Source organism: Scyliorhinus canicula, chromosome 12 (genome assembly GCF_902713615.1).
Source record: "Scyliorhinus canicula chromosome 12, sScyCan1.1, whole genome shotgun sequence".
Taxonomy (NCBI): Eukaryota; Metazoa; Chordata; class Chondrichthyes; order Carcharhiniformes; family Scyliorhinidae; genus Scyliorhinus; species Scyliorhinus canicula.
In genome coordinates, this window is record NC_052157.1 from 46,470,783 (window position 1) to 46,614,961 (window position 144,179).

The following is a 144,179-nucleotide window of genomic DNA, read 5'->3' on the forward strand; positions in this document are numbered from 1 at the left end:
TAAATTGATTGTGAGCCCCCAGATTTGCCCAATCAGTCTAATGGGAGGTGACAGGAGCTGGAGAGTTTCCTGGTCAGCGATACTGCAGTAAGAAAAGGCAGTATGTTAAACGTAAATTGCGGGAATCTGAAACCAAAACAGAAAATACTGGACAATCTCAGCAGATCTGGCAGCATATGTGGAGAGAGAAGGGAGCTAACGTTTTCAATCTGGATGACTCTTTGTCAAAGCTGGAGAGGACTGGAAATAGGCTGAGATTTATACTTTTGGGAGGGGAGGGGAGGGGAGGAGAAGGGAGGAGGAGTGGGAAGCGTTGAACAGTGGGGCTGGATAATGGGCCAGCAATAGGTGGAAACTCGGGAGAAATTGACAAAGATGTTAAAATCCCTGCAGTGGCAGAAGTAGGCCATTCGGCCCATCAAGTTTGCACCGCACCTTCGAAAGAGCACCCTACCTAAGCCCCATCAGTTCTACTCAAATGCTTTCAAAGAAATATTGAAGAAAAAAAGACATATAAAGAGAACCCTCTGGAATAACATGATTTAATTTATTCAGTTTCTTTTTGATGTTTTTATTTTAGTTACAGTGGCCCTCCAGGGGTTGCGACCCCTGCCATTGCTGTTTAATTTCCCGGAAGATTGTTTTTTTTTTCTAAAGAGTACAATGAAGAGAAGGGAAAACAGAAAAGCTTGTTGTCAGACCTGAAAATGTTTCATATTTCCAGTGTTTTGCACAGCGGTGTCCTGTATTGTGTGTGTGTGGGGTGGGGAGGAGGTTGAATGTGGGTTTCTAGCTTTAAGAGGCGGTCGCTGAGATTCTTTCTCCCCTTTGCTGTTCCAGCCTGGGGAGGGCAGTGAGGTGAGGTGGGGTGGGGGTGGGGGGTAAGGAACTTCTTGAAGCAGCGGGTGGGGTGGGATTACTGAGTGAGAGAGCGCCCCCTGCACAGATGCTGTGAGCGTTCCCTATCTGGAGCTGGGGTAGTGAGTGTACACACACACGCCACACACACACCGCATCAATGACCGAGGCAGCCGCCAACAATACCAAACCTTCCAAAACCTCGAGACGGATGAAGAACATCCGCAAAAACTCCATCAACCGCAGGATCTACTCGGCAGTTTACGAAGAGCAGGAGAACAGGTGAGATTGAGCCGGGGAGAGTGTGTCTGGTGCGGGTTGAGGGCAGAGAACGTGAATTAATTCGATCTTGAGTATCTAATTCAAGTGTTCAGGGAGCTTCTGAATGTTTATTTTAAAGATTGTTTCATGCCAAAAACGCTGTCAATTTGATGGACAGCTGAGTCTAGTGGATATATATTCACATGTGAGTGATTACATATAAATGTAAATAATTATTTAAATGTGTTGAAGTGTATTTAACATCTGAGATTTCTGATGGGGAGTGATGTGCATTTGCTTTTTGCAAATTACGCTGAAGGGGTTTGAGAGACAGAACCCCCTGGGCTGAAAGTTAAAGTGGGATCATTTCCTGGGGCACAAACAGAAAATATTGGACAATCTAAGTAAGGTCTGACAATATCTGTGGCGAGAGGAGGGAGCTAACGTTTCCAGTCTGGTTGACTCTTTGTCAAAGCTTTGAGACCGGCTGCGATTGTCCGGCACTTGCTGTTTTCTTCTGTTTCAGATTCCAGCATCCGCAGTCATTTGCTTTCATTTGCTGCCAGTGGATGTTCTCTGTGCGGTTTGGCCAGTTTTGATGTTGTGTGCATTCGGGACTGAAAGTGTTTCTTGTCTGACACCCTCACAGTGATTCGGAGGATGGGCAGGAAGGCGAGAAGACCGGCTACCAAGACCCAGAGGAAATCTTTCAGAACATCCAGATTCAGAAGGAAATGATCTCCAGTATTCGCTGCAGGCCCTGGCCAATGTCCCAAAAGCTAAAGGTGCTCAGGTAAATGCCACAGCAAATGGTAAACGGGGTACGAGAGGACCCCCCCCCCCCCCCCCAAAGATCCTCAGAGCCATTCCACCCATAGCGGTGACTATCACTGCAGGGTTAGCTGGACCTCTTGCGTTTGAGCACCTAGTTGGTTACAATTCACGTCCTTTTTTTAGTTGTTAATTTCTGGTCAGTTTCACCTGTTCTGAAGATGCTCATTGCGAGCCCCGCTATACAGACACGCAGGATCTCTACAGTGCAGAAAGAGGCCATTCGGCCACCAAGTCTGCACTGACCCTCCCAAAGAGCACTCCACCTAGGTCCACTCCCCATCCACCCGGCCCCATCCTGGTAATCTAACCTGCACATCCCTGGACACTTTAAGGGGCAATTTTTTAGCATGGCCAATCCACCTAACCTGCACACCTTTGGACTGTGGGAGGAAACCGGAGTACCCGGAGGAAACCCACACAGACACAGGGAGGGAGAAAGTGCAAACTCCACACAGGCAGTCACCTAAGGCTGGAACTAAACCTAGGTCCCTGGTGCTGTGAGGCAACAGTGCCAACCACTGTGCCACCACGCCGTCTTGTTAAGTAATATCCTGAAACATAAATTTAGGAGTTTTACTGGTTTCAGATAATTTCTCAGTTACAGTATCTGTTCAGCTCCATCTGGAATCCTGCAGATCCCACATCCAGATGTATACCTTTCCAATTTGATGTTTTCCTGTTGTTTGATTCTTTGTCTAAACTTGATATTGACATTATTCCTGCAATTGTGTGCCTGTCCCAGGAGATTACATGACTGATGGTGGGAAGGTGGATGTGGGTATCTAGTTGCGATATTCAGCCATCGGGTGTATGTGGGGCAGTCTTGTGGAGCAGTTAGTCTCCTCTTGCCCTTCTACGTGTTATGTTTTTCATTCCCTCTGTCACTGTTCTGCTGTAGATAGCACTGATGCTATTTGCCAACCAGTACATGTATCCAACCGTAGATCCATAGAAGTCCATGGCATCCTTATAATGCAGGAGGAGGCCATGCGACCCATCAAGTCTGCACCAACCCTTCAAAAGAGCACACTATCTAGGCTGATTCCCTCGCCCTATCCCTGTGACCCTCCATGCATTGATCATGGCCAACCCACCTAATCTGAACATCCTTGGACACTTAAGCGGCAATTGAACATGGCCAGTCCACCTAATGTGCACATCTTTGGACTGTGGGAGGAAACTGGAGCACCCAGAGGAAACCTATGCAGACACAAGGAGAACATGCAAATTCCACACAGTGGTCCAAGACTGGAATCGAGCCCGGGTCCCTAGTACTGTGAGATAACAGTGCTAACCACTGTGCCACCATGCTGCCTAATGGTCAGACACAAATGCTTAAATAAAAAGTTATTTGAAAACTGCAGTGTTGGGAATCTGAAATGAAAAGGCCAAAGATGTTGGAAACAATCAACAGGTCAGTCAGAATCCATTGAGAGGTCAGTGAATGAAACTCGTTAATGACATTAATGCCATTGATTTCAATGCAAGTGAAAATCAGGCAATGTGTAGATTGGGCTTCCCATTCATTACCTTTGGCACTACGGGCAAAACAAATTATCTCTGTGCAACGCTTTGGGTTCTGGACTGTGCTGAGACTGAAAAGGTAAGGTGAGCAAACAGAGTCATACAGCACAGAAGAGGCCCTTCGCCCACCGCGTTAGTGCTGGTCAAAAACAACCACCTAACTATTCTAATCTCATTTTCCAGCACTTGACCCATAGCCTTGTATGCCTTGGGATTATAAGTTCACATCTAGATACTTCTTAAGTGTTATGAGGGTCAGGGAAGCACAGTGGTTAGCACTGCTGCCTCACAGCCCCGAGGTCCCAGGTTCGATCCCAGCTCTGGGTCACTGTCCGTGTGGAGGTTTCACATTCTCCCCGTGTTTCCGTGGGTTTTGCCCCCACAACCCAAATATGTGCAGGATAGGTGGATTGGCCACACTAAATTGCCCCTTAATTGGAAAAATGAATTGGATACTTTTAAATTTGTTATTTTTTTTAAAATGTTATGAGGGTCACTGCCTCCACCACCCTTTCAGGCAATGAGTTCCAGACTCCCACCACCTTATCGGTAAAAATTTCCTTACATCACTCTAAACCTCCTGCCTTTTACATTAAATCTATGCCCGCTGGTCATTGACTCCTTCAACAAGGGGAAAAGTTTCTTCCTGTCTCCTGTATCTATTCCACTCATAATTTTATGGATCTCAATCATGTCGCCCTCAGTCTTCTCTGCTCCACAGAAAGCAATCCAAGTCTATCCAATTTCTCTTCATAACTAAAACTTCACATCTAAAGCTGAGGAAACATCCTGGTAAATCTCCCCTGCACCCTTTCCAGTGCTATCACATTCCTCCTAGAATGTGGATTTCAGAACTGCGACAATACTCTAGCTGTGGCTTAACCAACATTTTATACAGTTCCAGCATCTTAAGTTCTATGCCTCGGCTAATGAAGGCAAGTATATCATTTAAATAAAGTTGCTTCATAGTGCCAGGAACCCGGATTCAATTCCTGGCTTGGGTCACTGTTTGTACGGAGTCTTCACGTTCTCCCCGTGGCTGCGTGGGTTTCCTCTGGGTGCTCCGGTTTCCTCCCACAGTCCAAAGATGTGCGGGTTAGGTGGATTGGTCACGCTAAAATTGCCCCATAGTGTCCAAAAGTTAGGTTGGGTTACGGATTAGGGTGGAGGTGTGGGCTTGGGTAGGGTGGTCTTTCAGGGCCCAGTGTCGACTCTTCTGCACTGTAAATTCTATGATTCTATGAACAACATGGAGAAACAATCTGTGCAAAGACCTCTGAGATGCTCAAAAGAAAATTTTTAGATGATTGGTTCCATATTTACATTAGACATGAAGAATCAAATAAATAATTGATGGTCTATTGTGCTGGACAGGGTAAGGTGTACAGAGGAACATGAGGTTATTCAGTCCCTCAAACTAGTCTGCCATTCAAATAGGTCATGTTTGATCATCACATCAATTTCACTAACCCAAAGCCCCCAACAAAAATTTATTAATCTCAGCCTTGAAAATTTCTGAATTTCCAAATATTTACATCCTTTGTGTGAAAAATTGTTTCCTGATTTCACGCAAATGGCCTTGTTCTCATTTTAAGATTATACCCTTACACCGGGGAATAGGGTAGAAACAGAGGAACTGTTAGTCACCAAAACTTTAGGTGGGGTTAAGGGGATATAATGGGGGTGTGGGCTTAGGTAAGGTGCTCTTTCAGAGGGTTGGCGCAGACTCAATGGCTTCCTTCTGCTCTGTAGGGATTCTATAATACTATGATAAATATTGAATCACAGAATTGTTACAGTGCAGAAGGAGGCCATTTAGCCGATCGTGTCTGCCCTGGCTCTCCAAACAAGCATCATGACTTAGTGCCAGTCCCCCTATACTCCCTTCCTGCACATTCTTTCCATTCAGGTAATCATCTCATGCCCTCTTGAATTCCTTGATTGAACCTGCCTCCAACTGCACTGCCAGCAGCGAGTGACTGAGGATTTGGAGCTGCCCCGGGTTCTGCAGAATTCTGCTGACAAAACCCCACGGCAGCCGCGTTCTCCATGGTCATAAGCAATCCGACCAAAAGCTACCACAGCTTGTGGAGGAACCAACACCCGAACAGGCAGCTATATTGAATGCAACGATGAAACAAAGAGATATGATGATTGCAATTCGGCAGGTAGCCCAAATTTTGTTCAATGATTCGGCTGCACAACATGAAGCAACAATCTGTGCTTTGAGATGTTTAAAAGAAAGAAGTGGAAATTTCAGATGATTAGTTCCATATTTAGGTATCTTATACACTCTGCCTCGCTAAAAGTAACTCTCTCCTAGTCCAGCCACTCAATCATTTACTAGTCTGAGTAAAGCAATAGGTTTCTTAACCAGTATGTTAAGATAGCAAGGATTCGTTCGGATCCCAATTTTGCCAATAAAGAGAAAGAAAGGCATCTGTTTACATAGTGCATATTAGACTTTTGAATATCCCAAAACAGTTTAGAGCCAATTAAGTACTTCTGAAGCATGATCATTCTTGTAATATGTGATGAATGTAGAAATTTCAGATAGATTGTATTACAGGTATTTGATGAAGTAAGGATTAAAAGCCTGGGTTAATGTCTGTATGACTGCTACAGTAGTATTTTAAAAATCCTGGATTACAAGGCAGAGAGGCTTTTTGGAAGCCAGAGTTGCAATTAAAGCATCGTAGAAAGCTTGGGCTAATGGATTTTTGTTTATATTAGGAGGATTCCCTGCAGATAGTTAATTAGAGACATTGTGTTCAGTTTAGCAAGATGATGTAGTTGATGGGAGGAGCAGGAGTTGAAGCAGTCGGGTGTTGCGGTTCAGTTTTAGTGTGCGATTGGAAGGCAAGCTGAGAAGTTTCTGAAGAAATACAGCCAGAGATTCTGCATTGTTCTGACAGGACTCAGGTCTGTCTTTTCAAACCGTCTCAAAAGACATCTCTGCACAGCAAGTATTCCTGAGTGCTAACTGTATTTAAAAGTGGTTTGGGAACTGAGATGGTTTTGTTGTTTGAGTGGAAATAAAGATAGCAGTTAAGAGTTATTGTGTCACTGTATTGATCAGCATTGTTTAAAGGGTAACTGTAAATGATTTTCTTGAGTGATGTTAAAGATTTTTTTTAGTTTTTTTTTTATAAATTTAGAGTACCCAATCCATTTTTTCCATTTAAGGGGCAATTTAGCATGGCCAATCCACCTACCCTGCACATATTTGAGTTCTGGGGGCGAAACCCACACAAACACGGGGAGAATGAGCAAACTCCACACAGACAGTGACCCAGAGCCGGGATTGAACCCAGGTCCTCGGCACCGTGAGGCAGCAGTGCTAACCACTGCGCCACCATGCTGCCCATCTGTTAAAGATATTTTAATACTGTGTTTGTAATAAAGTTTGTTTTAATATACCATATCCCTATTTCTTTGTGAAATCACTCCTGGAGCAAGGTATCCTTTCCTCACAGTCTTACAAAATTAAAATAAAATATTGGGGTTTCTGTCCAGTATCCCAGCCACTGTTGGGGGTCTGGTCTGAGATCATAATAAATGTATGAAACACAGCAGCCAATTAGTGCACCACAAGCTCCCACGAACAGAAATTTGTGATGACGCGATAACGACCAAATAATCTGTTGTAGTGAAGTTGGCCGTGGATAAAAATCAGCCAGGATGCTGGAAATAAATCTCTGCTGTTCTATAGAACCGTGCCATGGCATCTTTTAAGTCCACTTGGAAAAGCACTTGGGGCCTTGGCTTAACCCCTCGTCTGAAACAGTGAAGCTCTAATAGTGCAACACTCCCTCAACCCTGAACTGGAAGTGTCAGCATGGATTTTGTGCGCAACTGTTTGGACAGGGCCTTGAAGCCAAGGCATACAAACGGGATAATACTCGATGTTTGCACTGCACACAATTGAGAAAAGTTCCTGAGAAATAAAGAAAGATAACTGATGTACCATCAATTGAAAGCGAGACGAGTTGCTGAACAAAAGTATGGCTTTAATCTATTAGATGTTAGCCCTGCGGTCGATTACAGTAGAAGGACGACCGCCGGGAGTACTGGGTATTTATACCCCACCCTGGAGGCAGGGTTAACTCAGCCTCTTGACCAATCGGGGAGCCGTCACATGACTGGTCTCAACCAACCGGTCGAGAGGCACATGACTGACCAGGGCCAATGGTAAGCCGGTGTTCTGCACCAATGGCAGGCAGCTATGCTAATCATACCACCACAATAACCCTCAGTTGTTCAGCCAGAAGGAAGAAGTGAGAAGACGGGTGAGGTTGAAAACAGGCAAGTAAGTTGCAACTTAAGTCTGAATATAAACAATGTTGGCAAAGCGCGATGAGCTTCCCGATTCATGAAATGAGAATAAAATACGACAAACGGTACTAACCTCAGAGGAGGGTGTCTCGATGCAAATGGCCCCCAAATATCAGAAGATTTGCTTGACGTCAGTAGCACCTCCTAGCTGAAAAAGAAAATTGAGTTTCAGAAAATGCCTGAAGTTGGCAAGTGGCACATAATGTGGGAAAAGGTGAAGTTGTTCATTTTGGAAGGGAGAACACAGTATTATTTAAATGGTGAAAAGCTGCAGAAAGCTGCAACACAAAGGGACTTGGGGGTACCTGCGCACGAAACACAGAAAGCTGGAACACATGTGCAGCAGGTAATCGGGAAGGCTAATGAAATGTTGACCCTTATTTCAAGGGGGTTGGAGTAAAAGAGTAGGAAAATCTTGCTGCAACTGTAGCAGGTTCTGGTGAGACCACATCTGGAGCACTGTGAGCAGTTTTCATCCCCTTCTTTTAGGAAAGATATTATTTCATTGGAGGCGGTTCTGAGAAGGTTCACTGGGATGATCCCCGGTGTGGAGAGATTGTCTTAAGAGCAAAGGCCACAGGTTGGGACTTCGCTCATTGGAATTTAGAAGAATGAGAGGTGATCTCATTGAAACATATCGAATTCTTATGGTACTTGACAGAGTAAATGCTGAGAGGCTGTTTCCCCTCATGGGAGAGTCTAGCACCAGAGGGAATAGTCTCAGAATAAAGTGGTGACTATTTAAGACTGAGATAAGGAGGAATTTCTTCTCTCAAGGTGTTGTGACTCTTTGGAACTTGTTGCCACAGAGAGATGTGGGGGCAGAGTCCTTGGGTATATTTAAGGCTGAGATGGATAAATTCTTGATCAGTAAGGGAATGAAGGGTTACGGGGAAAGGGCAGCAAAGTGGACGTGAGGAATGTCGGATCAGCAATGATCCTATTGAATGGTGGAGCAGGCTTGCACGGCCGTACGGCTACGCCTGTTTCCTATGGTCTTACTGAAGTAAATATTCCGTCTAGAGGGCTTCAAGATGCCAGGGAGGAAGGAAACATAAGATCATAGGATTTAGAAGCAGGAGCTGGCCATTCAGCCCTTCGAGCCTGCTCTGCCATTCGTTAAGATCATGGCTGTTCTGGTTGTGGTCTCAACACGTACGAGTCTGCCCCCCCCCTCAAAAAAATCCACGAGTGGGATACTCCCCTACCCGGCGGGGTGGGTCATCCCGTCGCCGAGGTGTGGTGTGAACTACTCTGCCATCGGGCCGTCCGGAAGGTGCGGAATCCTCCGCACCTTCAGGGGCTAGGCCAGCGGCGGCGGGGTTGGCGCTGTGCCAGCTGCCGTCAAAGGGCTTGGCGCCACGCCAACCAGCACCGAAGGGCCTCCGCCAGCCGGCACGAGTTGGCGTAAGCGCGGGAGCGCAAGCGTGTCCTGGCGTCATCCCAGCGCATGCGCAGGGGGGTTCGTCTCTCCACCGGCCATGGCGGAGGTTCACAGCAGCCGGTGCGGAGGGAAAGAGTGCCCCCACGGCACAGGCCCGACCGTGGATCGGTGGGCCCCGATCACAGGCCAGTCCACCTAGGGGGCACCCCTCGGGGCCAGATCCCCCCCGCGGACACCGGAGGCCGCCCGCAGATCCAGGTCCCGCCGGTAAGTACCTGGTCTAATGTACGCTGGTGGGACCGGCCTAAAACGGAAGGCCACTCGGCCCATCGTGGGCTGGAGAATCACGGGGGGGGAGCGCTGCCAGTGGCCACCGACCGGCGTGGCGCGATTCCCACCCCCGCCAAAACCCCGGCGCCGGAGAATTCGGCAGCCGGCGGGGGCGGGATTCACGCCGCCCCCCGGCGATTCTCTGGCCCGGCGGGGGGGTCAGAGAACCCCGCCCCACAGCTCTTGGCTCTCTTGTCTATAAAAATCTGCCTAACTGTGCCTTGAATAAATTCAATGCCCCAGCCTCCATTGCTCTCTGGGAAGAGAATTTCACAGACTGTCAACCCTCTGGGAGAAAGAAAGATCACCTCAACCCCATCTTGAAAGGAAGACCTCTTTTTCTTAAACTGGGTCACCTGGTTCTAGACTCCCACAAAAGTGGAAACATCTTCTCAGCCTCCATCCTATCAAATCCCCTCAGAATCTTATATATTTCAATAAGAGCACCTCTCATTCTTCTGAACTCTGGTCCAACTTTTCTTTCTAGATAGGCCTTTCATCCCAGGAATGAGTTGAGAGAACATTCCCTGAAATGTTTCTAATGCAATGATATCCTTTTTCAAACAACTGTACGCAGTACATAACAACTAGGAGCAGGAGTAGGCAATTCAGCCCCTCAAGCCTGCTCTGCTATTCAGTAAATTCATGGCTGATCTCCTCTCGGCCTCAACCCCACTTTCCAGTCTGTTCTCCATGGCCATTCAACCCATTACTAATTAAAAGTCTGTCTATCTCCTCCTTAAATTTACTCAATGTCCCGGCATCCACCGCACTCTGGGGTCATGAATTCCACAGAATCACCACCCTTTGAGAGAAGTAATTTCTCCTCATCTCAGTTTTCAACACCTGCTATTCCTTATCCTAAAACTATGACCTTTCATTGCAGATTGTCCCACAAGAGGAAGCATCTGCTCCATGACTACTTTGTCAATATCTTTTTATCATATATACCTCAATTTTAGATCCCCCCCCCCCCCCAACATTCTTCTGAACTCAAAAGAGTATAGGCCTAAGCTGCTCAATTTCTCTTCATAAAATAAACACTTCATATCTGGTACTCCAGATGTGGCCTCACCAAGACCCTGTATAGCTGCAGTAAAACTTCTCTCCGTTTGTATTCCATTCCTCTTGCCATACACCAATATTTTATTTGCCTTCCTGATCACTTACTGTAGCTGCATACTAACCTTTTTTTCCAGGACACCCAGATCCCTCTGGACCACAGGCCTCTCCGACCTCCCTTCATTTAAAAATATGTTACTTTTCTATCCTTCCTGCCAACGTGGTCAAGTTCACATTTTCCCACATTATACTCCATATGCCAATTTCTTGCCCACTCACGTATCCTATCCAAATCCCTTTGCAGACTCTACCTCTTCTTGGCAACTTACTTTCCTACCTATCGTAGTGATCGGCAAATTTAGCTACCTGACATTAGGTCCCTTCACCCAAATCATTAATGTTGATTGTAAAAAACTGAGGACCCAGTCTTGATCCCTCTGGCACTCCACTAGTTTCAGCTTGCCAATCTGGAAAAAAAAAACATTTATTCCTACTCTCTGCCTCTTGTTAGCTAATCAATTATTTATCCATGTTAATAAGTTAGCCCCTACACTATTTAATCATATTTTGTGTAGTAACCTTTGATATGGCACCAAATACCTTTGGAAATCCAAATACACCACATCTTCAGGTTCCCCTTGATTCACCTTGCTTGTTATTCCTCAAGAAACTCTTAATAAGTTTGTTAATCATGATTTCCCTTTGGCAAAACCATATTAACACTGCTTGATCACATTTTGATTTTCTAAGTACCTTGCTATAACCTCCTTAAAGACGGATTCTAGCAAAGTCTCTTTGACACATGTTAGCCTGTAGTTTCTGCTTTCTGTCTCCTTCCTTTCTTGAATGAGGGTTTTACATTTGGGGTTTTCCAATTCACTGGCACCATTCCAATATCGAAAGAATTTTGGAAGATTATCTCCAATGCATCTATTACCTGTGCAGCCACTTCTATTAAATCTCCAGGATGTAGACCATCAGTTCCCAGGGACTTGCCAGGTTTTAGATATAACAGTTTTCTCCATACTTTATCCTCAGTAGTTTTCCCACCCTTCAGTTCACCTCTTGATTTAAGTATGTTTGGGAAGTTTTAAGTCTTCGTCCGCGAAGAATGATAGAAAATACCTGTTAAAGTGCCTCTGCTATTTCCTTGTTTTCCATTATTAATTCCCCGACTCACTCTCTAGAGGACCAACAGTAACTTTAGTTACTCTGTTCCTATATAAGTACATTCAAAAACCTTTGCCATATTTTCATATTATTAGCTAGATTTCTTTCATATGTTATGGGCCAGGGTTTAGAGAACCCCAAAGTATATCATGGAGTTCACCTGACCCACAACTTTTAATAGATTGTGGTATGGGGAGCACACAGCCCACTCTACAGGTGTGGTACAGCAGAAATGGAAAAGTATTTTTAAAGCAAAACAATGTTTATTCTATGAACTCAAGTTAACCGTTTTACAACATGCAGTGAACATCTCAGCAACCATTAATTCAAGTACAACCCCCAAAGAATACAACACTAAGTAATCCTTAAACTTTCCTTTTAACATCCATAAGACTGAAAAACGCCTTTTCACAGAAAGACATCAGGCTTAACTTCACTACTGAGAACAGTTACCACGTTGAAATCAACAAATGGACATTCATAAGCTTGCTGAGATTCACACACATCCAGCTGTGATTGCAGCTTCTCCAGAACTAAAATTAAACCAAAGCCACCCTGCAGCAAAAAGCCTAAAGCGAAAGTGAAAAGCCCAGCTCCACCCACTCTCTGACATCACTGCAGTAATAAACACCCATTTCTTAAAGGTACTCTCACTACAGATATTTATATACACACCCATTTATAAACACCCATTTCTTAAAGGTACTCTCACATGGCACATACACTACTTTCTCCCTTTTGGTTTGGTTATTCTTTCCTGATTCTTAGAATCTGACCAATCTTCTAACCTGCCATTAATCTTTGCAGATTTGGACACTGTATTTGATACAGTCCTTAAATTCCTTCTAGAGCCACGGATGATGCTGTCTGATTGTTCTCAGAGAGTCTTTTTTTCCTGCTGGGATAAACCTTTCCTGAGAGTTATTAAACATTTCCATAAAAGTCTGCCACTCCATCTTCACTGTCTTACATTTTAACCTAATTTCCCAGTTAATGTTAGCTAGCTCGGCTTTCATGCCCTTATAATTGCCTTCATTCCACATTGATATCAGGATTTGTGTAGGTGGGGAAGGCCCCATGAGTAAAGAAGGTGCTGTTGGAGAGGGGTGAGGGGGTGCCGGGCTGGCCTTGCCATATTTAATGAATTGCTACTGGGCGGCAAATATAGCCGTGGTAAGGAAGTATGTAGTGGGGGAAGGGTAGGTATGGGAGTGGAAGGAGGCTGCCTTGTGTAGGGTTGCTAGTTTTGCGGCACTGTTGACGGCGCCTCTGCCGTTCTCACCGGCCAGGTACACCACAAGTCTGGTAATGGTGGTGGCCCTGAGGATGTGGGGACAGTGGCTGTTATAATATACACTAGTATATCATGGTGCAGACACACACTGATGGACACACACAGGGACCAATCAACATGTACACACACCGCAGCCAATCACCAGTTAGAATACACACACTATAAAGGCAGAGAGCACCACGGTTCCTGTTCATTCTGGGTGCTGCCTCTCAGTGTAACAAGAACTCATCCAGCCCAGCACAGACTCACACCACGTGCTGAGAGAATCAACTGGTTCGGACAAGGCTTAGGTCTCTCGTTTAAGTTAGCATCATTTAGACCCACAGTCATCGTGTGTTAGTTAGTTAGAAGTTAGTTAATAAAATTGAGTTGAACCTTCATCAGTGTTGGAAGTGTCTTTTCATCTCTCAAGTCTACACTAGCCAACACTTCAGTGGCGACAGCTCTTGAGGCTTGAGGGAATCATAGGTTTCCTTCGGGAGGACTGGATGGGGGGGCGGTTTCCAGGGTTGGCGGCAGGCGGGGATCGAGCAGTTTGAGGATTTATTTATAGGGGGCAGCTCCGCGAGCTTAGAGGGACTGGTAGAGGAGTATGAGTTGCCCTGCGGAAACCTAAGATGCGGAATTATGTGAGAAAACAGGTGCCATCCTTTCCTGATCTGCCACTCCCGGGGTTGCAGGATAAGATGCTGTCGAAAACAGAGGTTGGTGAGGGCAAGGTGTCAAAGATATATAACAAATTGATGGATAGGGAGGGCACCTTGATAGGAGTAGTTAAGCGAAAGTAGGAGGAGGAGCTGGGGGGGAGAGCTGGAGGCTGAGTTATGGGAGGAAGCTCTGAGGAGGGTGAATGAGTCCTCTTCATGCACCAGGCTGTGTCTCATTCAATTTAAGGTAGTCCACAGGACGCATATGACGGTGGATAGAATTAGTAGGTTCTTTGAGGGGTGGAGGATAGGTGCAAGCAGTGTGCAGGGGGGCCCTCGAATCATGTTCACATGTTTTGGGCCTGCCTGAAGCTGGAGAGATTTTGGTGGGGGTTCACTGATGTGATATCGGAGGTACTGAGGGTGAAGGTGGTTCTGAATCTAGAATTGGCAGTATTTAGAGTTTCAGATGACCCGGGAGTCCAGGGGGCGAGAGAGGCCGATATTCTGGCTTTGCCTCTCTGGTATCTCGGAGACAGATCCTGTTGGGGTGGGAGGGAGTCGGAGCCGTCAAAACCACTGGTGTGGGTGAGCGACCTCGCGGATTTCCTTAGGCTGGAGAAAATTAAGTTCACCTTGAGGGGTTCGGTGGAAGGGTTTGTCCGTTGATGGAAACCGTTTATTGATTTCTTCCAGGACCGCTCAGTCAGCAGGAAGGGCGAGGTGGGAGCAGGGGGGGAGGGGGGGATGGTTGGTGAGTTTTGTGGGGATAATAAGAAAAGGTGGAGGCAGAGAGGGTGGGGAGGCATGGAAGGGAGGGTGGGTCGCAGTTCTTGGTTACTTGTTTAGTTATGATGTGATCTAAAGGGGCCTCACGGTAGCATGGTGGTTAGCATCAATGCTTCACAGCTCCAGTGGTCCCAGGTTCGATTCCCGGCTGGGTCACTGTCTGTGTGGAGTCTGCACGTCCTCCCCGTGTGTGCGTGGGTTTCCTCCGGGTGCTCCGGTTTCCTCCCACAGTCCAAAGATGTGCGGGTTAGGTGGATTGGCCATGCTAAATTGCCCGTAGTGTAAGGTTAATGGGGGGATTGTTGGGTTACGGGTATACGGGTTACGTGGGTTTAAGTAGGGTGATCATTGCTCGGCACAACATCGAGGGCCGAAGGGCCTGTTCTGTGCTGTACTGTTCTATGTTCTATGTAAAGTTCATTGTCTTTTTGATCTTGGTTATGGATGTGTTTGATGTTTATTTATAAATGCCTTGATAAAGATATTTTTATTAAAAATTATTGTCTTCATTGCAGGAGTTGGAAGCAAAATATGGGCTGGGGCAGGGGAAAATATTCAGATACATGCAGGTTTGAGATCTTGCCAGGATGGAGGTACAGAGCTTCCCGGTAGATCTGGCTTCCACATTGCTGGAGGAGGTCCTGACGACAGGGGGACTGGAGAAGGGGCTAGTGTCGGCGGTATAGGGGGCTATTTTGGAAGAGGAGAAGGCACTGCTGGAAGGGATCAAGACAAAATGGGAGGAAGAGTTGGGAGAGGATATGGAGGGTTTGAGGGTATGCAGGAGAGGTTCTTGTGTGAGGTGCTCCGGAGGTTGGGGCTGATACAGCTGAAGGTGGTATATAGAGCACACCTCACAAGGGCAAGGATGAGCTGGCTCTTTGACTGGGTAGAAGATGTGAGTGAAAGTTGCGGTGGGGGGATGCCGCAAACCACATTCATATGTTTTGGTCCTGTCCAAAGCTGGAGGATTACTGGAAGGAGGTTTTAGGGGAATCTCTAAAGTGGTGCACGTGAAAATGGACCCGGGCTCTCGGGTGGCCATATTTGGGGTTCGGACCAGCCGGAGTTGGAAACCGGTGCGGAGGCGGATGTTGTAGCCTTCACCTCGTTGATCGCCTGAAGGCGGATGGAGGTTAACCTCTCCACCCTGTTGGGATGGAGGTTAACCTCTCCACCCTGTTGGGATGGAGGTTAACCTCTCCACCCTGTTGAGATGGAGGTTAACCTCTCCACCCTGTGCCCTGGCGTGATGGGGGGACCTGCTGGAATTCTTGACGCTTGAAAAGGTCAAATTTAAACTGAGGGGAAGGTGAAGGGGTTCTACAATTTAGGGGCATTATTCATCATGCAATTTCGAGAATTGTACAGTATTACATTGAACACGGTGGGGGGGGGGGGGTTGTTGGGAGAGTTGGGGGAGGGGGACTGTATGTGTTAATGGTGACTATGGGTGATTCCTGATTCCTTTTTGTTATTTGTTTGTTAACATGCGGGCTAATGTTTGGGGGTTTGGTGGGAGGATGGGATTGTTGTTAGTGATATGGGGATTGGCATTGCATTTGTTACTGATTATTGTTTATTGTTGGGTGTAAATTTGGGAGAAAATGTGAAAAAGGAGAATAAAAATATTTTTTAAAAAAATAATTGCCTTCATTCAGATTTAAAGCACTAGTGTTTGACCCACACTCTCCCCTTCAAACTGAAAGTTAAATTCTGTTATGTTATGCTCACTGCTACCTAAAGGTTCCTTTACCATGAGGTTATTGATTAACCCTGTCTCATTGCTCATTACCAGTTCTAGGATAGTCTAAACGTTTTCTATGTCTTCCATAGTGGAGACAGGCACAAAATACCCGTTCAATGCTCTGTTGGCTATAGGATTTACTTATCTAAGAAATTGTCTCACACGCACTCTATGAACTCATTTGATTTATCCAATCTACATATAAATTAAAGTCACCCATGACTATTGCGGTACCTTTCCTACAAATCACATTTTTTTCTCCCTGTATGCTCTGTCCTGCAGTGTAACTACTGCCTTGGGGCATATAGACTATTTCCACAAGTGACCTCTGACCTTTCCCATTTCCTATCTCCACCCAAACCGACTCTGCACCTTGCTCTTTCAAGCCAAGGTCACCTCTCACTACTGGACAAATTACATCCTTAATTAACAGAGCTACTCCACCACATTTCCTAGCTTCTTACCATTTTAATAGGTCAAATACCCTTCACTATTCAGGTTCCAGTCTTAGTCACCTTGCAATCATGTCACTGTAATAGTGATCACGTCATACATATTTATTTCTATCTGATCGAGCAATTCATTTTGTTGTGAATGTTGCATACATTCAGATACAGAGCTTTTAACTTGATCTTTTTATAATTTTTTGTAATCTCTGGTTTTATCTGCTGGTGTCTTCTTAATTTGTACTTTCTGTCCCTTCCTGCCGCACTCTGGTTATCGTTACCCAAATTGTTGCCCTTCTGCTATAGCTCATTGTTGCCCTTTGATTACTACATTTCCTCTCACACGATCCCTTTCCCCCGCTATTTAGTTTAAGTTTAACACACCCTCTACCACCCTAGTTCTATGCCTCAACACGGGTCCCTACACAGTTCAGGTGAATAATGAACCAGTGGTACTACTCCTACTTTCCCCAGTACTGGTGTCAGTGCTCCATGAATTGAAACTCATTTCTCCCACACTTTGAGCCATGCAGTCATCTCTCTAATCTCATTTACCCTTTGCCAATTTGCTTGTGGCTCAAGTAATAATCCAGAGAATAGTACCTTTGAGGTTCTGCTTTTTAATCTAACCCCTTAGCTCCTCATAATCCCTCATCAGAAATTCCACTTGAATGGCTTCCTGTACCACGGTGCCATGGTCAATTCACTCGTCCACCTTGTCAACCCCAATCTCATCCATGCAAGCAGCAAGAACCTCAAACCTGTTGGACAATTGCAAGGGAAGAGGCTGCTCCATCTCTACCTTCTCAATCCCCTTACCTGTCTGATCCGCACTCATACTCTCTGGTCTGGGCCACTGACCAAATCAGAACACCCTATCCTATGATGGGGGAGGGAGGGAGCTCCATAACCTGAGTCAAAGTTCCTCAGGATGCAGACACTTACTGCAGACGTGTTTGCCTTGGATTATACTGGTGTTCAGGAGGTTCCACATCTGTAGGTGTAACACATCACCTACCCTGCCATCTTTATTATGTGTTAATTTATTTCGTATTTTGAAATTAATTTGTAATTAATAAACTTTCCTGCTCCCGATAACCTTACCACTATTTGTAAACCTTACTACTGCGAATACATTTTTTCAATTACTAATAAACTACTAGTTTTGAAAGATAAACAAGCAAAGCCAATGGATATTCATCAATCACCTACCCTTCCCTTTGATATTGCACTTTAATTCTTCTTTTACCTCAACTGGAGTATTGTGTACAGTTCTGGGTTCTACACTATTGGAAGAATGTGAACCCATTGGAGAGAGTGCAGAAGAGGTTTACAAGGATGGTTCCAGGGATAGGAGTAGATTGGGACTATACTCCTTGAAGAGATGGAGACTGAGAGGATATTTGATAGAAATGTTCAAAATCATGAATGGGCCAGACAGAGTAGCTAGGGAGAAACTGATCTCGTTCTTAAAATTATCGAGAACGGGAGGGTGCAGGTTTAAAGTGATTTGAAAAAGAAGCAACGCTGATGTGAGAACAAACTTTTTCATACAGCAAGTGGCTGGGGTCTGGAATGTGCTGCCTGGAAGGTTCAATCGAGACATTCAAGTGGGATTTGGTATATTACACTTTGTGGTAATATTTTGTCATTCTTTGCCTTGTGATCCAGAATGGTCGGATGAGTTAATGATAAAGAAACCACTAATCTTTAGATTGAAGTGAAACTAATTTATTGAATAACGATTAAATTAAATAGAGTTCACACACACTACAGAGCTACAACTACTAATAAAGTAAGATTGAGTCCGTTAAACTGTAATCTATAATCTAGTATTAACTAATGATGTCCTTGTGCTACTTCTCTCTAATCTAAACTACTCCTTGAGCTGTGATCAATACTTCTCCTCTGCTAACACTTACAAAACAACTACCCAAGATTCCCTGAGGTCTGATATTTATACTGGGAACTGATGGTGTCCTCTAGTGTTTGAATTACATTAAGATGTAATAATTAACTCTTCACTGGCGTACCTATGTACATATCATTACAGGATTTAGAAGATTACTTGAATAGAAACATAGAAACAATGTGCGGGGGTACAGATAAAAGGCAGGGGGATGGCACTAAGTCATGTTATTTATTTGGCATGCCAGTGCAGACACAATGGGCCGATTGGCTTCCTTCTGCACTGTAACAATTCTGTGACTCTGAGAACATGTGTTCTGATTGGAAACATGCCAGATCTTGGAGGGAGGACCCACTTGTGCGCTCTCTCTCTCCCACACTCTGCACTTTCTCTCTGTGTGTGTGTCTCTCTCTCTCTGTTTTATACCTCTGATTCTCTCTCTGCTCTTTAAGCCCCGCTGCTCTCATCAACTTCTGGAGGGAAATCTCTCTCGCTCCCCTACTCTCTCTCTCGCTGACCAGAAACGGCCCTAGGGTTGCTGGCGCCCCGGGCAAGCTGAACTTCGGCGCCCTTCGGGGGGGGGGGGGGGCTCCGTTCACTGGGGGGGGGGGGGGGAGCTCCGTTCACTGGGGGGGGGCTCCGTTCACTGGGGGGGGGCTCCGTTCACTGGGGGGGGCTCCGTTCACCGGGGGAGGCTCCGTTCGCCGGGGGGGAGGGGCTCCGTTCGCCGGGGGGGGGGGGGGCAGAGTGACCCGGTACATGATCGGGACCCACTGATCGGCGGGCCGGTCTCTCTGTCGGCAGGCCTCCTTTCTTCCACCGGCGAGCCTGGATCCATCCGCCATGTTTGTGCGGGGCGGCCTGGGGGAGGGCGGCCACCGCGCATGCGCTGGTTGGCACCGGCCCAACTGCGCATGCGCCGGGTCTCTGACGCCACATGCACTCCTTGATGGCGCCCCCAGCACATGGCGCCCCGGGCGACTGCCCAAGTTGCCGGTACCTTGAGCCGGCCCTGTCGCTGACTCAGAAGGAAGTCTGTTGAAGGTACTGTTTCTTGCATTGAGCTTTATTAGAACAAAGCAGGGAGCCAAAGGCAGAGATTAGGCTTGGAATGAGAGGAATGACTTAAAATCATGAGCCACCACATATTCAGAGTTACCCTTGGGCATAAAGAGGAACTGTTCAACAAAACTTGATCACCTTGTCTCCTTACCCAATCTTTAGTTTCCCTAAACAGAGGCAAGTGCATATTGGAATACATATGGCAGGTCATCAAGTGCTGATGATATTTTTCCAGTTGCAAAAGAACTGGCTTCCTTGTTTGTCTTTTTAGTGTTAAAGTTGCCCCAGTGGGAATGCTTACAGAGTTTTCAACTTGGTTTTATACCTGTTCACTGAGGTACCACGATACTAGAAAACAGCCAAGCTGAAGTCACTGGCATTGCCATATCAGTGTTCGGTTCATTGTCGTAGAATGATCATTTAAAAAACCTGCGTAGCAAATAAGGTGTAACTACCTCACCAGTTAAGTACTATTAACTAAGGAACAGCACAAAGGGATGAAATATTAACGGGCTGCATATATGAGGATCTGATAAAATTCATATTAATTGGGAACTCCGTTGATTTTTTTTAAGCGCAAGCATTTTTAAAAGTTGACACTTCCAGTTTACAAAGTAAATTTGAATTTTAAAAGAAGCACATTAACAAGTCAAGTGCCTCTTTGTGAATATTTGCACAGAATGAATCGGCTCTTTATGGTTGAAGTTATTTATTGCTAACAGGAGTCACATTTAAAAATTCCAATTTCTAGCCATCTGCTTGGGAATTTCTGGTCAGCCGATTATATTGCGTCTCAGTAAGGGAGCGTCGGCACAGTGCTTAACACTGCTGCCTCACGGCGCCGAGGACCCGGATTCGATCCCGGCCCCAGGTCACTGTCCGTGTGGAGTTTGAACATTCTCCCCATGTCTGCCTGGGTATCACCCCCACAATCCAAAAAGATGTGCAGGGTAGATGATTTGGCCAGGCTAAATTGCCCCTTAATTGGAAAAAAAAAGTATTGGGTATGCTAAATTTAAAAAAAAAGTAAGAGAGCATCCACAATTGTCCCATGCTTTATCTATGTATTAAAGGATTTTGTCTGAACCTTGTCCTAAAACCTTGCATCCAGCTGTCAGAATACTTGGGTGATACTTTTCTTTTAACATTTGTAATTCAAACTTGTCCTATGAATGTTATACAGCACTGGCAATTTTCCTATGTCAACACTGTCCTGTCAGGGCAGCACAGTGGTGCAGTGGTTAGCACTGCTGCCTCACGGCGCCCAGGTCCCAGGTTTGATCCCAGCCCTGGTCACTGTCCATGGGGAATTCGCACATTCTTCCCTTGTCTGTGTGGGTTTCACCCTCACAACCCAAAGGTTAGGTAAATTGGCCACGCTAAATTGCCCCTTAATTGGAAAAAAAAAAAGAATTGGTTGCTCTAAATTTATAAAAAGAAATACTGGCTTGTAACAATTATTGGATGTTGAATAGTTGAAATTGTTATGTTTCTTTGTTATGTAGCTGCAAAGAGAAAAGGTATGGAGGTGCCCACACACTATTAGAGGTTTAATAATGGTGTTGCTCAATAATATCACGGTGAATTGCCTAAAGCCCGCACAAATACTCATCTGACATCACTACACATCACAGGACGCAGAACCAGCAGGAATGTATTCCCAGATACATAACACCCTTCCCTCTTTACTTTATTAGTGCAATGACAATAATTAACATTTATACAACAGATCCACTTATGTATTATTCCTAGACATACATATACAATTCACTAAGACCATCTCGCTGATGGAGTCCATTCTTTTTTGATAGAATCCAGCATTCTGGAGCTTGGCCACTTGAGACCTCAGAAGTGTCCTCATTCCTTTCTGCAGATGGTACTCCTTGAGTAGTTATTTCAGTGTCTCACTATCGGCATTGAAAAGTTCTCAGAAATAGAATGTGAATTTGGGCAACATTCTCCGTTCGGGAGACTATGGGCATGGATTCTCCAATTTTGAGGCTATGTCCACAGAATGTGTCCAGCCTTACAATGTAAATGTCAGCGGCGCACTCGCATCGATGCTCCACCCGGTGGGGGGGGGGGGGGGGGGGGGGGGGGGGGGGCTAGCAGCCGCGCCACGTAAAATCCCCAGCGTTCCCACAGAAACAGTCGGAGACTTGCCGAGTCCGTGGCCGCACATGCACACAGCGACGACCTGCAGCGATCGCGCCGTACAACATGCCGCCGGCTGCACACGGACCCAGCCTGCCAGATAGTGCCCCCCACCAGCCCACTCAGGCCCCGCCAAAGCCCTCCCCTCGGCCATCGGAACGGCTCCTCCCCATGACTTAGATGGCGCTGGGCACAGTCCGCAGCTGCCCACGCGAGGTTGATGAAAACTCAGACCACAAGTGATCCACGCCGTCGGGAGGTTAGTCCAACGGGGGCGGAACATCGAGGGAGGGCCTCCAAGTGATGTCCTGAGGCCGTCCCAATGGCATACGGCGTACTCACTGATGCTGCCGCTTTGAAGGGGGTGGAGCATCCAAAAATAGGTACCCCCTCCACCGATTTTGACATCAAAAGGGATTCTCTGCCCGATCGCTGAATGCGATTTCAGAGTTGGCAAGTAGAGAATCGCGGCCCAAGTTCTCCTGCCGGACCTGAATTACACATGGTTTGTGCTCCCACTGAATCATTTAGTATCCCTTGCAATTCAAATTTCTGCATGGTGAGGAATACAAGAAATTCTCTTGGCAATTCCATTATCGGCCGCCATTTTAGGCAGGAATCTCGATAGTGAAGTCCTGGGGCCGGTCACCCCCGCCACATGCAAATCAGCCCCCACCCCCTGCATCACAAAGCAGCCCCCTATCCCAGATATACTAGGAGCCCCCCCCAAGTACGGGGGTGACCTGACCCACTTCCCCCAATGAGCCCCTAAATAGGGAGACCCCCCTCCCTACAGGCACCCCTAACTAGAGGGACCTCCCAGAGAGCTCCTAAGTAGAGAGACACCCCCATGGGACCCCATAAATAGGGATCCCCTAACACAGGGGATCTAGAAGGACCCTAACTAGAAGGACCCCTGCGCCGGACCCTTCTAAATTGGGAGACCCCCACAAGGAAACCCTAACTAAAGGAACCCTCGCACAGGGATCCACTAACTAGAATGACACCCCACATGATCCTCTAAATAGGGAGACCCCCTAAAGGGATCCCCTAAATAGGGAGACCCCCGTGCCAGGAACCCTTAACTAGAAGGACACCCCACAGGGAGCCCCGAACAAGAAGGGACCCCTGTTGCTCTGTTTTGGTCCCAACAGCGTCACCAATACTGTGGGTATTTCTATTTATCTTAGTGAACCACAAGCCTCCCCTTGTATCGATCAAATGACCACACAACCAGTTAGTTAGTTCAACATGCAAACACAATATCTACGACGAGTTAAACTACACCTATCACCTACAATAACCTGTACTTAACTTCAAGGCCACCGGCACTGTGCAAATGGATAAGGCCTTTATCTGGATTTCACTTGGCTGGCTCGAAGAAAGTGTCTCTGTCTCTGCTGGGCTCATCCGTCAGGTAGCGATCGTTGGTCTTGAACTTAGCTGGCTGTTCCTGCGTCAATTGGACTGGCACACGCCGGATCCAAAAGAGACAGAACACATGGCTGTGCTCTCTTTTATCCCTCTGGGATTTTGCGCTCTTTGGGAAGGTCCTTAACCTTGGACCCAATAGTTTGACAGGGCTCTGATCACTGTCTTCAATTTCGGCCAATAAAGAGGTGGGTGCCTTGGTGGCTGGGCGGTCCTTAGCGGTCATTGACCTTGGCAGTAGTGTTTTCTGAGTAAGTGGAGTGGCTGTACTGGTTGCTTGATTGGAGTTCTATTGTCCTGGGAAAATGGACCATTAAAATGCAAACGAGTGGGGGTTTCAATCAGGTCTGGTTACCTGTGTTTTGGAAACACATAGACTGTGTATCTTTCTGAGTCCTGGGTTGGCCATAATTCCCATGGTCCTTTGCAGGTGGCCACACCTGCAGATGGCTACACCGCCCCACTGGGACTCTCTGACTAGAGGAACTCCCAAAAGATTCCCCCCAAGAAAAGAGAACCCTGCCTGGAAGCTAGAGAGCAGTCCAGACAGCGTCAGAGAAAACAAATCCCAGTTGTAACTCTTATGCTGGAAGCACCACATGTCCATTCCTGGAAAGAGAATAGCTGTGACCTGTATTTCAACCCCTCAGATCCATTAGCTGCAAGCCATTCATTAATTTTTGGTAGTGTGCTGTGGTTGACAGCTTACACAAACCAACTGGTAGCTTTGCTTCATTCTTCTTCTTCACTCTCAGTGCTCTAACCACAATGTTTACAAATATCAACCATATCAAAGAGTTAAGTGGTGTCAATATCCAGCTCAGCACTTCAAAATCACTCAAGTGTGAAGAGGCATGATTGAAATATACTTAACCCTCTTTGATCATCCATCTGCATGGTCTATGATATTGGAACTATCTTTGCTTGGATCATAACCGCTGGTGTAGCAAGCACTCTCTCTCCGTCGTTGAATACCCTCTTTTTAGAGTTTTGCTCTCTCTGAGCAATTTGTGCTTATTGTTGTCATTTGACAATCTCTGAAGTATCAGGTGGAGTTAACAAATCAAACTGTGTGGTTTTTGAACAACAGCATTTTCGGTGAACTTTGTGTGATAGCATGTACAGTGTTCCAGTAAGGTATTAGAAATATGTTTACTCTTCTTGCCAGTGTCCTCAGGTGCTTCGATGCTTTGCTAGAATGATTGAATGATTGCACAAAACGTTCGGCCAATCCATTCATTGCAGGATGATATGAAGTTGACTTGATATGATTTATACCGTTCCCCTTCAAATAGTCCTCAAACCCTTAGAAGTAAACTGAGTCCCATTATCACTGACAATCTGCTAAGGTGTTTCAAATCTTGCGAATATTTTGTCTAGTTTCTCAATGATCTACTCAGTTGTCATTGACTTCATTATCACGACGTCTGACCATTTAGAGTGTGCGTCCACAATCAGTGAGAACATGTGACCCTCCAGTGGACCAACATAATCGATGTGCATTCTCTGTCAGGGCTTTATTGGCCATGCACATAAATGTAATGGTGGAGTGTTCCTTAGTTTTCCACAGGGTTGGCATTGCCCAACTTTCTCTTCAATTTGAGCATATAATCCTGGCCACCAAAAATAACTGTGCCAGTTCCTTCATTTTCACCACGCTAGGATGTTCCTGTAATTGGTCAAGAACTTTAATATGTAAGGATGGAGGAATAATCACACAGATTTCCCCTGAATTAAACTCCATCAGTACTATCAACTCAAGTCTTTGTGTGATGACGGGTTTGAGATCTGGACTTTTCCTGCCAACGTCTGACAGCGTCCCTTTTTGGACCAAGTCCGTCACCATCTACATCACTGGATAAGTTCTTGTGTATCTTTGAATTTGAGATGAAGTAACAGGTACATTATCCACGAGCGAGACAGTCAAGATGTTGACGAAATGTTCTTCAGGGTCATTTTTGGCTTGTAACGGCAAGCGTGACGAAGCATCAGGATTTGCATGCTGCTCCGCTTTGCGATATTGGATATAGTTAGTGAGTGCCAACAATATCAATGACCATCTTTGCAACATACTAGCTCCCAAAGAAGGAATATCTTTGTACGGCCCAAAGATTGTCGGCAAGAGTCGACGATCATCAAAAGTGTGAAATGACGCCCATAAAGGTAACGGTGGAACTTTCTTACACTAAAAATTATGCTCAGGGTCTCTTTTTCTGGATAAGCGTAATTTGTTTCTGCACTAATAAGAGAGCATGAAGCAAATGCTATTCGTCGTTCCTCTCCTGAAGGTATAATGTCCGAGGCAACTGCACCAACCCCATAGGGTGAGACATCACCAGCTCGTCGCAATTTCATTCTTGGATTATAACGAACCAACAGCTCTGACTTCAGTGAAGCTTCTTTCACTTCACTATCTGCATTTCACATTCTTCTGACCAGTGCCGTGCCTATTTGACACATAGCAACGTGTCTAAAGGCTTCAATCATGTTGCTAAATCCAGCACAAATTTACCATAATAATTGATCAATCATAAAAACAACCTTAATTGTGTCACATTTTGAGGATGTGGTGCATCTAAGATTGTTGACGTTTTCTTTGGCTCTGTGCATAAGCCATCTTTATCAATAATATGAACAAGGAAATTTATGGATGACTTTAAAAAGTCGCCCTTTTCCTTTTTATCTCCCAGATTGTGACTCTGTAGTGGCTTCAGGACAGCTTCCAAATTCTCCAAGTGTTCTTGTTCACTCGAATTGGTGATGAGTATATCATCTAAATAACATTGCACTCCATTCAATCCACTTAGAATCTGATCCATGGATCCCTGAAAAGGAGCAGATGCAGATGTCATTTCAAAAGGAAGTCAACTGTAACAAAGCTGACCTTTGTGCATTACGATGATTATTAGTGGCTGTGATTCAGCAGACACATTCATCTGCAGATGTGCCTGTGAAAGATCAATTTTACTGAACTTCTGCCCTCCAGAAAGTCCAATAAACAAGTCTTCAATCAGTGGCAGTGGATAATGATCTTTGCATAATACTGGGTTAATAGTTGTTTTTAAATCTCCACAAATTCTCACTGAGCCATCATGTTTTAATGCAGGAACTATTGCTGTTGCCCATTGACTTGTAGCAACAGATTAAATGACTATTCGTACTAGCTTTTCTAGTTCTTCAACTTTTGGCCTGATGGCTACGGCTCTAGCTTTGAGACATTTGGGTGTGCTGTCTTGAGTTATTTTTAGGTGTACCTCAATTCCAGTCATAGAGCCTAGTGAATCTTCAAACGCCTCATACCCCATCTGAAGTTGTTGCAAGTTGCTCTTTGAATCCACTAGTTGGTTTATTGTTTCCCAGTTAAGCCTAATCTTAGTCAACCATGTCAAATAGATCAGGAACATTTCCACAGACAACATGAGGAGGTAACTTTGCCGTCTGTCCATTTAATAATCTTTATTGTCACAAGTAGGCTTACATTAAACCTACAATGAAGTTACGGTGAAAATCCCCGAGTAACCACACTACGGTGCCTGCTCGGGTACACTGAGGGACAATTCAGAGTGTCCAATTCATCTAACAGCATGTCTTTTGGGACTTGTGGGAGGAAACCAGAGTATCCGAGGAAACCCATGCAGACACTGGGAGAACGTGCTGACACTGCAAAGACAGTAACCCAAGCTGGGAATCAAACCTGGGACCCTGGAGCTGTGAGGCAACAGTGCTACCCACTTTTTTTCTACTTTCACCATAATGCATCCTTTTAATGTTGTGACCTCTTCACCTTAGGGTCACATTTGATTGTTTTAAAGACAGATGCTTCAACTTTTGATGATAAATTGTCTCCGGTATTAACGATACAGCTGCGCGCACATCCACTTCCATTTTAATTTCATGGCCTTCGAGCTTTGGATATGCCTAAAAATGTTGTTGATCAGCCCACATTGACAGAACACCTAACTTCAGCTTCTGCAGTAGCTCAGTCATGTTGTCTTTTGAGTGATCTTAAGCTTCATCCACTAATTGATAGACATGACTGGTCTGTTTAGCTGTGTTTTTCTTCTTGCAGTCTTGGTATAGGAGAAGTTTTCTGGGCCCAACGTGCCTTAGCAATGTGGCTCTTCTTGCCATAGTTCTTGCATGTATTTGTTTTACTCTAGAGTTGCCCCACTGAGTGTCCAACCATCAGTAACATGGTTGCACCCTTTCAGTCTTATTCTTTGTGGTATTCGTTTTGTGGATCATTTCTGCAGCCGTTATATGTGAAGCTTCTCTTGTTGAACGGTGTAGCAACTTCCACACCTGGGGATGGATTCGCCCCTACCCAGCGTGACGGAGGGTCCCGGCGTAGGGGAGTGGCGCCAACCACTCAGGGGTCGGGCCTCCCCAAAGGAGCGGTTGGCACCAGAAGACTGGCACAAAAAACCGGCGCCCCCGGCAGGTTTGGCCGAAAGACTTTCGCCTGTCGGCGCATGCCGCTGACGTCACCACCAGCGCATGCGCGATGTGGGTTTCTCTTCCGCTTCCGCCATGGTGGAGGCCGTGGCGGCCGCGGAAGAGAAATAGTGCCCCCAGGGCACTGGCCCGGAGTCTGAGCGGGGGGCCCCGATCGCGGGCCTGGCCACCGTGGGGGCACCCCCCAGGGTCCGATCGCCCCCCGCCCCCCCCCCCCAGGACCCCGGGGGCCCGCTCGCGCTGCTGATCCCGCCGTTACAGAGGTGGTTCAAACCTCGGCGGTGGGAGAGGCCTCCCAGCGGCGGGACTTCGGCCCATCCGGGCGGGAGAATCACCGCAGGGGCCTCGCCGGTCGGAGTGGCGAGATTCCGCCGCCGCCACGGGGGCCGGATTTTCGGCGGCCCCAGGCGATTCTCCGACCCTGCTGGGGGTCGGAGAATTTCGCCCCAGATCACCAGATTTTAGAGTTAAATCACATACAGTCAAGAGCTTCACTGTGGAGTCCACAAACTAGCCTATCACAAAAAGTATCATCAAGTGTTGCACCAAATGCAAAATATTTTGCTAACCTTCTTACAGTCACTATGAACTGTAAAATGTTTTCACTTTCTTCCTGACTACAACAGTGGAAACAAAACCTTTTCTGTAATCAATAATGGTCTTGGAGATAAATGCCCGTCTAACATCTTCATTAATATAATGTTAGACGTATTTCCTGATTTTTCTGGGTCAACTAAATTTTGTAGCAGCATAAAAACTTTATACCCTACTGAGCTGAGGAATGTTGCGACTTTTAGGTCCTCCGGTGTCTGATTTGCTCTGATAAATAATTGGAATCTTTCCTCATATGAGTTCCAAGTCTCACAATCTTCATCAAATGAATTCCAGGCGCCCGTTTTGCCCATCCTTTCAGATCCCAACTATTAGGGCTTACGCAGCAACCAACTTTGCAAGCAACTAGAATTTTTTAAACCTTCAACATCAGCGCAGTGCTTCACCCGACATCCGGACATGTATGCACAAATCTGGCCCGAGAATCTTCCATTGCTCCCGATTTCGTCTCCACCGTTTTGTCAACAAATTCTCTCTTCCTGTGACTTTTTTTGTCTCAACCCTCATTGCCAGTTTTCTCTTCGGCTATATTTCTTTGTTGCCGCAAAGAGAAATGGCACGGAAGTGCTTACACTCTGGATTCTTGTAAAACATGACAAGAGTGTTATTAAGGGATGTTGTTCATACATCAAAGATGGTGAACTGCCTAAAGCCCATGCAAACACTCTGCTAACGTCATTATACATCACAAGATGCTTATCAGCCAGAATGTATTCCCAGATACATAACAGGATATTAAAAATTATGGAAAGTGAGGAGAATAACATTTGACAAGTTGGCTCACACAGAGGGAAACACTGAGCTGACCTTATAGCCTAAATGGTCTGTCTGTATGTCATAATATTGTCTAATAAGACAGCAGAGTTTTGATTAAAGTGAGTGGGTCAATAACAAGATGTCATGGATTTTAACATAATTGGAATAAGAAAATGGAGGAGAAATGATGGATAATTCCTCACACAGGACTGTTAAGATCTGGAATGCAGTTTCTGAAAGTGTGGTGACGATTTAATTGTAGCCTTAAAAATGAATTTGGATAAATACTTTGAAGGAGTGTGGAGGGATAACATAAAATATACCGATTGGTCAGAGTTATCACTCCTAGGGTGAACTATCCTCTTTCCTCACAGTTTTACAATTTGGAAATTGTTTGTGGTTTCTCGTTTGCGATCCTAACAAAAATTGGAGTATGGTCTGGCACCTAAACAATTAAAAAACCCCAGAAGCCTAACTCCCAATGTTAAATTTTTCTCTCATCTTATTACGATTGTCCTTCAAATCACTCTTCACATCCCCTAGTTATGAGCCTTACCAGCACTTTCTCGATACAAATCTACCTACATGACAAAGCCAGTTTCCCCTGATCTGGCACTGATGATTCGTAATGTTGATTAACATCAACAGAGAGAGCCTGTAAAATGTGGACCATTTTCGATAAATTGGGAGCCTGCTCTCAACAAAGGAGACATAAACAATGAAAGTTATCGTCGCGTCCAAAAGTTATTGTTGTGTTGTTCACCCTGGGGTAACACGGACTGCACACAATGCAGTTAAATGATCAAGCATACACCAAACATAGGCGTTGGTTCAATAAGATTTATTGAACTTCAGTGACAAAGCACACAGCTTGCTGCCTGTGGGTTGACTCTTTCTACTCTAAGTTAACTAATATTGTCTATCTAGACCAGGCTAGCTCTGATCCACGTGTAGAAGGTGTTGAATGATTTCTACACCCTGACTGTCACTACAGTTGTCACCAGTGGAAAGGGGCAGAGTGCTGATGCCTCGTGTGTTTTATAGTTGGAAGCCCCCCTCTGGTGTTCTGTCTGGTGATTGGTCATGTTCTGTTCTGTATGTTGATTGGCTCACCTGGGTGTCTGTCACTGCTTGCTTGTACCTCAAGATGTGCATGGGTGCATATTATGACATCCCCCTTTTTAAAAAAAGAATTGTCGGCTGCTTAGAGCATATATGACATATTTACAAAAGTAATTATATGCAGAAATTGGTGATTGAATGGATATGTACATGTAAGGTGTCTAGTGTGCAGAAACATAACAGTATATATATAAAGGAACTATTTATAAGTCCAGTCATTGGGGCTGTCGTCGGATTCTTGTGGACTAGCTGAGAGGTGGAGGCAGGATGATGGTGTCTTGACAGGTTGGCATGCAGCCAGATTGGTGGCCTCATGGAGCGAGGTGTCCGGATAAGGCAGAACAACATCTGGGAAAGTGAGATCCGGTGGTGGGCAGGCAAGTTTGCGTAGTGCCCTTCTGTTGCGCCTAACAATAGATCCATCAGCCATGCGAACAACAAATGACATGGGAGCAGCTTGTCGAACAACAACAGGTGGAGCATTAAAGGCCCAAGGCCTCAATGTATAGACTGAATTTCTGCTTGAAGACCTGCCAGTTGGCGCCAAGGTTCCCGGAGATCCGGAGCTGCGGAGGTGCCTGGATCTTTTCCATGCCGCTGGAAGGCAGTTGCTGGTCTTCAGTGAATTTTCGAAGGTAAATTACTTAGAAGCAGTAGCCACTTCTGGTATCATGTTGTGTTGTACACCCTGGGGTAACACGGACTGCACACGATGCAGTTAAATGATTTAGCGTACGCCAAACGTAGGCGTTGGTTCAATAAGATTTATTGAACTTCAGTAACGAAGCACACAGCTGCCTGTGGGTTGGCTCTCTACTACTCTAAGTTAACTAACATTAGCTATCTAGCCCAGGCTAGCTCTGATCCACGTGTAGAAGGTGTTAAATGATTTGTACACCCTGACTGTCACTACAGCTGTCACCAGTAGAAAGAGGCAGAGTGCTGATGCCTCGTGTGTTTTATAGTTGAAAGCCCCCCTCTGGTGTTCTGTCTGGTGATTGGTCATGTTCTGTTATGTTCTGTATGTTGATTGGCTCACCTGGGTGTCTGTCACTGGCTGCTTTTACCTCATAATGTGCATGGGTGCATATTATGACAATTATCGCGTCCAATGTGTGGGCCCAGCCTTAGGCCAACTGAGGAAGAGCATTTGGAGACTAGGATCTGATACTCAAGGACAAAGCCAAGGTTTAGCAGGCAGCAGTGATCCTTATGCTCCTACGTGGTTCTGGGATTTAGCCAATCTGAAGCAGGTACATAAAAGGTCTGGAGAAGTATCACCAGCAGCACTTCACAAGATCCTCCAAAAAACAGCAGCAAGAAAGACAGTCAAACCACAGCATCCTCTCCTAAGACAACAGGCCAATGGACAACATTTGTCATTCTTTCCCACCAAGAATATGATAAACAACGTTATGCTCAAATATCCATCTGGAAGATTAGCATGTGAAGCATAACTAAAAATGTGAAGCATAACTAAAATGTGAAGCATAACTAAAAATGAATAATTTCATATCTTCTGGAACATCCAAGTTTGGAAGCCGAAGTGTGTACTTTTCTGAATCTACTTTCTTTAATTTTTTATTTGCTCCCAGAACCTCCTCAACTTGTAGCATATTTCATCAAGCACTCAGTTTCAATTCTCCATAACTAACATCAATTCGAGTAGAAGTGTGCACAACAAGTTCAACTGTACAATCAAATTTCTTAATTGATTTGTTTCTTCCTTGGATGCAGGATCCTCTTTGTGAAGACCTGGCCCGATTTACTGGAATGTGATTGACCATTTCTATCTAAGGCAGTTAATAATAATAATAATAATTGCTTATTGTCACAAGTAGGCTTCATTGAAGTTACTGTGAAAAGCCCCTAGTCGCTACACTCTGGCGCCTCTTCAGGTAGGCCAGTATGGGAATTGAACCTGCGCTCTGGCCTTATTCTGCATTACAAGCCAGCTGTTTAGCCCACTGTGCTAAACCAGCCCCATGTACGTTAGTCCTGCTTAAAGTGTAACTGTATATAGTTAAAGGCCCCGGAGGCTTGACTTCCAATTTAAAACTCTTGTTTAGTGACTTTAACATGTTATCGCCTGAGAACCTGAAGTTAGTAGAACTCTCATATTCCTTAACCTTACTTTGGTCTTAACTATTTAGAGAACCCATTTCAATCAATCCACTCCACACACTATGGACATGTACTGTGTTAAATATATAAATTCTTACATATTGTATTTTATATTCTGTGGCAGAATGTTATTAAAAACCCTAGTTTAAAATATGTACAGCCTGTGTGTCTGCTAAAGCTGTAATTAAGGAGTTGTAAAAGGTGATCACGATTCATTCTAAGCACTTACCAGGTTACAGATAAGGGTCTAATGAGATAATGTTATAATTGCTGGAGATTCCCCGGAGATTAGATAATTTATGAGGGGCTGCATTTAGTCCTAGCTAAGCAAGTCATATGACATCTTATTGGGACACAGATGATGTAATTAATGTGAGGAGTTAGGTCTGTCTGTAGTTTTTCAGTTTCCCATAGGATTTGACTCTGGCAAGACAGAAGGATTTTAAGTTGACAGCAGGTTTGCCAAATGCTGTTAGTCTCCAAAAGTATCGATGCAACTAAGCAAGTAAGCCTGTTTAGTTAACTTTCTTCATAAGTGGCATTTGAACTGTATTGGGTTGCTTAATTTGAGTTGGTAACAGGTATGGATAGTAAGGTTAACTTTTCCCTTGTGTTTAAGAACTGTTTAACTGATAATTGTAACACTATTCCTTTGATGTTAGTGTAGTTAATTTTGTGTTAAAATTAAAGTTTGTTTCAACATAAAAGATACCTACTGGATAAAAACAAATTACTGCGGATGCTGGAATCTGAAACGAAAGAGAAAATGCTGGAAAATCTCAGCAAGTCTGGCAGCATCTGTCGGGAGAGAAAAGAGCTAACGTTTCGAGTCCATTGACTCTTTGTCAAAGCTGACACGTGGGAAATATTTATACTGTGGCGTGAGAATGAAAGATGATCATAGCCACAGAAACCCAGGGAAACCGGGTACTAATGACCACAGAAACCAAGGGGAAAGAGTGCTAATGGCAGTACCCAGAGAGGACAAAAGGTGTGAAAGGTCAAACAGCAGAGAAACCAACATCAGAGGATGAACTGTAGATGTGGGGGGAGGGGAAGGGGGAAGCAAAGAGGAGAAAGGTGACGGAAAGGTGGATAAGATTGGGCGGGGGGAATTAAATGTATGTTAAGAAAGAAAGAAATGGTTGTGATGAATTATATCTGTATAGCTGTACCTTACCTTTAATGCGATGGCCCCTTTAACACCGGGCTTGGAACCCTGGGGGATTCCGCCTCTGGCTCCGCCCCCAGGAAACTGTATATAAGGTTACGTTTAGTGGTCAGTGTGCTGTGAGCACACTTCTCAGCAGCTGTCTGGTTCTCTGGTAATTAAAGCCTTTGAATTACCAATCTTCTCTCCTGTGTCGTAATTGAGGGTATCTCTAAAGCCAGAGAAGCTCAATCTAGACCAGGGGTGGGCAAACTACGGCCCGCGGGCCGCATGCGGCCCGCCAAAGGTATTTCTGCGGCCCACCAAGTCATTAAAAAAAAAAAAAAAAAAAAAAAAAATTTTTAATTTTTTTTTTTTTTTTTTTTTAAATTTTTTTTTAAGGTTAATGCGGGGGGGCTGTTGGGTTACTTACTGGTATAGGGTGGATACGTTGACTTGAGTAGGGTGATCATTGCTCGGCACAACGTCGAGGGCCGAAGGGCCTGTTCTGTGCTGTTCTATGTTCTATATGAGGCGCCCAGAATCATAACCGGGTGAAGTAATTATTTTACTTAATATACTATGCGGCCCTTTGTGAATTGTGAATTTCTGAATGTGGCCCTTGCACGGAAAAGTTTGCCCACCCCTGATCTAGACGCTCGGTTGCCGGAGGCCGCTGAAATTTTAAAATACTGGCTCCGGTGTTTTGAGGCCTATCTGATTTCCTCAGAGACTGAAGTTGACGGCCCTCGCAAGCTGAGCTTACTACATGCCCGGGTGGGACACCGACTCTCCTTTGTGATCGAGAAAGCTACGATGTACAAAACTGCGGTCGAAATCCTAAAGAAGCGCTTCGTAAAGCCGATAAATGAGGTACACGCCAGACATTTGCTCTCGACCTGCCGCCAGCGCTCCGGGGAAATGCTAGACGAATACTTGGAGAGACTCACTGCGCTCGCTAGGAACTGCAACCATAAAGAAGTGACGGCAGAAGTCCACATGAACTTACATATTTGTGATGCTTTCGTGTCTGGTATCAGATCCACGTACATCCAGCAGCGGCTCCTAGAAGACGGGGAAAAGGACCTCAAAGGTACGGTAACGCTCGCCTCTTCTCTGGAAGCGGCCCACCATAATCTCCTCACGTACTCCGCGGACCTTGCAAACCCCTAACCAGCTCCTCCAGACTCGGCCACGCTACAGGCCTGCGCCGCGCGGGGACCCGCTCACACCGGGGGCTCCCCATGCTATTTCAAGGCCAGCACCCACGTCAGCGTTGCCCAGTCCGCTCTGCTATCTGCAACGGCTGCGGAAAGAAGGGGCAGAAACAAAAGTCTCATCGGGCCCAGAAATCGAACTCCCGGCCCCACAGGCCCCGCAACGCGGTCGCGCGCCAGCCGGGCATGCCTACCTCTGACGCGTCATCGGCCTCTTGCGAGTCATGGGGGCGGCCATCTTGGCGGTGGCCATCTTCGAATCCCTACACGTGTGACTGATGACGGCGGCCATTTTGTGACTCCCAGCGGCCATTTTGTGAGTCCGACTCAAAGAAGGGCTCTGACTACCCGCAACTAGGAGCGATCATGCTCGATCAATCTCGGCCGAAGCACCTGCGGAACTCAATGATGCAGGTTCAAATCAACGGTCGCGACACCCCCTGCCTATTTGACTCCTGGAGCATGGAGAGCTTTATTCATCTGAACACGGTAAGACGCTGCTCCCTGCGCACCCACCCCGCCTCCCAAACTATCGCCCTCGCTTTGGGGTCCCATTCGGTCCAAATCACGGGGTATTGTGTCACGGACCTCGCTATTCAAGGCACCGAATACACCCGCTTTAAACTGTACATCCTCCCTCACCTCTGCGCCCCCCTGCTGCTCAGTCTGGACTTTCAGTGCAGCCACCGAAGCCTGACACTGAAGTTTGACGGATACCTGCCCCCACTCACGGTATGTAGCCTGGCAACACTCAAAGTTGCACCACCCCCTCTCTTCGCGAACCTCAGTCCCGACTGTAAGCCCGTCTCCACTAGGAGTCGGCGGTACAGTGCCCAGGACATGACTTTCATCAAGTCAGAGGTTCAGCGGCTACTAAAAGCAACAGCCCTTGGAGGGCACAGGTATTGGTAGTCCGCTCCGGGGAAAGCAACGAATGGTGATGGACAATAGTCAGACCATAAACCGCTTTACGCAACTTGATGCGTACCCACTTCCCCGCATAGCAGAAATGGTGAACCAAATTGCCCAGTATCGGGTATTCTCAATGGTCGATCTAAAATCTGCCTATCATCAACTCCCTATCCGCCCAGAGGACCACCCCTACACGGCCTTCGAAGCAGCCGGTCAGCTGTTTCACTTTCTCAGGGTCCCTTTTGGCGTCACAAACAGAGTCTCTGTTTTCCAATGGGCGATGGATCAAATGGTGGACCAGTACGGCTTACGGGCTACATACCCGTACTTGGACAACATCACCATCTGCGGCCATGACCAGCAGGACCACGACGCAAACCTGAGGATGTTCCTCCAGACTGCCCGGGCCCTCAATCTCACATATAACGAAGAGAAATGCGTGTTCCACACAACCCGGCTAGCCATCCTCGGCTACATCATGGAAAACGGGGTCCTGGGCCCTGACCCCGACCGCATGCGTCCCCTTAAGGAACTCCCCATCCCCCGTAGCCTCAAGGCACTCAAACGGTGCCTGGGGCTCTTTTCCTAAAATGCCCAGTGGGTCCCCAGATATGCGGACAAAGCCAACCACTCATTAAAACCAAAGATGTGCGGGTTAGGTGGATTGGCCATGCTAAATTGCCCGTAGTGTAAGGTTAATGGGGGGATCGTTGGGTTACGGGTATGTGGGTTTAAGTAGGGTGATCATTGCTCGGCACAACATCGAGGGCCGAAGGGCCTGTTCTGTGCTGTACTGTTCTAAAACCACGGTTTTTCCCCTGACGGCTGAGGCCCAGTCGGCCTTCTGTCGTATCAAGGCCGATATCATCAAGGCCGCCATGCACGTGGTGGACGAAACCATTCCTTTCCAGGTAGAAAGCGACGCATCAGATGTCGCCCTGGCTGCTACCCTCAACCAGGCGGGCAGACCAGTAGCGTTCTTCTCCCGAACGCTCACCGCCTCGGACATTCGGCACTCTGCAGTCGAGAAGGAGGCACAAGCCATAGTGGAGGCCGTACAGCACTGGAGGCACTACCTAGCCGGTAGGAGGTTCACCCTCGTCACTGACCAACGGTCGGTCGCCTTTATGTTCGATAACGCACAACGGGGCAAAATAAAGAATGATAAAATTCTGAGGTGGAGGATAGAGCTCTCCACCTATAGGTACAATATTACATATCGTCCTGGGAAGCTCAACGAGTCCCCAGATGCCCTGTCCCGCGGCACATGCGGAAAAAGACCGCCTGAGAGACATCCACGATGACCTCTGCCACCCGGGGGTCACCCAGCTTGCCCATTTCATCAAGTCCCGCAACCTACCCTACTCCACAGAGGAGGTCAAGGCCATGACTAAGGCATGCCAGATCTGTGCGGAGTGCAAACCGCACTTCTATCGACCAGACAGGGCCCGCCTGATAAAGGCCTCTGGGCCCTTTGAGCGACTAAGCGTGGACGTCAAAGGGCCCCTCCCGTCCACCAACAGCAACATTTATTTCCTCACCATTATCGATGAGTTCTCCCGCTTTCCCTTCGCTGTCCCCTGCCCCGATATGACCTCGGCCTCCGTAATCAAGGCACTGCACAGCATCTTCACACTGTTTGGTTTCCCCGCTTATAACCACAGTGACCGGGGTCCATCATTCATGAGCGATGAGCTGCGTCGATATCTGCTCAGCAAGGGCATCGCCTCGAGCAGAACGACGAGCTATAACCCGCGGGGAAACTGGCAGGTGGAGAGGGAGAACGCGACAGTTTGGAAGGCTGTCCTCCTAGCCCTACGGTCAAGGAGTCTCCCAATCGCCCGCTGGCAGGAGGTCCTACCCGATGCCCTACATTCCATTAGGTCGCTCCTCAGTACGGCCACGAACGAGACCCCTCACAATCGTTTGTTTGTCTTCCCCAGGAAGTCCACCTCTGGGTTCTCACTTCCACGTTGGTTGACGACTCAGGGACCAGTTCTACTCCGGAGACACGTGAGGAGCCATGAGACAGATCCGCTAGTCGAGAGGGTCTAACTGCTACACGCAAACCCTCAATACGCCTACGTCGAGTACCCCGACGGCAGGCAGGACACCATTTCCCTGCGAGACCTGGCACCCGCTGGCTCTCCCACCAACGCTTCTACCGATGCTCCCCCCCCCCGCACCGGCTGTCAACCCCGACAACGCCCCCCCATAGCGCCCCCCTCCCCCCAGCCGGCGCCGGCACCAATCACCCTAGTCACCCCGGATACCCCCCCCCCTCCAACGCGGGCAAAGGCTCAGTCAACCGTGCTCTCAGATATACCACGATCGAGGATGACCGTATCCACAGCACCACCACTGGAGCTGAGAAGGTCAACACGGACCAGCCAAAAGACTGAACTTGTAATGCCACTTCACCCCCGACGGACTCTGTTTTTCTTTAAACAGAGGGTGAATGTGATGAATGATATCTGTATAGCTGTACCTTACCTTGAATGCGATGGCCCCTTTAAGACCGGGCTTGGAACCCTGGGGGACTCCGCCTCTGGCTCTGCCCCCAAGAAACTGTATATAAAGTTACGTTTAGTGGGCAGCCTGCTGTGACCACACTTCTCAGCAACTGTCTGGGTCTCTGGTAATTAAAGCCTTTGAATTACCAATCTTCTCTCCTGTGTCGTAATTGAGGATATCTCAATGGTAAAAGACAGTTAAAATGAAATGAAAACAAATGGGTCAAGGTGGGGGGAGAGCTGATCATCTGAAGTTGTTGAATTCGATGTTCAGGCCGGAAGGCTGTAGTGTGCCTAACCGGAAGATGAGATGTTGTTCCTCCAGTTTGCGTTGCGCTTCATTGGAACTTTGCATCAGGCCAAGAACAGACATGTGGGCATGGGAGCAGGGTCTTTTGTTAAAATGGCAAACAACAGGAAGGTCAGGGTCCTGAATGCGCACAGACCGAAGATGCTCAGCAAAGCGATCACCCAGTCTGTCTGAAACGAAAGAGAAAATGCTGGAAAATCTCAGCAAGTCTGGCAGCATCTGTCGGTCTGAAACGAAGGAGAAAATGTCTGGGTGATCGCTTTGCTGAACATCTTCGGTCTGTGCGCATTCAGGACCCTGACCTTCCTGTTGCTTGCCATTTTAACAAAAGACCCTGCTCCCATTCCCACATGTCTGTTCTTGGCCTGCTGCAATGTTCCAGTGAAGCTCAACGCAAACTGGAGGAACAACATCTCATCTTCCGGTTAGGCACGCTACAGCCTTCCGGCCTGAATATCGAATTCAACAACTTCAGATGATCAGCCCCACCTCGGCCCATTTGTTTTCATTTCATTTTAACTGTCTTTTACCATTTCTTTCTTTCTTAATATACATTTAATTTCCCCCTGCCCAATCTTATCCACCTTTCCTTCACCTTTCTCCTCTTTGCTTCCCCCTTCCCCTCCCCCCACATCAACAGTTCATCCTCTGATGTTAGTTTCTCTACTGTTTGACTTTTCACATCTTTTGTCCTCCCTGGGGACTGCCAAGAGCACTCTTTCCCCTTGGTTTCTGTGGCTATTATTTCGAGTCACATCTGAAACACCGATGACCATTTCTCGGATATTCCTGGAATTCATTCTCCTGCCTGGTTTCCCTGGGTTTCTGTGGCTATGACTCATCTTTCATTCTCACTCCACAGTATAAATATTTCCCACTTTCTCTGTCTGTTAGCTTTGACATAGAGTCATCGGACTCGAAACGTTAGCTCTTTTCTCTCCCTACTGATGCTGCCAGACTTGCTGAGATTTTCCAGCCTTTTCTCTTTCATAAAAGATACCTATTTGTCATCATTCCTGTGGTGAAGTATCCTTTCTCTCACAGATTGGAAAATAAAAAAAATTGTTTGGGGTTTTCGTCCAGTACCTTAACAATTGTTGGGATCTGGTCCGATATCCTTTTTTAAAAAACTAAATTTTGAGTACTGTTGCTCGTTCTGGGTGAGTGTGCTTAACACTCAATTTGGCTCTATTTCGTTACTTAGCTTTGGAGTCGCCAGATATTGTTAAGATACCGCCACAGGTTTCCAGGTCAAGTTCAAAGCAATAAAGCCATACACCAATTAGTAAGTTCAAACAAGACACGTTTATTATATTATAGTAATCTACTAATCATGCATATAAAACTATAAGACTAGGCTAATCCTACCACTACTAGGCCAAATACTTATCTGGATAAGGGGACTGCTGGATCAGGGAACAACGGCTTCTAGCTTTGTCCAGGGTCCGCAGGCTTTCAGTGGTTATGGTCTAAAGGGGTCAGGAGTGTCTATTCCAGTAGCGTGCGTTGTGAATTACTTGCTGGCGGCTTCTGTCCAGACATCTCCTGCACAAGGTTCTTCTGCTGCAACGGTGTTCTGCTGGGAGGGCTAGCTGGTCAAGGAGAGGCTGACAGAGAGAGCGAGCTAGGGTCGGGGTCTATGTTTTATACTCCTCTCAGCGTCTTGCGCCCACCTGGGCGGACCCTCTATACTCTTGTAATCGATTGGGTCTCTTCCCAATCGATTGATTTGAATTCCCCAATAACGGGACAGTATCTCGATCACTGGGGCGGTTCTTGGGACTCATTGTTTTGGGCTTCTTTGGCGCCGAAAATTCTGGCCTTCCATTCAATGTATCGATTAGTGTTAACTTGTGTCTTTTGTGCCTGGCGACCGCCCGGTATCGCCTCATTAATATGCTAACTGTTTCTTTTCATAGTGCTGTCTGGTTTCTGCAACAGCCAAAACTGGTTTCTGCAGCAGTCCAAATATACAAGCGCTCTGCAAGCTGCTTGCTTTTCACAACATGTCCATTTTCCCTGCATTCCTTGCAATCTTCCATTTTGTGTTTGGGCAGTGGTCACCCCAGGTGGCTACAGTGCCCAATTCATTATTTCCAAATAAGGGGCAATTTCCCCTACCAGGCACATCTTTGGGTTGTGGGTGTGAAACCCACACAAACACGGGGAGAATGTGCAGACTCCACACGGACTGTGACCCAGAACCGGGATCGAACCTGGGTCCTCAGCGCCGTGAGACAGCAGTGCTAACCACTGGGCCACCATGTTGCCCTCTGGTCCGATATCCTAAGAGTACACACTGTCTAACACAATGAAATTGAATGAGTCCACAGCCAGAACATCTATTACAGGACTAAACCTTCTAGTGGCAACTGCCAATTCCTTCTGACAGATCGATACTGCTGTCTGAGCCTTCCATGTCATGTGTCACTTCAAAAACCATTATTCCATTTCGGACAATTCGCCACATAATGATATTTTGAGTCACATCTCAAACACCGCTGACCATTTCTCGGATATTCCTGGAATTCATTCTCCTGCCGTAGTTATCCAATTCCTGTCATCTGTTAGAATTAGCAAAAGGATCTCTACCCTCATTTCTTTTGTTTGTTTTCTTTTATATTGATGCTTTTGCCCCATATATCAGTGGTCTCGAAATGCTGCAAGCATCAAATCCTCCATCTTTTGTGTTGCCACTAGATGTCCCATTGGTGCCATTAAAGTGGCTGGGAATTAATGTTTCCCTCAATGTTTTGTTAATCTTCAGACATCTGTTCCAAAAGCATATCTCTTTCTGAGAATCTAACTCCAGTCAAGACCAGAAGTCTGTTGATAGCACAATCCAATAATTTGAAAGCAAGGACTGAACCAGAGATTTTCAAATAAAATTTATTTGTAATCGTGTATAGAACCTGTTAAATCCTATGATATATTCTTCTACTGAATACCATCTATCTGTGTAAATTTATTAAAGTCTGACCTTGCCTTATATACATTTAACAGACCATCTTTTCCTGTAAAGTTTGTCAATAAATTTAATGAAATGAAAATGAGTTGATCCAAACCTGCCTTGAGCTCCTGATCCTGTTTCCCGTGGGAAGTGCAAAGCAATTTCTCAATTTCCAATCTTCAGCTTTAATTCCCCCCCACGCTCTGCTGCCAATGTTATAATTTCATAGAATTTACAGTGCAGAAGGAGGCCATTTGGCCACTCGAGTCTGCACCGGCTCTTGGAAAGAGCACCCTACCCAAGCCCACACCCCCACCCTATCCCATAACCCAGTAACCCCACCCAACACTAAGGGCAATTTTGGACACTAAGGGCAATTTATCATGGCCAATCTACCTAACCTGCACATCTTTGGACCATGGGAGGAAACCGGAGCATCCGGAGGAAACCCACGCACACACGGGGAGGATGTGCAGACTCCGCACAGACAGTGACCCAAGCCGGAATCGAACCTGGGACCCTGGAGCTGTGAAGCAGTTGTACTATCCACAATGCTACCGTGCTGCTAACAGAAACTATGACATAGACCTTTTCGTTACTGATAGAGTTTATCGACTCTGTTCGGTCTTGAAGCTCTCCTCACACAGCTAGTGTCCCAGCTGTCCCCGATTTACACTCATTTGAGTGGAAACAATGAACAGGCAGACAAATCAACAAGTCAAGTTAAAGCGATAGCCCTGAAAGGGGCATTGTAACAAAAGAGAAAAAGCTGAAAGGAAACTTATTAAATCAAATTCAAACCTGTCTGCTATTTACATGTGCTCAAAGTACTTAATTAAACAATGCCCTTCACCTGTGTTTCCTAACAATAGGATTAATATTCTGGAGTACAATCCACAGAATCTTGCAATTAACTGAGTCAAATGCCAGCTCTCTGAAATGGCCACCAATGACGAGGAGATTTAACACTGGATCAGTTATACCAGCGCGGCCTTCTACAAACTATGAAAAAGAGTGTTTAACGACAAAATCCTCCAAAAGTCAACAGAAGTCCTAGTGTAGAGAGCAGTTGTCATTACCATACTCCTCTACTACAGTGAGACCTGAACTTTCTTTAAATGGCCCATAAGAGTATTAGAGAAATTCTATCAGCAATGTCTCTATCCCATCTTCCACAAATATTCAAACCTTCCACCACTGATGAACAGTGGCAGCCATGTGTACCATCTGCAAGATGCACTGCAGTAACTCACCAAGGTTCCTTAGACAGCACCTACCAAAGCCACGACCACTACCATCTAGAAGAGCAGCAGATACCTGGGAACCCCACCAGCTGGAATTTCCCCTCCAAGTCACTCACCATCCTGACTTGGAAATATATCGCCGCTCCTTCACTGTCGCTGGGGCAACATCCTGGAACTCCCTCCCTAACAGCACAGTGGGTGTACCTACACCTCAAGGACTGCAGCGGTTCAAGAAGGCAATTCACCACCACCTTCTGAAGGGTAACTAGGGATGGGTAATAAATGCTGGCCTAACCAGTGATGCCCACATCACGTAAATTAATAGAAAATATGTTTTTAAATCCTCCAGGTTCAATGTGAGGATCATTGATTGAACAGTAATGTCCTTCTTGCACGCAAGTGCTTGATAATGAGAATCTGAGTGCACTCAGGCACAGCTTCTGAAAAATCTACTCTGATGGAATGGGCACTGTGTCCATATGGCCAAAAAGTAATCTCCCCCTGTTTCCTCAACCCTCAAATGGCCAGTGGAGGCGTTGCAGGCAGGCAGGCAGCCGGGGGGGGAGGGGGGGGGGGATGCGGTGCCCATGCCCCTGGCCAGTCACTCCCTCAGTAGGTGAACCAGGATGCGATCAGAGCGTCCCGTGCGCATTGGCCCCTGGCGCACGCCTTGTGCGGCCTCCCGTGCCTGCCCCGGGTCCTGTGTCCTGCCCATCTTTCCCCCCCCCCCCTCCCGTGTTCCTCATTGGATGAGGACTGACGTTTGTCCTCCTCCTCCAGCACATCACCCCTCTGCTGCGTGTCAGCGCTGCAGGCCATCACGGTGCGGGCGACTCTCTCAGCGCTATATACTGGCAGACCCCTCCAGAGCCCAACGGCCTGTCCCCTGTCACCCCCCCCCACCCCAGCCAGCCCGGCCAGTGTCAGGATCGGCAGCCCATGTTCTCATCTCTGCATGGCCTACCTCCTCTATCTCCCTCATCAGCACAGCTCCTGTTTCATAATTTTTAAAAGCAGAAGTGAATCTCGCCACCGGGAATTCTCCCCCGTGGGGGTGGAGAATCACAAAGGCCCCGGAGAATACCAGGCCAGGCCTGTTAATGATATGAATGGCATTTTGTGTACGTGCAGAGTGGAATGCATTGACGCCATCGAGGCACCAGAGAATTGCGATTTGGCGTGAACCTGGCCTCCGCCATAATTTCACCGTCGAAAACGATTCTCCGTCCAATTGCCTTTTCTGATTTCGGGGCCAGCCGATGGAGAATCCCGCCCAGTATCTCTTGCAGGCTGCAAATCATTAACTCTCTGGGGACGTCCCTGGGCAAACCACACTAACCCCAAGCTTTTAACCCTTAAACTGCCCGCTACATTTACAATCCAATGTCCTAAAGTCTTCCAATTGTTACTCAGTCCATGTACCTCGCTTCTTACCCATCATCCCGAATATTCAGTGAATATTTAAATATGCCAGTAGCTTTCCCTGCACACCCCACAACTGTCACATCTTCTCATTCACTAAACACCTCTGGGGTATAAGCCACCCAAGTACCCACTCTGGGTAACTTAATATGATAACTCTATCCCGTATGTCGAGAACATAGAACATAGAACATAGAACAGTACAGCACAGAACAGGCACTTCGGCCCTCGATGTTGTGCCGAGCAATGATCACCCTACTCAAACCCACGTATCCACCCGATACCCGTAACCCAACAACCCCCCTTAACCTTACTTTTTAGGACACTACGGGCAATTTAGCACGGCCAATCCACCTAACCCGCACATCTTTGGACTGTGGGAGGAAACCGGAGCACCCGGAGGAAACCCACGCACACACGGGGAGGACGTGCAGACTCCACACAGACAGTGACCCAGCCGGGAATCGAACCTGGGACCCTGGAGCTGTGAAGCATTTATGCTAACCACCATGCTACCGTGCTGCCCCCCCATGCTACCATGCTGCCCCCTCACTGAACACTCACATTCTCACTATATAACCCATGATCTACCCCATTCTGTACGTCAGGACCTTCATCAGGAAATGCATGAACACAAGGTACAACGTGCTCCATTTACTTCCAAGATATTTCAATTGGAATTAATTGATCCTGAGAATGAACCTTAACAGTATGTTTGCCATGTTCGGTGATCCTTTACAATGGCTCGGTGGCACAGTGGTTAGCACTGCTGCCTCACAACGCCAGAGACCCGGGTTCAATTATGGCTTTAGGTGACTGTCGGTGTGGAGTTTGCACTTTCTCCCCGTGTCTGCGTGGGTTTCTTCTGGGTGCTCCGGTTTCAACCCACAGTCCAAAAATGTGCAGGTTAGGTGGATTGGCCATGCTAAATTGCCCCTGGGTGTCCAAAAGGTTAGTTGGGGTTACGGGGATAGAGCAGAGGTGTGGGCTTAGTTAGGGCGCTCTTTCGGAGGGTCAGTGCAGACTTGATGGGCCGAATGGCACTGACGAGATTCTGTGAACCACTTACCAAGACCAAGGCGACGGTCCAGGTGAAGAGCGGTTTGGAAATCTAAAGAGAAAAGTTGTGAGAATAGAAAGTTGCAGCGATTTGGTGATGACAGAGTGAGAGGGTAAGGACAGAGAATTGGATGGTAATAGTGCTTGCACAAATAAGGTCGATTTAAATTCCAATTGTAAAAAAATATAAATAAAAGGCTTTTGTTCCAAATGTGCAAAGGACTTACAATAAGATACAAAAACACAAGAATTAGAAGCAGGGGTAGGCCACATGGCCAGCCAAGCCTGCTCCAACATTCAGGACCATCATGGCTGACCTTGATGGGCTTCAACTCAATTTTCCCGCTAATACCCATTTCCCGCAAGAGCTGGCTGAACAAACCATGGCTCAGTGGCACAAAGCCTGAATATTGCTGAGCAGGGGGACAGGTTGCTGAACCTTCAAGCCTTGCACTCACCAGGACAAACACAAGAGTACCAAATTTCCAAATGATCACAACCATTTGTACAATAGGAGAAAAGGGTGCTGATTGGTTAGCAAATCGACATTCATTGCTAAGCCGCTGGCAGGAAGAAAGAAGCAAGAAATGGGGAGAGTGAATTATGGTGATATTTTAACCAATCTGTCCCACACACTGTTGATGTACAAGCACATCTAGTAATGCACAGTTGAAAGCATCTGTGACAAATAAAGTCATTTAAATCTCCGTGTATAATTTGTTTGGATTCACGAATATCTTCATTCTCTTTGTCATGTCGAATTTCAAAGTCCCTGCTGCTTCACTTTGGGCAGTTCATCGCATGATGATACTTTGAGTTATACCTGAAGCACCTGTTAACAGTTCCTTTGGCATGTTACAAGGCAATACCTCCGTAATTTTGAAAATATGGGCCTGGATTCTCCAAAACGGTGGCTCAGTGTTGACACCAGCTTAAACACCGGAGCATTTCATGCTGGCATTAACGGCCCCTTGGCCCAGCGATTCACTTACCTGAAGGGGGTTTACAGGGCCCTGGAGTACTCCATGCAGCTCCGGCTGCCGATACGGGGCCCTGCACTTCCGGCCGTGGGTCCGGGGAACACGGCGGACTTACACAGCGGGCCGACCCCCACAAAATGGGCCCCCCCCAGATCGCGTGCGCCTGCCGATCGGTGGCCCCTGATCGGAACCCTGGCCGTCCTGGAGGACCTCGCCCGGTGACGGAGCCCCCCCCCCCCCCCCCGCCCCCCCCATCAGGGTGGCTGCAGCAGCTGCCACATCGAGTGCCCGCCGGGTGGAACCATGTTAGAACCAGTCCGGTGGGAACTCAGCCAGCTGCCGGCGGAGAATTGAAGCCACCACACGCCATCGGGAAACCCATGGACGGGGGTGCGCTGCCGGCAGGACCAGGGAATTCCGCTGCCAGCGAATTTCCAGAGAATTAAGGCCTTGTATCCTTTTTGGTTGGGACACAACCTGTTACCACATATCCCATTTATTCGGGCAGCACGGTAGCATAATGGTTAGCACAATTGCTTCACAGCTCCAGGGTCTCAGGTTCAATTACTGGCTTGGGTCACTGTCTGCGCAAAGTCTGCACGTTCTCCCCGTGTCTGCGTGGGTTTCCTCCGGGTGCTCCTGTTTCCACCCACAGTCCAAAGATGTGCAGGTTAGGTGGATTGGCAATGCAAAATTGCCCTTAGTGTCCAAAATTGCCCTTAGTGTTGGGTGGGGTTACTCGGTTATGGGGATAGGGTGGAAGTGTGGGCTTGGGTAGGGTGCTCTTTCCAAGAGCCGGTGCAGACTCGATGGGCCGAATGGCCTCCTTCTGCACTGTAAATTCTATGATTCTATGATTCTTCCACTGGACACATGTTGCAGAGTCGACGATCATTCCTGCTCATTACACTGATATTTGTTTTCTACCATTTTTCACAATGACGACCAAAGTTTTGTTTTTCACCTTGTTTTTTTTAATTTTCCAACCTTCATCTTTGGGTTGCTGCCATGTTCTATTCCAGAAAGGTGGCTCATGAAGGATATAACTGGAGCCCAACTTTGCACACTGTTACATCCATTCACAGAGTTACAAAAACAAGCATACATCTTCTAATGACAATAACCTGTTTTAGCATCTAAAGGGGCTCAATTGGATGTCCTTTAAATAGGGTAGACAGGAAGAACATTTTCCCCTTAGTAGAGGGTTTATTAACCAGGGGGCATAGATTTCAGGTAAGGAGCAGGAGATTTGAGGGGAAACATTTTCACCCAGAAAAGGTGGTGGGAATCTGGAACTCACTGTTAGAAAGGATAGTAGAGGCGGGTATCCTCATAGCATTTAAGAAGCATTAACGTACAAGGCTACGGACCAAGTACTGGAAAATGGGATTGGAATAGATAGGTGCTTGATGACTGGCACAGACATGATGGGCCTAAGGGCCTCTTTCTGTGCTGTAAAACTCTATGACTGGATGAGTGTGAAATGATGTTGCAATATTAAACCGTGTGAAATGATGCTGACTGCCTGTTACCTTTGTTACAGACAAGCCAAAGAGATTGTGATGAAGTATGAAGGCAGATTAACTAGGACAAGAGGCTATCAAGCTGCAGGGGCAGAAGTAAGTTTGTTTCAGCATTTGGAAACCCAGAGCTTAATGGGAAGGAATGTCCTGTGAACAACCTTTAAAACATGCCCATAGGAGTTTCTGCTTCTTGCGGTAATTAAGTTCCTCCCATCCTTTGAATATTTATAACAAGGCTTAATTAAGATGTTCAGAACGGTGAAATAAAGCCATCTCTTGTCAGAAATGTAAATGATCTTTTTTGTCACTAACCTCAATTAAATAATTCTTTATTTTGAAGGTGAAATGTGGAATCCTTTGTTCGAATTCCGTCATAACAAATATTTAGCTTCAGCTCCTTGCTAATATTCCGTATGATTGGATGGACTTTGTGGTCGCGCTGATTCGTTCGAATCCTCTCCGCTTTGAGCTCGTTTGTCAAACAATTTGCGTGAAAATTTGTTGCTGCATTGTAATGTACTGCCGATCTCTCTCAAATTTTAGATGTGGAAAAAATTTGGGAGGCTGGTGTACAATATCACCGTGCTTTTTATCCCCTGGGAAATGAGGATAAAGAAAATAGAGAGTAAGTGATTGGAGCAAAAGCTTAAAAATGTGGATTTTGTTAGATTGTTGCTTGATTTGTTCCCTCCTGTGTCAATGCCAGGCACCACACCGTAGCCCTCTCGTAATGTGACACTGACTGAAAAATGAGACTAAAGCCCGACTACAATGATGAACCCAATCTTCATAGCTTCATTCAAACCTGCCGTTTACATGGAGAAAGGACAGGATAATGTATGAATCATATTTTACGTTTCATGAACTCACACTAACTTGTGTGAGCACTGCTGGCAAAGAGAAGTGGGCTTCGTGTGGGCTCCAACATCTATAATGGGAACCCAGGTGGTGCAGCCACTTACAATTCCACCACCCAGATTGAAGAAATGAAAGCCTTTGTCATCTGAACGATCTGAAGTATAATGAGTCTGCACAACTTAATCTCTTGTGAGCATAGTTTACATTATCTTGCTAAGAGCAGTCACCAGATGGGAGGTTTGAAAGGATTGAAATGTCATGACACATTGGTGTAATTTGAGTATGGTTGTGTTGGGGGTTGAGGTACATTGTTGGTGCAGAATGGAGGAAGACTTTCCCTATAGTTGTCTGATTTGGGAAGCTTGCTGCTGGCTCTGGGTACCTGAAGTGAGAAGCATTCCATTCCCGCAGATCCCTCTTGCTTTGAGGACGACAGAAGAGTTAACATATGTCAGACTTTGAGATAGTCCGGAGCTCCTTATTAATTTGGAATTGAGGTAGCAGGTCAACCATGATCTTATTGAATGGTAAAGTTGGCTCAAAGGACCAATCTCTTATTTTTTTATTGTTGCTGTCTCTGAAATTTGGTATTCGTACATCTGTCCTGATGAGTGCAAGATGAAGAGAATTTGACAGCATGTATCTTTTTTCCGTAATATTTCTTATCTTGTTACTGAGATATTGCACCACCAGGATTGTGCTACTGTTGTCTGTACGAGTGAAATATTTTGTCATTGTTAGGTCACTTTGGCTCTGGTGTCGCTTCATATTTTATCTTTTTGAGATGGATGTTTGGCATCAACATAGTGCTGACTGTAATGACTGGAGCGTTTGTCATATTGCCAGAGGTAGGTGGTGTTTTGTGCTTGAGGTAAATTTGCCTTCTGCTCAGATGTACCACATTCAGCCCATCTTACCCCCAGTAATTCCTTTCCCCACCACTTTGCACAAGCTTGCTGTCTCCGATTGTACATATTGAACAGGTTTTCACTTTTGTTGAGAGTCTGATACCAATAGTAGCAGATCAACCACCTGCTTACATCCTGCGCCATTTCCTTCCTATCAGATTTAGATTTCCACTCTAGCGAGAGTGAAATTTAATTTGAATTGAACTTAAAAGCCTTCTTCTTCTCTGCAATACCTCCTGTGGCCAGGGGTTGCCAACTCTGGTTTGACATATTCCTGGCAATTTCCTCACATGACCTTTCCCCCCTTCCCCCACTCCAAAACTGCTGGTATTGGTCACCCGCCTGGTCCATCTTCAGAGTGTTGCCCTTCTATGATTCTATGATGAATATAACAAAATGAGATAGATTATTTAATTCAAATAACTTTTTCATGTAATATTTTACCATGTTGCATTGTCTGTTATCAACGTGCAAAGATGAACATATTCTCCCTTTTCAATCAGTTTGATGTGAGCTGACATCAGTTCAATAAAGTCAGTAATGGGATTGCATCTGTTTTGTGTTTTTTTTACAAGCTTTTAGCAGGCGCTCCATTTGGAAGTGTTCCCAGCAAAACTATTCCTGCAGGATACGTCGCATCCGCACAAGATCTGGACACCATCTGGTCACTCGGGGCAAGCCTGTCAACATCCTTTATTACTTTACCAATATTACACCCCAGTGAATTGCTCAAATGTTTAATTAAGCCAGTGTCTTGTCCTGACTTTCATTCTGTCTGCCATGCAGGGCTACCTCCAATATTCTGTCATGTTTTACGGCTACTATGGCAATGAGAGGAAGATTGGGAGGGCAGGCTATCGTTTGCCACTGGCCTACTTTATGGTTGGAATGGCAGTGTTTGCCTACAGCTTCATCATCCTCCTGAGAAAGTAATTATTCCAAACCGCACATCCACTTAGAATACTAACATGGATTTCCTGTTATTTGGCTCATCATCTGCAGATTTCGCAATATTTTTCTGACTTTCCGATTGCGACATTAATGGGGATGTTGGGAAAGGCTATGGGGGGGGGGGGGGGGGGGGGAGGAAAGTCTGTCAGTTAATGACTGGGGTCATTTGGAGGCCTTTCCAACCTTAACAGCAGAGCCTCACTTTAAAAAGAACATTCCTGCCCAATGACTGGACAATGACTAGTAACCTGATTGGCAGGTGGGACATGAAGCAATTGACCATAGGCTCAGCTGGGGACCTCAGCCGTCAGTCTAAGATGAATGAAGGCACCAGGTAAGCATGGGTCAGTGAGTGGAGGTGGCAGTGTGGGAGCGATGACAACCAGGCCGTAATCTTTAACACTTACCTTGGCTGCTCAGATCCTCCTCCCTCAGATCTCCTGAGGGGAATCACTCAGCTCACGGTGACCCATCGTTACTGTTAAATTTGAGCCACGGTGCCGATGAAGTTAATCTTTGTAAAGTTATTTAGGCCCCTACCTGTCACGTGCAGAAGCCTCACCAATGGTTTGTTTTCTGTTTGTCAAATTTTAAACAGTCAGATTGAGGTCACTTTGAGGAGTGGGGAAGGGGGCTTAAAATTGAGGCCCAGGGTCTGTTTAGGGGTTCCTGTATGTTGCTTTTTCTGCTTGGATTTTTAAGTTCATCCCGCCAATTTTATTTGCGGGGGTGGGGGGGGCAGAGGATTTCCAGCTATTCTAGTCGGCGGGATCCTCCAGTCCCGCTGACGGCGAACTCCTGCCACAGTTTTCCCGGCCACGGTGGGTGGATTTGATGGGAAATTCCATTGACAGTGCGGGACCAGAAAATCCCGCCACCAGTCCACCTCCCGCTGCCGAGAAACAGGCCAGGAGGGCACAGAAAATCCACCCTCGCGCCTCCCCTCCCCCCACCACCACGTCTCTGTTTTCTTAACATGACGTACAGATTATAATTGTCGATATTTGAAAGCGTGAGTTCTATTTACCCCCGCCAGTGTATATGTTCCTCTCCACTTTTCAGCTATATTGCTGACAATGGGCAGGATTTACCAACCAACCAGCCCCGGTGTTTACCGGCGGCAGAGATGGCCCACCAGTGGCATTTACTGGTCCCACCATTTTCCCGGGGATTTCCCGTTGACTGCACCCCTCATCGCCGGGACCGGAATATCCCACTGACGTGAACAGCAGGTAAATTCCGCCCAATGAAGCAAATCCAAAAGGGGAAGAACGCTTTTATAAGAACGAAGGAGTCCACACCGGGTAGTTCCGAGTAACTTCGTTTATTTACAATAACTATTATATACAACACACGGTGGAGCCCAATTGGGTTTCTCCCTAGCCTGTGCCTAACCTGCCGGCTTTGTATATGGTACAACTATACATTGTGTAGAGGTCCCTCACCCTCTTAAACGTGGAAGCTCGTATTCTGCAAGGGCCACAGGAAAGCTAATTGTTCCCACCCCGAAGGCTACGATGGCTTGTAACAGACCCAATTCTTATCATAGTGCTCTCAATGAACAGAACAGCGCTGTGCTTGTGTTGTATTTGTGAGACACCGTCCTGGAAAATTGGCTGCCCGGAGGTTATTCTTTGGACATTATTGCGGCTTCCTAAGCCTCCAATAAGTCAAAAAGGAAATGAATGCTCTCTATGAGCCGGGGGGTTGGGGGGGGGGGGGTGCGTCGTCCATCACGTTAGGCCGGAAAATCATTGTCCAGTGTCTGGGCTTGAAGCAGGCAACTGGTTCTTCACAAATACCAACAACGGGGCTAACATCAGCCCCAGACCCCCCCGTCTCAGGTTGGTTTGGCTTAAGCCTCTTGGTCTTTGCTGCTCTTCAGAAACCAGGCATTAAAGGGAGCATGCCATGTCCAACAAGATGAGTGTTTATTACATTCTTACTTCAATGTGGAGCCAAATGGAGCAAGAATCCACATCCCGACCTCTACATTCAAACCATGGTTAACTCCATACCTGAACGCCCCTCTTACTCACTGACCTGTGAATGAATGGCCTAATGTCCCATTAGCTGTCTGTTGCTTTCATCAGCGCACCTGCTTTGCGAAAATGAAGCTCAAGCCCCAATATCAGCGACGTCCAGACGTGCGTCGTCGCGTCCAAATTTCTTGTCTGTGAGTGCGTCTGTGTCTGTTACAATGCAGAGTAATTCTCTGGTTGCTTTGTTGGTTAGAATGGCGAAGAATTCCCGGTTGAGCATGGCCAGTGCTTCCGATGAGAACTACACCTTCTGTTGGAAGATTTTCTGTGCCTGGGATTATCTGATCGGCAACCCAGAGGCGGCAGAGAGTAAAACGGCCGCAGTGATCAACAGTATTCGGGTAAGAGGCTGCCAGTGACTCCCTTCCCCAGATATATGTCATAGAATCATACAGCCCAGACAGAGACCATTTGGCCCATCATTCTGTGCTGGCTCTTTGACAGAGTTTTGCAATTAATCTCCCTGCTCTTTCCACGTGGCGTTGCTAAAAATTCCTTTTCAAGTATTTGTCCAAGTTTCACTTTTGAAAGTTACTTCTGAATCTGTTTCCACCACTCAGATCACATCAACGCACCATGTAAAAAGTTTCTCCTCATCTCCTTTCTGTTTTTTTTTGCTATGACTGTAAATCTATGTGTTCTGGTGATCAACCGTCCAACCACCATTTATCATAGAATCATTACAGTGCAGAAAGAGGCTAATTGGCCATTGAGTCCACACCGACCCTGTGGAAGAGCACCCTAGCTGGCCCTATCCCTGTAACCCCACCTAACCTGCACATCACTGGACACAAAGGGCGATTTAGCATGGCCAATTCACCTAACCTGCACATCTTTGGACTATGAGAGAAATCCAGGTGAAACCCACACAGACACGGGGAGAACGTGCAAATTCCACACAGACAGTCACCCAAGGCCAAAATTGAACCCGGATTCCTGGCGCCGTGAGGCAGCGGTGCTAACCACTGTGCCACCGTACCACCTCCTTTCCTACTCGGATCAAAAGCCCTTCATGTCATGCAATCTTTGCATATTAATCCCGTGATTGTTTCACGCGGTTCTCCAAGTTTTCATGGGAGTGTCGACTACTGATTGGCTCAGACAAAATGTCCTTTTTATTTCTGAAGGAAGCAATTCTGGAGGAACAAGTGAAGAAGAAAGACAGAAGCTTGTAGGTATTGGCCAGAGGGAAAATACAACTTTAACAATTGTACCATTTGTAACTCAAATCGAAAATAATACATTTCACCTTGTCGTTTTTCCCAGGGCAGTGATAATAAGTTTAAGGATTCTCGCCAACATCCTGGTGCTCCTCTCACTCGCCGGCAGTATTTACATCATTTACTTTGTGGTCGATCGCTCACAGGAGCTAGAGCGCACCAAGCCTGAGTTAACACTGTGGGAAAAGAATGAGGTACACGCTTGTCCTCGAGACTGTTTGACAGCCAAATGCCTGTTGTATTAATGTACTCACACACCGACTGGTTTCTGTTTAGGTGAGTGTGGTTGTTTCACTCATCACCATGATTGCCCCCTCCGTGTTCGAACTCGTGGCTCAACTCGAGATGCTGCATCCCAGAACCACACTCCGCTTCCAGCTCGCCAGGTACATCCCAGTCTGTGGCTCAAAGCAAAACGTCAACCCTCATTCACCCAGGGCTGCTGTCAGGTGAAGTTGAAATACTGTTAATTGTTTAAGGTATAATTTATACTCTCAGAGCCAATCCCCAGAGCTTGGTGACAGCAGCATATAAAACCTCCTGTAAAACTCCACTGGCAGCAGAGATGGAGCTCAATTGTACTATGAAATATTGGAAATGCTTGCCCAGATCTTCCAGTCTCCATATGGTTGGAGACCGGACATACCCCGGAAGATGTGTTATGGGACCCTCTCGAAGGTCCCAACGCAAGGACTCCATGGGAATTGCCTGAGGAGTTTGAACGTCTGAGATACAATTCCAGATACTCCAGACACCTCTAATTCTGAGTTAGAGTCGGAGATTTCAGACAGTTCCAACTTACTTATCGGAATAGTTACCCAGTAAATGTTAGTCAGTGAAACTATAGGAGAACTCCTGAGTAATTATACAGCTGTGAACCCACCACCAACACACTACCTCGACACACCCAACTCCCCTCCCGACCACCCCTACGCCCTCCTCGATTCCCCGACTAACCCTCTCAACTCCCCGATTCACCCCTCGACTCCCCGACTCGACTCCCCGACTCAACTCCCCGACTCACCCCCTCAACCCCGACTCACCCCCTCGACTCACCGGCTCACCCCCTCGACTCCCCGACTCGACTCCCTGACTCACCCCCTCAACCCCGACTCACCCCCTCGACTCTCCGACTCACCCCCTCGACTCCCCGGCTCACCCCCTCGACTCCCCGACTCGACTCCCTGACTCACCCCCTCGACTCCCCCACTCAACCCCTCGACTCCCCGGCTCACCCCCTCAACCCCGACTCACCCCCTCGATTCCTCGACTCACCCCCTCGACTCCCCAGCTCACCCCCTCGACTCCCCGGCTCACCCCCTCGACTCCCCGGCTCACCCCCTCGACTCCCCGGCTCACCCCCTCGACCCCGACTCACCCCCTCGACCCCGGCTCACCCCCTCGACTCCCCGGCTCACCCCCTCAACCCCGACTCACCCCATCGACTCCCCGGCTCACCCCCTCGACTCCCCGACTCACCCCTCGACTCCCCTGCTCACCCCCTCGACTCCCCGGCTCGCCCCCTCGACTCCCCAGCTCACCCCCTCGACTCTCCAGCTCACCCCCTCGACTCCCCGGCTCATCCCCTCGACACCCCGACTCCTCTTCGGATGCACCGACTCCCCGCCCTCTCCCCGGATGTCCCAACTTCACCCCCCAGACGCCTTGACTCTCCCACCCCGGATGCCCCAAATCTTTTCTAAATGTTTTCATTGGATATGGATGTCGCTCGCTGGTCCAGCATTATTTCCCTTCACTGAGGACATTTGAGAGTCAACCACGTTGCTATGGTTCTGGAGTCACATGTAGGCCGGACCAGGTAAGGATGATAGATTTCCTTCCCTCAAGGACATTAGTGAATCACATGGGTTTTTACGACAGTTGATAGTAGTTTCATGGTCACATATAGTCTTTCCATTCCAGATATTACTTGTATTGAATTTTCACCATCGTCCACGGCTGAATTGAACCTGGGTCACCAGAGCATGACTCTGGGTCTCTGGATTATTACAATACCATTATCCCACTGCAGCCCCCCCCCCCCCCCCCCCCCCCCCCCCCCGCTCCGGCACATCCTGACACGCCACAGATGCCTTGACTACCCCTCCTGGATGCCCTGACTCTCCCCTTGACACCCCAGCTCCCCCCACTTGAGTTGCCAACCCAACCTGAAACCCCAACCCCCCCCCCCCCCCCCCCCCCCCCCCCCCGGCACGTACAGCCTCCCTGGACCCTCCTCGACCTGACCTATCTTTCTCCCAACACCTGACTCCCATTAACACCCCAGCTCCTCCCCGACTTGACTTAATATCCCCCAACCTGCCCCTGACCCTCTGACTACCATGCAATCCGGCCTGACTACCACCGACACTGCTACCCACACACACAAGCATGCCACCTTACCCAACTGCCAACTTACCCACTTTGCCCTCTTCTCCACTTAACCTCTCTCTGTAACCTCTCAAAGAAGCTTTGGAACATTTCAACTTTTTACTTACTGGAAGATCCAGGCCATTATTTTAATGATGTGGAGATGCCGGCGTTGGACTGGGGTGAGCACAGTAAGAAGTCTTACAACACCAGGTTAAAGTCCAACAGGTTTATTTCAAACATGAGCTTTCGGAGCGCAGCTCCTTCCTCAGGTGAATGGCGAGGTATGTTCCAGAAACATTTATATAGACAAAGTCAGAGATGCTGGACAATGCGCACCTCTTTAACCTGTGATTATCCCTCTCCCTGGATCTGTAATGATTTGATTACCTGCAAATGCTTGCATTCCAAGCATTGTCCAGCATCTCTGACTTTGTCTATATAAATGTTTCTGGAACATACCTCTCCATTCACCTGAGGAAGGAGCAGTGCTCCGAAAGCTCGTGTTTGAAACAAACCTGTTGGACTTTAACCTGGTGTTGTAAGACTTCTTACTGTATTATTTTAATGAAAACAGGTCTGTAATTTCAGACACTTCAAATTATCTCTCATATCCTATATTGAGATTTGACTGTTTTTCCTAAAGAATAACATTTCTTTAACTCCTGCAGATTTCACAGAATTCCAATTTATATTTGCTGTCGGTGCTAGACATTAGAGCTGAAATTTTGTGACACATTATGATCCTGTTATTTTCACTTCATTGAATGTTTTCTCTCTCTTTATAATGCAGGGTGTTAGTCCTGTACTTGGGCAATCTCTACAGTTTAATCATTGCTCTGCTTGATAAAGTGAACAGTATGAGCATGGCGGTAAGCATTTAAATTTTGTGTTTCCAATGGGTGAGGCTAACTAAGGGAGCGGTAAGTTAGCTTTTTACCGATCACAGTGTCTTAGCAGAGTCAGAGTGAATGCTAAACTCTTGTTGGAGCGAGTTCTCCCCCACCCCTTCCTCACCACAGCTTTGCACAGTGTGAGGATACATAGGAGAAACTTTCAGAAACTTCCTCCAGACAACTAGAGCCTGTTCGCAATTGATTGTGGGGCAATTTGCTAATGACACAGGGGAGGGTATCTCAGCAGGGGAACCAAGAGAGGTGATATCAGAGTGGAATACCAAGGTGCACATATTACTGGGAGAGACAAATAGCACTGGAAGTTATTAGATGGGTTGAGAATAAGGCGAAAAGTAGTAATGTCCAACTTATGAGGTTAGTCTGCATGCGGAAATATTATAGTGATACAGAGACCTGGCTCAAAGAAGGGCAGGACTGGGTAGGAGATATTCCTGGATCCAAGATATTCAAGAAAGATGGTAACACTCATTCTGGAAATCGGAATCATGGAACTCCCTCCTTAACAGCACCTGGACTGTAGTGATTCAAAAAGGCATCACCTTCTCAAGAGCAATTAAGGATGGATAATTATCAGCCATCCTCAAAGCCCATGAACAAAGAAAATAAATTGTAATGTTAGTGGAATTAATCTTATCAGATCTTCGATTTGTCTTTCAAAGTAGGACGGAGTTATGTAACGCCATCAACTCTTTCGTTCCTGCTGTCATTCTTCTCGAGCCAAAAGGCAAACGAATAATTGCATAAATTCTCCAGTTGTCACATCTCTCACCAATTAATTCCTAATCTACTTACAGTGCATTTTTCACAGAGAACTTCATTGACCAATCAGCAAAGTAATCATTGGCAAGGTTCAGTAAAAGATGATGGGGGTGATTCTCCGACCGCCCCGCCGGGCTGTAGAATCGCCGGGGGGGTGGGGGGGGGCCGCGTAAATCCCGCCCCGCCGCCCCAACGCCGGCTGCCGAATTCTCCGGCGCCGGTTTTTTGGCGGGGGCGGGAATCGCGTCGCGCCGGTCAGGGGCTGTTGGCAGCGGCCGCCCCGGCAATTCTCCGCTCCGTGATGGGCCGGGCAGCTGCCCATTTATGGCCTGTCCGCTGGCGTAAATTACACAAGGTTCTTACCGGCGGGACCTGGCTCTGCGGGCGGCCTGTAGAGTCCTCGGAGGGGCGCGGGGGGATCTGGCCCTGGGGGGGACCCCCACGGTGGCCTGGCCCGCGATCGGGGTCCACCGATCTGCGGGCAGGCCTGTGCTGTGGGGGGATTCTTTCCCTCCGCGCCAGCCGTTGTAAAGCTCCGCCATGACCGGCGCGGAGAAGAAACCCCCTTCGCATGTGCTAACTCGCGCCAGCCGGCGGAGGCCCTTCGGCGCCAGTTGGCGCGGCATCAACCCTGCCGGCGCCGGCCTAGCCCCCGAAGGTGTGGAGGATTCCACACCTTCCGGGCGGCCCAACGCCGGAGTGGTTCACGCCACTCCTCGGCACCGGTACGGCCCGCCCGCCGGATACCGGAGAATCCCGGCCGATTTGTTTCTAAATAATACATTATTGGTCAATACTTTTGAATGATCGTTTCCGCCAATAAGAAACAAGGCCTTGCATCTTTCAGAAACTTGGGATGCCTCAAGGGTGCTTTGCAGCCAATGAAGTGTAGGTAGCACTGTGTAATGTAGGAAACACAGCAGCCAATTTGTGCAAAGCAAGCTCCCACAAGCAACAATAAGATAATGATGAAATTACCATATACTGCGGCGTATACAACAAGTTATTAACGGGTACAAGACGACCCCATTTTTCCAGGGAATTTTCTAGCCAGAAATGTTCTTCTGAATGCATTTGGAAAATTCTGCATCCTTTATATCTTTTTTATTGATTTTGCCCAGTTAATATTTGGGTTGTTGAAAGCCCCCCACAATTACTGACCTTTTTCCGCACTTTGAAACACTTTGTCTAAATCATTGTTGTTCTGTCTCCCTGGCTGTTTGAAGGTCTCTAGCTCACTCCTGGCGAGAGGTCTGTTGGCCCATAAGTTTGAACTACAGTTTAACCCACATGGTCTCATTTGATGGTCTTTCTAGAATATCATTTCCACCTTGTGACTATGATTGTTTCTTTAACCACCTCTATTTTTTAAACCCTGGGCGGGTTTCGCTGGTCCGCCAGCTGAGTTTTCTTGGGCAGCGCGCCCTCCGTGGCAGCGGGATTCTCCGTGCGCGCCACCTTCCAATGGGATTTCACATTGTGGTCACCCCACGCCATCGGGAAGCCCACGGGCATGGGTGCGCTGCCAGCATAATCCTGCCGGCAGAGAATCCCGCTGCCTGTCTCTATCCTGCCCAACAACCTTGTAAGCAGGAAAGTTGAGTTCCAGTTCCTGCCCTTCCTTCAACCACATTTTAGCCAAGCGATGTCTCTTTTGCATGAGATGTTAAACTGAGGCCCAAATGCACCTCTAAGCTGAATGGAAGAGATCTCCTGGGGTGGATTTTGCACCTTCGCCAGTAGTGGGTTTGAAGGCCGGTGTGTTTCGTAAATCCAGCAGACAGCCTTCCTGTCATCGACCTGTCTGAAATTTTACATGGGTGAGGGAGACAGTGAGCACCCCTTTGGGTCTATTGAGGCCTTAAGTGGCCAATTAATGATTACTTCAAACCCCATCCTTTGCTTACCGATGGTCGGAGAAGGTCCACACCAATCGGGAAGCCCAGCAGCTTTAGTTCCACAGGCTGGTCTCAGGCAAGGGCAGGGGAGAGAATTTCCTTTGTGGGTCCCCTGGGTCCATCGGAGACACAATCCACTTCCTGCAAAAGTCACGCCCCCATCTCCCCACTTTAATGTCCTCCCCGCCTCCAAGCCTCTTAAACCCAACCCCCTCACCACCTCACTGAGAACCCGGACCAACCTGTGCTCCTCGGCTTGGTGGAGTCTCTACAGTGGGCCTAGCACCCCGGCTGGCATTGTTCGGGCTACAGAGCTGCTAGCCATCTGATTGGCAGCCATCTCCATAAGACGGGATTTCTTCCCGAGGGATAGGCCGGAGCTTCACCAATTAATGTTGCTCCTAGCATCAAATTGCTGAGGGGCAGCCATTGGGCACATGGACAACCTCGCTTCCGGGGAGGGCGCGAGGGGGGAGGAGGGGGAGTATAACCAAATTGGGCCCACAGTATCCTGGAAAATCCAGCCAAAGGTACAATCCAGGGAAATGTAGAAGCTTCCTCCTTGGAATGCTGGCCAAAATCTCTGCTTTAGCCAACCCCACTGGAGCAGATTCTCCAGATTGGCGTTCTGTGGAAGCTTGCTGTCTGCAAGTTCGCTGCTGTGAATTCTACATTATAACCGTGACTGTACTTCCAATAGTACAGTAGCTGTGAAGTTTTTGGAAATTATCTCAGGTTGTAAAAGATGGTCTATAAATGCAAGCCTCTGTGTTTTTTAATGTTAGTTAAAATGGCTGAAATCTAAATTAAAATGAAGTCTGGACAGATTAAGTAGTTGCTGAATTATAACGCAGCCTGAATTATTAATAGAATATGAACTCGCAGAAAAGAAATGGAGTATTGTTTATTTCGAGATTAGAAAGCCGTGGTGTTGTTTCTGAATCATTTTCTGCAGGATAATTCCAACGATACGGGCACTTCGTTTTTGGCAACCAGAGCTCTGCCTGAGGAGGAAAGCCTCTCGACCATCATACCAGAGATGAGGCTAAGACGGAACAGCTCGTACAGTTCAGAAGACATCAAAACAAAACCTTTAACCAAGTTCAATAGGACAGCTTTGTTTGATTATAACATCCTGTCTCAGCAAGATCAATGTTGGGAAACCTATGTTGGACAGGTTTGTGAACGTACATTTGCATTAAGGCAGTTTTGCATTAATTTGGATTCTGAGTTAGAATAGTAAATCGCCTCAGCAAACAGCGAGCCCAGGGATGGCCTCCGGGACTGAAAATGACTAACTCTGGTCAGATATATCCCTGCAGGTTTTGTCACATGACTGGTGTGTTTGGTCATTTGTACTTCACGAAGAAACTCACCAAACTCTTTGACTTGTCCAAACCAGAATCTTTTATTGAGTCTCGTGTGGTAAGATAACAATCTGATACAGAGCACGTTATCATGCAGTCTGCTAACTACTCCTCTGGAACTTGCACCTAGCACTGACCATTCACATGTACGTCTTATTCAATCTTCTTCTGAAGGTGACCGGATGTGTCTCCCCTTGTATCGGAGTCACAGGTCACATGACCTTGGTCTAGAGACCGCACGGGGTCTCTGTACTGCCACCTGCTGGTTGGAGGTCATACACCTTCCAACTACGATGTAACCCATAGGCATATTACCACAATGACTGCAAACTATCCCTCCTCCACACTAATATCATTGGCCCGCCTTCTAGGCACACACCCTTCCGAGTTCAAGTGGAAAACAAACAAATTGGGCTGGATTTTCTGTTATCCCGCCCCCCAAGTTTTGAGGCAGCAGAGGTAACCTGCCATTGGCTGGCAGTGAGATCAGAAGCCTCCCCTCCCTCCCTCCCCATCGCCAGAAACTACAAGGAGGCCATGCTCCAACTGCTTGTCCAATGGGAGGTCCAGAATCTGGGTGAATGGCTTCAGGATCCGAATGTGATCCAACCAGTATTATGTCTCTTGCAAATTACATGAGATAATTGGTTTTCTTCGCATGCACAGACAAGTGCATATGTACAGATGAGTATCGGCGGCCATCTTGCATGGTCATCTTGTGGGTGATATGGGACAAGGCTGGACAGTGTCCTGGCATTGCTTCCTGGCACCCTGGCAGCACTATCAGGGTGCCCAGGAAGTGCCAGTTTGGCACTACCTAGGGGCATGGTCTAAAGGGGGAACTGGGGGGGCCTGAAGTGTGGAGCTTGAAAGGGACAGCATTTGGCAACCCCATAACGGTGTGTCGCTTAACGGAGGTATGGGGGGGGGGGGGGGGGGGCCTGATGACAGTGATTGGAGTGGTGTGGCAGCCTTTGCTGGTGGAAAGGTGAGGTTTTTGCTGAAAATTAGTGGGGGTGCTGTCGGGTTATTCTGAGATCAGGGCGCCCTTTACTAATGGCGTTCCCATTTCTGAGGATCCGGCCGTGCTGGCATCTTGGAGTCCCACACATCACATTTTTGGTGTGACTCACCCCTAGCTCCAAAAAAATGAACAAGGGGACAATCTAACCAAATTAATTCTAAGTGTGGTAGCGAGCAGGAAATGCCGGGAGTTTCCCGATAGCGGGCAGGAAATGCCGGGAGTTTCCTGATAACAAGCAGGAAATGCCGGGAGTTTCCCGACAGCCAACCCAGCGAGGCCGTCACTGGTAGCTAACGGTAATTGGTCCACTTAACTAGGCCGCATGGGCTTCACACTGCAAAAGACTGTCCCGCCGGCTGATTCTCCGGGATCGTGCCCGGCTGCTTCCTGCTAACGAGGAGGCGCAGCACTTAAACCAGTCCGGCAGAGCAAACCCCACACAGCCCGCTACCATGTCACCAAGGAGACCAGCTCCAAGATTCAGAGATGCCGACCTAGCCAGACTTTTGAACAGACAGGATACCCTGTTCCCCTGAGGGGCTCGGAAGGTCAGCCAAAGAGCAGCCAGTGCTGCCTGGGAGGAAGTGGCAGCAGCCGTCAGCGTGGGAAATGTGACCAGGAGGACCACCACCCAGTGCCACAAGAGACTCAGTGACCTCCACCAACACCCCCCCCCCCTCCACGGCAACCCCCTCCCCACCTCCGTGATGCAAGAAGCATGCGACCTACAATGCCCACTCTGTGTCCCCACAGGAGACACTGGCATAACAAATGGGACAGGGCCTAGACAGGCAGAGGGGTGCCGGACATCAGAGTCCTCACCCTGCCATTGCACTGTGGAGCATATCCCAGTGACAGGTGGGCATTGCCTCGGCGCTCCAGAGCATGTCCCTGTCGCTGAGGACCATGATCCAGACACAGGTTGACGAGGCACTGCAGGGCATGGCCTGCTCACAGAGAGGCATCGCCGAGGGCATCGACATCGTGGCGCAGACACTGGGGAACCGCCAGGGCTGGCAGAGCCAGATGGCACGGAGGCAACCAGAGCTCAACCCAAGGTGACCCCCAGGGCCCTATGGGCCCCAACTAAGAGGATGGAATGCTGGATGCCAGTCTGGACCCTCCCTCCAGGCTGGCAACAGCAACAATCAACACCCCCGATTCCCCCCCCCCCCCCCCCCCCCCCCCCCTCCGACCCCTGACAAATCACGTCTCGGAGTCAGCATCCGGCACAGGGTGGCATAGCGGAACCTGTGCCGCTCACAGGTTGGCCACTCTGGCCCTGAGCCCCCAGAGGATGCCCGCCAGGGGCATCAAAGACCACAGGATGCGGTCTGCAGCAGCTCCCTCCAGCGCTAATGTGCATTTTGGGGACACAGCCAGACATAGCGGCAGAACACAGTGGGCCAAGCAGATCACTGAGAGGGCACTGGGGTGGAGAAGGGACCGGGGGGAAATAGGGGAGCGGGGAAGGGGAGGCAGTGTTGGGTAAGGGGGTCGGCACCAGGGGACTTGCGCCAGTTGGGGTTACTATTGTACAACAATAAAACACATTGCACCTTAGACATCTGAAGCCTCTGCACTTTATTTTGCAATATGGGCCTGCTCCAACCCCCTGCCCCCGCCCCCCCCAAGGCATTGTGGTCCATAATCCCCCCCCCACCAGCAAAGGAATACCATGTGCAGGTGCTGGGTGTGAGCGTGTGCTTAGCAGACAGACAGGAATCAGACTATGATATAGTAGGAGCATCAGAGTTCAGCTCACAACAGGTTATCATCACCCTCCTGCCCTCCACATGGACCCGCTAATAGTGCCGAATAGGCCGGGCCCATCACCCTGAACTGTTGTATTACAGACTCTGAGAGGGTGGAATAGGGCGGTTAGTGGTGGGGGGAGGGGGGGAGAGAAGGGGGGAGGTTCGTGGGGGGGTGAATGGGTGGGGAGGCAAGGGGTAGGTGAGGCTGGCTGGGTGGGGGATGAGGGCACGGATGTGGTGAGACGGTGGGTGGGAAAGGCGGAGGGGGGGAGATGATGGATGTAACCTACATGAAGCAAGTGAGGATGAGGGCCACCCTGGTCATCAATGCCTGACAGTCTCCATGGCCACCTGCCTTCCATCCTCCAGCTGTTCCTGCACGTCCTCCCTGGGCTCATCCTCCAAACATTCCTGGTCCGGCTCCTCCTCGTCCTCCACCTTGGATGTGGGTGCATGTTCCTCCGGCTCCAGCACATCGCCCCATTACTGTGCCAGATTGTGGAAGGCACAGCAGATCACCACAAAGCAGGCAACCCTCTGAGGGGTGTACTACAGAGCACCACCAGAGCAGTAGAGGCGTCGGAACCGCATTTTAAGCAGTCCGATGCACTGCTCAATGGCTGTCAAGGTGGCCACTTCGGCCTCGTTTTATTGGGTCTCCGCATTGGTCAGCGGACTCTCACTGACGTCATTTGCCAGGTCCTTAGTGTGTACTTCTTATCCCTCCAGGGGCAACCAGTTGTCCTGGAGTGTCCCTTGAAGATGCTGGGGATTTCTGACTGCCCCAAGATGTAGCTATCACGCACACACCCTGGGAAGCGTGCACACACACGCATGATCTCCATGTGGTGGTCGCACACAAGTTGAACATCCAGGGAGTGGAGCCTCTTCCTGTTGATGGCAGACATTCCCTGATTCCCCCCCCCCCCCCCCCCCCCCCCCCACCGGTCCACAAACCCACCCTCTGATGCTGAGGCCCAGCTCATGGGTATTTGGATGTTGTGTTCTGCCTCTGTGATGTTGAAGCCTCCGGTGTTCAGGTAGAATGTGCAGGCCTCACGGTCTGGTTGGGGTGCTAGGCAGTAACTCACACCTATGACATGGCATGTCTACCCACGGGAATCCACTTGGGGGCCTGTGAATGCTCACATTACTATGATTACCAATTCCCTATTGGCAATAACCTCCAGCTGGACGCCCAGAGGCCACCACGGTCAGTGGGGTTTATGGGTGGCTGGTGGGACAGATAGAGAGTAGCTGGAGCTGGCCTGGTTAAAGGGTACAGACAACCCAGGAGGTATGGCCGATCCGCAGGCACTGAGACACCCACCCACTCACCCTCTCAGGGGCAACCCACACCACCAATGGTGGTCCACCACTGCCCCCCCCCTCCCCCGACCGAGGCCATTCCCGCCTTGAGTCCTTTCTCCCCATCCCTGTCCCCAACCCCCTCGGAGGTCCCCCCCCCCCGAACACTGGGCCAGCAACCCCAGTTTCCCGGGCTCATTGCCCAGGATTGGCGATGATGACTAACCTCCTCAAATCCCCACAGCAGCTACTCTGCCAGCTTCACGTTTTTAAAAATGTGAACTAATCGGCGCCCACATGACAGCTTGCTGGGGAGGTAGCTAGATTATGGGAGGCCATTAGATAGGGGGTCATTCCCGTTAATTTTATGGAGATTGGCTTTAATTGGTGATTATTAATTTTTTGCCACACCGCGGCAGGATCCCCATCTCGCCAACATGACCGGGCCTGTTAGATCGCAAACCGATTAGCAGCTGGCGCGTTTCCCGATTTTGACCTCTCCCATGATTTAACGGCCGCGTCGTGCTCGAGTGAGAGCACAATGCAGACGTTAAGTCGCACCCTAAGTGTAGGAAGATTGCAATGGGAGCATGCTTTGCACCGATTTTTCTGCACGAAGTGACACTTAATAATATTTTGGGATAATTCTGTCCATAGATTGTGAATAGCTGGGGCCCAAGCATTGATCTTTGTGGTACCCTACCAGTCACAGCCTGCCAGCCTGAAAATGACCTATTTCTTCCTCTCTGCCTTCTGCCCATTAACCAGTTCTCAATCCATGCCAGTGTATTCACCCCAACCTCATGCGCTCTAATGTTCTTTACAAATCTCTTGTGTGGGGCCTCACAAACACTCAGGTTTATTAAACATGATTTCCCTCTCACAAATCCACGCTGACTCTTCCCAATCTTACCATTATTTTCAAAGTGCCCACTTATCACATTCTTTATAATACATTCCAGGATTCTCCCTACTACTGATGTTAGGCTAACGGGCCTGTCGTTCCCTTTCCAATCTGCAGGAACCATTCCAGAGTCTATACAACCTTGAATGGAGATCACCAATGCATCTCCTATATCACAGCCACCTCCTTTCAATACTCTGGGATGTTGGTCATCAGGTCCAGGGGATTTATCTACTTTAAATTCCATTGATTTATCTAGTACTCCTTTTTAATAATATTTATGACTTGCAATTCTTGCTTTGTACAAGTCCTTTAATTCTCCATTATTTCCGGAAGGCCTTTCCTTCATGAAGGCAGGCACAATGGGCTAGACTTTCCACTCCCCCCACCGCCGGTATTGGAATTCCCGATGTGGGCACCGGATTCTGCATGCCTCCGTGATTCTCCAGCCCTCTGGTATAAGTATTTCCCAGCAAGGCCCTTACGCGGTGGACCACGTGATGGGCAAAGGAGGTAAGTATTTAAGGTAGGTGTCTCCCAAGTCCACCTGAGGGCCCCCTCCCCCCTCACAATGAAAATCCCACACCACTCCAGCCCTCCCACCAGAGACCCCCCCCCACTAGAGACCCCCCCCACCAGAGACCCCCCCACCAGAGACCGCCCCCCCCCCCCGCACCAGAGACCTCCACCAGGGACCCCCACCAGATACCTTCATCACAGACCCCCACATAATAGGGAACACCCCCCCAGGGAACCCCTCATATCAGAGATCCCCATAACATCCCCTCACCCCCCTCATCAGTTACCCCCGCCTGAAAGGTAAAGAGCAGTCCAGACACAAACAGTCAAAAAAAAATACTGCTTTAAAACTCTCTTACAACTGCTGTCTTAGGCAGCAAAAGCAGCAGCTGTAATTTCATAGCAAGCGGGAAAAAAACCCTCAGATCCTTTGTTATGCAAGGCTTCGAAGAGAAAAGCTTTTACTAGGTTTTAAGTGACAGCTTTCCGACAGCCAGATGTCTGGATTGTTTAATTTCACGCTTGGGGCAGCACGGTGGCGCAGTGGTTAGCCCTGCTGCCATATGGCGCCAAGGTCCCAGGTTCGATCCCGGCTCTGGGTCACTGTCCGTGTGGAGTTTGCACATTCTCCCCGTATTTGAGCGGGTTTCGCCCCCACAACCCAAAGATGTGCAGGGTAGGTGGAGTAACCATGGTAAATTGCCCCTTAATTGGAAAAAATGAATTAGGTACTCTATTTTTTTTTTATTTCACTCTTGAATGGATATCAAATAACCTGCTGTGAAACTAACCACAGTGTTTATAATCATCTAGTGCTTTCACTTCTAATTAAGTGCTTTCACTTCTTTTTTTCTTTTCTCAGCAGAAAGCACTTAACTGCATTCGATGTGGTCATGAGCTGTTAGTCATAGCTAGATATTTATAAACATTATGGTTAGTTTCATTTTGTGCAAGTGGCCCGATAGCGGGATTCACAAAGGAATCTCTATCCCTGCCATGCATAGGTTTGCATGGCAAGGGACACTGAACTGTTTCTGGGAGTATAGAATCCCACCACCGACAAATGGCGTGCAGCTGAGAAACACACGGCTGGGGATCGGAGAATCCCGCCCATAGTATTTGTTTAATTTCTCTGCCATTTCCTTATTACTCATTATAAATTCTCCCATCACTGCCTCTAATAGGCCTACATTTTTGCTCATCTTTTTCTTTTTACATACCTACAGATGCTTTTATCGCCTGTTTTTATGTTTCACTCTGGCTCCCTCCATATTCTGTTTTACTTTTCAGAATATTTTTCTTGGTCCTCCTTTGTAGAATTCTAAAATGTTCCTAATCCTCAGACTTACCATTATTTTGGCCACATTATACACATCTTCCTTTGATCTAATACAACCATTGATTTATTCCATTAGCCAAGGTTGGAGCACCTTCTTTGCTGTGTTTTTGTGCATTAGAGGAATATATTTTTAATGTAAACTATGTATTAGTGCTTTAAATGTTAACCATTTAACCATTTAACCAGACCAGCCTCCCTGAACAGGCGCCGGAATGTGGCGACTAGCGGATTTTCACAGTAACTTCATTTGAAGCCTACTTGTGACAATAAACGATTTTTCATTTCATTTCCTGTCTACCATCATATCTCTTAATGTAGTTTCCGAATCCACCAAATCCAATTTGTTCCCCATCCCCTCATAGTTTCCTTTGTTAAGGTTTAATATCCTAGTCTCTGATTGAACAACATCACTTTCAAGCTTAATGTAAAATTCTATCACATGGTGGTCACTCGGGCCTACTCGTCGAATGACAATATCGCTACACCACCATCTTCCTCCAGTCCTATGGGCTCCCACTGCCCATACATTGAGTTGGTGAGGGCAGCACAGTGGCACAGTGGTTATCACTTCTGCCTCACCGCATCGGAGATCCAGGTTCAATTCCGGCCTTGGGTGACGCTCTGTGTGGAGTTTGCGCATTCCCCCCATGTCTGCGTGGGTTTCCTCTGAGTGCTCCAGTTTCCTCCCACCATCCAAAGATGTGCAGGTTAGGTGGAATGGCCAGGCAAAATTGACCCTTAGTGTCAAAAGGTTAGGTGGGTTTACGGGGATGAGGTGTGGGCCAAGGTATGGTGCCGTTTCTGAGGGTTGGTGCAGAATGGCCTCCTTCTGCACTGTAGGGATTTCTAGGGTTCACCCACAGCCACTTGGCCATGATTTCTCACCGCAGGTAACTCCCGAATTCAGAGCTGGAGCTCTGGCTGCCACTCACTGGGACTGCCTGGAGCGGGGCTCGAACTCTGAACCTTCTGGATTCCGGGATGGGCAGAACGACCCCTAAGAGAAAGGCTCACTCAATCATCCATTGAGGTTCATAGAAAAGCCACGGTAAAGTGTCACAGGCTGAAAGTCAGTCTGTAATAAAGCAGCAAAGAAGATCACTGCACAGCTTATTGATTTGATCCTTGTGGCAAGCTATTAGTGTAAACTGTTGCTCTTGTGTCCCGCATAAGTTAAATAAAGAGCTATTTCTTTCTTCAGGAGATGTTGAAGCTGTCAATTATTGACATGCTTTTCACCGTGGGCAGCATCCTGCTCATCGATTTCATCCGAGGACTATTTGTGCGATTCTTGAGTGATTGTTGGTGCTGGGACCTGGAGAGCAAATTTGTGAGTATTTCTCAAATTGAAATGTTACTCTATTTTCACCGTTTATTTACAGCATGTTCTCATTTTTTATTCCGAATCTCTTGCAGCCCGAGTATGGAGAATTCAAGATTGCTGAGAATGTCTTGCATCTGATATACAATCAGGGAATGATATGGTATGCAGCAAAACTCATACAAGAGTTTGATCTTTCCCATGGGTGATTAGAATCAAGGTGCATTAAAACTGAAACATCGGTAGCGCAGTGGGCCATTCAGCCCTTCGAGCCTGTTCCACTCTTCAATCTGTGTCCAAAATGCTGGGTGGCGGGCATAAATGAATCAATGTAATTGCAATCAAAAAGTTATAATTCATTTTAGATATTTTGAGTATTACGTCTAGTGTAGTTATCAGTGTTATCATGGAATGATTGAAAAACGGAAGGAAGCCATTCAGCCCATCATATTTCTGCTGGTTTTCTGAAGGAGCAGTGCCACTGCCCTGCCTATTCCCTGTAACACTGTTATTTTTTTCCTTTTCAGACAATGGCGTTTTGAAAGCTTCACTTGACCCTTCCTCCACTGCACTCTCAGGTCATGTATTTTAGGGCCGCCATTTAGGGGGCTCGTCACACCCGGATTGGTTTCGGGATGAGGCCGTTGAATCTCGTGAGATTTGAGACGCTCAAAACATCTCGTGAGGGCATCACGGTAGCACTAGGGCAGCACGGTAGCACAATTGGATAGCATGGTGGCTTCACAGCGCCAGGGTCCCAGGTTCGATTCCCCGCTGGGTCACTGTCTGTGCGGAGTCTGCACGTTCTCCCCGTGTCTGCGTGGGTTTCCTCCGGGTGCTCCGGGTCCCTCCCACAGTCCAAAGACGTGCAGGTTAGGTGGATTGGCCATGATAAATTGGCCGTAGTGACCAAAAAGGTTAGGGGGGGGTTATTGGGTTACGGGGATAGGGTGGAAGTGAGGGCTTAAGTGTGTCGGTGCAGACTCGATGGGCCGAATGGCCTCCTTCTGCACTGTATGGTCTATGAGATTCAACGGAGTTTCCTGAGATGTCACAATCTGGGTCTCGCCCTCACTGGGCTCCAGTTCATTTAAATATACGTCCGCCAGATTCTCCCGGCTCCTGGGACTCACCGGCCTTGCCTGAGAAATCTCTGCAAGGTGCCGTTTAGTACTGATCCGCACAAATATGGGCCAGGTGTAATGGCACCTGGGAGGGTCTTCTAGGCAATTAGAGACCCCTCGGGTCGTTGTGGAAGGGGCAGGGTGGCACCCTGGCACTCTCCCTGGCACCTGGGTACCTTGGCACTGCCAGCCTGGCAACCTGGCTGCGTCACCCAGAACCTTAGCAGTGCCAGTGCCTGGGTGACACTTCCTGGCAGGCCTGGGCACTGCCAGGGTGCCAGGATGGCAAGTGCCAGGGATCGGGCCATGGGGCATTACCATGTAGAAGGGGTGAGGAAGGTTCTCGGGGGACTCTCCAAGGTTGGGGACAGGGGCGAGGGACCAAAAATATGGGGGGGCCTCAAAGGGGTGGGGGAGGGGAAAGATCGGGGCAGCCTTCCAAAATAGCGCCCCGATCTGCAAGGACCCTATCCTGCTGGCAAGATTCAGCTCTAAGTTCACTCTTAAGTGCGGCCTGAGCGGGGAGAATCTCCCCGAGGTAAAAAAATGGCAAAGTGCCGTTGAAGTGTGAGATATTTCTCGGTGCTGCAGCCACACTGCGTGAAAAAGTTCTTCCTCATGTCACCATTGCTTATTTTACCAATCACTTTATATCTGTGTCGGTGGAACTGTTCCACTTCCTATCTACTCGGTCCAGATTTTGAACACCTCTTTTAAGTCTCCCCTCAACCTTCTCTTGTCTGAGGAGAACAGTCCCGACCTCGCTCATCTTTTACGTGACAGACGTTCTCATCTCTGGAACTTGGTGAAGAAGGCATTCAGCATGCTTGGTTTCATTGGTCAGAACATTGAACACAGGAGTTGGGACGTCCTGTTGAAGTTGTGCAAGACATTAGTAAGGGCACACTTGGAATACTGTGTACAGTTAGAACATAGAACATACAGTGCAGAAGGAGGCCATTCAGCCCATCGAGTCTGCACCAATCCATTTAAGCCCTCACTTCCACCTTATCCCCGTATCCGATAGCCCCTCCTAACCTTTTTCATGTACACTAAGGGCAATTTAGCATGGCCAATCCACATAACCTGCATGTCTTTGGAATGTGGAAGGAAACCGGAGCCTCCGTAGACTCTGCATGAACAGTGACCCAAGCGGGAATCGAACCTGGCATCCTGCCGCTAAGAAGCAACAGTGCTAACCACTGTGCTACCGTGCCGCTCATAATAATGTGTTGCTTCCTCCCTGGTGGGGAATTGAAACCCAATCTCCCGTGGGGATACTGACCACTTTGCTACCGAGAAACTGACCTGGTTTCATGCTGTAAACCTCTATGACTCCATGACGCTCACGTGAATCTTTTCTGCACCCTCTCCCTAAAGTGTGCTTCCTAGTACGGGATGCAGTACTCCATTTGAGGCCGAATCAGTGTTTTATACTGATTTAACATACTGCTTTTTGGGCTCAATTAGGTGAATATGCATTTTGTGCCTTTACATTTGAGTGCTGTGACAATTTATCACTGACGACTTTGGGGGTCCTCATGCAGAAACCAAAAAATGTTAGAATGCAGGTCGTAGGAAGGTTAAATGGAATGTTGGCCTTTATCTCAAAGGGAATGGAGCATAAAAAAAGTGGAAGTCTTGCTAGAACTACACAAGAGTCGGTCAGGGTGGCAGAGCGGTCTAAGGCGCTGTGTTCAGGTTGAAATCTCTGTGGGTTCAAATCCCATCCCTGACATTAAGCTTTTGGGCAGCACGGTAGCACGGTGGTTGGCAGTGTTGCCTCACAGCTCCAGGGACCTGGGTTCAATTCCTGGACTTGGGTAACTGTCTGTATGCAGTTTGCACTCTTTCCCCGTGACTGCGTGGGTTTTCTCCCACAGTCCAAAGATGTGAAGGTTAGGCAGATTGGTCAAGCTAAAATTGCCCCTTAGTATCCAAAGGTTAGCTGAGGTTGCTGGGTTACATGGATTGGATGGCGGCTTGGGCCTAGGTAGGGTGCTCCTTCCAAATGTTGATGCAGGCTCGATGGGCCGAATAGCCTCCTTCTGCACTGTAGGGATTCTATGATTCTATTCTCTGATTCTAAGGCACTAGTTGGACGACACCTGGAACACTGTGAATGATTTTGGTACCCTTATCCAAGGAAAGATATACTGGGACTGGAGGCAGTCCAGAGAAGGTTCACTAGGTTTATCCTGGGTCTGGAAGGATTTTCTTGTGAGGAGAGGTTGAGTAGGTGTTGTACTCATTGGAGTTTAGAAGAATGAGAGGCGACTTTATTAAGACATTCTCAGGATTCTCAGGGGGCTTGACTGGTTAGACGCGGAGAGATTGTTTCCCCTTGTGGGAGAGTCTAGGACCAGAGGGCCTAACCTCGGAGAAGAATTTCGATGAGGAATCTCGTCTCTCAGAGGGCATTGAACCTGCTGAATTGTCTACAGCACATGGCCGTAGAGACTGGATTGTTAAGTATGCTCAAGGCTGAGATGGGCAGATTTTTAATCAGTAAGTGGATGGAGGGTTATGGGGATAAGGCAGGAAAGAGGAGTTCAGGATTATCACATTCGATCAGTCATGATATTATTGAATGAGTGCAGCAGACACAATGGGCCAAATGGCCTTCTTTTGCTCTTATGGTCTTAATGTCTCATTTAGTGCACGGCCTCTATTTAGATATGATGTGGAGATGCCGGCGTTGGACTGGGGTGAGGAAGGAGCTGTGCTCCGAAAGCTAGTGAGTCGAAACAAACCTGTTGGACTTTAACCTGGTGCTGTAAGACTTCTTACTCTGTTTAGATAGGAATGCGCGCCCTAGATGTGGCCCTCTCTGCCTTTATCTGTAACATTCATTACCATCTAACAATGCTTCCTTCCTGGGGCAGGAGCAACTAACATAATCACTGCAATATTCAACCCGCACAGACATTACAAATGCACCAGATTTATTGAGGTGTTTAACAGATTTTATCATGACACACTGTTTAAAAATAAACAATGATGTGAAATTGTCAGAGCCGTCCCGTTTTTGTTTTACCAATACGTTCAAGTCTGGAACCACGGAGATAGAGTCAGACTGTTTGAGTAGCTGAGGGGTCACAGATCCACAATTAAGTGCCAGAGATTTGGAGCAGAGAGAAGGAACAACATCTTTAAAACAGAGAGGTGCGAGTCTGTGCGCTTTATTATTTGGGGCAGAAATGAAGAGCGTGATTTTCTAGGCCATACCCGCCGGTAGGATCATCCGGTCACGCCAATGGCGACCCCCTACCCCGTGTTCCCTGGCAGCAGCAGGAACAGCGGGGAAACTCTTTTTCAGGGCGAGGACCAGAAGATCCTCCTGCTGATAATTGGCGGCCACTTCCACCTCCGCAAAACACACCACAACGGGGTGTGTGGAAAATCCCATCAATATTCCAGATTAGATTCCACAGATACATGGAGGAAAAGGGATTGAGGAGAAGTGGGAACTGGACAAGTAAACACCGTTGAGATTGATAAGAGTAGCCAGTTTCTGTAATAGATATTATAGTCGCCACACTAAAAATATATGAATAAAAAGAAAATTTATTTGAAATATACAGCAGCTAATGGGTGTAGGCCCTTCCTTATGATGGAGGGTCTAACCCAACACAATAACCAGTCTTTCTTCAACAAAGACGCTGACTGGCCTGCTACACATTTCCAGCACATTTTTACTTCAGATTCCCAGCTTTTCTTATTTCTCTTTTTTTGGACTTCAACCTTTAGGATGGGTGCTTTCTTCTCGCCGTGTCTTCCAGCGTTCAACGTTCTCAAACTGATTGGCCTCATGTATTTAAGGAGCTGGGCAGTCTTGACTTGCAATGTTCCACACCAGCAGGTGTTCCGAGCTTCAAGGTCAGTGCACCATATAAATAGTTCACAGCGACTGAATTGTCCTGGACATGTTTACTTAGTGCAATATTGAACCTAATTAGAAGATGCCAAGAAATAATTGGCTTAATCAGAACAATGAAATGCTTCTGGCAATTTGTGATCAATCATGCTCTGACTGATGGATATTTATTAAATTAAACACACTTGTTAAAGTAACGATCTAATTACATGTCTCCCTCATCTCCCAAGTAATTAGTGTAAATGTTTCTCAACTGTGTATCCCATTTCTCTCATCAGCAGATTACATGCTCCCTTGAATCACCTGCATTTTGGAGATTTCAGTTTTGGAATGGATGTTCTTTGCTGTTCCGTGTTGTTTTTGCTTGTCGTGTTTTGTGGGTGGCACAGTGGTTAGCACTGCTGCCTCACAGCTCCAGGGACGCGGGTTTGACGTCAGGTGACAGTCTGTGTGGAGTTTGCATCTTCTTCCCTTGTCAGCGTGGGTTTCCTCCCGGTGCTCCGGTTTCCTCCTACAGTCTAAGATGTGCAGGTTAGGTGGATTGGCCATGCTAAGTTGCCTTTAATGTCCAAAAGGTTAGGTGAGGTTACAGGGATAAGGCTGGCGAGTGGGCCTAGATTGAAGTACTCTTTCGAAGGGTGGGTGCAGACTCAATGGGCTGAATGGACTCCTTCGGCATTGCCGGGATTCTCGATGATTCCCTGATCCCCATTTCCCAGCAGAGAGAGACGGTGCTTGGAAGGAGCTTAGGTCCAAGGTGGCATTTCAATCCCATGGTCCAAATTCCCCTAGAGCACGACTCAGTCTGATGGAACTCCCGAACGTGGATTCACTTCTGAAGATTTTGCTATGTGCAGTGGTACTGGCAAGACTGGAAAGTGGGATAATAGTTAGGAATTTCCTCGGGATGACTCATTAATAAATGGACACAAATATTAATGTACAATTAGAGTACAATACTGCAGGCTGAGGGGAGTGAAATTATTTCTGTCTCACATGAATTAAAATTAAATGCTTTTATCCTTTGTTAGCCATCAACATGGCCAAGGCCTGGGGCAGTCTGTGCAAGCGAAGCACAGGACAGGGCTGGCACTTCACAGGCCAGGGCCACCTGGACATTGCAGCAGTGCTCCCGAGTGTGACCCAGTCACAGCGGGCCATGGCTGAGAGTGTCAGTGGCATTGCCCAGGGGCTGGCCAACGTGGTCCGGTCCCAGAGGGAGATGGCACTGTCCCTGGCTGATATGACACAGACCGAGAAGGTGGTGGCACAGTCACTGGGTGACGCGGCGCAGTCCCAGACAGAGGTGGTCCACATCCTGTGCTCCATGGCTGCGAGCACGCAGACCCTGGCCGAGACCAGAGCGGGCCTCCAGGACTGGCAGTGCCAGGTGCGTGGAGAGCCTCGCACCCCCAACCCATGGAGTAGCCCGAGGACCAACGGGCACCCTGAGTGAGGAGGAGGTGATGGGGACCGCGCCAGTGACTCCTGCAAGGAATGCTGCAGCACCTTGGACTCCCGCTCCCATCCAGTCCCTGGTGTACCACCTGGGCAACGGGCATAAAAGAGCAGCACCACGTCACCTGGGAAACCCAGGCACCAATCCAGGCCTGGTCGCAACTGAAGATGGTTACCACAGGGGACCCTTGTCGCAGGGGGGTGGAAATCACAGAAGGTTGCCTCCACTCCTGCTGTACCGTCTGGAGATTCACCTCGATGTAATGTTAGGGCCCATTAGGTCAGAAAATTAGACACCAATTAGGTTGGCACAGGTGCAGGGCACAGTTTAGCAATAGGCGCTGAGGTACAAATCTGTGTATATATTTTCACATTAAACATCTGTGCACAATGTTGCAACCTGCCTCGGTGCTCTGTCAGACGGGTGTGAGAGGTGGGCTGGTCTGGCCTGGCCGCAGAGGGTGCGGGGGGAATGGGCGGATGTTGGGTGTGGGCTTGCCCCCAGGGAATCAATGGGACTGTGTGGTGGAATGGGCAGCTCATTTGCAGGGATCACCATGGGCAGGAGTCCAAGTTTGAGGGTATTGGGCGGGAACTTTCAAAAGTTGAATGGGGGTGCCTATTGGCAGGCAAGGGCACAGCTGGTTAGTGGGAATCTTTCAAAAAGGTGTTCAGGGTGAGCACATTCCTCTTAGAGTGGAGGGGCTGGTAGAAGGAGGGAACCCTGGATGTCTCGGGATATTGAGGCCATGGTCAAAATGAAAAAGGGGGCATATGACATGCATAGGCAGCTGGGATCAAATGGATCCCTTGAAGAGTATAGGTCTGGTCAGAATAGAGTTAAGAGAGAAATCAGGAGGGCAAAAAGGGGATATGAGATAGTCTTGGCAGACAAGACAAAGGAAAATCCGAAGAGCTTTTACAGATGCATAAAAGGTAAAAGGGTGACCAGGGAGAGGGTAGGGCCTCTTGAGGATAAACAAGGTTATCTATGTGCAGATCCACAAGGGATGGGAGAGGTCCTAAATGAATATTTCTCATCAGTATCTACTGTTGAGAAAGGCACAAATGTTAGGGAAATTGGGGAAATAAAAGTGATGTCTTGAGGAGTGTACATATTACAGAGAAGGAGGTGCTGGAGGTATTAAAGCGCATCAAGATAGATAAATCCCCGGGACCTGATGAAATGTATCCCAGGACGTTGTGGGAGGCTAGGGAGGAAATTGCTGGCCCCCTGGCTGAGGTATTTGAATCATCGAAAGCCAGAGGAGAGGTGCCTGAAAATTGGAGGGAAGCAAATGTTGTGCCCTTGTTTAAGAAGGGCTGTAGGAGTAAGCCTGGAAACTACAGACCAGTTAGACTTACTTCTGTAGTGGGTAAATAGTTAGAAGGTATTCTGAGGGACACGATCTACAGGCATTTAGACAGGCAAGAGCTAATTAGGGAAACTCAGCATGGCTTTGTGAGGGCAAAGCCATGTTTCACCAATTTGATTGAGTTTTTTGAAGGGGTAACCAAGAAGGTAGATGAGGGCAGTGCAGTCGACGTTGTCTACATGGACTGCAAGGCCTTTGACAAGGACCGCATGGTAGGTTGGTGCAAAAGGTTAAATCTCACAGAATCCAGGGTGAGGTAGCCAATTGGATACAAAATTGGCTTGGCGACCGAAGCAAAAGGGTGGTTGTGGAGGGTTGTTCTTCAAACTGGAGGCCTGTGACCAGCGGTGTGGCTCAGGAATCGGTGCTGGGTCCACTGTTATCTGTTATATATATTAATGGTTTGGATGAGAATGTAGGCGTCATGGTTAGTAAGTTTGCAGATGACACCAAGATTGGTGGCATAATGGATAGTGAAGAAGGTTATATAAGATTGCAACAGGATCTTGACCAATTGGGCCAGTGAGCCGATGAATGACAGATGGAGTTTAATTTGGATAAATGTGAGGTGATGCATTTTGGTAGATCAAATCAGGGCAGGACCTACTCAGTTAATGGAAGGGAGTTGGGGAGAGTTATAGAACTAAGTGATCTAAGGATACATGTTCATGGCCCCTTGAAGGTGGAGTCGCAGGTGGACAGGATGGTGAAGAAGGCATTCAGCATGCTCGGTTTTATTGGTCAGAATATTAAATACAGGAGTTGGGCGTCTTGTTGAAGTTGTATCAGACATTAGTAAGATCACAGATGGATCTGGTCAGATCTGGTCACCCTATTATAGGAAGGATATTGTTAAACTAGAAAGAATGCAGAAGCGTAGGAGGCTTAGGGTGAACTTATAGAGGTCTATAATATAATGAGGGGCAGAGATAAGGTAGATAGTCAACATCTTTTCCCAAAGGTAGAGGAATCTACAACCCAGGGAGCATAGGTTTAAAGTGAGAGGGGAGAGATACAAAAGAGACCAGAGGGAAATGTTCTTCACACTGAGGGTGGTGAGCATCTGGAACGGGCTGCCAGAGGCAGTGTAAGAGGCCGGGTACAATTTTGTCCTTTAAAAAACTGTCAGACAGTGTGGTGAATGAGATTCACACGGTATTATAAGTTACCAATGTCACTCTGTTCCCATTGTATATACGTACCGATATTGTAAGTGCTGTTGCACTACCTGACAACCAGGGGGAGTAGCTCTGGGAGTACTCGAGAGTTTGTACTGGAAAAAAAATGAAAATCGCTTATTGTCACGAGTAGGCTTCAATTAAGTTACTGTGAAAAGCCCCTAGTCGCCACATTTCGGCGCCTGTCCGGGGAGGCTGGTACGGGAATCGAACCGTGCGGCTGGCCTGTTTGGTCTGCTTGAAAAGCCAGTGATTAGCTCTGTGAGCTAAACCAGCCCTTCGCTAAAACAGCCCCTTGGCTCCACATGAACTCCTCCCCCTGGAGCTGCTGTATAAAGATCCGTGCCACAGAGCCAGCCAGCCAGTTCATCGAAAGTTCAACGGCGAATAGGCTGGCTCTGTTGTAAGTATATTAAAACCGCTATTCTATTCCTACAAGCACGAGTCCGTAGAATTGATGGTTCCATCACTTTAATATACTTACAAAACAGACAAAGTAAATCATGACAGCAGCCCTCAAGCCCGGACGCCTAGAACTCGACCCACAGGACGCAGAGGCTAAAGAAATTTTCTCTCACTGGCTGAGATGTTTTAAGGCCTACCTGGCAGAAGCCAGCACCGCTGAAACAACGGAGGAACAAAAGCTCAGCCTACTGCACGCGAGGGTAAGCCACAGAATCTCCACACAGCTAAACCCGGCCGGTTCTTACACCGCAGCGCTGGCGATATTGGACAAAATGTACGTTAGGCCCATCAACGAGGTTTATGCACGCCACGTGTTTACGACTCGCTGTCAGCGGCCGACAGAAACACTAGCTGAATTTGTACGGGAACTTAACAATCTTTCCAATGACTGTAATTACCAGGCCGTTACCGCGGCCGAACATAGGGAGCTTGCTGTGCGGGATGTTTCTGTAGCGGGCCTCAGATCAAACTATGTGCGCCAAAGGCTGCTGGAAAAGGGGGCCCAATACTTAGACACTACTGTGGAGGCTGCTACCACAATGGAAGTCTCCTTCCGCAGCCACACCTCGTTTCCCGCGGACCCCGCGACCTCATCGTGGGCGCCCGACCAACAACTCCCCCAGGCCTGTGCCGCACGGCCCCCCCAGCTACCGCGCTGCCAAAGCCAGTTACTCTGCGGCCCCAGCCAGTCACTCTGCTGCCCCAGCCAGCTACTCAGCTGCCCCAGCCTGCCATTTCTGTGGACAAAGCCAGCACCCACAGCAGCACTGCCCAGCCCGATCCGCGACCTGCAGCAGCTGCAGAAAGAAAGGCCACTATGCCAGAGTGTGCCTCGCGAAAAGGGCCCCAGTTTCTAACTCCCCAGTAGAGAGAACAAATCGCTCCCAGCACCAGCGGGCCTGCGGGGCCCGAAACGCTGCGGCCTACGCCCCGTCTCCGCCCTCTCCCGCCATGTGCGATCCATGGGGGCCGCCATCTTGGCAAACCCCCACCATGCGGCCGGCCACGTGCGACTCATGGGGGCCGCCATCTTGGACGCCATCTTCCTCGCCGTTCACCACGTGCGATCCATGGGCCCCGCCTGCATCTCCATGCTCAGAAAGCTCATCAGAAGACTACGACTTCCCCGGGCACTCATCACGCGGACCGCAACTCAGCGCAGCGATCCTGCATCAAGCTCGCCAGAACGTACCGGCATCTACTCGACCGGGCGCCCACACGGAAGACTACGGCTTCCCCGGGCACCCATCACGCGGCCCGCAACTCAACGCAGTCACCCTAGATCAATCCCGCCCCAAGCACCTACGAAGTTCGATGGCGGAGGTCCAGATCAACGGGTACAGCACGCCATGCCTCTTTGACTCCGGGAGCACCGAGAGCTTCATACACCCAGAGCTGGTAAGACGCTGTTCGCTTCCTATTTTTCCTGTGAGCCAAAGTATTGCCCTCGCTTCGGGCTCCCACTCAGTCCAAATCCAAGGACGCACCGTCGCTACGCTCACAATTCGAGGCGCTAGTTATTCGAAATTTAAACTTTATGTCCTGCCCGACCTCTGCGCGCCACTCTTATTAGGCCTGGATTTCCAGTGCAACCTCAAGAGCCTCACCCTCAGCTTCGGCGGACCCCTGCCCCCACTCACTATCTGCAGCCTAGCCATGCTGCGCATCTCCCCCCCTCCTCTCTTCGCCAATCTCACTCCAGATTGCAAACCAGTAGCTACTCGCAGCAGGCGATACAGCCTACAGGATATGGTCTTTATCCGATCGGAGGTCCGAAGGCTGCTCAGTGGGGGGATCATAGAGGCCAGTAACAGTCCCTGGAGAGCTCAGGTGGTGGTCGTCAAGATCAGGGAAAAATTTTGTATGGTCGTCGACTATAGTCAGACCATAAATCGCTTTACGCTCCTCGACACGTATCCCCTCCCCAGGATTGCAGACATGGTTAACCAGATCGCCCAATATCGACTATTTTCCACAGTGGATCTGAAGTCTGCAGACCACCAGCTCCCAATCCGCCCGGAGGACCGCCACTACACGCGTTCGAGGCCGATGGCCGCCTCTTCCATTTCCTCCGGGTTCCCTTCGGCGTCACTAATGGGGTTTTGGTGTTCCAACGAGCAATGGACTGAATGGTAGACCAGTACGGGCTGCGGGCCACGTTTCCGTATCTGGACAATGTTACCATCTGCGGCTAGGACCAGCAGGACCACGACGCCAACCTCCACCAGTTTCTCCAAACGGCACAGAAATTAAACCTCACGTACAACAAGGATGTGGTGAATGAGATTCACACGGTATTATAAGTTACCAATGTCACTCTGTTCCCATTGTATATACGTACCGATATTGTAAGTGCAGTTGCACTACCTGACCACCAGGGGGAGTACCTCTGGGAGTACTCAAGAGTTTGTACTGGGCTCCCCCCTTGGCTCCGCCCAGAACTCCTCTCCCTGGAGCTGCTGTATAAAGATCCGTGCCACAGAGACAGCCGGCCAGTTGATCGAAATGTTCAACGGCGAACAGGCTGGCTCTGTTGTAAGTATATTAAAACCGCTATTCTAATCCTACAAGCATGTGTCCATAGAATTGATGGTTCCATCAAAGGAGAAATGCGTTTTCCGCACAAACAGACTGGCCATCCTCGGCTACGTCGTGGAGAACGGAGTCCTGGGCCCAGACCCGGACCGCATGCGCCGCCGTCTTAGAACTCCCCCTCCCTCATTGCCCCAAGGCCCTCAAACGGTGCATGGGGTTCTTTTCATACTACGCCCAGTGGGTCCCTCAATATGCGGACAAAGCCCGCCCACTCTTTAAGGCCACACGATTTCCCCTGTCAGCTGAGGCTCGCCAGGCCTTCAGCTGCATCAAGGAGGACATCGCCAAAGCAGCCATGCGGGTGGTGGATGAATCCACTCCCTTTCAGGTTGAGAGCGACGCCTCAGAGGTAGCTCTAGCAGCCACCTTAAATCAGGCAGGGAGGCCCGTTGCATTTTTCTCCCGTACCCTATCCGCTTCAGAACTGCGACACTCCTCTGTCGAGAAGTAAGCACAAGCCATCATGGAGGCTGTTCGTCACTGGAGGTGCTACCTCGCAGGTAGGAGGTTCACCCTCATCACCGACCAACGATCGGTTGCCTTTATGTTTGACAACTCGCAAAGGGGCAAAATAAAAAACAATAAAATCCTTCGGTGGAGGATCGAACTCTCCACCTACAGTTCCGATATGACATATCGACCGGGGAAGCTCAACGAGCCCTCGGATGCCCTATCCCGCGGGACATGCGCCAGCCCGCAGATCAGCCGTCTGAAAGCCATCCACAATGACCTCTGCCATCCAGGAGTCACCCGGCTCGCCCACTACATCAGGGCCCGAAACCTGCCTTTCTCCAACGAGGAGGTAAAAGCGGTCACCAGGGACTGCCCGATCTGTGCAGAGTGCAAACCACACTTCTATAGACCAGACAGGGCCCACCTGGTCAAGGCTTCTAGGCCCTTTGAACGCCTTGCGATCGATTTCAAAGGGCCACTCCCCTCCACTAACAAGAACATTTATTTCCTCAACATCATAGACGAGTTCTCCCGATTCCCTTTTGCCATCCTGTGCCCCGACATGACCTCCCACACAGTCATTAGGGCCCTGCATAGTGTCTTCACCCTGTTTGGTTTCCCCAGCTACGTGCACAGCGACCGGGGTTCGTCCTTTATGAGCGACGAGCTGTGTCAGTACCTGCTCGACAAGGGCATCGCCTTGAGCAGGACTACCAGCTACAACCTCAGGGGGAATGGGCAGGTGGAGAGGGAGAACGCGACGGTCTGGAAGACCGTCCTACTGACCCTCAGGTCCAGAAAACTCCAAGTCTCCCAATGGCAAGAAGTCCTCCTAGACGCGCTCCACGCAATTAGATCCCTCCTCTGTACAGCGACCAATCAAACCCCTCACGAGCGGCTCTTCATTTTTTCTAGGGGCACTACCACGGGGGTCTCACTTCTGGCGTGGCTAAGGACACCAGGTCCGGTTCTCCTGAGGAAGCACGTCAGGGCGCACAAAACCGACCCACCTGTTGAAAAGGTGCGCCTCCTCCATTCCAACCCCCAGTACGCATTCGTGGAGTTCCCAGACGGTCGCCAGGACACAGTATCCCTTCGGGATCTGGCACCCACTGGATCCAGCCCCCCCCGCCCCCACCCCCACTGAGGAACCCCTTACCCTGTTCCCTATGCTGCCGCCCCCTCGCGCCCCCGATCCCGCAAGCTCGCCCCACCTGTTCCACGCGCCAGCACCAGCCTCCGGTCGAGCCAGAGGTGTATGAAGTTTGGACAAGACCCGCCCCGGAGTCTGCCATCGTACCCCAGCTCTCAACACCTACCCAGCCACCGCAAGAGGCTGCAACGCCGGTGCTCCACAGATCGAAAAGAACAATTCGTCCACCGGACAGACTAACTCTGTGAGCCACCACCCCCGCCGGACATGATTTTTTTCACAGGGGGTGAATGTGGTGAATGAGATTCACACAGTATTATAAGTGACCAATGTCACTCTGTTCCCATTGTATATACGTACCGATATTGTAAGTGCAGTTGCACTACCTGACCACCAGGGGGAGTACCTCTGGGAGTACGCGAGAGTTTGTACCGGGCTCCCCCCTTGGCTCCGCCCAGAACTCCTCCCCCTGGAGCTGCTGTATAAAGATCCGTGCCACAGAGCCAGCCAGCCAGTTCATCGAAAGTTCAACGGCGAATAGGCTGGCTCTGTTGTAAGTATATTAAAACCGCTATTCTAATCCTACAAGCACAAGTCCGTAGAATTGATGGTTCCATCAGACAGTTACATGGGCAAGTTTGGTATGGAGGGATAAGGGCCAAATGCGGGCAAGTAGCTTAGTGATAGAAACTGGGCGGCATGGACAAGCTGGGCCAAAGGGCCTGTTTCCATGCTGTAAACATCTATGACTTGATGAGTCAGACGTTCTGAAACGATGCAGAGCATCGGACCTCATCCCGGAGCGGGTTGTCATCATCCTCCATCCCGTGGACCGTATCCGCTGTGACTCTCAGCTCACACTCCGTAGTGAGGCATGCAAGCACCACATATCACGGGGGGTGGGGTCCAGGCAGGGGGGTGACGGAGTGCAGGGGTTATGGAAGTGGGATGCAGTGTCCGAGCCCCTGGCCAGTTCCCCCCACCAGTCGGAGAACCTGGAGGCGATCAGTGCGATACTCCCTGCCCTATACTGGAGGGCCCCTTCAGTGCAGTCCAGGCCCTTGAACTGCAGCTTCATGATGCCCAAGTACCGCTTGATTGCGCCCCTGGTTGCTGCATGGGCGTCGTTGTAGAGGATCTCTCTGTCAGTCTGTGCTGCTATGCCTGGTAAATAAGTGTGATTGACAGGACAGTTCCATTGTTCCCGGGATGGCCTGGAGATGGTCTTTTGCCTATGTTGTTTGCATCAACCTGCAAATCTTTTGAAGTCTGTAAAGCCTTTTGCTGCAACATTGTTTGATCTGTTCTGCAGTCCATAAAACCTGACCACTTTTCCCAGCATCCCTTGCTGGACACCATTTTAGGTGGCCACAGCATCATCAGCCACGACTGCAGTGGATAATCCCTGTCGCCCAGGAGCCAAGCCCCCACCAAGGGGGGAGCCTCAAAGAGGTCAGGAACCGTCAAGTGTGCCAGGATGAAGGCGTTGTGCACACTTCCCGGGTATCGGGCACAGTCGTGCATGATGCACAGCTGATGGTCACACATCAGCTGCACGTTTATCGAGTGGAACCCCTTTTGGTCTGTCATCTGAAGGTTTTCATAGGACAACATGCATCCTGTCGATCACCCCCTGGACCAGGGGCATCTTGGCGAAGGCGGCGAACCCTGCTGCCTAGGCATCCTGGTGGGCTTGGTCCACATTGAAATGAACGTATTTTGACGACTGGGCATATAGGACCTCCATGATAGCGCGAGTGCACCTCTGCACCGGGTTCTGTGAGATCTTGGACAGATCCCTACTCAGCGCCTGAAAGGACCCCATGGCATAGAAGTTCGGGGTGACCATCACCTCAACACTGACCTGTGTCCTCCCCAATCCTCCATGGTGCCAGATGCGCCATGATCCGGCAGTTCCCCTGCTCAGCTGGAGTCTTCGGCATGCCTGGTCCTCAAATCACAGGCACTGTCGGTACACATGAAACTTCATGTGGTGACTCCTTTGCACCTCCTTTTCCTCTTTGTCCTGTTGGGCGGGTGGCTCTCCATCATCGCCGGCTGTCTCCTGTTCCTCTGGGGAAGGCTCCGCTGCTGCAGCTTCCTCCTCCTTGAGCAGCTCCAACTCCTACATCCGCAGTGCATCCCCCAGAGCTATGGCAACTAGGATGAAGGCCACCATTGCTGGTTGTATTCCAATATCCATTGTCTGCAGGGAGTGAAAGGCCAAACCAGGTACTGTACAGTGTACAGTGTACAGTGGCACTGGAGGGTACTACGGACTCTGCCCCCGCATGTCCCCCCTCTCCTCCCCCCGCTCTGCCATCCCAGCACCATAGGGGCTGCTCTGACCGTTGCCCTTCGGTAGACCCCGTGATGTCAATGTCGGAGGGTGGGGTGCAGGGATGGGGGCTGGGGTGCCGGCATGGTGGGTTGGAAGGGGGGAATGGTGTGGCAGGGGGTGGGGGCTGGAGTGGTGTGATGGAGGGTGCGGTCTAGAGTGTGGGGGGTGGTGTGGTGGGGCCACCCAGATGGCCAGTGGCACTCTGCAGAACCAGGGGCCAAGTTGGGTGGTGAGTGGGGTGCGCAGCAAGATGGCTGATTTGCAGGCTGCGGCAATGGCGGTCAGTGCCTGGACACTGCCCCAGTCCAGTGGGGGGGTCACCCTGCCCCATGACCCATCACCCCATCATCAACCCCCACCCGACCCTAGCAGGGAACCCCCTCCCTCTGCCAGCCTGGCCAGTGTCAGGATCAGCAGACCACGGTCGTACCTCTGCGTATTCTACCTCTTCTCTTATCTCTTCTCTCTTCCTCATCAGCCACGGCATCTGTTTCCTGATTTTTAAAAGCACAAGTGAACCTCGCCGTCCCAAATTCCCCCGAGTGGACGCGGAGAATTCCGGAGGCCCCAGACAATACCGGATAAGGTCCGCTAATGGCATGCAAATGGGGTAGAACTCATTGACACCAGAGAATTGCGATTTAGCGTGAACCCGGTACCCACCATGATTTTGGCATCAAAACACAGTTTCCACCCAATTGCCTGCCTCGATTTAGGCGTCGGTCAACAGAGAATCATTCCCTGTGTGTTTTCAAGAAGGAGTTAGGTACAGCTCTTGGGGCTAAAGCGAACAAATGATTTAGGCGGAAAGCAGGAACAGGTAACTGAGTTGGATGATCACCCATGACCATAGTGAATGGCGGAACTGGCTTGAAGGACCGAATAGCTTCCTCCTGTTTATGGTTTTTGTGTTTTTATATTTCTAAAGCAAGTTAGAAAAATTAGGTAACTGTAATAATCCACAGGAGGCAGGAGTCCCGTCACCACACCAATATTTATTGCCAATAATTATTTACAAGAGCAGCTCCAAACAGTGCTGCTAGCATTCCAGTCAACTTAAGACTAGATCACAAAGACTACACAGGTGCTTATATGGGCCCCCTCAATGAGCTATCATTGAGGGAGCTCATACTCCAATTCGCTAACCAATAATGCTAATTGGAGGTCATTACCCCCCCCCCCCCCCCCCCCCCCCCCCCCCGGACCCACAAGGTCCGAGGAATTCCTGCCAGCTGGCATTCCTCTGAGCTTCTTCCTGCTCCTCATGTCCGGGTCTGTCACCTCTGTGTCATCCGCCGGGCCGTTCTCCGACGTGGGCGGGGTGTACCTTATAGGTGCCCGTCTTTTTCTTGACGACCTCCTTGGAAGTTGTTCTTCCTCTTCCTCGGGGAGGGGTGTCGCGGCGGCCTCATCGACCGTGTCCATCTCCGACTCTGACGACTGGATGACGGGGTCTGGAGAAATTGCTCGGGGCTGGGGTGTGGATATCTTTTCTGTCTGAGCTATCCCAGCTTGAGACGGTCCTGCTTCCCCTGCCTCCAGGTATGGATCCGCTGCCCTTATTTGGTCTAGGTGTTTCTTCAGCACCTTACCTCCTATCGAAACTTCATAGGATATGGGCCCTGTTTGGGACTCTACCGTGCCTTTGACCCACGTTGGTCCATTCCCATAATTCTTGACCCAAACTGGTGCCCCCACCTGGAAATGTCTCTGCTGCCGACTATTATCATGCCCTCTACGTTGGGCCTCCTGTTGTTTCTCCACTTTCCCCGTTAAATTTGGGAAAAGGAGACTCAACCTCGTTCTCAGCCGCCTTCCCATTAAGAGTTCAGCTGGCGGTATGCCCGTTGTGGAATGCGGTGTGGTCCTGTAATCAAACAGCCAGTGGGAGAGCTTTGTGTCCATTGACGCTGCCAGCAGCTTCTTAAGTCCCGCTTTTAGTGTCTGGACCGCTCTCTCTGCCAGGCCATTGGACGCTGGATGGTAAGGGGCCGTTTTGATGTGGCGGACTCCGTTTTCTTTTAGGAATTTTCCAAATTCCCCACTTGTGAATTTCGTTCCCTTGTCCGATACCAATACCTCCGGAAGTCCATGTGTTGCAAACGAGGCCCTGAGCCTTTCGATTGTCAATGCTGTGCTTGCCGTGTTTACCCAGTGGACGTCCAACCATTTGGAGTGGGCGTCCACTAGCACCAAAAACATTGAGCCCATGAAAGGGCCGGCGTGGTCAATATGCAGGTGGGTCCACGATCTGCCTGGCCATTCCCACGGGTGCAATGGAGCAGCTGGTGGCACTCTTTGCCCCTGTTGGCACTCCTGGCACCGATGTACCAAGGCTGCTATGTTTGTGTCCAATCCTGACCACCAAACGTAGCTTCGAGCTAGCATCTTCATTTTAGACACCCCTGGGTGTCCGTGATGTAACCCGGTTAAGATTGCCCGACAACCCTGAGCTGGGACTATTACCCGGGCTCCCCATAATAGGATACCATCTTCAATGGTTATTTGGTCCCTTCTGCTCCAGTATGGGTGCATCTGGGGCTCCACTGATCTTTCCAGTTCCCCTGTTAGCAATAAATGCTTCACCTTGGCTAAAACTGGGTCTTTTTGCGTCCACAACCGAATATGTTGTGCGCCCACTGGTAGGGTGTCCAAAAAATTTAGAGTCATTACTGTCTCCTCTACTTTCGGTATTAGCGGCGGGGTGTCCGGGAGGGGAAGTCTGCTCAAAGCATCTGCATTTGCTACTCGCGTTCCCGGTCTGTGCTCCAGAAAGTATCTATACGCCACCAGTAGCAACGCCCAGCATTGGATTCTAGCTGATGCAATCGGGGGTATTGACTTGTCTTCTTTTAATAACCCTAATAACGGCTTATGGTCCGTCACTATGGTGAATTTCCACCCGTACAGATACTGGTGAAATTTCCTCCCAGCCATCGCCAAGGTCCTCGAAGCATACGCTATTGGCCGTTCTTCCCCATTCCTTCCTCTATGGGCTAAGACGGCTCCTACCCCGTAAGGGAATGCATCACAAGTGACCACCAACTCCTTCCTTGGGTCATAATGCTCCAGGACATTTTCGGATGACAGCTGTTCCTTAATGTCCCTAAATGCTCGGTTTTGGCGGGCGGACCATTTCCATTCTTGCCCCTTTTTTAGTAGCTGGTGGAGGGGTTCTAGGATGGACCCCCTATTTTCAATGAATATGCCATAATAGGTTACCAACCCTAGAAATGATCGTAGCTCCTGGACCATGGTGGGAGTCCAATGGGTGTAAGCCCGACTCGTCTACTTTATATCGCAGGTACGTCACTTGTGGGGCCAGAAAAACACATCTTTCTCTTTTAAGCCATACGCCTGCCTTTGCGAAATGCCTGAGCACTTCCTCCAGGTTCCTTAAGTGTTCCCTGTTTGTCCTACCCGTGATTAAGACATCGTCCAAATAAATCGCCACCTGCGGTAGTCCCTGCAGAATATTTTCCATCGTACGCTGGAATATAGCGCAGGCTGATGACACTCCGAAAGGTAGCCTAGTGTAACAAAAAAGGCCCTTCAGGGTGTTGATCGTAGCGAACTTCTGGGAGTCCTTGTCCAGTTTTAACTGCAGGTAGGCGTGGCTCATGTCCAGTTTTGTGAACAAAAGCCCACCTGCCAATTTGGCATATAGGTCATCTATTTTCGGGATCGGGTATTTGTCCAGCAGTGCGTATTTTTTTACCGTCTGTTTGAAATCTCCACAGAGACGTATCGAGCCGTCTGGCTTCAAAATTGGTACCACCGGTGCTGCCCATTCCGAGAACTGTACTGGTCTGATAATGCCGTCGCGCCGTAACCTTTCTATTTCGACCTCTGCTTTCTTCCTTAACGCGAAAGGTATCGGCCTGGCCTTACAAAATTTCGGAAGGGCTTCTGGGTCCACGTGCAAAGTTGCTTTGGCGCCTATGATTTCCCCAAACCTTCTTGGAAGACCTCCAGGTATTTTTGGAGTACTCCACTCAACTACTCAACTCAACTCTGGAATATTTTCATCCAATCTAATTTTAGGGTTTTCAGCCAGTTCCGTCCAATTAAGCTCGGTCCGGAGCCCTCTACTATCGTCAACGGTAATCTGAGCAATTGTTTCTCATATTCCACGGGTACATGAGCCGTGCCTAGAACTTCCAGGGGTTCCCCCGTGTAGGTTTTAAGTTTGGTCGATGTTTTTGTTATGGTTAGTGGCTGGAGTCCATCATTGATTTTTTTTAATGCTGCCACTCCCATTACTGATACGGCCCCCCCGTGTCTATTTCCATTATTGTCGGCCGACCGTTCACCCGTGGTTAATAGTTTCTGCTTTCTTCATCGCAATATTATATAATTGTTCCCCTTCGGAGGAGGATGGGGCGTCTAGTTTGTGTACTTCCCTGCGTCTCCACCTGCTATTCCTCTTTTGCCACCTCCTTCTAGGGTTTCTGTCGCTGTTACCCCACTCTGTCTCGTGCCAGAAACGGTCCTTCTCTGTTGGGGGAGCCTGAGCCGGTACTTCCCTCTGTCTCCAGTTAGTCCTAGCAGACTTGGGGGCAGTTTTGGGATTTTCCTTTGGGCCTCTATTCCTCAGGCTTTTCCTGAGAGCAGCTATCTGGTAACTGGACCTGTTGTGGTAGTCCCTCTCACAGGTATCTACCTCCATTGGCATGCCCTGTAGTTCCTGCGCCCCACTTGCTGCCTTTTCCTGGGACAGTGCAAGCTGTAACACCTGCCTGCAGTCTAGCTGCGTTTCCGCAAAGTTCTTTGTTTACCTCGTCGCCACTGTAATAATCCACAGGAGGCAGGAGTCCCGTCACCACACCAATATTTATTGCCAATAATTATTTACAAGAGCAGCTCCAAACAGTGCTGCTAGCATTCCAGTCAATTTAAGACTGGATCACAAAGCCTACACAGGAGCTTACATGGGCCCCCTCAATGAGCTATCATTGAGGGAGCTCATACTCCAATTCGCCAACCAATAATGCTAATTGGAGGTCATTACAGTAAGCATCTTCGAGTACTTTCCCCAAATTTATTCAGTGACTGCAACCTGTACTTCAATATCATCGTAAAAGTAATAAATGTCCAAGGCCTTTCACAGGAGGACTGAGTAGAAGACCAAATGCTTGGTCTAAGTTGTCCTTTTTAAGGAGAGTCTTAAAGGAGGAATGAGAGGTTTGGGGAGGGAGTTTCAGAGCTGGGGCCTACGCAGCTAAAGGCACAAAGAACAATGTGGGAGCAATTAAAATCCAGAATGGTTAAGAGGCCAAATTAGAGGAGTGCGGATATCCCGGAGGGTTGTGGGGCTGAAGGAGAGGGACAAGGCCATGGAGGGATTTTTTTTAAAAAAGGACGATAATTCAAAACTGAGGTGTTGTCAAATTGAGAGCCAATGGAAGTCAGTGAGCACAGGGGTTAAAGGGACCTGGTGCGAGCCAGGTATGGGCAGTAGAGTTCTGGGTGAGCTTAAGTTTAGAGATGGTAGAAAGTGGTCAGGAGTGGTTTAGAATAGTCAAATCTCAAGAGAAGAAAGTCACAAATGAGGTTTTCAGCAACATCGTTGGGTTTAAGGGGTAGGCCGTGTTTGTGCCATCCGATCCAGGTGTAAACTAATTATTGATTAAGGCCTTGTGAGAGAGTTAATCAGTGGAATATCAGCTGCTCGTGGTCAGGATGCATTCAGCTTGTCTCATGGAGGGTTGGCAACCAGAGGAAACAGATTTGAGAAAATTGGGGAAATTATTGCTAAGATCTGGAATGCACCACTTGAATGGATGGTGGAAGCAGATTCAAAGATAACAATAGAAAGGGAATTGAATATATATTGGAAAAGAACAGAGTGCAGAATGATAACAAAATCATAGGGGACTGGGACTATTCAGATAGTTCCTTCAAAGAGCTGGCTCAGCCCCAGTGGACCGAATGGCCTCCTTCTGTGCTGGAATATTGGGTTATGTGCAGAAAGGGGTGGAATTTCTTGGAATCCCTAACCTCACCTGAAGATCTTTACACCTGCATCTCTTTTCTACACCTCTGTGTGCAAGATCTAAATTAATAAGGCCTCACTCGACTGACTGAGAATGATTCAAGAGGATGAATTCATCAAGATTACACTTTGAGCGGCACGGTGGCACAGTGGTCAGCACTGCTGCCTGCGATGCTGAGGACTCGGATTCGATCCCGGCCCTGGGTCACTGTCTGTGTGGAGTTTGCACATTCTCCCCGTGTCTGTTTGAGTTTCACCCCCACAACCCAAAAATGTGCAGTTAGGTGGATTGGCCATGCTAAATTGCCCCTTAATTGGAAAAAAGTAATTGGGTGCACTAAATCTATTCTTTTTTTAACTACACTTTGAGCATTCAACCTCAGCCCTGTACAGTGGAGAATTGAATCATAGAATCCCTATAGTGCAGAAGGACACCATTCGGCCCATCAAGGAGCCCACCGATCCTCTGAAAGAGCACCCTACCCAGGCCCACTCCCCTGCTCTATCCCTGTAATCCCACCTAACCATTGGACACTAAGGGGCAATTTAGTGTGGCCAATCCACCAAACCTGCATATCTTTGGACTGTGGGAGGAAACCGGAGCACCCGGAGGAAGCCCATGCAGAATCGGGGCGAAAGTGCAAACTCCACACAGACAGTCACCAAAGCCTAATTGAACCTGGGTTCCTGGCGCTGTGAGGCAGCAGTGTTAACCACTGTGCCACCGTGCCTCCCCTTGAGTGTGGAGGTGGAAGATTTTTATTCTAGTGAGAGACCATTAAGGCTCAACTTTAACTCTCTCTCTCCTAAGAGAATGGTACCACCAATATCTTTTTCCAGTTTCCAGCAATTGTAACACATTGCTTTCATATTTAAAGATTTTAGTTGTCTAAAAATTAGCAGTGATATGATGCAAAGGCACTGACTTTCCACCCCATCCTTCAACTCATACTCTTCACTGAGTTACAATCTATGAGAGCGGAGTCTCCACAATATTATTCCATTTTTGCAAGGCAGTGATGATAAACAGCAGATGTTTTGATCATATTGTGTTTTATTTCCCTCCCAGGTCGAATAATTTCTACCTAGCCATGACCCTTTTCATGCTCTTCTTGTGTATGCTACCAACCGTCTTCGCTATCGCAAGATATAGACCATCACCGACTTGTGGACCATTTAGGTAATGGGTTTTTAATACCAAGTCTTTATTAAAAAATTCTTGCTTGTCCATGACAGAACAGAAGCCCTGTGCTGGATTCTCCAGTCCCCCAGCTGCATGTTTCTCAGCGATTCGCTGTCGACAGGATTCTCTCTTCCCGCCACTTGTCAATGGAATTTCCCATTGAAGCCCATGGGCGGGGGTTTGTGCCGGCAGGAAAAAGGGTCCCGACAATCGGAGATTCCCAGTCCTAGTGTATGGAAGTAGCATTACAGCAATTTAAGACAGAGGTGAGGAGGAATTTCTTGCAACCTGTGCATCTGTGGAATTCATTACCGCAGAGAGCTGTAGAGTCTGGGTGGTTCAGTATGTTCAAGGCTGAGACAGACTGATTTTTAATCAGTAAGGGAATCAAGGGTTATGGGGATAAGGCGGGAAAGTGGAGTTGAGGATTAACTTATCAGATCAGTCATGATCTAATTGAATGGGGTAGACTTGACAGGCCGAATGACGTACTTATGCTCCTACGTCTTCTAGCAATGGTAATGCAGATTTTTGTTCTTCTTAAACAGCGGTCAAGATAAAATTTATGACATTGTGTCTGAGACGATAGTCAATGACTTCCCTGTCTGGTTCAACACTGTGATGGGCTATGTGACGAGCCCTGTGGTGGCACTTCCTGCACTGCTGCTACTTTTGTAAGTACGAATATAGCCAAGTGTGGCTTTATTTATGTCTTAGAAGTCAGAAACTTCACTGTATTCATTGACTTTTGTGCACGCATGCAACAGGAGCAAATTTAAATTTTAAAAACCACAGGGAAGGGTTCGCGGAATCAACCGAGGTTTGGAACATCGTTTGGAACTTAACACTCGTTATTTCTACTACTTGATAGTTCATTGTTAGTCAGCGAGAGCCAACAGCAGACTTACATTTCTATTACAATTCCCACGTCCGCGGAACACCTTTGCGGCCGTGAGTTCGTTCGCACGTGTAGTCATGGTTATAATACGTGAGATGCAGCTTCCGATTTGCACACACAGAGCACAACAAAGCAATGAAACACATTACCCAATCATTTGTTTTAATGATCATTGAGGGACGAATATTGGTCAGAACATCAGGGTAAACATTTCCTTGCTCTTTTATAGAGTTGTTCCATGGGATAGTTTGTAATGACGCGAGAGAGTGGACAGGGCCGCTTCATAATGTCTTATCTGAAAGAAGGCACCTCTAATAGTGCAGATCTCCCTGAGCACGGCATTGGAGTTTTAATTTAGATTATACCTCAAGCCTCTGGGGAGGCGACTTGAGTAGGCTGTCAACTTTTTAAATATGTTGTGAGGATTTTGTTCAGGGTGAATTTCAAATACAATTATTACTGTCGGTGGTGCCTGGATGATGTCTTGCAGTAGTGTCAGTAAGTTTCCTCTGAGCTATTTCAACTCCACCACTGTAACTTGCTTACATGTGCAAACACTGTTACCACCATCGGTTGACACAAAAGGCCCCATCACTGTAGTTTGAAGAAGAGCAGAGGAGTTGTCCCTTCATCCAAAGTGACTAGAATTAAATAAAAACAGAAAATCCTGGATAAACTTAGCAGGTTTTGCAGCCCCTGTTGAGGGAGTATTACGATTCCAGACCAGACCCCAACCGTGGGTAGGATACTGGAGCGAAACCCCAATATTTTAGTTTATTTGCAAGAATGTATGGAAAGAAAGATTCGCCCCAGGAGTGATTGCATGAAAATAAATAGGGCTTTGGTATTTTTAAAACAAAACTTTATTATAACTAAAATATTAAAATTTTTAACTTCACTAGAAAGAAAAGCTTACAATTATCCCATAACACTACGACTCAATTTCCCATTAAACAAGAAGAAAGGAAACATACAGCTCTCAATCCAGCTTAGAAATCAGTAGGGCGTATAGTAATACTTACAGAACACATTCTGTCTCTTGTTAGAACCACTTCAGACTCTGGCTGAATATCTTCAAATAGATGCTTCAACTGTTTGGTTCAGCCTCCTCCTTGTCTTCAGACAAGACTATCATTACTCTTTTTTTTATACTATCCTGCAGGAAAAGAGAACTGTCTTTACTTATGGTCTAAAAAAACAAGGGCTGACAGATTAAGCTTCACTTCTAAAAGCCTTTCTCCAAAACTCTGTCCTTGTCTGAGCTCCACCCAGAACTGACCTCATCTCCCCAAGCTAAAAAAAAACAAATTAACCTCCCAGAGGCTGGAAGCACATTAACTCCACAGGGACCTCCCCAGGCAAACCACAATGCATTAGCCCAGACTGAAAAACACATTCCTTCGTCAATTTCACCGGCTGGATGCTAAAACCACCCAGGCCCTGCAGAACAGAATTCTTTGTAAAAACATGACCATTGCAATCAAACCCATTCTAACCCCAGGAATTTAACTCTTCGAAGTTTCCCAATACATTTCTACTTTAAATTTCATAAAATCTTCAAATCGTCACAAGAAAAACAGAGTTAACATTTTGAGTCCAATGACTGAAGAGGGATAGAAATGTAATGAATTATATAATTGGAGAGGGGATTTGGGCAGAATAGATGGTCAGGGATAGGAAGGAGCAAAGAAGAGATTAACATAATTAATAGAAAGCAATGAGTAGGGATTAATGGGTGCTTCTCTGGTTGGCGATCAGTAGCTAGTGGTGTCCCTCAGGGATCCGTGTTGGGCCCACAATTGTTCACAATCTACATAGATATGATTTAGAGTTGGGGACCAAGGGCAATGTGTCCAAGTTTGCAGATGACACTAAGATGAGTGGTAAAGCGAAAAGTGCAGAGGATACTGGAAGTCTGCAGAGGGATTTGGATAGGTTAAGTGAATGGGCTAGGGTCTGGCAAATGGAATACAATGTTGACAAATGTGAGGTTATCCATTTTGGTAGGAATAACAGCAAACGGGATTATTATTTAAACAATAAAATATTAAAGCATGCTGTTGTGCAGAGAGACTTGGGTGTACTAGTGCATGAGTCACAGAAAGTTGGTTTACAGGTGCAACAGGTGATTAAGAAGGCAAATGGAATTCTGTCCTTCATTGCTAGAGGGATGGAGTTTAAGACTAGGGAGGTTATGCTGCAATTGTATAAGGTGTTAGTGAGGCCACACCTGGAGTATTGTGTTCAGATTTGGTCTCCTTACTTGAGAAAGGACGTACTGGCACTGGAGGGTGTGCAGAGGAGATTCACGAAGTTAATCCCAGAGCTGAAGGGTTTGGATTACGAGGAGTGGTTGAGTAGACTGGGACTGTACTCATTGGAATTTAGAAGGATGAAGGGGGATCTTATAGAAACATTTAAAATTATGAAGGAAATAGATAGGATAGATGCGGGCAGGTTGTTTCCACTGGCGGGTGAAAGCAGAACTAGGGGGCATAGCCTCAAAATAAGGGGAAGTAGATTTAGGACTGAGTTTAGGAGGAACTTCTTCACCCAAAGGGTTGTGAATCTATGGAATTCCTTGCCCAGTGAAGCAGTTGAGGCTCCTTCATTAAATGTTTTTAAGGTAAAGATAGATAGTTTTTTTTAAGAAAAATGGGATTAAGTGTTATGGTGTTCGGGCTGGAAAGTGGAGCTGAGTCCACAAGAGATCAGCCATGATCTCATTGAATGGCAGAGCAGGCTCGAGGGCCCAGATGGCCTACTCCTGCTCCTAGTTCTTATGTTCTTATGTTCTAAAGATGTCATGGACACAAGACAAAGTAAGTGTTAATGGTGGCATTAAGGACTAAAGAAGTGCTGATTGTTGCATGAATGGTAAAATAACAAAGTGCGTTAATAATGATTTTAAAAATAGATTACCTGGTCATTATCATATTTCTGTTCGTGAGAACATACTATGTCCAAATTGTCTTGCTGTATTTTCTATATGACAATGGTGACTATGCTTCAAAATTTACTTATTTGGGTGGACTGAGGGTGTTAAAGACACTATTTAAATGCATGTCTCTCTGTCTTCTCTTAAACAATTGCTTGCTAGAAGATCTGAGGAAGTGTGACTTTGATTGCCTGACAGGCATGGACAATGCTCACTGTGACAAATTTATTCAAGTACAGCAAAGCTACACTGCAACCTAGCAAAGAGCTAATCCTTACATATTACACTAATATATTCAATCCAGAGAGGAAGAAATGTATATATTATGCATATTGTACATTGAATGTATACGTATGTATATTCTGCAGATTATTATTAAGATGCTTTATATATATTCCTGTTAATTGATTGGTTCTCTCTCTCCTTCTAGCATGCTGATTTATTATCTCCAGTCAATTGCACGCTCGCTGAAATTTACCAATAATCAGCTGAGGATGCAACTGCAAGTTGTACGTATTATATTTGACCTTTTGAAATCTTTGAGATGCTCTCACACATTGTAACCCCATTAGAACAGAAAAGTAATGTGAATATTCGTGTCCATTCTTCCTGCAGGAAAGAACGGAGGATAAAAAGAAAGTATTCCAGATGGCAGTCGGTAGGAGAGTTCCTTGTTCCATAACTTAACAGATGTCTCAACTCATGCACCACATTCGACCGAGGCGAAATTACATTGCATGGGAACTTCTGTTTATATTTTCTGTCACCGTGGAGGCATGGTGGTACAGTGGCTAGCACTTGGTCAGACTCAGGGATATTTAGGAGAATGAAGCTCCTGTTTAATGTGACACACAGGAAAATTAGGGGAAAGACCGAGATCACTGTTAATGTGAATGATTACGGTACACACTCCACAAACTTGTGTTCCCTCTGTTATAGGAAGGATAGTACGGAGAATCAGAGTAATATTGTAAAGATCCTGGATGGAATTCTCCGGCCATTGGGATTCACCTTTCCCACAGGCAGCCCATCCCCGCCCATAGGATTCCCAGCGGCATAGGGTGGTTTTGATGTGAAATCCTGTTGACTAAGCAGCGGGAAGAGAGAATCCCATCAGCAGCTAATGCCGAGAAACACGGGGCTGGGGGGGGTCGGAGAATCCCACCACCTTATCTCAGAGCCATTCATATTACTGGCAATCTGGATGTGTCCAATCAGAAATAGGAATAAAATTCCTTGGGAATATGCTGACACATGTTGGAGTATCAGCACCTCTCCAACACGTTGGGCCGGATCTTGGTCGGGGAGGAGGGAAGGTTAATTTGAGTAACCTTTTGGTCTGGTGATCCTGTCTTTTTTTAACAAGACCCCACCCATCACATTTCCATTCCGGAGAGACGAATGTAGGATGGAATCAGGCCCACCGCTTCTGAGGGAAGCTTGGGTCAGCAATAGAGGTGGGAAGATGGCCATGCTGGCAGGCTATAATGCCCACTTCCAATCTTCTGGGCCATTGACACAGTTTTATTCATTAATGTTAAGCCTTCTAACCCTCACCACTCCATTCCCCCTCATTTTCCCTACGCCACCTCCATGCTCCCATTCCTCCTCATCCCATCACCACCTCCATGTCCCATCATGTTCCGATAAAACCTCCATGCCCTCTCATATTAGCCATGCCACTTCCCCGTGTATCCTCCATGCGCCCATTATATCTTTTCGACACTCACCCAGCATCTGCTAATGCACAGATCTCAGTAGCTATGCCCTTGGAGTGGAGAAAATAACTTCTAACAATCAAATAGAGCTGCCATTTAAATACACTTCAAACTGAAAAAAAAATCATGCATAAAAGCCATTCAAAAATTCGATCTCCTCAAGTGCTCAGTCTGTTATAAAATCAAACATCTATTTCACCAATCACATCAAAAACAGATAACCTTCAATAACACGAGGCAATATGGGCAGCACGGCACCACAAGTGGATAGCACTGTGGCTTCACAGCGCCAGGGTCCCAGGTTCGATTCCCCGCTGGGTCACTATCTATGCGGAGTCTGCACGTTCTCCCCGTGTCTGCGTGGGTTTCCTCCAGGTGCTCCGGTTTCCCCCCACAGTCCAAAGATGTGCAGGTTAGGAGGATTGGCCGTGATAAATTGCCCTTAGTGACCAAAAAGGTTAGATGGGGTTACGGGGATAGGGTGGAAGTGAGGGCTTAAGTGGGACGATGCAGTCTCGATGGGCCGAATGGCCTCCTTCTGAACTGTATGTTCTAAAAAAAGAAAAAAAAACTCTTAAAACTATCAAACTATGCTGCGATAAGTGGTTTTGGAGCTTTGGAATTCAGCCAAGCATCCAAAATGGCCTCAGATATCAAAATGTGTGGAGAATTTGAGGACGGTTTGAGGTAATCAGAAAGGCAAATTATCTTAAACATTTGAACAGAAGGTTGAGGAAGCAGGTCCACTTGAATTTCAGTGCCAGCGTGATGCCAGATGCATGGGCTGTGTGACCCAGTGGCTGGCTGATTGAACTGAATGGCTAGAGTTAAAATGAATACTAAAACTAGAGGACACAACCTACATTTCAAAGACTGTAAATTCCAAACTAATCTTTGGAAACAATTCAGTGAGTGAGTGATGGATCTATGGAAGAGGTTCTATCCAGGGAGACATTGGACACCGCTCACATTGACTCATTGAAATGCAAATTAGACTAATTTAATTTTGAAAATTGGACTTTGGGTTACAGCATTTGAGTATTTTGAGACATGGCGCATGGTGGGTGTGATGTTTTTGAGAGGAATTTTGGACCTCTGTTCCCACAGAAATTTTTCCCAGGTCTATTCTACACCAGTTGATAGAGATTGATTGCCACGTTAAGTCAACAACTCCATTATTGTCCGATCATGCAACTCTCTGGATGGTCAATGATGAATGAGATTAACCTTGGCCTTATCTTGTCCAGCAGTTGCCAGTGAAAAATATCTTAATTGGGTTAATGGCAAGAGAAGCAGAAATTGGAACGAGATGGGATTACACCAAACCTCCATTCATTATTCTGCCTATTAAATTTTCTAAAGTTTAATTATTAATTGTACATGGGCAGAAAATTGTGTCGAGCTAATTTATGGATTTTAGATACAACCTTCTGGGGGCCAGGAGAGTTGCTCACCATCAAACCAATGCATTGGATCAGCCCACAGTACTGCCCCTGTTTTACTCAGGGCAATTGCTTTGGAATAAATGAATAACATGCGGAGATTATAATCTCTGGAGGTTTTTCTTCCTTTTCAGCACGATTCCAACATCTGGAGGATGGCGACAAGAAGACTGAACATGAAAGTGATGCCACCAGCCACGAATCCTCCCTACAGTCCTCACCTCGGAGGAACGGAAGCGTCACCAACTTTGACTCCCCGCACAGTGCCGGGAGTGACATCCAGACCGTCTCACAACAGGTGGCTCATGCTGTGGATGTCACCCGGGTTCCCAGTCTACCTCCAAATCCAGCCGGACAAAAACACAGGCGTGAACACATCTTGCAGAGGTCAGCACTCTCTCTTGGATTCCTCCACCTATGAATGATTGATTACTCTAAATTACTACGCCGTGAAAAAATGTTTAGGTTACTAAATGTCTTCTACGAAGATTCACTATGAAATGGACATAGTTTCTGGTGCAACACCTTGATAAATGAGCAAAGAGTGATTTCCACAATCCGTGTTTCCCCCCGAGCAGCTGTAGCGGGGCGGACTCGCAACAGATAATCCCGGCCCTAATCTCATAGCGAGGACCTACATTCAGTAAGGGTGGGATTTTCCGGCCCTGCCCACTGATGGGATCTTCTGGTCCCACCGAAGGAGATTCCCCCATTGCAGCGGGTTCCCCGGTGCCCGCCCAATAGGCAATGCAAATGGCCATTGACTTCAACGGGACTGGAAGATCCTGCCAGCGGCCAATGGCGAGCCACTTACGCCAGCAGAAAACCTGCCGGGGAGGGAAACTGGATAATCCTAGGCTAAAGAGTCAGGGGTGGAGAATCAGGGCTGTTACATTGTCGTCTTTCTCTGATCCTTGTTCCTTTTTCCATGGTTTCCCCACTGAAAATGTACCTTATAGAATATTCTTTATTTTCACAAGTAGGCTTACAGTAACACCGCAATGAAGTTACTGTGACAATCCCCTTGTCGCCACATTCCAGCACCTGTTCGGGTACACAGAGGGAGAATTCAGAATGTCCAAATTACCTAACAGCACGTCTTTTGGGACTTGTGGGAGGAAACCGGAGCACCCGGAGGAAACCCACACAGACACGGGGAGAACGTGCAGACTCCACACAGATAGTGATCCAAGCCGGGAATCGAACCTGGAACCCTGGAGCTGTGAAGCAACAGTGCTACCCCACTGTGCTACCGTGCTGTCCCTGTTCATTACATCGGGTTTCTGCCTCGATCTCAGGCCTCCGCACTGGCGTCATCAGCCATGGCCTGAACGGGTATCCTTTGTCCCCCCACGAGCCAACACATTATCCTGAGGTGGTCCTCGAAGACACCGAGGCCTCCGGGTGCTCCACGATGTAGCTGTCATGCATGCTCCCTGGGTAGCAGACACACACATGCATGATGTGGACGTGGTGGTTACATGCGATCTGAACATACAGGGAGTGCAACCCCTTTCTGTTAATATAGGGCACTCTATGATGCCCCCGGTGTTTACAGGGAGACATACATGCATCGATCGCCCCCTGGACCTGGGGCATTCCAGTGATTGAGGCGAAACCACAGCTGCGGAATGTTGGTGGGCCTGGTACAGGTCAAAGATGATATAGTCGGATGCCTGGGCATAAGGAGCACATGTGGGCTGAAGATTGCGAAATGCCACACAGGTCCCCGCTCAAGCCCTGGAATTTCCTGATGGTGCCAAAATTTAGTGCTGCAATGACCTTCATGGTCACCAGAAGCAGGTGTCCTCCTTCTCCATGCTGTGCCATGTTCGCGAGAATGTGGCACCGGTGCCTCACTGTCTCTCTGTTGAGAGGCAGTGTCCTGCAGCATGTGCTGTCGGTCAGCTCAGGAAAGGACCAATGGCTCATCTACAAGTTGGACAATTGCTGGCCTCCTCTTCTGGGTCCCTCCTTAGCCTGATGGATGGCCCAGTCTTCAGGGCAGCCCCCTGCACATGGGGTGTCACATCCTGCCTGTAATGGCCTTGCTGCCTTCTTCAGCGTCTGCCCATCTTGCCTGCGACAAGCACAGCGGGGACAGACTCCGCTGGACCGACTTTTGCAGATATTTTTGTATCTGGAAGGAATTGGAGAAGGAGAGGGACAGACTGACAATAAATTAGGGCTTCCATCCCAGGACTCTTGTTTCTCCCACCCTTATCATGATTGTCGTGTCTTCTCTGAGTGCCAAACCTCACAAACACATTCACCCCTGGCCAGATCAGGAGCCCCTGGACCCCATATCTCTGTCAGGAACATGAGGGAGGCCTTGCTCAGCTGCCCTCTGCTCATTCAGACACGTATCCTTTGGCAGTGTGAAGGTCCTCTATGGTGTTGTTGCTCCGAGAGTACAGGCAAAAGTATCAAAGGCTGCAGAATATCCAGTTCACTAATGGACCTCAGATAGGGCACTTGTTCCTTCAAGGAGGCACTTGAGAGTTCAGGAGTGTGAAGTGCTATCACACCAACAAGACTAATCCCTCCTTTGATGTAGCCTTCATCTGTGAAGCTAGAGGCTGCTCACGGTCACAGGGGGTGAAGTTGACTTTCATAAGAGAAGCCGCAGCAGAGCTCTGTCCTGGGAGAGTTTGGTAGGACAGACCAGGCCACTGTGGTTGCCCCTGTTATGACTGTATTCAACTTCAATCTTGCTAATGAGATTGAAATTATTGTAAATTAGGCTGATTGATCTTCTCGTCATTTTTGAGTGAGATCCAGATCTCGCCATCAGGAGTGAACCGGTTGAATTATAAAATGGTTCACACCCAGCATGAATCGCGATTTGGGCCTCACCCGCGATTCACCCATTGTGCTCGGATTGGCATCAGATGCAACACAGCGGGAGAATCCTGCCCATAATTTATACTATGTAACTACCCTGCTCTCATTGCAATTTGTACATAGATCCCTGAAAGTTGCCACCCAGGTTGATAGGGTTGTTAAGAAGGCGTACGGTGTGTTAGCTTTTATTGGTAGAGGGATTGAATTTCGGAGCCATGAGGTCATGTTGCAGCTGTACAAAACTCTGGTGCGGCCGCATTTGGAGTATTGCGTGTAATTCTGGTCGCCGCAGTATAGGAAGGATTTGGAAGCATTGGAAAGGGTGCAGAGGAGATTTACCAGGATGTTGCCTGGTATAGAGGGAAGATCTTATGAGGGAAGGCTGAAGGACTTGAGGCTGTTTTCATTAGAGAGAAGAAGGTTAAGAGGTGACTTAATTGAGGCATACAAGATGATTAGAGGATTAGATAGGGTGGACAGTGAGAGCCTTTTTCCTCGGATGGTGATGTCTAGCACGAGGGGACATAGCTTTAAATTGAGGGGAGATAGATATAGGACAGATGTCAGAGGTAGTTTATTTACTCAGAGAGTAGTAAGGGCGTGGAATGCCCTGCCTGCAACAGTAGTGGACTCGCCAACACTAAGGGCATTCAAATGGTCATTGGATAGACATGTGGACGATAAGGGAATAGTCGGCGCAACATCGAGGGCCGAAGGGCCTGTACTGCGCTGTAATGTTCTATGTTCTATGCTGGAGAAATGGTCCTGCCTTTATGAGGAGATTCTGCTGTACCTTCTGCTGTGGTTTTGGTCTGGATTTGTTTTATACTGTTACCAAATAACTACTGCAAAATAGAATCTGTTTTACAGTTTGGTGTAAAATAGACTCTGTTTACTGTTTGAGGTAATATAGACTCTGTTTGGTGTAAATCCTGCCCTGCCTCCAATTCATTGGCTGACACTGTGCTGCCAATACTCACTCTATAATTTGTACTTTAAAAATGGCAGCTTCTTCCCCTGTTGGATCATGCCAGGAAGAACAACCCTGAAAAATAGGATTTAATAACATGCTTTAAAAAAAAAAGCCACAGCTGTGGAAAATATTTATTTTCATGATCTCTAGTTGGCTGTGAGTTTATTAATTACTGAATCTTTATGTTTAATCTCTCACTAGGAATCCAGGTGTCTTGCAAGGAGCCACAAGTGGGCATCATAGAGGAAAGCTGTCCTCCAGCCGGGCAACCAAATTACCTGAAGATATTCGTCCTGATGCCCCATTTAGGAACTGCGCCAGACCACTGCACTATTCACCCTCAGAGGGTGCTCCACAGATGATTCTGGGCCGTCGAGTGCACACGGCACGTTATATACTCGTCAATGAGCGTGAGCCAAGGAAGAGATTCATCCGCCCAGCAACTCGAGTCCCAAAGCATTATAAGGTGGACGAGTCCAGGGGGGTGGTGGAAATGTTGCCAAGAAATCTGAAAAGGTACGTAGTCCATGGAGCACATAGAACGAACCCTCAACTACACTTCAGCGAAGAGGAGGAGGAGGACGAGGAAGAGGTAGAGCAAGGTACATTTAGCAGGTCACCTCGCCCGCACTCACTGTCTGATCTCCACCAACCAACTCGCTTCTACATCGGGGATAGTAAAGACAGTCGAATATTGATCGGGAAGGACCTGGCCCAGATACAGTATGAGTATGAAGACTCTGAACCACTACAGGATCATGGGGGGCCTGGGTCATCACATGCTCAGCGGAATAGCAAAGGTCCATTACCTACCAAGCAAAGCGGAGGGGCTCACGTCAAATGGAAAACAAAGCACAAAGCAGACCAGTCATTGACCGAATCGGACTCCGTATCGATAGCATCAAGCAGCGATCAACAGAACAGCAGCACTGACCAGTACATCCAAGTCATCCACAGCAAGGACAAGTACTTGAAACCTTCCAATGAAAAACCAAGTAGAATCAAGTCAAGAGGAAACATTGAACTAAATGTAGCAGAGGCAAATGATTTGATATGTTCCAATGTCTAGACCAGTCCCTTCGCACACACATCAGGACAAACATTACCAAGTGAGCTATGACATAAGTAGCTTAGGTGAAGAGTATTTAAGAAGTTAGATATGTGCATGAGGAAGAAAGGAATTGAAGGATATGTCAAAGGGTTAGGGCTGGGAGGAGGCTTGTATGGAGCACAAACACTGACGTAGAGCTGATAGACTGAATGGCCCATTGCTTGTAAATTCTAGGTAAATCTATGTAGTATAGAAGCTCGGTGATCAGATTCAGAGTTAGTATTCCTGTCAATCTAAACTGAGATTGTTTTTTTGTTGGGTTAGGGTATGAAGGGATATAGATCAAAGGGAGGCGAAAGGAGTTCAAATATAGATCAGCCAGGATCTAATTAAATAGCGGAACAGACTCGAGGGGCTGAATAGCCTTCTCCTGCCCCAGTGCTAAATTTGCTGTAACCTTCTCAAAATTAACAAAACAGGAGATGCTGATCATTGTTTTACCAACTAGATCAATCAAAACCAGGAAAGAACTTCACTGTCAGATACATATATCACAGGTAAAGTGTATGGAATCGTGAGCCACAGGTGAGCTCTTCTGGGTTAATATAGATTTACCCCAGTGAACCTGCAAGTGTCCACGACATATAAAGGAACTATCGTTCCTTAGCTAAAAAGGATCAAAAATGGTCCTCTCATTAATCACTTTTTTAAAAAGAAAACAAGGAGCCTGCACTTAGTGGCCAGTTGCAAGATTCTGGGTGGGGTGCACTCACTCAGAAAATTGGCCCTAATATTCCCTTAACGGCACCAACATACATATACATAGATACACAGAAGATAGGAGCAGGAGGAGGCCTTTTGGCCCTTCGAGCCTGCTCTGCCATTCATCACGATCATGGCTGATCATTCAACTCAATAGCTTAATCCTGTTTTCTCCCCATAGCCTTTGATCCCATTCTCTCCAAGTGCTATATCTAGCCGCCTCTTGAATATATTCAATGTTTTAGCATCAACTACTTCCTGTGGTAATGAATTCCACAGGCTCACCACTCTTTGAGTGAAGAAATGTCTCTTCATCTCTGTCCGAAATGGTTTACTCTGAATCCTCAGATTGTGACCCCTGGTTCTGGACACACCCATCATTGGGAACATCTTCCCTGCATCTACCCTGTCTAGTCCAGTTAGAATTTTATAAGTCTCTTTAATGCATTTATAAAGCATCTTCAACTTAGTAAACCATCCCAGGGTGCCTCACTGGAGCATTTTATGAAACAGAACTTGACAGAGCCACAAAGTGATCAGCCATGGTCTCGTAGAGCAGGCCTGAGGGGCCAAATAGTCTACGCCTGCTCCTCATAGAATCTCTACAATGCAGAAAGAGGCTATCGAGTCGACACCAACCCTCCAAAAGAGCACTCTACCGAGGCCCACTCCACCGTCCTAGCCCTGTAACCCCAATTCCCACCTAACCTTTGGACACTATGGGCAATTTAGCATGGCCAATCCACCAACCGGCACATCTTTGGACGGGAAGGAGAGGTGGAGAGTTTTAGGGAGGGAATTCAGATCTAGACCTCTTAGTGGTGATAGGAGGCTTGTGTATAATTGTGTATATGTGAACTTGGCGACAAAAGAACTGATTTTACAGCATGTCAGTTGCAACTTGAATGAAAATGTACCATAAAACTACTCAATCCTCTACCTTCAAATCAACTGTTTCTGTAACTCATACAGTATGTATTCATAGATTATCTACTGCATGTTTGTAGCCTTCAGTCTGAATTTAAGACTGATATTTGTGTTGCTCAGGTCCTGATCAGATGTAAATATTAATTAAAAGGAACTCCTTAAAAAATGAGCTTGTCATCTCCTGTTGCTTGATCAGTGGCAGAATGGTACAACGGTGTGTCTGACTCTGCCCCAGCACGGTTGCACAGTGGTTATCACTGCTGCTTCACAGCACCAGGCACCCAGGTTCGATTCTGACCTTGGGTGACTGTCTGTATGGAGTTTGCACATTCTCCCCGTGTCTGCGTGGGATTCCTCCGGGTGCTCTAGTTTCCTCCCACAGTCCAAAAATGAGCAAGTTGGATGGATTGGCCATGCAAAATTGTCCAAAGGTTAGGTGGGGTTGCGAGGAAGTGGGCCACGGTAGGATGCTCTTTCAGAGGGTCGGTGCAGACTCGATGGGCTGAACGGCCTCCTTCTGCATTGTCGTCATTCTATGATTCCAAGTGAGATAAGCTCATTTACATAATTTGACACATATATATGTATTAGATGTTTACATAGTGCATGATGCATTGGGAGTGCGCTGGGAGCTGGCTTACAGGGAATTAGCTGCTGTCACTCAGGTAGGAAAGAATGGGCAGCTCGACAGAGCATCGGAGACCAGCCAGGAGGAGGTGTTATGACGAAGAACCACCTTGTTTTTAGCATGTCTGCCTTGGAGCCAGGTGGTTGTGGGCTCAAGTTCCAGATTAGAAACTTGGGCAGAAAGGCTAGGCTGACACTACAACCAGGATGCCCCCCCCCCCCCCCACCCCCACCACCCCCACCCCTCCCCGTGGGTTTCCCGGTGGGGAGGGATGGCTTCATTGGGAAATCCCATTGACAAGCGGAAGGAGTTGAGAATCCCGCCGCCAACAAACGGTTTGGGGACCGTAGAATCCAGCCCATTGATTTTAAAAACAACAGGTCCGAAACTTTAAACTTGTCCGTCATGTGATTTCCAGTAAATCCTTTACCAGTTTTTTTTCCCCCAACACTTAAAGTGATTGCCGTTCTAAACAAACACACTGCTCTGCCCCCTCCCTCAAGTACCGTGTTGGTGAGCTGATTTCTTGGAAAAAGGCGGACTTTCTCCCAGTCCGAAGGTCAACATGTGACCCTTCATTTAAAAAATTCCAGATCAGCATCCAGGTGTCCAGATCTGTGTGGCGACTGGAGGATTTTCACGGTAACTTCATCGCAGTGTTAATGTAAGCCTATGTGAGACAATAAAAATGATTATTATTATTTTTAAATATAGTTTTGAAATGCTTCCCATCTCTGCAGTTCTGAGGGACTAGTTTGGAGATTATCTTCTGAGCGTGGAGATGTTGATTTCACCTGCACACTGAAGTTCCACGAGCGCCGTCAATGCCGCTTTCCTCTTGGATTTCAACCGGTTGAGATTGAAAGGTTTTCCGTCCATCCTAGAGAGGATGTTGATGAATTTCTCCGACAGCCGGTCTTTGGCAGGGAGTGCGATTCACCGGTCTCCGACGCCAAAATCGCGTTCGGAGAATCCATGTTGGTGCCGAAATCAGGGGTGTCGCCACTTTTGCGATGCCCCGCCCCCTCCAAAACGGCATACTCGAGGAGTACACGCTCGCCGTTGGGACGGCCTCAGGACGTTATCAGAGGCCCTCCTACCGATGCTCCGCCCCCGATGGGCCGATTTACCGTCGGCGTCGGTCACTCAGGTATTTATTTTCAGAAACCCGGCGTGGCAGCTGCGGACTATGTCCAACGCCGCCACAGTCGGGGGGGGGGAGGGTAGCCAATCTGGGGGGCTTTGGCAGGGGCTGGGGGTGATCCGGGGGTGGCAAGCCTGGCCAAAGAGGCCACTATTATAATAATGTTTATTATTGAACCAAGTAGGCCTACATTAACACTGCAATGAACTTACTGTGAAAATCCCCTCGTCGCCACATTATGGCGCCTGTTCAGATACACTGAGGGAGAATTCAGAATGTCCAATTCACCTAACAAGCAAGTCTTTCGGGACTGTTGGAAGGAAACCGGAGCACGCAGAGGAAACCCACGTAGACACAGGGAGAATGGGTAGACTTTGCACAGACAGTGACTCAAGCAGGAATCGAACCCCGGACCCTGGCGCTGTGAAGCAACAGTGTTAAGCATTGTGCTACCGTGCCACCATTAAAACCCAAAACACTGGCTTTGTGGAAGGACTTCTTCAGAGACTGGGAGAAAGCGGCTAGCAAGAATTTGGGCAATGCAGAGTAGGGATATTCCTCAGTTTTTCCCACAGTCCACTTTGTCTCCTTCTCTGAAGACGGTGGCGATGACAGCTTCCCTGAGGTCGGCAGGAATTTCTGTTTGTCCCAGACTTTCAGGAATAGCCATTGGAGATGACGGATGATCACTTCTCCTCCAAGTTTGAAAATCTCCACTGGACTTCCATCCACTTCTGCAGTGTTTCCATTCTTCATATGTTTAAGACGGCTTTGACTTCATCCACTCTTTGTGGTAGTCCAAGCTCATCTTTGATGGGGAGTTGGGCAATTTCCTCAAACACGACCTCATCTATGATTGTATCATGGTTTAGGTGTTCTTTGAAATGTTCTCTCCATCAAAGGCTGATGTTTTCTCTTTTTCTCAAGAGAGTTCCATCCCTTTGAGACCTCATGTGGGGGGTCCATGTATTGTCTTGGTGGCACTGAAGAAGCCCCCCATTTTGTGCTAGTCACTGAGGAGTTGCAACTCCTTAGCTTTCTCAGTTCTCCGTGGGCAGCACGGTGGCACAGTGGTTAGCACTGCTGTCTCACAGCGCCAGTGAGCCAGGTTCGGTTCCAGCTTTGGGTGACTGTGTGGAGTTTGCACGTTCTCCCCCTGACTACGTGGGTTTCCTCCGGGTGCTCCAGTTTCCTTCCACAATCCAAAGATGTGAAGGTTAGGCAATTGATCATGATGAATTGTCCCTTAGTGTCCAGGTTAGGAGGAGTTACAGGGATAGGGCAGCGTACTGGCCCTTAGGTAAGGTGCTCTTTCAGAGGGTCAGTGCAGACTTGATGGGCCAAATGGCCTCCTTCTGCACTATAGGGATTCCATGATTCCACAGAAGCATACTGAAGAATCGGTCTCAGCCTCAATTTCAAGAAGACTCAAGTCCTTTATTAACTTGCCCAGGGCAGAGATCCAACATTGTATCCAAACCACCCCCTCTGGATCCCAAAAGTTGAGTATCTTTGATGACCGCAACATTTGTGCTGACACCAAGATACTTATGTACAAGGCAGTGAACCTCCCAACTCTTCTAAACTGCTCAGAAGCAACGTACAGACACCTCCTCAAGGCCCTAGTGAGGTATCATTAATGCTGTCTAAAACAGATTCTCTGCATGCAGCTGGGAGGACAAGCGTACTAACATCAGCATCCTTGAAGAAGCCAAGAGCACCAGCATTGAGGTCATGATCATCCGAAACCCAACTCCACTGGGCAAAACATGTGTTTAGGATGTCTGAATCCCGATTGCCAAAGCAAATTTTCCCAAACAAGAGGACAAAGGAAGCGCTTCAAAGACACCCTGAAGGTTTACCTCAAGGAATGCAACATGGACATCAATGCCTGGGAGACCCTTTCTCAGAAAAGACCTGCTTCGAGGAACCTCCTGATTGGAGGGACGCAAATCTTCGAGGACACCTGACGGCAACAGGAGGTCTGGAAAAAGAACCTGAAAGGAATACCAACGACCTAGAGTCCAAGGGCCAATTCCACCTCCCAAAAATACCTGCCAAGTGTGCAATCAAAGGTGAGGCTCTAGGAGTGGGCTCAACAGCCATGCAAGAATCCAAGGAACTCATGACCAGTAACATGGAGTTTCTTAGGTGGACAATTATACTCATTAGTGCGTGATCACCAGAGAAGACTGAGGGAATGCCGAAGTGGGCTGGTTTAGCTCACTGGGCTAAATCGCTGGCTTTTAAAGCAGGCCAGCAGCACGGTTCGATTCCCGTACCAGCCTCCCTGGACAGGCGCCGGAATGTGGCGACTAGGGGCTTTTCACAGTAACTTCATTGAAGCCTACTCGTGACAATAAGCGATTTTCATTTCATTTCATTTCAAGTGCTGGAGATGTGTGTCACAATCCTGTGGGGAAAACATTAACCAAAATAACCAAATTTACCACATGACCTCGCCTTTAAAAATTTGTTTGTGTTATTATTAAATTGTTTAAATTTTGCTAAACATTAACAGTGCATCAGGCACTTCATCGCAAACTTTCCCTTGTTGCCAATAGAACATGTCCCTTGCCCAGTTTGTTCAAATGGAACAAGTTTCATTAGGAAGATAATGATCTGATAATGAGCTGTCTCACCCAGGAGATTGCAAAGCTGGGAAGCAATGGGACACATGGGGCTTCAGTATAACATGACTGCGTCGGAGGAATTTATAATTAGATGTTCTATCTATTTCTCAAGTCGGTAAAGTCTTGTCGTTGGCATTTGTAGATTTATCAAATGTAGACTTTGTGAAATTAACGCACCATTGTAGAGAGTGCTTACACCACATGGGGCCACGGCAAGGTTAGAAACCCATTCTGAGCTCAGTAATTTTAAGCCTTTATGAATCCAAATATTCATTAAAGTCTGCCACCTTGTCTACATTTCTCTTCACCTGATATTGTGACAAATTGCAATTTCTACATTACACCAACATACAAAAAGTTAGGATACAACACCAAACAAGAGTTTAATTGAGCTTTTATCTTATCCAATAATTTAATACACAAGCTTCCTCATTTAAGCTCTTTTTCCATTGGTCGAATCAGATCAATACAACTCGATTATTTTGTTATTTTAGCAATACTTTGGTTCTTGTCTCCTGTAACTGCTATTCCACCATTAAACATTTAATTATAAACATGACTTTGATACTATTGTTCATCCCCTGCAACATGTCATTCTACAGCAACATGTCAGTTAAGCTGAGTTTGTAGCATCCTGGCCTCAGGTTCAGAAGGTTGGGGCTGGTTTAACACAGTGGGCTAAACAGTTGGCTTGTAATGCAGAACAAGGCCAGCAGCGTAGGTTCAATTCCCGGACCGGCTTCCCCAAACAGATGCAGGAATGTGGCGACTAGGGGCTTTTCACAGCAACTTCATTGCAGCCTACTTGTGACAATAGGCAATTTTTTAATTTTATTATTGTGGGGTTGGGTCCAATTTGAGGAGTTAAATGGAGCTGACAGGATTCGCCCAGAGGCTGGAGAGCCAGCTGGAGCCCCACATCACCTCCTTTTCAGAAGGCTTGCCGGATTACGTGCCAGACATACATCAAGGACGTCAATGGAGGAAATCTCATGCTCCTAGAACAACTGGCCAATCAGAGGCCATCAGATGTACATTGCTCAACAGTGCCTCTACGGGAGTGGTGGTAGCTGCCAGCAATGCACCCACCCAAAACCCAAGATAGCCAAGGCCAGAGGTGACTGATGGCACATGGGGGGTGTGTGGGTTGGCTGTCGGGGCAGTGGAGGAACTGATGGCAAGGGCAGGGTGTGGTCTCAATGGGCCCCCACTTCCTGATACCAGGTCCCTCAATCAGCCACTGAGTTGTGTTGAATGAGCGACCCCACCCCACACCCCACCTCCCTGCCCCCGGAAGCCCAGAAGCAGCCATGAGATTTTGCTTTTCTGGCTTCCCGCATGGGGTACCCCTTAAGGCGCCACTGGGTGAATACCAGCAGTGGCAGGATAAGTAGTTAAATGGGCAGCAATTGTCCACGGAAAGGTGTAAATTGACAACAAGGTGAGAAGGCCTTTCACAAGCCTTCCTGACCTCGAGTTAATTGGGGCAGATGTAGGAATACCCGCTATCCTCCAGTCTAATTAAATGCTCCCTGTCACCAAACTACTCTTGGTGTGGGGGGAGGGGGGGGGGCACTAAAGTCTTTCCCATTGACATGAACACAGGAATATAGGTGATAATACTCCAGTGCAGCATTGAAGGAGCACTGCACTGTTGGAGTATTGCCTCATGGATAATGCTTTAATCTATGGCCCCATCTGTCCTCTCAGGTGGATGTAAAGGAACCATGGGACCATTTTAAGGAAGATTTTTCCAGTGTCTTTGTAATGTTTTCAGTATGCACGGATGGCGAGGTCTTTGTAGTTGAGGTGATCAGAGAACATACGGCTTTGTAAATGAACAAAACTGTTTATTAATTAACTAAAACACTGAAGGGTTTCCATGAGGTAAGATAACGGTTTAATATTACGGCTAATACAAGCAACTATGGTTAACTCTTATTAATGACTGTTGACTCAGTAGCTGCTCGATATGCGACTGTGCTCTGTGCTTGTTGTCCAGATTCTGTGTCTCTGTGCTGTCCAGGAGATTACCTCTTATCTCCATGAGGCCTGTCTTCCAGTGACCTACTCCTGTCACCACACCACCTGTGGTCGGATGCTAGAATCTCAGTTTATGCATACAGCACCTATCTTTACTTACAGCTCGGTTATTAAATTATAAACAAATGATATTCTACATATCATTACAGTCTTGGCCAACATTTGTCCCTCAATCAACACGATGGAGAAATGGACAATGTGCTGATTATATCTTGGTTGTTTGTGAGATGTTTCTGTGTGCAAATTGGCTGCACCAGAGCAGTGATGCGTCATGTCTTGAGGTTCTGAAATGGAAGCCTTTTATGGCTTTTGAACCCTAATTTTAAATAAGGGACTCGTAGTTTGAATGTTGATGGAAGATGAAAAATGGAATGCTAGACCCACACTGAAAGTAAGCAGTATACCCTTTGTATTGTCATGGTCGAGATGTGATGTATATATAGACATTCATCAGCTGGACTACTTTTTCAAATCAATTATTTTTGTGCATTTCAAAATGGGCAATTGCTGAGCTGACACGAGAACCGGGACCAGAGAAACCCGCCCAAGTCTCCAGCTGGTCACATGATGTTTCCCAGCAGTGTCAAAGTAACAATGGTCACGCGGACATTGAGTTTTCTCCATCCAACTTTGTACAAAGTTAAACCTTTGCAGGTCTTAATCTCCCATCATGGTGCTAATGGCCTGAGCATTAACTGTTCTAACACAATGGTTTTGACAAGATGGCTTCATTTCATTAACCCCAAACCATTGGGCTGGATTCTCCCAAAATGGGGCTATGTCCCCACGCTGGCATAAAAACGTTAGCACTGCACTCCTGTGTTTCCTCAAAGAAATACAAGCCGATTCGCTTACCTTCAGGGGGCTAACAGGGACCTGGAGTGCTTCACCCAGCTTTGGCTGCGAATACAGGCCCCGCACTTCCGGTTTTGAGTCCGCGCATGTGCACGGCGGCGGCCTCCAGCGGCTGGGCCGAGCGCCATGGCGGACTTGGACCATGGAGGCATTTGGACATTGTAGGCCCCCGCCGATCGGCTGCGAGCCCAAAGATCCGTCCGGCCCAATCACTCCCCCGGCCGCCCATAAGGCCCCTCCCCTGGTGCCCGATCCCCCCCCCCCCTGCCCCCCACCAGGGTGGCCGCGGACTGAATCCTCAGCCGCCATGCGAGGGTCCTGACCGGCCATAGCATGTTAGTTGCACGCCATCAGGAACTTGGCCGGTTGGGAGCGGAGGAATGCTGGGCGGGCCTCTGGCAATGGCCCCCCAGCTGCACGGAATACTACGCGCAGCGACAATTTTCCGGACCCGGAGAATCGCCGGGCCCGATTTCGGCGCCAAATTGGATTCTCCGCCCCGCTGCCAAATGCGATTTTGCCGTGGGGCTGCGGAGAATCGAGTCCAATGTTTCCAAAAGCAAAAGGGAATTAAACACCACAAGATTTTAGCCAGACTTTGTCCAACATCGAGGAGATATTTCACATGACCTGCCCCAAGCTGCAATATTGTCTGCTGGAAGTGAACTCAGGTGGTTACTGTTTGACCTGCAACATGGACAGAAATCCAGACAACAACCTGTGCTGTCGACCATCAAGCCAGTGGTAGCAGAGAGAACGGTGACCCTCATCCATCCTGACAACCGCTGCACCCTTGAAACTGGTGCCTCCCGACTAATTCATTCCGCGTGTTTTCTCCCATCACAGAAGTTTCGCTCTGGAAAGATGGAGCACTCTACAATCGATCAACCTCCCCTCGGTAGGAGCATTCCAGTTGACTTCTGATTCTGGACTCTGGACACATGTAAAACCCTAACTTTAGTTTCATTGTGGTCGGGCCTTGAACCTTCTTCCTTTTTCCTTATCCCCCATTTATCATGTGAATGCAAAAGGACATTGTGAAGCCCTTTGTGTGTGTAAAAATAAACCAACCCTTTTTATGTTATCACATCTCAAGTTTTCTGTACAAGAGGATTGGAACATTCCAAAATTAAGGGTTGGGGAAATTAAACCACCATTTATAAAGTGGGGAAATCAGGGCAGTTTAAATTGAGCCCCTTCTCTCCATGACAGTATAATTGAATTAAATGTGTGGTGAATGGAGGAATTTCAGATGTGCTGCATTATAGGTATTTGCTGCAGTAAGGTTTAAAAGTCTTGATTAGTGTGTGTATGACTGCTGCAGTCATGTTTTAAAAGAAGTCCTAGTTTGAAGTGCAAGTCTATTTTGGGAGCCAGGGGTGTAATTACAGCATCCTAAAAAGGGTGGGCTAATGGAATACTGTTTCGATTAAGGGATTTCCTGTGGAGTTAATTCAATTTCAGCTTGGTAAGATGATGTCATACTAGGTGGAGCTAAGATGTCAGGCATTTTGCAGAAAGCAGTTCAGTTGTGAGCTGAGAGAAACAGTGACCAGAGGTGAAGCAGATTTCTCACACTGCAGTTCAGTTAAAAGATCTTGACAGTCTTTTAAAAAAATGTTTAAAGAAGTGCAGCCTGAGAACAAGACGAGCTGAAACAGCTTCTGAAGATATACAGCCAGAGTTTCTGCATGGCTCTGACAGGAGTCAGATCTTGTTTTAAAGTAGTGTCAAAAGATCTTTCTTTCTCATACAACATCTCTATAAGGTAAGTATTCCTCAGTGCCAATGGTTTAATACTGAATCAAAAACTGGGATGTCTTTTCCTTGTTATTTAAGTGGGATTAAAGATAGCAGTTAAGGGTATTGTATTCACTGTGTTGAGTAGAAAGGTTTAGAACTGAGATGAGGAGGAACTACTTCTCGCAGAGGGTGGTGAATTGGTGGAAGTCGCTACCCATATTACAGTGGAATCTGAGTCATGAAAATGAAAATTAAATGAAATCTCTTGTTGTCACGAGTAGGCTTCAATTAAGTTACTGTGAAAAGCCCCTAGTCGCCACATTCCGGCGCCTGTCCGGGGAGGCTGGTATGGGAATGGAACCGTGCTGCTGGCCTGCTTGGTCTGCTTTAAAAGCCAGCGGTTTAGCCTTGTGAGCTAAACCAGCCCCTGTGAGCTAAACCAGCCCCGGTTTAAATCATTGAATGATTTAAGAAGAATATATTTCTAATTTTAAAAATGGGTTAAAAGGATATGGGCAGCAGGAGGGTATGTGAATTTGACACTAGGAAGACATCAGCCATGATCTGGTTGAATGGCAGAGAAGGCTCATAGGGCTGAATTGCCTACTTCTGCTCCTAATTCCTACGTTCCTATGTTAATGGATAATTGTCATTTATTTTCTGGCATGATGTTAAAGATATTTTAAGACTGTGTTAGTAATAAAGTTTGTTTGAATATATCCTATCCCCATTTCTTTGTGTAATTACACCTGGAGCGAGACATCCTTTCCTCACAGTCTTACATTAAAGAAACAATTTGGGATCTCTGTCCAGTATCCTAATCATTGTTGGGGTATTGTCTGGGATTATAAGAAATGCTTCTGTGCATCCGCCAACCCACACCCTAACCATCCCTGAAATATTGTCAGCTTCTGCTCTCAAGAGATACCAGTAACTTTTAAAACAAAATTGAACTCCCAGTAATTATTGAAAAGCATAATGCCACAAGGTCTCATGTTTAAAGAAAAACTTTTACACTTGGCAGTTAAACAAAGTATTAACTGCAATATTTCAAAAACAACTGTATTTCCAGCCCCAAAATCAATAGACTACTTCTCTTCTACTTTTGTTTCATAACAAGAACTCTCCGATACATTACATGATCTTTAGCATTCCTTCAATTCGCCTGGAGCTGAATCAAGGTGTGCCACAACTCTCAGGAATTCATTTTGATTTTCCTCAATGTTCTTCTTATTCTCCAAGGTATTGAATTTATTGGGTCCTTCCATTAGCAACCAGCTAAGTACTGAATTGCCTCACAATTATGGACATCCCAATTCAACCAGTACATCTGAAATTAGACAACGCCCATGGTGTTTGATAGTCATGGTGCAGCCAAACCAAACTGTATAATGAGAAATTTGGTCAAGTATTACTATAAAAAGTACACAATGATAGAAACCATAGGTGCCCAGACACAAGACCTATTATGTTAAACCACGAGAAAGGTCATAAGCAAAAGTTAGTAAGTTTGTAGTGAAAATGGGGAAGAGAGGAACCAGACAGCCGCAGACATTTGCAGACCCTGAGCAAGAGAGTCACCTGACCTTGTGGTTGCATTAAGATGGAGAATTACTTATTGAATAATGAAACTGATGGGTACCAGATCTTTTGGAAGAATGACCTCAGCTACAGAAGAGTCTTACACCGAACATTCTAGAAGGGGAAGAATTAGTATAAAGATATGGAAGATCGAAGCCGCAGGGAAAAAATCTCTGGGAACAACCAACACAGAAGAAGATCCTGAGTCAGATATTCGGATGCCAGAACACCATTGCTCCATCTCAGGGGCAGAGACAAGTGTGGAAAAATGAACGAGGACAGAGAGGTCCACAATTCAAGTGGTCGCCACCACCATATCAGGAAAGGAAGGGACAAGGTCAGGGAAGGGGTCAACCAATGAGTAGAGGGTATGTTCCACCCCAGGGGCAGAGCCTAATGCCTAATAATAGATGTTACAATTGAGCTTGGCTTGGCCATTTTGTCCGAGAGTGTTGCGAGTCCACATGAAGTATTCAATGGCCGAAAGAATACCTTAGCCTTAGGAGGTGACCTGCTGAAACCAGATGACATTGGTAACCACAAATGAACAGTGGTAAGAATTTGACGGTGCGCACCTGTCTGAATCGATATACCACCCCCACACTCCTGGGAGGTAATCAATGATGGTGTCCGGAGTGGATCTGCAGCGCAGATGAGATGATGTAGGGTGGGTACGCGGCCACCCAGCCGAATTCCTGTGAGATAATGAAGGGTCCTGCACCATCCTTAACAACAGAAGACCACCCCACATTGAATGGTGCACTAAGCGAAAAATCGTTTTGAGTAGCTCCACAGATCACTCTCAACAAGGTAAAGAAATGGATTCTTTGGAATCAGATTAGGAGAATTGGTTTGTTATCACCCCGCTGTCCTGGTGGATTTATCACTAAGAGTGGAACATATTTTAGGATCAGACCTAATGAGAAAGTGCAATTTATCCTTTGACCCGGATAACTGTTGTGTTTGGTGATGGAGGAATAGAGACACCCGCTGAGGTACCGGTGGGAGAATGCAGACAGGATATGTACCATTGAGAAACTCCAGCCCAATAAAATGTCAGAGGGACCAGAGGCACGAGAGTTAATCTGAAACTGGGAACTGGTGTTCACCCAACACAAACATTATGGAAGAATGTCAGGAGAAATTGTTGTAGAAGGACCAGAACCCAAGCCCCAGAAACTGTATGGCTTTCCCAAACAAACAGAAGAGGTATCTAAAAAAAATTTAAATTAATTTTTCTGAGATGTGGGCTTTGCTGGCTAGGCCAGCATTTGTTGGCCACCCCTAATTGCCCTTTAGAAGGAGGTGGTGAGTTGCTGTCTTGAACGCTGCAGTCCCTGAGGTGTGCGGTTAAGGAGGGAGTTCAGGATTTTGTCCCAGCGACAGTAAAGGAATGGTGGTATATTTCCAAGTCAGGATTGTGAGTGACGTGGAGGGGAACATCCAAGTGGTGGCATTCCCAGGTATCTGCGACCCTTGTCCTGCTAGATGGTAGGGGTTGTGTATTTGGAAGGTGCTACCGAAGAAGTGTTGGTGAAATCCTGCAGTGCATCTTGTAGATGGTACAGGCTGCTGGTACTGTGCCTTGGTGGTGAAGGAAGTGAATGTTGAAGGGGTGCCAATTAAGCGCGTTGTCTTGTCCTGGATGGTGTCGAGCTTCTTGAGTGTTGTTTTTTGAGCTGCACTCACCCAGCAAGTGGGGAGTATTCCATCACACTCCTGACTTGTGCCTTGTAGGTGGTGAACAGGCTTTGGGTAAGTGGGTGAGTTACTCACTGCAGGTTTCCAAACCTCTGACTTGCTCTTAAAATCACAGTATTAATATGGCTAGTCCAATTCAGTTTGTGGTCAGTGGTAACCCCCAGGATGTTGATTGTGCGGGATTCAGCGGTGGTGGTGCCATTGAATGTCATGTGGCGATGGTTTGATTCTCTCATATTGGAGATGGCAATTGCCTGGTACTTGTGTGGCATGAATGTTACTTGCCACTTGTCAGCCCAAATTTGGATATTGTCAGGGTCTTTCTGCATTTGCGCATGGACTGCTTCATTTTCAGAGCAGACGCATATGGTGGTGAACATTGTGCAATCATCAGCGAACATTCCCACACCTGACCAAATGTTGGAAGGAAGGTCATTGATGAAACAGCTGAAAGTGGTTGGGCCTAGGACACTACCTTGAGGAACTCCTGCAGTGATGGCCCGGGACTGAGGTAACTGACCTCTAACAACTATAACCATCTTCCTTTGTGCCAGGTATGACTCCAACCATTGGAGAGTTTTTCCCCTGATTCCATTGACTCCAGTTTAGCTAGGGCTCCTTGGTATACTCAATCAATCAAATGCTGCCTTGATATCAAGGGCAGTCACTCTCACCTCACCTCTGGAGTTCAGTTCTTTTGTCCATGTTTGAACCCAAGGCTTTAATGAGGTCAGAAGCTAAGTGACCCTAGTGGAACCCAAAGTGAGCACCCGTGAGCAGGTTATTGCTGAATAAATGCAGCTTGATAGCACTGTTGATGACCCATCACTTTACTGATGGTTGAGAGTAAACTGATAGATGGTAATTGGCTGGGTTGGATATGTCCTGCTTTTTGTGTATTGGACTTACCTTGGCAATTTTCCATATTACCGGATAGGTACAAGTGTTGTAGCTGTACTGGAACAGCTTGGCTATGGGGCAAGTTCTGGAGCCCAAGTCTTCAGCGCTATTTTTAAAAATAAATTTACAGTACCCAATTTTTTTTTCCCAATTAAGGGGCAATTTAGTGTGGCCAATCCACCTAACCGGAACATCTTTGGGTTGTGGGGGTGAAACCCACGCAGACACGGGGAGAATGTGCAAACTCCACACGGACAGTGACCCAGGGCCAGGATTCGAACCCGGGTCTTCAGCGTCGTAGGCAGCAATGCTAATCATTGTGCCACGTGCCGCCCCCTAGTCTTCAGTACATTTGCTGGAAGATTGTCAGGGCCCATAATCTTTGCAGTATCCAGTACCTTCAGCTGCTTTTTGATATCGCGTGGGATGAATTGAATTGGCAGAAGACTGACTTCTGTGATGCTGGGGACCTCTAGAGAAGACTGAGGTGGATCATTCACTCAGCCTCCAGGCTGAAGATTATTGAGAATGTTTCAGCCTTGTCTTTTGCACAGATATACTGGGCTCCTCCATCATTGAGGATGGGAAAATTTGTGGAACCTCCTCCTCCTCCAGTGAGTCGTTTAATTGCCCACCACCATTCATGACTGGATGTGACAGGACTGCAGAGCTTAGATTTGATCTGTTGGTTGTAGGATTGCTTAACTCTGCCTACCACTTGCTCGAGATGTTGTTTGGCATGCAAGTAATCCTGTGTTGTAGCTTCAACTGGTTGACACCTCTTTATTTGGTATGCCCAATGTTGCTCCTGGCATGCCCTCCTGCATTCTTCATTGAACCAGAGTTGACACCCAGGCTTGGTGGTAATGGTAGAGTGGGGGATATGCCTGGCCATGGGGTTACAGATTGTGGTTGAGTAAAATTCTACTGCTGCTGATGGCCCACAGTGCCTCTTGGATACCCAGTCTTGACTTGCTAGATCTTTTCTGAATCTATCCCATTTAAATGGGCAGCACAGTAGCATTGCGGATAGCACAATGGCTTTACAGCTCCAGGGTCCCAGGTTCGATTCCGGCTTGGGTCACTGTCTGTGCGGAGTCTGCACATCCTCCCCGTGTGTGCGTGGGTTTCCTCCGGGTGGTCCGGTTTCCTCCCACAGTCCAAAGATGTGCAGGTTAGGTGGATTGGCCATGATAAATTGCCCTTAGTGTCCAAAATTGCCCTTAGTGTTGGGTGGGGTTACTGGATTATTGGGATAGGGGGAGGTGTTGACCTTGGGTAGGGTGCTCTTTCCAAGAGCCGGTGCAGACTCGATGGGCTGAATGGCCTCCTTCTGCACTGTAAATTCTATGAAATGGTAGTGCCAACACGATGAATGGTATCGTCAATATGAAGACAGGACTTTGTCTCCACAGGGACTGTGCAGTGGTCACTCCTACCAATACTGTCATGGACAGATGCATTTGAGGCAGGCAGGTTGGTGAGAATGAGGTCTAGCACCTTTTTCCCTCTTGATGGTTCCCTCACCACATGTTGCAGACCCAGTCTAGCAGTCATGTCCTATAGGACTCAGCCAGCTCGGTCAGTAATGGGGCTACCGAGCCACTCTTGGTGATGAACATTGAAGTCCCCCACCCTGAGGGTGGTACATTCCACCCTCAGTGCTTCTTCCAAATGGTGTTCAACCTGGAGGAGTACTGATTCATCAGCTGACAGTGGATGGTACGTGGTAATCAGCAGGAGGTTTACTTGCCCATGTTTGACCTGAGTCTATGAGCTTCATGGGGTCCAGAGCAGATGTTGAGGACCTCAGGGCACTTCCCTCCCGATTGTGCCGCCGCTGCTAACTCTGTTAGCTGTCGGTGGGACAGGACATACTCAGGAACGATGATAGTGGTGTCTGGAACATTGACTGTAAGACATGATTTTGTGAGTATGACTACGTCAGGCTGTCGCTTGACTAGTCTGTGAGACAGCTCTCCAAATTTTGGCACAAGCCCCCAGATTTTAGTAAGGAGGATTTTGCAGGGTTGACAGGGCTGGGTTGGCAGTTGTCATTTCCAGTGTCTGGGTTGATGCCGGGTGGTCCGTACGGTGTCTTTCCTTTTTCTTGACTTTGTGGCAGTTTGATACAACTGAGTGGCATGCTCGGCTATTTCAGAGGGCATTAAGAGTCACCCATATTTCTGTGGGTCTGAAGTCACATGTAGGCTCGAACGGGTAAGGACAGCAGATTTTCTTCACCCTAAAAATAATGGCCAATCCTTCCTCTTCAGTCTGGGAATAGCACCTTTCTGCATCTGTCAAGGTTCTCGATGTATATGCTGTCGGACTCCCCATGCCATCGTCCCATCGATGGGAAAGGACAGCCCCTACTTCATATGGAGAGGCATCACATGATAATACCAGTTCTCTCTCTTGGGGTCGTAATGAGTTTGGATGTTTGATGATAAAACTGCCACTTCACCCTCTCAAAGGTTTCCTCTTGTGGTGCCTGCCAAGACCACTTCTGGTGTTTTTTTTAACAGTCCTTACAGCAGTCCTTACAGCAGATTTCTTTCCCTGAAGGATATTAGTAAACCAAAGGGTTTTTACAACAGTCGACCATGGTTTCATAGTCATCAATAGACTTTTAATTCCAGATTTTTATTGAATTCAAATTTCACCATCTGCCATGGTGGGATTCCAACCCCAGAGCATTATCCTGGGACCCAGGATTACTAGTCCAGTGACAATACCACTATGCCACTGCCTCTTTTACGTCTGGTAGAATAGGCATTCTTGGCATGTGAACGCCACCTACTGGCAATTTTCTGGGTAGTACAAAACCTCACAGACATTGTCGGACTTAGTTGGTAGCACAGTGGTTAGCACTGTTGCTTCACAGCGCCAAGGACCCGTGTTCGATTCCCGGCTTGAGTCACTGTCTATGCGGAGTCTACACGTTCTCCCTGTGTCTGCGTGGCTTTCCTCCGGGTGCTGCGGTTTCCTCCCACAACTCCCGAAAGACGTGCTTGTTAGGTGAATTGGACATTCTGAATTCTCCCCCCTCTGTACCTGAACAGGTGCCGGAATGTGGGGACTATGGGCTTTTCACAGTAACTTCATTGCGGTGTTAATGTAAGCTTACCTGTGACAATAAAGATTTTTATATTATAGTCCAATAATAATTTGAACAAAATACACACCATAATAATAATCTTTATCAGTGTTCAACTCCCATTGTCGTGTGCGGCGTGGTTCTATAATCAAAGAGGAACCAAGCACATTTTGTATCCAGGGAATCAGCAGGCTGATTCTTCAATCCAGTTTTGAATGTTTGAAGTCCCCATTCGGCCAGGCCATTAGATGATGGATAGTACGGCGCCATTTGGATGTGTTTAATTCTGTTCGACTTTATGAAAGTCTGAAATTCTCCACTGGTAAAGGCACAATTATTGGATACGAGGATCTCTGCTACGCCATAGGAACAGAAACTTTTCCAGCGTTTTCCCATTGTTGCATGAGCAGTGATTCAGGACATACAATGTAGATCTAACCATTTTGAGTAGGTGTCAACCACAATAAGGAACATTGATCCCAGGAATGGAGCAGCAAAGTCCACGTGCATCCGTACCCATTGGCTTCATGATCATCCCCATGGGTGCTAAGAGGCCAAAGGTGGGAGCTCCTGGATACTCCTGGCACAAGGTGCAATGTTTCACCAGATTCTCGATGTCTGTATCGATTCCGGCCATCAGGTGTAGATTCTTGTGAGTATTTTCATCTTGGATACCCCGGTGTGAGTTTTGTGTAATTCTGTCAGGCCTGAGCAGGGGACAACCATTCGGGGCCCCCATAGGATGATGCCATCTTCTCCACTCAGCTCTTGTTGTTTAGTGGGGAAGGACTTCATATCACCCATTGAGTGTCCTTGGATTCCGTCACTGAGGATCGTATGGCGTAATTTTGCCAATGTGGGGTCCTTCTGGGTCCCGCTTGAATCTGCTTCCTGGATACTGGCTCGGTATCCAGGAAGTTCAAGGTCATGATACTTCTTACAATACTGGCAGAGGGACCAAGCTTGTGAGCAGCGGGGGGTGGGTGAGGGGGGGGGGAGACAGGACATCCACGTTGGCAATGTGTGTTCCTGGGCGACTCTTGAGAGAGTATTCGTAGGTCGCTAACAATAATGCTCAACATTGGATCCGAGACGAGGCGATGGGGGGGAAATCACTTTACCCTCTTTGAAAGGCCCAGCAGGGGTTTATGGTCTGTAGCGATAGTGAAATGTCGGCCATACACGTACGGGTAGAATTTATTCACCCTAAAAATAATAGCCAATCCTTCCTCTTCAGTCTGAGAAGAGCATCTTTCTGCATCCGTCAAGGTTCTCGATGTATATGCTGTCGGTTTCCCCATGCCATCATCCCATCGATGGGAAAGGACTGCCCCTACTCCATGTGGAGAAGCATCACATGACAATACCAGTTCTCTCTCTTGGGGTCGTAATGGTTTTGGATGTTTGATGATAAGACTGCTGCTTCACCCTCACGAAGACTTCCTCTTGTGGCGCCTGCCAAGACCACCTGGTGTTTAACAGTGTGTGCAGGACTGACAAGGAAATGGCGAGATTTGGGATAAATGTCCCACAATAGTTTACAAGGCCGAGGAAAGATTTTAATGATGTTGTATTTTGCAAGGTCTTTTATGACCTAGGCCGGGATTCTCCGTTCAGGAGTTTAAGTGCTCTGGCCAGCGGAGAATCGGGACTGGTTGCTGGCACCAGGAGCACCCTGACGTGCCATTCCATGGCACAGGAATTTTTTTTTTCCCAAATCAGGTTTTCCGTGCCATGGATCCATGCTGCAACTGAGAGGGGAGGGACTCGAAGAAAGATTAGCTGTGGGGACTGCCCCACCACTTTCTCGGAAGCACTCAAGAACAAAGAGGCAGACTCAATAGAAATTGCGGCTAGAGAATCAGCTGCTACCCTGACTTAATGGATCCCTGCAGAACAATAAAACTAAACAATCTGATCTGTCACTTTGAAATTCCAGCGAGCTGTCAATCATGATGCATTCAGCAGGCAATAGGGTGTGAATTTTAAAGAACAAATAACAATACAATGCAGGAACAGGCCCTTTGGCCCTCCAAGCCTGTACCAGTCATGATACCAACCTTTGCCAAAACTCCTAGAACTTCCTTGTGCCATATCCCTCTTTACCCATCCTATCCATGAGTTTGTCAAGATGCATTTGGAACGTTGTTAATATAGCTGCTTCCACAACCTCCCCTGGCAACGCGTTCCAGGCACTCACCACCCTCCGTGTAAAAAACCTGCCTCGCACATCTCCTCTAAACTTTGCCCCACAGCCCTTAAACCTATGCCCACTGGTGATTGACCTCTCCACGCTGGGAAAGAGTTCCTGCCCATCCACTCTATCCATGCCCCTCATAATCTTGCAGACCTCTATCAGGTCACACCTCAATCCCCGTTGTTTCTAATGAAAACAGTCAGAATCTATTCAGCCTCTCCACATAGCTAACACCCTCCAGACCAGGCAACATGAAATGAAAATCGCTTATTGTCACAAGTAGGCTTCAATGAAGTTACTGTGAAAAGCCCCTAGTCGCCACATTCCGGCGCCTGTTTGGGGAGGCTGGTAAACCTCCTCTACACCCTCTCTAAAGCCTCCACATCCTTCTAGTAGTGTGGCGACCAGAATTGTGCACGATATTCCAAGTGCGGCCTTACCAAGGTTCCAGACAACTAAAGCATGAATTGCCAGTTTTTACAATCGATGCCCCGTCCAATGACGGCAAGCAACCTGTATGCTTTCTTGACTACCTTGTCCACTTGTGTTGCCACCTTCAAAAATCTGTGGACCTGCACACCCAGATCTCTCTGACTTTCTATATTCCTAAGAATTTTGCCATTTACGGTATATTTCCCCTCTATGTTAGACCTACCAAAATGCATTATCTCACATTTGTCCAGATTAAACTCCATTTGCCATTCCTCTACTCAAGTCACCAACCTATCTATGTCCTGCTGTATCCTCTGACAACCCTCAACACCATCTGCCACTCTACCAACCCTGGTGTCAGCAGTTCTGTGTGCATCATTGGATTGGCAATGTCACAGAATACGACACCAACGAGACTCCAAAGAGCAGGGTGGTTATTCATATAAACCCTCCTGGCTGTCACATACTTCCTAGGTGACCTGTCTAGTTCTAGCTGGGGGTAGGCATGGCTCATACCTAGGTTGGTGAAGATTTGACCCCCTGCTAGTTTAGCATATAGACCTTCTATGCTTGGCATGGGGTACCGATCAATAGGTAAGGCTTTATTAACTATAGATTATCGCCCCCGCAAAGGCGTGCTAGACGTTTAGCTGCTGTTGTATAAGGAGTCAAAGGTTCTGCTCCTTTTCACAAACAGCTTTATTTTACTTTAACATACTCTGCACAAAACTCTTTCATCATATCACCTGACACGAAGGCCACCTGAAGCCTCTTTACATATCAGTGTCAATTATTGGATATTTAACATAAATGAGACAACTAATTGGAATCTCTCTTAACCCATTACTTAACAGGTTCCTCTTCCTTGGAGAAAAAAAATAATTAGGTGAAAACAAAATTATAAGAAACTCAAAAACACACATGCAATTTCCCCCCCCCCCTTTTTTTCATTTTTGGAAGAAAAAAAAAATTAGTCACAGAAACAGGCGCCCTTCGTTAACAATATCCAAACGTTTCTCTGAACTAGCCCTTCTTTTTGTAAAACAGTCTGACGATTGATAGACTGTTGTCGATGATTGTCGACCCATTTCATTTTTGCTATTTCCCCTATGTCCAACATCTGCTTCAAACTTGCGATGCCTATCCGTAACCTCTTTTCATTGACACTTTTTGTAGAGTGCATATTTTCCCACAGGGATCCATTGTCAATGTGACATTCAATAGGTATATTACCAAAATCCCCTAATCCCCATATTTCTATCAATATCTGAGATATATAAAAGGCCATATATCTTTGACAAGGCTTGACAAGGCTTAACATCTCAGCAGCCAAAGTGCTTTTGATCACTCTCCTTATTTTCTTTGCTTCCCCACACAAGAGGGCAACAGTTACCATTGTTCCCCAAAAGGAAAATTATAAAACCTCCTGCACTTGAAACCCCATCACATAAATTTGCACAGGACACATCACTATAAACTATGAGTTTCAAGTGCCTACGGTCACCTAAAACCGGGACCTCAAAACACACTCTGCATTTTTAGTTTGACCAATGCTTTATTTTCTCTTATTATGTCTTCCACTTTGGGATCATTCATTTTTGTACTCAACTCTAAGACATCAAAACTCACGTCCGGTCTAGTCTGTCTACCTAACCAATTCAGTTGCCCAATTAAACTTTGCAGTTGCTCTTCCATCTTTGAAACCATTGCGTCTTTTTGTGAAATCCAGCCCCAACTAATTGCTATTGGGCTGATGCTTTCCAAATAAGTTTGCTGATGTAAAGTTGCCCCTAACTTAGTCTGTCCAATTTTCAGTCCAATATATTTAAATGCACTGGAAGCCTGACTTCCAACCCTGATTTCTTTTCACAAACGAGAGATTACAATAACTTTTTCATCAAATTTATTGGAAGCCACCAAAATTTCAGGTGCACGTGGGCTTCTACTCCTATTAGTATTTGTAGTCTTACTTTTGTTCCGAGACCTTGATAAACTATGTCCCCTCTCCCGCCTGGTATATCGTCCTGTACTTCTACTGCTTGATCTTTCCCTTCTGCTGTGGGCTGTCCTTTCAATAGTTCTCGACCTGTTCCTGTGGACCAGTTCACTATCCGATGCACTGCATTTCTGTGCCCTCCATTTTTGAACTTTGTGTTCCCAATCCATTATCTTGACTCCCTCCCCTGAATGCTGTACATTCAACCAATGTTTATACTTCCCAGTGGCCTTCCCTGCTCTACTAATAACAGCTGCATCCTTCCATTGACTAGACCCTTCAGGCAAGTATCTCACTTTTGTACCAACTTTTGGCAGTTGTCCTTTCAGCAAAATGGCCTGTTTTAATTCATCAGAAGTGTTGTGTTCCTCTACAGAAACCCTATCTATATCAGTTAACTGGTCCTCATAGTTCTGTAACACATGTGTACCAGATGACCCTGGTTCCTCGTCATGTCTGTCTGCTCTGTCTAAATTTGAAAATTTGTAATCTGTACCCATTATCCTTGATGAATGCACCCTCACAGTTTGATTGCCATGTTACAAAATAATTGTTATGCCATCTATGCCTATGATCGTCCCTGGGCCTTTCCATTCATTAAAATTGTCTCTCTTATAGTATACTATGTCTCCTTGCTGAAAACAATATTTGATGGTCGTACATTATGCCTTAAAGCTCTGCGAATTCATTCAGAGACTTCTGCTTCCAAAAAAGCTTTTCGACTGCTATGTAATGCATTTAAATGCTCAGCAAAAGCAGACCTAATTGTAGTCCCTTCCCAAGCTGGAGGCTGGTCATCCAAAATGGACGGAATTTTAGGATTTCTACCAATCACTAATTGACAGGGATTATAGCCCCCAACCATCTGCAATGAATTCTTTCCATGTACCGCCCATGCTAAAGCTGAATTTAGCTTGCAGTTTGGTCTATCTGCCAAAATGTTTTGGAGCATCTCATCTCTTACCGCATGGTTTCTTTCACACACACACCATTACTAAATGGGCTTTCTGCAGCTGTATTCATAACTGTCATATTCACGTTTTCACACATATCCCTAAACTTATCATTAATAAATTCTCCCCCATTGTCCATCACGAATTTTGACGGTGGGCCCATTCCTGTCCCTATCCATATTTCCATGATTTGATCCAGAATTACTCTCTTTTCTTTACTTCGTACAATCGTTGATTGACTAAATCTAGTTGCTAAATCTACAAAATGCTAAATAAATATATTATTGGCTTTATCCCAGATCTTAAGGTCCATGGCCACAATGACGTTAAAATCCCTTTTTTCTTTTGTTTTCTTGTCACTCACTCCTTGGTTTGGTCTGGAAAAGTTGTATCTTTCAACATTTCACATTTGCACAGCAACCATCCTTTGCTACCATATGCTAGACGTTTAGCTGCTGTTGTATAAAGAGTCAAAGGTTCTGCTCCTTTTCACAAACACCTTTATTTAACTTTAACAGACTCTGCACAAAACTCTATCATCACATCACCTAACCCAAAGGCCACCTGAAGCCTCTTCACATATCAGTGTCAATTATTGAATATTTAACATAAATGAGACAACTAATTGGAATGTCTCTTAACCCATTACTTAACAAGGCGGACCAACTTGTCAGCCTTGATGACAGGGACTACTGTGAACTGCACTGGTCGTATTATCCCAAGTCACCCTAATCGCTCGAGTTCAGACTCTACTTTGTTAAGTAAAGCATATGGGATATGCCATGCCCTGCAATATTTGGGTCAGGCATTGGAGTCCACATAAATCTTTGCCCTTGCTCCCTTTATTCTACCAAGTCCTTCATGCAATACCTCAGGGTATTTGCCATTAACCTTATACAGTCAACTGGTTCTTAATTTAAAAATTTGTAGCCAATCCAGACGGATCCTCTGGAGCCACTCTTTGCCTAAGATGCTGGTCCCTGATCCTCATACAACTATGAGCAGGAGTCAGGCTGTCTGCTACCCAGAGGTAACCGGGGTCATAGTGGTCCACATAACCTTCACCAGTTCCCGTGTACATGTTACCAAACTGGCCCTGGTATCTCACAGGCCAAGGAGAAAGATGCCCATCTGGAGGTGCTGGAAGATCTGTTTCCTGACGATTGAGGCAGCAGCTCCAGTATCAACCTCCATTACCGAGGCTGGCCATTGATTGAGAGTGTTATCTTTATTGGGACAGCTTAGGGTGATAGTACAGTTTAGTTGCATTGTTTCATGCTCTATGGGCTGGCAGACGTGCAAGGCCCGCGTTTGAGGTGGATTTTGCTTCTTGCCTGGGGGGACGCGCACTGCTGATTCTGACAGCCTTGCCTGGGTCGTGTCCTTTGGCCACACTTAAAGTGGATTTGCAGCTGACACTGGCAGTCCTCCAAGGAGACTTCCCTGATGCTTCCAAGGCTACCCAGCTGCCTTTTGAAATGCCCGAATGTCCTGGCTGAATGTTAAGTTGGTGGTGGGTGAGGCAGATAGGAGAATCATAGAATCCCGGCAGTGCAGAAGGAGAGCATTCAGCCCTTAGAGTCTGCACCAACCCTCTGAAACAGCACCCTACTTCGGCCCAATCCCCCCCACCCTGTCCACATAACCCAAACTTTGGACACCATGTGGCAAGTTAACATGGCCAATCCACCTAACCTACTCATCTTTGGACTGAGAGGAAACCGGAGGAAACCCATGCATACACGGGGAGAATGCGCAAACTCCACTCAGACAGCCACCCAAGGTCAGAATCGAACCCAGGTCCTGGCGCTATGAGGCAGCAGTGCTAACCGTTGTGCTACCATGCCACCCATGAATGCTGGCTTTTCTGTATGAGGACCCTCCCCTCACCAGCCTGAGAATGCTACTGTCAATCATTCCTTGCAGTTCATCGGCCCCTTTCTCGGTGTTCTCCCAGGATAGTGTTAATTCTGTAGCCCTTTTCATGTCTAAGGTGGGTTCTGCTAACAATTATTTTTCTATCGCAACATTATTGATCTCACACACTAGCCGGTCACATAGCATCTCGATCAGGGAAGGACCAAACTCATAGTATTCAGTCAGCTTCCTGAATCTAAACAGTAATTCTGTCACGGGTTCCTGGGGGTCCTCCCAGCCATGTTGAATCGGTAATGCTGCGGGATTGCGGAGAGTTTTGGGGTTGTGATATTTCTTTACTATATCCACAAGCTCACCTAACGTTTTAGTGTCAGGGGCTGCAGGATAGGTTAAACTCTTAATAATGCTGAATGTCAGGGCTCAACATGCCACCAAAAGGATTCAGAGTCCTGTTTTGAGCACGTATAGTGGGGTGTTCCTCTTCACCAGCAACTCCACTGGCACCGACCGTGCTTTCTACTGGGAAAGCAGTGAATCACCTCCACCGGACATGGGGGACCTTTTATGAGCATGGAGACAAGGCCAGCCACCTACTGGCACACCAGTTCAGAAAGCAGGCTGCCAGAAGGGAGATAGCGTGGGTGAGGGATGGGAACGGCAGGCTAGTCACAGCACCAAGTAAGATCAACAAAGCCTTTGCAACCTTCTACCGGGAGCTGTACGCCTCTGAGCCCTCAAAGGGGAACTCGAAGATGAAATAGTTTCTCGATGGACTGCACATGCCAGTTGTGGGAGAGGAAAAGAAACAATAATTGGAAGCACCGCTAGGACTGGGGAAGGTCATGGAGAGCATCAACTACATGCAGTCGGGGAAGGCACCATGTCCATGAGGATTCCCGGTGGATTCTATAAAAGGTTTGCGGCAGCACTGGCACCAAACCTGCGGGAGATGTTCAATAATTTGCTGTTGAGAGGGGGCCCTGCCGCACTCGCTTGCATAGACCTCGATATCGCTGATCCCAAATAAAAACAAAGACCCGATGGAGTGCAAGTCATCCAGACCCATCTCACTCCTGAACACTGACGCTAAAGTCCTGGCGATGGCCCTGGCGAGGTGACTGGAGAGTTGCGGGCCAGAGATAGTCGGGGAAGATCAGACTCGGTTTGTCAAGGGCAGACAACTAACAGCGAACATCAGACACCTGCTGAACGTGATTATGACCGCACCCGAAGAGGAGACACCAGAAGCGATCATCTCCCTGGGTGCAGAGAAGGCCTTCGACAGAGTCAAATGGAAGTACCTAATGGAGGTGCTGGAATGGTTTTGGTTTGGGCCAGGGTTCACCCCGTGGGTATAACTACTGTACAGCGCTCCCATGGCGAGCATACGGCCAAACATGACCAGATCTGAATACTTCTGGCTGAATACAAAGGCATAAGGTAGGAATGCCCACTATCCCCACTGCTGTTTGCCCTGGCAATGGAGCTACTGGCGATCGCCCTTGGGTCATTAAAGGGGTTAAAGAGCATCCACAGGGGAAGCAGAGAGCACAGAGTCTCACTCTATGCCGATGACCTATTCCTCTCTGTCTGAAACCTCCCCAGCCAGCATGGGAGGAAGAATGGAACTTCAGAGGTTACCAACTTAACCCAAACAAGAGCAAAATCTTCCTGTGAATCCCCAGGCGGAAGAATCAGAGCTGGGGAAGCTGCCATTCAAACTGACCCAAACCAAATTCCGATACCTGGGGATCCAGATAGCCCATGACTTGCCACGGATCCATAAGTGGAACCTGTCAAGCCTAGCGGAAGAGGTAAAGAGAGGAGGTGAGACTTGCTCCCGCTCTCCCTGGTGGTAAGAGTACAGACAATAAAAATTAACATGCGACCAAGATTCCTCTTCCTATTCAGACCTCTATTCAGACCTCTCCCAATATTCATCCCCAAGGCCTCCTTCACCAAGGTAGATAAACTAATTATGGCGTTTGTGTGGGCGGGAAAACACCCCAGGATCCGTATAAGCATCTTGCAAAGACGGAGGAAAATGAGGTGCCTGGCCGAGCTGAACCTCCTATTCTACCACTGGGTGACAAACACAGAAAGGGTGTGAGTGTGGGTGAAAGAGCCGGAGGCGGAATGGGTGCGAATGGAGGAGACTTCCTGTCTGGGGACTTCCCTCCGAGCACTGGCCACGGCCCATTCCAATTTCCCCCGACCAAGTACTCGAGAAACCCGGTGGTGGTGGCCATGCTAAGGACTTGGAACCAGATCAGGCACCATTTTAATCTTGGTGCAATGTCTCCCCTGTGGCCCCCATCTGAAAAGACCGTAAATTCCCCCCGGCGACATTAAATACCTCCTTTAAAATGTGGAGACAGAACAAAGGGGTACTGACAATAGGGGACCTCTTTATAGACAACAGAGTAGTGACCCTGAGGAACTAACAGAAAAGCTCCAGCTCTCGAAAGGGTACGAGCTTCGATACCTACACATGAGGAACTTCCTCCGCAAGGAGACTGCAACGTTCCAGACACTCCCGACTGGACAGACTGCTAACATCAGAATGCTAACAAGTTAGGAAACGGTAACTGCGCCGACATGTACTGACGACTGCTGGAGGAGGTAAGTGCCCTGCTGGACGAGGCGTGGGAAAATGGGAGGAGGAGTTGGGCATGGAGTTAGGGGAAGGACTCCAGGTCGAAGCACTGCATAGGGCGAACTCCACCTCCTCATGCGCAACGTCGAGCCTAATACAACGAAAGGTAGTGCACAGGGCGCTCCTGACCAGAACACACGAGTGGGTTCTTTCCTGAGGTGGAAGACAAATGTGAACGGTGCCAAGAGGCCCAGCCAACCACACCCACATATTCTGGGCATGCCCCAAACTTGTCGGGTACTGAACCACCTTTTTTGAAGCCATGTCCAGGGTAGTTGGAGTGAAAGTGGAGCCATGCCTGCTGGTAGCGGTTTTCCGGATGTCGGACAGCCATAGATTTTTACAGAGACAGACGTCCTAGCCTTTGCCTCCCTGATCGTCCGATGGAGACTCCTGCTCAGCTGGAGATCAACAGCCCCACACAAGGCCGCAGACTGGCTGTCAGACATGACGGAATTCCTCAAATTGGCAAAAATAAAATTTGGCATCAGAGGATCGGAAGAAAGCTTCGACAATGCATGGAAGCATTTCACCAGCCTTTTCAACGACCTGTTCATGACCAGCAACCAACTGTGGGGTGGAGGGGAGGGAGAGAACAGGGCGGGGGGGAGACAGAGCTGGACAGGGGAAAATAAGGAGGGAAGAGTATGAGGGGGAGAGAGAAAGGAGAAGGGGAAGCAACACCCAGAGGGCAGGGGAAGCAAGTACAGAGGGACCAAAGGATAGTGAGGGCGAAAAGCCCATTGCCATGGCAACTAATAGGTTACAACTTTGGTATGTTTTAATACCATGGGTTAACATGTATATAGTTAATAATATGGCTGTTGTAGCTGACCATTTGGAGTTTACTGTGAATATGTCTCGAGTTTCTGTACATGTTTCTTGTATGTTCTTACCTTTTCTTTTTTGTTATAAATACAAATGTAAATCAATAAAAAATAACAAAAAAAAAAGAAAATGTTCACATCAGTTGATCTGGAGGAGTTGAAGGGCGAGATTCAAGCTGTGCCTGTGCCTTTGAAAACACACAATAAACTGAAGTTTCCAATGAGCCAAGCTGTGCGAGATCAGCCCAAACAAATTTCAGAAACAACACAAATGTTGTTGAGGAACACAAATGATGAGGAACTTCAGTTTAGCGGATCGATTGCAAAAGTTGGGACTGTTTACCTTAATGAAGAGAAGGTTGAGAGGAGAATTGATAGAGGTGATCAAAATCAAAAGTGGTCTGGGCAGAATAGATGGGTAAAGGCAGCATGTCACTCAACACCGTACTGAATTCGCAATGTTTGGCCATTTGGCTGAGTATGGCAACGAAAGCTGAAATCGATTATCCAGGGTCCCTGACATCCGAATTAAACTTGTAACGCTGTGGTATGATGGAGGGTTTGGGTAGAAGTACTCCTTCACAAGCATCACCAATTGGTCAAACAATTTTGTGTCAGGAGCCTCTGGTGGAGTTGAATTTCTAATGGGATTGTAGGTCTGGGGCCCACAAACCCATGAACAAAATAACATCATGTTTATCCTCGCCTGCGATTTTGTTGCTGATAAAGAAGTACCGAAGCCTCTCGATATCCTAGCTCCAGCCTTCGATCCCCTGATCGAATGGAGTTTCCCAATCATAGGCATGGGTTTTTTTTCACTCATCAATTCCCCCACAAATTCAGAGACTAGTGATGACTTGCCATCATTGTCCGATTTATGCTCATCGCCAATATGGTGGCCCAAGGCAAGACTGTCGAGGCTTCTTGTGTAACCAAAAGCAGTTTATTAAGGGAAAGGATGACCATAAACAGACACAGAGGTCTTCACTCTCTGACTCCCAGGTCCACACTGCCTCTGCTCCCAGGGCCTCTTGCTTTTTCCCCATTGGTCGGAGTTTGCGCACTCACGCACGATCGGTCCCGAGCCGGGCACGCGAGGGATCGCCCTTTAAAGGAGCCGCACTACCACAGAGTGGCTCTGGGTAAATTGTAAATTGCCAGCACAGACTCGATAGACCGAATAGCCTCCTTCCGTGCTGCAAGCATTCTGTGATTCTGTGAAGGCATATGGGACAGAAAACCACTCTGATGTGAAGCATCAGCACTGTAGTCTACATTATCTCCATGCAGAAATGATCGGTGTTCCAACTCTAATTGCAATTGTGAGCACTGTGGGAATCCAACATCTGCCTGTGCTACTCCTAGCCCACGACAGCTCCATTCAACTATTCATTGAAACATATGGCCCTCCTGCTTGTGCACCAAAGACCTGACTCTCAAAAGCGTCTTCAGAAATTCTCAACCAGAAGCTACGCCTCTGAGCTGTGGAGCACAAGCTGTTCCGTATTCTTTCTCGAAAACAGCACGCTCAATGCGACTTCAACAAAAGCTTTAACCAATTGATGCTGTCTTGCGCAAAGGATATTTGAGACAAATTAAGTGTAAATATGACACATATGTTAAATTTATAACAGGGTGTGACTTCCGAGTGTGATGGTGCAACACATTGAGGTGTGCTGGTCATGCAGTCAATGATTCATGCTCAGTAAAGCAAGCTGTGAAAAAGGTTCTTTTCTGCATCGTAAAATTCAATTTAAAATCTCACTTAAAAGCAACATAGGGGCTGGTTTAGCACAGGGCTAAATCGCTGGCTTTGAAAGCAGACCAGGGCAGGCTAACAGCACGGTTCAATTCCCATACCAGCCTCCCCGAACAGGCGCCGGAATGTGGCGAATCGGGGCTTTTCACAGTAACTTCATTTGAAGCCTACTTGTGACAATAAGCGATTTTCAGTTCATTTCATTTCATACAGGAAACCTTAAACAGAAAAAGAAAGGCGGCACGGTGACGCAGTGGTTAGCACTGCCGCCTCACGGCGCCGAGGTCCCAGGTTCAATCCCGGCTCTGGGTCACTGTCCGTGTGGAGTTTGCACATTCTCCCCATGTTTGCGTGGGTTTCGCCCTCACAACCCAAACATGTGCAGGCTAGGTGGATTGGCCACGCTAATTTGCCCCTTAATTGGAAAAAATGGATTGGGTGCTCTAAATTTACTTTTTAAAATGCTGTAAAAGCGCAGCAGGTCTGGCAAAGTGTCCGTGAAGGACATTTGTGTCCTGTATACCCTCAGTCTCCTTCGCCTACGAGCCCCCTAGTCGGCTTGTGTTGCATCTGGCCCTCCTGACGCTGGGTTTCCCCTGGGTGCGACTGTTCATTCCTGCTGTGCTTCTCCAGCACTGTTATGAGCAGAATTGGCAACTCCACTGACTCCATCCCAAGATCTCTTGGAAAGCTGTGAGGGATGAGGGACAGAGAGAGGGAGAGAGAGTGAGACAGTCAGGTTGGTATCCCAGCCAGATACTTCTCACCCTTCCCTCACCCTTCATCTCCCGGTCCTGGAAGCAGCCATTCCTAGGCTGGAGCAGGCTCGAGGGGCCAGATTGCCTACTCCTGGTTCATATGTTCTAGTTCTTATGTTCTACACCTTATGTGGCAGCTAGAGCTCATTAACATGTCTGGTGCCCTTCAAACTTCATCGCTTGACTGGCCCTGGTCAATGCCTGCACCCTTCGGAGTCACCTGTGGCCTTCTGTCTGGTTCTCCCTTCACTTAATATTTACCCTGATGAAGGAGCTGCGCTCCGAAAGCTACTGATTCAAAACAAACCTGTTAGACTTTAACCTGGTGTTGTAAGACTTCTTACTGTGCCCACCCCAGTCCAACGCCGCATCTCCACATCAGCAATATTTACATCATTGGGAGTTCTGACAGGCTGTTTCAATGATCGTCCATCCCTCGTGAGCAGGGTCAACTGGCCCCTTATTATATACATTGAGGGCTAATGTATCCTCAATGGCAGGAGCTGGGGTCTGACAATTATACTTACACATTCCCTCTCAATCCCCTGAACCAAACCTTTTATCCTTGAATCATGAGTTTTCATCCATATACTTGACTTGAACTATTTTAAGTTCAACCAATCAAACAACCTCAAGCAGACTAAGAGGTAAATTAAAAGGGGCAGTTCCTTAAAGGGATACTTCCCTAAACAGAAAGAAAGAGCAAATGAAACTTAAAACCTGAAACCTGATGGTGATTAAAAGGGTTAATAAAGCACCCCAGACCCTGCAGTGCCCACTGGGCATGGAACGCCTCGATGGTGCCTGCAGACACTGCATGCTCCCTCTCCAGGGACACCCGGCTGCGATAGATACTGCAGGAGAGGGGCAGACAGTTAGGTCAGATAACCCCCTTGGCCATCCGCTGCCTGGACCTGTTCATCCTTGACTTGAGAATGTGGATAGCTGGTATTGTATTGTGAAATGTGTATAGACAGTTCTAATTAGGAGTTTCCGGGGAGCCAGTTAGGGTGTTACCAGCACAAGAAAAGTCCCCTCAAGGGCTTTGATATGTTGGAGAAAAGAACAAATAAAAGAAGACAAGGGCCAGAATTTTCAGGAGCACAGGAGTCAGCAGTGAGCCTGCCAACAATTAATTAGCCAGTTAAGGCTTTTCTCAACAAGGGCGGAATCAAAGTTCACAGGAGCACTGGCTGTGTGAGTTGTTTGGAGTTCAGGTGAGAGTTTGCTGTCTTGAAATTTCATACCTATTCCTCTGAAGTATTTTCATTGTTAACCTTTCTCTGAGGATCTTGTTTCATCAATTCTGTTGAAGCATTTCTGCCCATTGCAGCCTTCAGTGCATCGGGAAGTGCCAGCTGTGCCTCAGCAGATGGGGCATCTCCTCTGAGGAGGAAGAGAGGAGCCAAAGGGAGAGGAGGCCAGGTGTCCACAGGCAACATCGTAAGGGGAGACCTTTTGGAGGCGAGGTACAGGTTCAGGAGGTACAGGGCCAACAGGGAGAGTGAGGATAGACCCACAGAGACAGCACCATCCTGCTGCCAGAGTGTACAGGCAGTGATCCAGTGACCTCAGCATGTCTGAGGTCCAGTGCCACAGGAGATTCTGCCTGCCTAGGGACACCTTGATTAGGCAAAGATCACCTCTAACTGGCTCTGAAGGTCACAGTTGCCCTCAATTGTTCGGTATCTGGATCATTCCAGGGGTATGTGGGGGATCTGTGTGGAGTTTCCCAATCAGCTGCCCATAGTTTGTAACTAGAACTCTGTTTGCTCATTCACCCATTACTTGACGAACCAAGCCAGTCAGGCTGAGCAAACCAGAGGCTTTGCAGCTATTGCTAGGCCCCCTCAACATCCAGTGTGCCATCGACTGCACCCATGTGGCCATCAGGGTTCCAGTGGGTCGGCCTGCTGTCTTTGTGAGTAGGAAAGCTTACCACCCCATGACTATCTGGATAATAAGCGACCACAAGACCCAGATTCAGCAAGCTTATGTGAGTTACCCTGGCAGCTCCCATGATGCATACACACTGCCACACTCCCAGGTGCCAAGACTGTGTTCGTAGCTCCAGCTCAACTGGATGGCTGGTTGCTAGCTGACACAGAGTATTCATTGGAAAAGTGGCTCATGAAGCCACTCTGGCACCCAAGGACAGAGGCAGAAGATACAATCAGTGGTGTGCCTCCATAAGGGCAGTGGTCAAGAGGAAAATAGAGCTACTATGGTTCCGCTGCATGGGACCATTCCGAGGGGCTCCCTGCAATATCCTCCAGATCGAGTGTCACTTATTATCATGGCCTGCTGCACTCTGCGCAACCTGTCACTGGCAAGGGGGAACGCACTTGAGGATGAGGAGACTGAAGCAGTGCCACACACCTCAAAGGAAGATTCCTCAAATTAATTGGATGAGGATCCCGAGCAGGCAGAGGGTGAAAATGAGGAGGCAGCCTTGATGAACCTTCACGGAGGCATTGATTCATCGCTCCTTCAGCTGGACAACCAAGGTTTGGCTTCCATCTCAGTGCAAGGGCACCGCCTCCTTCACACACATTTCTTTCTTTTTTTAAAATATTTGATTGGATGTATTTTCAAATATATTCAGAACAGAAACAAGCAAATAACAACAACAGTTACCCATGCGTGATTGCCACTATTCCCCCATACCACTCATTCCACCCCCTTCTTTTACACACAGTCGCCCCAAACAGAACACAAAGAATACTCCCTCCAGCTTACCCCCCACCTCTCCCACCACCACCAACCCGCACCCCCCCTCCCCTCCCCCCCCCACCCTCCACCCCCCCCAACCACCACCACCACTGACGTGTTACTGTCCCTTAAAGAAGCCAATGAACAGCTTTCACCTTGTGGAGAACCCCTCCTTATGGTGAATTTGATTTTTTTTCTAGGTGGAGGAACTCTGCCAAGTTGCTCACCCATGCCCCCAATTTCGGCAGCTCCATGTTCCGGCAGCACAATAAGATCCGCCTCCGGGCTATCAGGGAGGCAAAGGCTACCACGTCAGCCTCTCTCCTCACCTGCACTCCAGGATCCTCCGACGCCCGAATTATCGCCATCCACAGGCTCAGGGCCACCTCCACTCCCAGGATCTTTGACACTACATTCGCAAACTCTTTCCAGAATCCCTCCAACTTTGGACATGCCCAAAACATATGGGCATGGTTCGCTGGACTCCCTGTCCACCGCCCACACCTATCTTCCACCCTTGAAAAAAAATGACTCATCTAGACTCTGTCATGTGGGCCCTATGTACCACCTTAAACTGTATGAGACCCAGTCTTGCACATGATGAAGACAAGTGTATCCTGCGCAGTGCCTCACTCCACATCCTGGCTTGCATCGCCCCTCCCAACTCCTCCTCTGAATTGTGCCGGATGTCCTCCACTAGAGCACCCTCCCATATATATCTGACACCTTGCCCTCACCTAACTCAACCTCAGACAGAAGCTTGTCCTGTAGCACTGGAAGTGGCAGCCGTGGGAACAAACCCAACTCCTTCCTCAATGAACAAAAACTTCAGGAGCACCATCATCTTTACCATCTGGACCCTTCCAGCCAATGACAAAGGCAACACATCCCACCTCCTAAAGTCCTCCTTAATTCTCTCCATCAGTTTTGACAAATTCAACCTGTGTAACTGGGCCCAGCTCTGCGCCATATGTATTCCAAGATACCAAAAGCCTGCCCCTACCAACCGAGACAGCAACCTCCTCAGGCTATGACTCAAACCTCTTATAAAACTCCGCAGGAACCCATCATGACCAAGGGCCTTCCCCAACTGCATTGCCCCACATACTCCATCACCTCCCCCAGACCAATCAGGGCCCCCAGCTCCTGTACCCTCGCCTCATACGCTCATCCCCCACTGGGGGCTCCGAACTCTACAACATCCGATAAAATGCCTCAAAAACCCCTATTACCTCCTCCGACTACAGCTTGTTCCTCTCATCCCTCATCCACCCAATCTCCTTTGTCACTACCTGCCTCCTCAAATGATGTGCCAGCATCCAGCTCGCCGTCTCTCTATGCCCGTCTAACCCTGCACAGCTGTCCCACCACCTGCCCCGTTGACACTAGCCGAAACTCCATTTGGAGCATCTGCCTCTCCTACAGCAGCGACTCCTCAGGCGCCACAGAGTATCACCAGTTCACCACCAGGATGGGCTCCACCAGCCTCAGCCTCTCGGCCCGTTCCGCCCTCACCCTATGTGCCCTAATTGAAATAAATTCCCCTCTAACCACTGCCTTCAACGCCTCCCACAACATAGCCACTGAGACCTCCCCCATCTTATTATGCTCCATATAGTTCCGGATAGCCACCCCTATCTTCCCACAGACCTCCTTATCAGCCAATAACCCCATACATAACCTCCATTGTGGCCTCTAGGGACTTGTCCCCTCTACCCGCAAATCTATCCAGTGCGGTGCATGGTCAGACACCACAATCGACAAATACCCGGTCCCAACCACCCCCGCCAGCAGTGCCTTGTCCAGGACAAAAAAATCAATCCGGGAGTACCCCCTGTGGACATGCGAAAAAGGAAGGAAAATTCCTTCTCCCTCAGCCTCTCAAATTGATCCGGGTTCGCTGCCCCTATTCATTCCATAAATCCCAGCAATGTCTTTGCCATTGCCGATGTCCTCATAGGGCTGGGACATGTCCAGCCTCGGATCCAACGCCAAATTAAAAACTGCCGCCCCCCCCCCCAGTCCGTCCCCCTCCCCCCCAACTCCCCCCATCCCCCCCCGTCCCCTCCCCTCGTCCACCTCCCCCCCCCGTCCACCTCCCCCCCCGTCCCCCCCTCCCCCCACCCCCGTCCACCTCCCCCCCCCTCTCCCCCCCCCGTCCCCCCCCTCCCCCGTCCACCTCCCCCCCCGTCCACCTCCCCCTCCCCGTCCACCCCCCCCCCGTCCCCCTCCCCCCCGTCCACCTCCCCCCACCCCCGTCCACCTCCCCCCCCCGTCCCCGTCCCCCCCCTCCCCTCCCCCCCCCCGTCCCCCCCCCCCCCTCTCCCCTCCCCCCCCCCCCCCCCCCCCATGATCAGCCGGTGCACGCCCAGGCCCAGGATCTTTGCCAGGACATGCCTCATAAACTCCACATCGTTCCAATTTGGTACATAAATGTTCACCACCACCACGGGCCTCCCAATCACCATCACAAATCTACCCCCAGGGCCCGCCATTATGTTCCCCACTACAAAGGACACTCTCTTATTAATCAACGCTGCCACCCCACTTGTCTTCATGTCCAGCCCCAAATGAATCACCTATCCCACCCATCTCTTCTTCAGCCTCGTCTGATCCACCACCTTCAAATGAATCTCTTGCAAATCACAACATCCGCCTGTAGACTTCTCAAATGCACGAACACGCCCCATTTAATCCCCGAAAACGCCATGAAATCTGCCGGGTCGAGGGAGGTGGCCTCCCGGACTCCATCCCCTCCAGTCAGACATATCTACACTTTAAGCAGCTCCCCCAGGTCCACATACACTCCCCCCCCCCCCAGGGCTTCCCCAAGATGTCCTCTGCCATTACCCTTTAAGCAACTGCACCACACCAATTACGTCCACATCTGCAACCCCCACCATCCCCAACAGAGAACAAGAATAAAAGAAACACGTCCCCCCCTTCCACAGATGTATCCCCCACTTCGCTCCCATTAACTAGCCTACCCACTAGCATGGTGGCCCCCACTCAAGGCAACTGTCTTCCCCCAAACCCACCCATCTCTCACACTGGCAGTTTCCCTCTCAGGTAATTTTCTGTGTGAGGGGTTGCAGGTCCGAGTCTAACACCACAAATCCCAGATTCTGCTCCTGGTGTTGCCTCTTTGTAAAGATCTACCATGTGGTTCAAGTGCAGTCTCGCTTACACTTTAAAACTCAGTAGAAATTTGAGTTACACTTCTCGGATGCAAGTAAGAATCTTTTATTGCCTCTACGGATTACAATTGAGAGAAACTTAAACCTATTCTCAATAAAGTCTTGCCAGCAAAAGACTTAAAGAGAAGTAATTTATAAAACAATTTTAACTTACAAAAATAATACAGAAATGGTTTCTTGCTTAAAGCAAAACAGCTTGCGCAAACTTCAAGAGTTAGAGTGGAAAAGTGAAAATACGAAAATAAAGATAGCAAGTAGTTAGATCAACGTATAGAGTGATCTTGGATAGAAAATGGCTGTCTGAACTCTCATGTTTAAGGAAAATGTTATCAGTCTGAGGCCATCTATCCATACCTAAATGTCGTCCTAATTGGTTTGGGTGAGTTTCAAATACATTTGATTGGATGGTTAACTGTCAACCCTCAATGTGCAACATAAGTTTTAAATGTTTCATGTTCGAATATTTGTGTGTGCTATGGAATGTGATTTTGTGCTATAATCGAGTCTGGTTCTTACTGGTTTTCTGCTGACTCTCATTTTATCCATATTCTGAACAATGGTGGCTTCATATTGCAATGGTGCTTATTTCGACCTTGATCTGATTACTGGTACAGCATATTTCTTAATATGAAATCTGTTCATTAGAACAATAGTCAGTTCATATTGCCAGTAGAAATTTTATTTGTCTTCAACTAGTTTGTAAATGTGTCAAGCTTTGTACCTCTGTTTAAGTTATGTGTTTTGTCATGACCTAAGGTTATGAATACTGAACTCCTTATTTTGAATGAAAATGAAAATCACTTGTCACAAGTAGGCTTCAAATGAAGTTACTGTGAAAAGCTCCTAGTCGCCACATTCTGGCCCTGTTTGGGAAGGCTGTTATGGGTATTAAAATGGGTATTAAAGACTGGGCTTTAATATTTACATTAAAATGGCCTTTTACCGATCAGAAATAGTTGATTTCCTTCACTCTCCATGAGAATCGCCATTATCTTAATGGAGGAGGCTGTGTGCTCACACTTTGCATAGACTCCTCCATAACAGAGACCATGGCATGCAGACCCTCAGTGATGTCCACCAGATCTTCCCGTGCATCCCGCTGGACATGCAGCATCTGCCTGATTGAATGCCCCCCCCCGCCCCCCCACCACCAACAAACCAGCCTCAGGGACGACACAAGGTTCCACCCATATTATGGTAAAAGTCCAGAACAATTGTAAAAGTAGAGCTCGAATATTTAGGAAAGAAGATCTTTTTCACACAAAGGTTAGTGGCAATCAGGAACCCTCTCTCCCACCCCCTGTGGATACTGGGGGTCAGTTAAAATTTTCCGGGATGGCATGGGTAGCTTTCGTTCAGTAAGGGAATCAGAGGAAATAAAACTAATGCTGTAATGGAATTGAATTACAACCATGATCTGATAGAATGGTGGAATGGGTCCAAGAGGGTGAGTTGCCATCTCCTGGCCCTGTGTTCAGACAGTTTTGAAATACAGAAATATTTCCTGTTTGAACTGAGCTTTTGTAAAGAAAATGTTTGAAATTGTGTTGGATGACATTTCAGATGAGTCAGAACTGAAAAAGAACCAATACCTGAAATATCAGCCTATCTTTTCTCTCTGCAGACGTTGACCAACCTGTTGAGTAAAGTATGATGAATGTAAGAAATTGGTATATATATTGTATTTTATATCTATTACAATAATGTTTTTTAATGCCCGAGTTCAGGTATATATCTATATATCAGTTGCACTCATATTATTAAATAATCCAAGTCAAGGCTTCCAGACACTGTGGCTGCAGAAGATACAATTATGATATCATAAAAGTGAGATCATCATTCATTCCGACCATGCATGTGTTTACAAAGAGAGGCTTAAAGGTATTTTGTTATGATTACTGGGGATTATGAAGACACGGGGAGTCCACACCAAGTTGTGTATGGAATAAAGGTCATTAACAAGGTTTAAGATACACTCCTCCCGGTGGTACCCAACCGGGTCTGAGACAGCCGATCCTGAAATGTCCAGCCTTATATACAATGTTAACTGAGCTTCCCTTGGCCCTTAGCGGGGAAGCCCAAAACCCGCAAGGGACAAGGCGAATACAATCGTTCCCACCCCGTAAGTCCCATGCGGCTGCAGGCTGTGACACAGCATTCTTCTGCAACCCCACCCCCCCCCCCCCCCACCTCCCCAGAAGAACAGTTCCCCCCAGCTGCAGAGTGGATTTGCCTTCTGACCCTCAGCCTCCAGGACTGCAATAGGCCCCCCAGCGATAGCCAGCTATTTCTTTGTTACGGCTGCATTTCAGTCAGGTCAGGATGCCGTTCCTATTGTTTTTCAGATTCCGGGATCCTGCTCCAGCTCCTCTGGAACTCTGGGTTATTACATTCACTACCACCATGTTGTATGGGTTTGATCAGTGAATCTCATGAAGAGGTTCGAAAGCCTCTAAGGTAAAACAGTCGTGTTTATTGGTAACACCATAACTATTTACACATGTACAAAGTAGGGGTTAACTTCATGCTGACTTCTGCTCATGCAACTCTACCTCTTGCCATGTGTCTCTACACATCATACTGTGGGTGGCACTGTTTTCCACTCCCGGGTTAACCCTTGCTATGCCGAACACCCTTATACTACAGCTATGCCACGCGATCATGGTGGGGCCCATTTGACAGGTGTG

At 47.7% G+C, this 144,179-nt stretch overlaps 1 protein-coding gene across 1 annotated transcript; it reads left to right on the top strand.

Moving 5' to 3' along the window:
• The first annotated feature begins 915 nt into the window (after nucleotides 1-915).
• Nucleotides 916-105,040, top strand: LOC119975207 (transmembrane channel-like protein 3). The gene is made up of 22 exons (XM_038814822.1): nucleotides 916-1,140; nucleotides 1,769-1,912; nucleotides 47,607-47,682; nucleotides 48,130-48,211; nucleotides 49,186-49,292; nucleotides 49,928-50,026; nucleotides 50,139-50,281; nucleotides 52,539-52,686; nucleotides 53,473-53,516; nucleotides 53,612-53,759; nucleotides 53,842-53,951; nucleotides 56,729-56,807; nucleotides 60,465-60,686; nucleotides 68,929-69,057; nucleotides 69,144-69,211; nucleotides 73,923-74,051; nucleotides 92,133-92,243; nucleotides 92,795-92,920; nucleotides 96,513-96,591; nucleotides 96,698-96,740; nucleotides 99,377-99,629; nucleotides 103,261-105,040. The coding sequence occupies exons 1-22, from the start codon at nucleotides 1,019-1,021 to the stop codon at nucleotides 104,126-104,128; spliced, it is 3,330 nt and encodes a 1,109-aa protein (XP_038670750.1). The 5' UTR covers nucleotides 916-1,018; the 3' UTR covers nucleotides 104,129-105,040.
• The last annotated feature ends 39,139 nt before the right edge of the window (nucleotides 105,041-144,179 follow it).

Coding starts and splice junctions, on each gene's coding strand:
- LOC119975207 (XM_038814822.1), top strand. CDS start 1,019: ATGACCGAGGCAGCCGCCAACAATACCAAACCTTCCAAAACCTCGAGA. Junction 52,687..53,472: donor CAGTGATCAACAGTATTCGG/GTAAGAGGCTGC, acceptor TTATTTCTGAAG/GAAGCAATTCTGGAGGAACA. Junction 92,921..96,512: donor CCTGCACTGCTGCTACTTTT/GTAAGTACGAAT, acceptor CTCTCCTTCTAG/CATGCTGATTTATTATCTCC.